At 38.3% G+C, this 132,156-nt stretch overlaps 3 protein-coding genes across 6 annotated transcripts; 1 reads left to right on the forward strand and 2 right to left on the reverse strand.

Annotated features, from left to right (window-relative positions):
- Positions 1-1,822: 1,822 nt before the first annotated feature.
- Positions 1,823-26,280, forward strand: SLC17A4 (solute carrier family 17 member 4). Of its 2 annotated transcripts, XM_003263234.2 has the most exons (13): positions 1,856-1,866; positions 8,972-9,098; positions 15,345-15,444; positions 15,997-16,202; positions 17,084-17,317; positions 17,401-17,488; positions 17,954-18,040; positions 20,300-20,418; positions 20,538-20,699; positions 23,587-23,719; positions 23,804-23,951; positions 24,893-24,983; positions 26,031-26,280. In XM_003263234.2, exons 4-13 carry the CDS (start codon positions 16,068-16,070, stop codon positions 26,163-26,165), a joined length of 1,332 nt encoding a protein of 443 aa, XP_003263282.1. In that variant the 5' UTR covers positions 1,856-1,866; positions 8,972-9,098; positions 15,345-15,444; positions 15,997-16,067; the 3' UTR covers positions 26,166-26,280. The 2 variants fall into 2 exon arrangements, with proteins under 2 accessions (XP_003263281.2, XP_003263282.1); XM_003263233.3 differs by lacking the exon at positions 15,345-15,444 and having other exon boundaries at positions 1,823-1,866.
- Positions 26,281-39,450: 13,170 nt separating this feature from the next.
- SLC17A1 (solute carrier family 17 member 1) lies at positions 39,451-78,066 on the reverse strand. Of its 2 annotated transcripts, XM_030817405.1 has the most exons (12): positions 78,014-78,066; positions 76,534-76,617; positions 72,504-72,676; positions 65,543-65,776; positions 65,372-65,459; positions 64,929-65,015; positions 58,971-59,089; positions 58,707-58,868; positions 57,514-57,646; positions 57,274-57,421; positions 46,413-46,503; positions 39,451-39,667 (listed from the first exon to the last, which is right to left on the reverse strand). In XM_030817405.1, the coding sequence occupies exons 2-12, from the start codon at positions 76,565-76,567 to the stop codon at positions 39,533-39,535; spliced, it is 1,404 nt and encodes a 467-aa protein (XP_030673265.1). In that variant the 5' UTR covers positions 76,568-76,617; positions 78,014-78,066; the 3' UTR covers positions 39,451-39,532. The 2 variants fall into 2 exon arrangements, with proteins under 2 accessions (XP_030673265.1, XP_030673266.1); XM_030817406.1 differs by lacking the exons at positions 58,707-58,868; positions 78,014-78,066 and having other exon boundaries at positions 39,533-39,667; positions 76,534-76,567.
- A 16,458-nt stretch (positions 78,067-94,524) lies between these two features.
- On the reverse strand, positions 94,525-124,336 carry SLC17A3 (solute carrier family 17 member 3). 2 transcript variants are annotated; one of them, XM_003263236.3, is made up of 13 exons: positions 124,260-124,336; positions 118,226-118,348; positions 112,052-112,263; positions 111,615-111,848; positions 111,443-111,530; positions 105,088-105,174; positions 100,425-100,543; positions 100,125-100,286; positions 99,714-99,843; positions 99,471-99,618; positions 99,040-99,130; positions 95,048-95,184; positions 94,525-94,966 (listed from the first exon to the last, which is right to left on the reverse strand). In XM_003263236.3, the coding sequence occupies exons 2-12, from the start codon at positions 118,314-118,316 to the stop codon at positions 95,050-95,052; spliced, it is 1,497 nt and encodes a 498-aa protein (XP_003263284.1). In that variant the 5' UTR covers positions 118,317-118,348; positions 124,260-124,336; the 3' UTR covers positions 94,525-94,966; positions 95,048-95,049. The 2 variants fall into 2 exon arrangements, with proteins under 2 accessions (XP_003263284.1, XP_003263285.1); XM_003263237.2 differs by lacking the exon at positions 111,615-111,848 and having other exon boundaries at positions 94,772-94,966.
- Between the last annotated feature and the right edge of the window lie 7,820 nt (positions 124,337-132,156).

Raw genomic sequence — 132,156 nt, forward strand, 5'->3', positions numbered from 1 at the left:
TTTATAAACTTTTAAATGTTTTTGAACTTTTTGACTCTTGTAATCACAGCTTAAAACACAAACATATTGTACTGCTGTACAAAAATATTTTCTTTATACCCTTATTCTATAAGCTTTGATCTATTTTTAATTTTTAAAAATTACAAAAGATTTATTAAAACTAAGACACAAATACGCAAGTTAGCCTAGGCTGACACAAAATCAAGACCATGTTAGAGGCTTCTTGGAAAATCTATTTTCAAGTGTTTTACTTTTCTAACAACATTGGTAAAACACTTGCAATCATCTTGGGGAATTGGGCATCACTGACAGGAGGAACTGCAAGTGTAAAGGCCTTGAACTTCATGGACAAGGCAGAACTGGTTGGAATTTGGTGAGGGAAGAACATCAGGGCAGAGGTCAGTAAGGCTGGTGTGTCCAAGGTGATGTAAGGCGTTGGAGCACCTTCAGGAAGGTCAATTTGCTCTCTTTTTTCCTAGGTTCTCTGGGAAGGCTTTGGAAGACTTTTATACCAGTAAGTAACATGATCATTTGTACATTTCCAACATTCTGCCTGCTATGTGGGATGGATTAAAAGAGAGAGAATGGAAACAGTGGGGCCAGGTAAATAATCATTTTATTTACCCTGGTGATAGATGATTGTGATAGGAATGGAGGAAATAAAAAATAATGGAAAGAGATGAAGGTGGAACTGATAGAACATACTGTTGGAATTAATGTTGATGGAAAGTATAGAATGAAGGCTGACTTTTTTTTGGCAAGATTAACAGGGAAATGGTGATGCCATTAACCAAGACGGGGGATCCTGGGCTAGGAGTAGGGTTGGAGGGAGATTCAGTTCTGCTTGCAGTCATAATACTGAGATACCTAATGGGTACTCAAGGAGAGATGGATGAAGTTGAAGTCGAAGCTCAGAGAAGAGGTCAGAATGGGGTGTGAAAGGAAAGGGGACTGGCTGGGATCTCCTTGGGACTGAGTTTAGATAGGGAGGAAGTTCAAGGACAGAGTCTTGGGCACATCAACATTAGAAACCAGAGAAAAGATAAAGATTCAGCAAAACGTATTGAGAAGGAACAACCAATGAGATACGAGGAAAATCAGATCTGAATGAATCAAATGAAACAAGGCATCAAGAAGGAATGAGTGGTGGAATCTGTCAAGCACTGACAGATGAGGCCTGGGATGTGACCACTGGATTTGCGGGCAGAGAGGCTGGTGATGGCTTTGCTAAGGGCTGTCTTGTTGCTGATGGATTCATGAGAAAACTAGAGGTGGGGAAACAATGCAAATATGTATGAGTCTTCTGAAATGTTTTGCCACAAAAGGGAGGAGAATCACAGAGTTAATTTTCATGGAAAACTCAATGGCCTTTGTGCAAAAAATTACAATCAGAAAACCATAAAAATCACTCAAGTAGACCAAAATGTATTAAGTCTCTCCTCTTTGGAAAGCTCAGTTCTATTAAACAGGAGGATGGTGGAAAAGGGACTCAAAAGGGACAAAATATACCCCATCTCAGATAACTCTGAGAGACCCCAGAAGGGGACAGTGCTGTCAGTGAAACATGTGGGGTGTCAGGATCCTTATAAGAAGGGACATTGATTCTGATTAAGGATGAGAGAAGACATAGGCGACCTCAGCTGGGCTTGAAGCATGAAGAAGATTTAATAAGCTTGATTTGCTTATCAATCAAACAATAAAATGTAAAGTTAAAAATTAAACCACTGAGCCAATAAAATTCTCCAAGCCGGTAACATAAGGGCTAAAGGTTTTGGGTAATTATTTACCTCCCAGAATTAGACAATTGCAAAGAGCTTAGAAAATTTATTTGAAAGGAATGAGGATCCTGCACTCTTCCTCCCTCAGGTTAGTTAGCTTTCAAACTTTTACCCTTAATATTCTGCTTTTGAGATGATGGGAATGGGTCTGTTTCCTTTAGAGAGCAGCTTAATTTGCTGTTTGGGGGCAGAGATTGTGGGAGTGGAGAAGAGAATGCCTGTGTCCTGAGATAATTCTGGTAAGTGAGAAGGGATGTTGCATTAAGAGCCCTGGAACTACAGGGAATAAATTCAAGAGAATGAAATTTTCTAAAAGTATAGCTGAACAGAGACAGACAGACAGAGACACACACACACACACACAGAGAGAGAGAGAGAGAGAGGAAGAGAGAAAGAGAGCGAGGAAGAGAGAGAGAGAAACTGATATATTTGGATTGTTTTTGTGAAATACATTAATTTTTTAAGCATTGATCAAATCCACAGTGAGACAATAAGTGCCAATACTGAATGCTCAGAGAGGAAGATTTTCATCATACCTAAAAAATTAATCAAAACCAAACTGTTCTGGTTTGGTTCCAGCAAATTTATGGGAAAGCAAAATAAATGAAATCTAATATGGCTTTGGGAAGTAGTTAATAATGAAGAGCTTAGGGCAGAGGGCTTTATTTGCAAACTGTGAATAAGAGCCATGGGCTGTTTCTCATAAGAAGGAAAAATGTTCAGTGCCGAGACCACATAAGATGACATTTGAGCTATTAGTAGCTCTGCACAGCACCTTAAGGAAAAGTCTCATTCTACAGTGAACTGATAAGTAGCAGAGGAACAGGATGCATATGAATCCAAAAAGAACAGACACAAGCAGTCTTGGCAAGAAAAACTGATGAGAAATTGATATAAGAATGGCTGGCTCCATTTCTTTGCTGTTTTTTTCCTCATTTACCTGGTTTCAAAATAAATAGATAAGGCTGATGACTTACAAATTTATATTTCTACCAAAGCCCTTCTGTTCTTAGCTATGGACTCACAGACACAAAACTTACCTGTCAATCTTCCTTTCTGGGTCTAACAGGAGTCTCAAACCCAAGTGTCCAAAATAAAGTTCTTGCTTTTCCTCTGAAATCTGCTGCCCTCCCTGCTCATTCCCCCAACTTCTTTGAGTGCAACACTATTCACTCATTTGCTCAAGCCATAAGTCTAGAAGTCTCTGATGATTCTTCCCTTTCTCTCATTCCCATATACACCTCATTAGCAAGTCTTAGTGGCATATCTCCAAAACAGGTCCTGAAGGTGGTCTATTTCACCACAGCTAGGCTAGCGCATCCACCATCAACACTTGTACAGGTGAAGAAACAGCTTCTTGTTCAGTCTCTTGGTTCTCAATCTTGTCCTTTATAGCCCATGTGCCACACAGTGGCCATAGTAGATCCAGTCCCCTTACCAGGCCTATAGGACCCAAAATGGTCTGGCCCCTGCCCACCCCTTTGATCTCATCTCCCACCATTAACCTCCTCATTCACTCTGCATCGCCATGTTGGACTACCTTCTGCCTAGAAAAACGTGACAAACTTGCTGCTTCCTTTGCCTGGAATGTTCTTGCTCAGCGCTGCCTCCTTCTCAGTGTTCCCATTTCAGCTCAAATATAACCATTTCACACAACCACAGTAGGTAAAGTGGTTAGACTAGGCAGAGTGCTTGCCCTCCTCTCCTGACGCTAATGACCTAGTTGCTGTCAATGCTACTCTTGTTTTTTTCATACCATATGGCATTCTTACTTCTTTCTTTTCATATGTGCCCGTCCTGGGATGTAACTTTCTCGCAGGTGTACTGTCCGTGCCTGCATCTCTTGCCCCACAACAGCACTGTCCTCCCTTCACCCTTGGCTGTCTGTTCCCACTGCTTTCATTAACGCCAGCAAAACCATTATCGCCCGTTATTGAAAAAACTGGCAATTGATTTATGGTTATAATAAGTACAAGAAGAGGGCAATTTAATGAGAACTAAATCTTTCAGTCATGCAGGAGATGGAGCTATGAAAGCACAACATTGCATTCATTGATTCAATAAATGTTTACTGAATCAATGAATGAACTTGTGGCCAGTGAACTCTTAGACATTGGAACACTCGAAGAGTCTGTGTGGGTATAGCCTGTGGAAAAAAATGTTACCCTGAAAGCTATGTCTTTAGTTCTTGTGACTGATATGATTTTTTCAATTCAACTAATTGCCCTGAGGTGTGAAAATAAATGATAAGCAAATTATTTTTCCAGCAGACTATTCAGTCCCCTTGTTCTACCAAGTTTCTTTTCAGAGTTACCAGAACCATTCCATTTGCCAATGAGTATTCGTTTGGATTTCAATTCAATTTTGAGTGTGTTTTCGAATTCCAGTGCAGACTAGAGGGCTCCATGGTCTAACATCTGTGGTTTTGAATGACATCATTGAGGCAACTTCTCTGTCAGTTGCTTACTTACCAACTTTAGTGGTGACATTATATAACATTTCCACTTATCTTTAAACACAATAGCACCAAAGGATCAGGTCTATTTTCTTTTATATTAATAAGAATAGTCCTTCACAGAGAGCATGTGGAAAATCATTTCATTTCACCAGCACCTACTGCTTATCCCTTTACATTTTATTCCTTTACATCTGCTTGGTGCTGTAACTTTATATCTGCTTCGTGCTGTAACTTCTCCCACCATTTTCAGTAGTAATAGATTTATTGCTTATTTGTAGTCTTCAAATAATCTCATTTTGTAATTAACAAGTCCAGTCCAATGAAAACCAGAAAATTCCAAACTTGATCTAAAAGTATACCTTCTTTCCCCTGCCCCCCAACCCGCTGCTCCAGTTTTGGCCTGGGGAGGGAAGGGATCGTTTGGTTGGCTTCTTGATCCCTTTCTCTGTCAGCAACTCCTCTCACTCCTCTTGCTAGCTGTGGCTTCTGATCTTTCCAGGGCTGGTGGGTAGGGAGTTAGAAGCAAGAAGCAGGAGGTGTTTTTCTTAGCTGGAACTCTTGTGACCTGGCATTGGTGGTCTCTGGGTTGGATGAATGTTCAATGCTGAATCCTTTATTGTACCCCACTAGGGGCATCCACCACTCCTCCCATGTCAGGGGTGATATGTGTTCACTAACTCAGCAGTTAGGGTTCCTTTCTCAGGTGTTGGGCATCAGGCAGTCCGCCTTGTCTTTTGGGGTCATGTGGCTTCTCCAGACAGTTCTCATTTTAAGAGATTGTAAACTGGATTTTTCCTGAGTCATCCGTATCTGGTTCACAAGGGACCTGCTGGTCTCTACCTGTGCATCTTCACCCCTGCTGCCGTGGAACGTATCACAACCTCCAGTGTGGTGTATACCTTTGCTGTGCTCTGCAGCCTCAGACCAAGAGTGACCACCTCATGCCCTTAGATTCTGAGGCATGTGTCACTCACCTTTACACACACACATGCACACACGCATAGGGGACATGTGTCAAGCTCCTTGAATGACCCCCTTGCAGGCAGCTCCTATAATTTGACTTGAAGTGATGGGGCAGTGCCCTCCTCCTTTCTTTCCTGGAGTGAGTGTGAACACCTGACAGAGAATACCAGCAACTGTCTCTAAAAAAGTTCTCACCTTCTTCATCTCAGCCTGCCTGTGTCCCTGAAATTTATTTTTAATTACAGTAATAATTCAAATTACATTATTGTTGTAACACATGTAAACACCAGAGACAAAGTTCAACTCCTGCATGGCCGTTCCTGCCCTCCCCATTCCTTTGCACATTCCTATTTCTTCCTGGTTTAATCTAGGAGAGTTTTATATTTCCAGGAATTTAACTATCTCCTCTAGGTTTTCTAGTTTATACATGTAAAGGTGTTTATAATAGTCTTGAATGATATTTTGTATTTCTCTGGTATCGGTTGTAATATCTCCCATTTTGTTTCGAATTGAGCTTATTTGGATCTTCTCTCTTTTTTCCTTGGTTAATGTCGCTGATCGTCTGGCAATTTTATTTATCTTTTCAAAGAACCAGCTTTTTGTTTCATTTATCTTTTGTATTTTTTGTTTGTTTGTTTCAATTTCCACTTAGTTTTGCTCTGATCTTGGTTATTTCTTTTCTTCTGCTGGGTTTGGGTTTGGTTTGTTCTTGTTTCTCTAGTTCCTTGAGGTGTAAACTTAGATTGTCTATTTGTGCTTTTTCAGACTTTTTGATGTAGGCATTTAATGGTATGAACTTTCCTCTTAGCACCGCTTTTGCTGTATCCCAGAGGTTTTGATAGGTTATGTCACGGTTGTCATTCAGTTCAAATAATTTTTTAATTTTCATCTTGATTTCATTGTTGAGCCAATGATCATTTAGGAGCAGGTTATTTAATTTTCATGTATTTGCACAACTTTGAGAGTTCCTTTTGGAGTTGATTTCCAATTTTATTCCGCTGTGGTCTGAGGGAGTACTTGATATAATTTCGATTTCCTTAAATTTGTTGAGACTTGTTTTGTGGCCTATCATACGGTCTGTCTTGGAGAATGTTCCATGTGCTGATGAATAGAATGTATATTCTGCAGTTGTTGGGTAGAGTGTTCTGTAAATATCTGTTAAGTCTATTTGTTCTAGGGTATAGTTTAAGTCCATTGTTTCTTTGCTGACTTTCTGTCTTGAGGACCTGTCTAGTGCTGTCTGTGGAGTACTGAAGTCCTCCATTATTATTGTGTTGCCGTCTATCTCATTTCTTAGGTCTAGTAGTAATTGTTTTATAAATTTAAGAGCTCCAGTGTTAGGTGCATATATATTTAGGATTGTGATATTTTCCTGTTGGACTAGTCCTTTTGTTGTTATATAATGTCTCTCTTCATCTTTTTCAACTGCTGTTGCTTATAAGTTTGTTTTGTCTGATATAAGAATAGCTACTCCTCACTCCAGCCTGGGTGACAGAGTGAGACTCCATCTCAAAAAACAAACAAAAAAAGAATAGCTACTCCTGCTCGCTTTTGGTGTCCATTTGCTTGGAATATCTAGTCCCACCTCTTTACTTTAAGTTTATGTGAATCCTTAGATGTTAGGTGAGTCTCTTGAAGACTATAGATACTTGGTTGTTTACCTGTCTTTTAAATCTTTATATGCTTTTATATATGTATCCAATTCTTTGATAGCTGTATAGTATTCCAGAAAATATCTGCATTTAACTATGCAAATATTAAATGATCATTAGTTAGCTCCTGACTTTTTGCTTTTACAAATATTGCTTTAAGGAATGTCCTGAAACATATTATTCTGTGTGGCTGTGCCTATTAGTCTCTGGTACACACCATGAAGCAGCAATACAAGTGGGAGGATGCAGCTTGACTCCCTCAAACAATAGCTCACTTCCCCACATTTTTGCCTAAGCTTGGTGATCACAGTCTTTTGAAATGTTTATGAAAACTGATAGGTAAGAAATAATAGGATCTGGTTCTTTTAATATCCATGTACTTGATAGCAAAGTGAAGCACATTTTCCCATGTTTGTTCTTAATCTATATTCATATATTGTTCCAATAGTTTCCTACTTTTTACCAATTTACTGCATTTTATTTTTTTATTAGCTTGAAGAAGTTGAACAAATGCTACTCCATATCTGATAGAATGCTGTAATTAATTTCTCCCCTTCTATAAGTGATCTTTTATGGCATCTATTATTATAAATAGGTTTTGTTCTTTTTGTGTCCCGCAGTATCCTTAAATATGTTTAGGTGTAGATTTCATTTCATTTCTCTAGCTTGAGACTCATTTTGATTCCTGAATCTGAGAAATTTTGTGGTTTCATCTATTCTGAAAAATTCCTATTCGTTATTTCCTAAAGTATTGCCTTTTCTCAATTCTCTTTATTTTGTCCTCCTAGAAGTCCTATTCAACATACATTGGACCTTTTCATTCCATTTTCCAGGTTCTTAACTTTGCTGTCATCCCTCATCATCTCACTGAGCTTTATTCTGTACAATTTACATAGTTCATTACCTTTGATTTTGCTAATTCTTTCATTAGCTATGTCTGGTCACTTAGTTTCAAATTTTAATGCCTGATGTTTTTTGTATTTCAAGTAGTATCTTTCTTAAATCTGCCTATTCTTTTGGTATCTTTTTATGTTCTAGGGTCCATATTTTATTTCTTCAATTATTTAAAGCACACTTACGTAATGTCTTTGTCAGTTTATTCTATTTTTGGAAGTTCTCAGTAGTTTAATTTTGCTACACATTGAGTCTGAAAACTTGTTTTGGATGGATCACTTCTTTGAGTGTTTATAATTTTTTATTTTGAGCTCATAATATATAGAGCTTCATCTGCAGTAATTCTGTGTAATCTGTTTTGAGTGAATCAGACTGGGCTTGATTCTTTGGTCAGTTTTTTAGCTGGGTATGAGTTCTCAGACAATGAAGACAGTATGAATTCCAACCCTCAATTCTCCATAACCTAGCTATGAACTTTCAAAGATTTCAGGTGAAGTACTTTATTTTCAAACCACAACTCAGGACAAAGAGGGTTGTCACTGTTATTGTTGAAAGGGGAAGAGCCTCTTTAACCAAGTTTTGAACCCCTGTGAGGCATCTGACTCTATATTAGAATCTCCCTTATAAGTGCCTCCCTGGCATGGGCCTAAGGCTTCATCCTTCATCCCCACAGGGGCTTAGATCTCAGGCCCCCACATCACTGAAATTGATACTTCTGTGCCCCAGTCTCACGGTCACTGAAGTTAGTGCAGACATCTAACTCGGTGGAGATATCTCTTACTGTCTTTGCAGCTATGTAAAAGGGTGTTTGCTATATTTTATGTAATATGTATAGGTGTTTATAATAGTTTTTCAGGTAATTTAATCCACTGGAATCTCCTAGATGAAATTTCAAATAAGGTTGTCAAGTTTTCATGGCCATTTGATACTAATATCAATTTAGAGACATGGGAACACAGAACTAGGAAGGATATTACAATTTATGAAGGTAATCCAGGCCAGATTCCTCACTTGTGAGATATAGATACTAAGACCCAGGTAAACTGTGACCTTTCAAAGAGCAACCAATTGGTTAGTGATAGAGCCAGGATGACAAATTAGTTTTCATAAACCCTAATCTACCACTTTTCTTATAGAGCAACATTTGCTCCTAGTTCTTAGAAAGAATTGGGGTAGTATCATATAAAATTCTCCCTGTATTTGCTTTTGTATTCTTTTTATTTCAGTAAGTAAATGCCAGTCCCTAGGAAGAGAGAACCAAAATGTCTACTGGACCAGATGTCAAGGCTACAGCGGGGGACATTTCCAGTGATGGCAATTTAAACATGGCTCAAGAGGAATGCCCCAGGAAAGGTAAAATCATGCACAGTAATCCGGTAGTAAATAAAACTAGGATCTGTGGCACCTTAACTTGTGGTACCAAATAAAACTAGGATCTGTGGCATCTTTTGTTGATACACATCATTTTCCTTGCTACCACCAATTGCCAATAATTCTATATGGTTATACATTGTTATTGATAATTATTTCATTTCTCATAAGAAACTTTGAAGGTATATTAGACAGGCAGGTATCATGACATTATTTAGAGATGAGGGAAATAAATCACAACAGGTTCTAAGTAGGAAATATAGAAACCAACCTTGGCTTGTCTGATTCTAAGTCCAAGACATGTCCTATTAGATCTCTCTGCTCATGTTAAATCCAGACCTGACCCCGACCCCAAAATGGGCTTTTTGCTTCTACCATGTCTTCCTTTCTCTTATCTATATTACAACATCATGCTTTTTATAATATGCATTAAGGGAAACTGTAGAACATCTTATTTTACCCTAAATGCTTAATGAGTTATAACTATGTTATCCATTAATTCTTTAAAGGTTATAGTCATTTCATAAGATAATGCCTTTAAAAGGCAAAACACTAACCAAGATGGAATGCTTTGTAATACTTAACATTTTAGCCAGTTTGTCTGTTAAGAATTATGCATATCTTCAAGAGATTTCTCCTAATCTCGTCCATCACAGAGGAAATCAGGAAATGTGCATGTTAGTACTCATCCTACAACTAGACACCACTTGACCCAGAACGAATACTATTCCAGTAGTCTCGGCTGAAGGTCTCATCTGTTTCTAAGGATTTCAGAGTCTACTAGACTATACCATTGGCCAAATTCTTTTATCCTATCATTCTATCTCTCCCTCAAAATTAGTAATACGAAGAACTTACGTGTAAAATTTTACCAAGGTGCAGTATGGCATACTGGGTAAAATCACAGGTCAGAAATCAGAATGCTTGAGTTTGCAATCCTGATTCTGCCATTTATGAGCTCATTATTACCACTCACATAGTGTCCCTTCCTCAGCCCACCTTTGGGGCAGTTATTGGAAAGTTCATTTATAATTCGTCTAAAGTGGAACTCCTATGGTCTTTCTGCTTCCTTCTATAGTCTCCTACAACATCTGGTCTACCATGCCACCCAGTCCTCTGGTGACCACTCCGGGCTATAGCTATATCGGACAACAACTTTGTAACCCACCTTACCCCGGCCTGTTGTTTCAAACAGCATCATGCTACTAACATTCATCCTTTTTTGGCAGTCTCATCCTACCTAATAAGGCAGAACCCCAGCTACTCCTCCAAGCCTTACCAAGTTATTTTGTTGTATATCCAAGTATTTCTCACAAATGCTTAGGAATAAACCTTGCAGATTGCTTTGTTAGTTGGTGTCCAACATCAGTTTTCCTCTCATCTCCTTCTCTGGCTCATGCTTACTAGGCACGGCTGGATCTTCTGTATTAGACTCCCAGGGCACTGCTGGGGCTTTCTCTGGGTACCAGTACCCCCATCCCCAACGGCTACTGATGTCTTTGCTGTGCTTCTAAGACACTCAGTGAGCTGAATCCAGGTGTTCCATGGGATGTGGAGAAATGCCCCCTCCCCCATTATCTGGTCACCTGGTTACACAAAGTAACTGTTCCAATAACCCAGAAACCTTGAGTGAAAAAAGCTGGGCCTTCAGGTTCTGCCTGAAGATCAGTAGTTTTTCTCTATCAGGCTCAGTTAGGGATTTCTGGGGCCAGGCTAGAGACAGACATCACTTTGACCTTCTGATCCCCTTTACCCTCAGAAGTCCATGAGCTTCTGTATCCGTCAGGGTTATATCACAAAATCAACAGCAAATCTAGGTATTTCTCAGAAGAAAGAAGATTAATATAGGGGACTGGAAGATTCCACAGATGTTGGAAGGCTAGGGAAGCAAAAGTCAGGTTGGTTACTTTCAGAAAATCCGGGACATGACACTGCCAACGATCCCAGCCATGTGCATCACAAAGTGGGTATTTTTCAGGAGGACACCCCAAAGTCACAGGCAGAAATCCCATGTCTAGCATGACTGATCCCCGCTTATCCACCTGCAGCTGCCTCCAGAGCATAGTGGTTTCTCGTTCAGTTCAGCCTGTCACATTGTGCCAGAATGCCCTCATTTGTGGAATCTGAATGGAATCCTGAGGATTGTAGCTTCCAGATATTTGTCCCTCTGTTACTGTGGAGACCAGAGAAGGGCGGGAAAGGCACTGAGAACAATGTCAGGGACAGTATCCTTTCTCCATATCAAATGCCGGCAGGAAAGATATACTGCCCCCCACCATGGGGAAGAATGCCATCTGAAGGCCAATTTACAACAGCATCCCCTTCTGAAAGCCATGGAAATGAATAAAACAAGCACAACACTTTGAGAAAGTACTTCCATCTAGATTGAAACTAAGAAATTATTCCTACCACACACTACAAATTCCAAATCTCGCAGACAGATTTAATACAATTTGGAAGAAATTGAGAGAGGAGCCAAGAGCTGATAAAACTCCCATGCTTGAGGCATGGTGCAGTGTTATAGGAAGAACAAAGAGGATGCTGTGGAGCTTCAGCTTGTGCTCCTCAGCTTGGAGTGGCAGTGTCCAGAAGCTGGGCAGACCACAGACCCCATGAGCCCCTCAAAGGTCTGCAGTGCTGGGATGTGCTGGATGAAGCGTGCGTGGGTCCACATCCTGCAGCTTTCCCCTCACGCTTCACTGGCTTTTCTGATCTTCAATTTAGCATCAGGGGCCAGTGCTACAAAGCAGAGGAAAATATGAGTAACTGCAGAAATCAACTTGGAAATTTGGAAGGCTCTCTCTCAAATTATACAATGTTATTGCAGAATTAAAATGGTACAGTAGTTAGCTTCCCTTGAATTGGTGAAATAATTCCCTACCTCCTCCTCCCCACCCACTGCCACCAGCCCACCCACATACACCACCACATCATAGCTGGGCCTCAAACCAGCATGGGTGGCCCTGTGCAGGGGTTTCAAAATGTGAGAACAAAGTCACACATGACTGGCTTTTATAGTCCAAGGCTGTAGGGGTGGACTACAAGGAACCTACGTAAATATGTTTGCACAAAGGAAAGAATAAGGTAAGGCATGTGTTAGATAAAAGAGAAATCGACAGGTACACTTATGAAAGATAACAGTTCATTATAAGAGCTGTCACATAATGAGTGCATGCTCTATGTTAGACACTGTTCTAAGCAGTCTGTGTGTATTAATTCATTGAATTTTCACAACAATCCTTCAGGAAAAGTGCTACTAGCATCATCCCCATTTTGTAGGAGCCTGCTCAGGCACAGAGGGATGAAGTAACACATCTTAATCATCCAGGCACAAAGAGGTAGCACTGGATTCAAACGAGCTGTTGTTAGCTTTTACATCACACTGCTGTGCTTATGTTATTACGGGGAAATTGAGGAATATTTTCATCTTCAATTTCTTAGAGTTCTCAATAATGACAACAACAATAATAATAATAAAACATAGAGTGTAGGAAGTAAATCAACAGAAGAATAGGGAAGAAGTCCCTAATATAGATGAGAAAGGAAACTAAGGAGGAAAAAAATGTCATTGCAGAATTAAAATGGAATTAGCAGCAGCAAGAAGACAGATTAGAGAAAGGGAAGAAAACAAAGTTTGTGTAATAAAAAATGAAAACTAGTTAATTAAACATCCAATTCACTGAGCCTACAACTTCAAGGAAATTACATAGAAAAATGAAATAGACAACTTAAATATAGAAAATAATGTGAACTCAAATCATGAAAAAATTGGATTAAAAATACATGCAAGAGCTGGTTCTTTGATAAAAATGATGCTATTCATGGCAATAAAATAAACAATCCACTACTCAGATTAATCAGGCAGAGAGATTAAATACAAGCAATTATGAGAAAATAGGAGACAGAAGCACTGAAAATGTATAATATGCTAATTATAGGGAAAGTACATAAGTAAATGATTTTCTAGGAATTATAATTTATAATTATAAAAACTTTACAGAATCATAATTAACTTATTAACATTTAATATTTTAAATATAATTTAATTATAATTTTGTAGAAATTATTATTTCTAGGAATTATACATTTTGTTTCTAATTTATAAATATGAATAAAGAAAAAATTATACATGTCAAAAAACATCTAAGAAACGAAGAAAATCGTCAAAAAGTTATTCCTTTTAAAACAAACACAGAAACAAACAAATATATTCTAGTAGTTTCACTAGAAAAATTATATAAGATTTTTAAGGAGAAGAAAATTCCTATTTATGCTGTGCAGAAGAGCTCCAAATAGTTCATATAGCACTCTACCTTCTTAGCTCCTTGCTCCTTAAGTGTGACTGGTGCTTGTGACTTCTTCCAGAGTACATTTTTACATATTAATTCATACAAAAAATTAAAAGGAGAAAAAGAAAAAAGAGAGTAATTTTACAGTGGAGCAACCTGACAAACACTACCTCAAGCCAGGGCACCAAGATCAACTCAACAGTAAGAAGTCTTGTTGACAGTGTGTGGCCTTAATATGATGTGATGAGAATGACAGTTTACCTCCATGGCCTTCCTCTCAAAAACACATAATCCCAGTCTAATCATGAGAAAAATATCAGACAAATTTCAATTAAGGGACACTTCACAAAACCCCTGACTGGTGCGTTTCAAAACTATCAAGGTCTTTAGACATTTTAGACTACAAGGTATTTAGAATACATTTTAGAAACAAGGTAAGTCTGAGAAAGTGTCATACCCAAGAAGAGCCCAAGGAGACATGACAACTAAGTGTAATGTGGCTCCCTATATGGGATTCTGGAACAGAAAAAATGACATTAGTTAAAAACTAAGAGATCTGAATAAACTGTGGACTTTAGTAGTTAATAATATATCACTGCAGGTTTATTAATTGCAACAAATGCACCATAAGATGTTAATAACAGAGAAAATTTTGTGTGAGATATAGAGGAACTTGACAATTCTATAAATCTAAAACTGTCCTAAAATTAAAAATTTATTAAGAAAAATGGCTATGTACCTAAAACATTTCAGATCATAGATTGAGATGGAAGCTTATAACTTTTAAAAAAATCAAAGCTAGTACAGCAAAAAGTAACACACACATATATACATAAACATTTTAAGCTCAACTATATACACTAAATAAAATTCTAGCTAAAGTGCTAGAAAAAATACAACATGTTTTTAAATTTTGTAATAGCCTATTAAGAATAAGAAGAGATCATCCCAATAATACAAAGGTGGTAGGCTATTATAATTATAATAAACTTACATAAACTTATTCAGTTGTTATCGCAGTGCCTTGAGGTAGACTCTATTATTAATCTCATTTTTCAGGCAAAATTTGGGGGCCACAGAGAGCTCAGTACCTTGTCCCAGAACACACAGCTATAAGTAGACCACACAATCTGGAATTGGAATGCAGGTGTCTGATTCCAAGATTAAAATACATTTTATAAAACTTATGTATCCCCATAAAAATATTTAAAAGTAGGAACAGAGTAGTTTAATATAATTAAAGGATATGTCACACCAGCAACTAGCAGCATACCTAATGGTGCAATGTGAGAAGCATTCTCAGTAAATGCAAATATAGCTGAGGTGCCCATTCTTACCATTCCTGCTTTGTCCATTTTTTTGAAAATGCTGGTGAATTAAATTACTCAGGAGAATGAAATAAGTGTTGCAAACAGTAAACATAATCAACTATATTTTTCATTATTTGTACCTAATTTGTCTTTCTTTATTGAATCAAAACTCAATGGGGGAAAAGCTGATGAATATGATAGGAAAAAGAACAGTTACACAATAAAAAAGTAATTTACAAAATTTGTGAAGGCCTTAACTGAAGATAACTATAAAATTCCACCTTGGACTGAGTAAAAGACCAGTACTCGTACATGGGTAGGTATCCCTTCTTGACTAGAAGACAATACTACAAATGTGGCAATCCTTCTTAATTTAATCTGTCATATCAATATGACTGATCAAAATTCCAATGTAGATTTTCATGGGTGGTGCATTGGCTGGATTGGGGGTGGGGAACTAAATGCTCTCAGAGTTGAACCAAAGGTAAGAGCTGGAACTTAGCAAGAGCATTGCTACACAAAATGAAACCATGCTGTCCATTCCAAGAGCATTTGCTCCCTTTCAGGAGCCAAGAAAATGGCATCTTCATACCTTGTGATCATTCATTACCTCTGGGATTTCTCTGCAGGGACAGTGGATGAATTCTTCCCATTGTTGTCAAACTAATGTATTTGGACTCAACCACAGGGATATCCCCAGAGCTCCTATAGAACACTAGCAAATTTTGTGTAAGCATAGGTTATAGTATTAAGATGAAGTTTAAATATTTCTATGATCTAACCATAGCCTATCTTTCAAGTTTCATCTCTCCCCAGCCCCAGACAAGCTAATCTTCCATGTTTCCTGGTTATAAATGGCACTTCCAGCTATCCCAGCTGCCCAAGCAGGGAACTTGGGAGTCATTTCCAGCAATTTCCTCTCTCTCACTGTCCATATCCGATCGGTCACTGCTCCCAGCCAATTCTTTCTGTAAATCCATTTCTTCCCATTCCCATTCTAATCTGCTCATCCCAGAGCCCCGCCTAAAAAGGTCTCCCCTAATGCTTGTTCTGACCAACTCCACACATTCTTCCAGTCTCTTTTGAGAAATACTTCTGAGGGAGCCACCTCCCCCATTACATCCCAGGGGGACAGAAGTCCACTACACAGCTACAGAGGAACGTCTGCTCTCCCTATATTTCTGCATCTCAGACAGATACCAGTCTTCTCCTTCTTCCAGACTTAGGGAGAGTGGGACAAAAGCATTCTGATTGTGACTTTTCACGCCTTTTTCCTCTCAGGCTTTTGTTCAGTCCGACATGGGCTGGCCCTCATCTTGCAGCTCTGTAATTTTTCAATTTACACCCAACAAATGAACTTGAGCATTGCCATCCCGGCTATGGTGAACAACACAGCCCCACCTAGCCAGCCCAATGCCTCCACAGAACGGCCCTCTACTGACTCCCAGGACTACTGGAATGAAACTCTAAAAGAATTTAAAGCAATGGTAAGTTTAATGAGACTCTGGACTCTTTCTTTGACTCAAATAATTTGACTTAAAATGTTATCTTATAAAAGAGTGAGATTCATTTAACCACTAAGTATTTACTGAACATGTACTATGTGCCAGGAATGGCACAAGTACCTAAGTATCAGGCCGAGCATGGTGGCTCACACCTTTAATCCCAGCACTTTGGGAGGCTGAGGCATCTTTACTAAAAATATGAAAATCAGCCAGGCATGGTCGTAGGCACCTGTAATCCCAGCTACTCTGGAGGCTGAGACAGAAGAATTGCTTGAACTCGGGAGGCAGAAGTTGCAGTGAGCGGAGATCGTGCCACTGCACTCCGGTCTGGGCGACAGAGTGAGATTCTGTCTTAAGAAAAAAAAAAAAAAAAAAACGAAAGAAAAGAAAGGAATAAAGAACATAATAAGTATCTAAGGGGATTGCATCCCTACTTAGTGTCTGTGAGTGTAACCAGGGACTAAGTTAGAATAAATGAAACATTTTACCATTTAGTGGACAAAAATTCTTCCCCTACAATGATGAAAATCACTACAAAATATGTTTCACAGATTTGTCTGCTTTTTCTTCCTTCCACGTATTTTTTTTTATTACCTTGCCTATGATGCTTTCTTCTTTATAGGCTTTGTTTCTTTACGAACTCTCTTATACTTTAATTTTTGGTTAATTGTGTCAGGGTGAGTGGAAAGAGTATGTTGGGCATATATTTAGCGTTTTTAAATACATGATACTGGTATATTGGAGGAACTGGAGAAATGTGAAAAGAAAGATAACTGCCAATTATTTTTTGCCTCTCAAGTCTTCACAATGAAAACTGTCAATTCTTCAACCAAAGACAAACAGTAACTCTCTTTGTCATCTAGGCCCCTGCATATGACTGGAGTCCTGAAATCCAGGGAATCATCCTCAGCTCCCTCAACTATGGCTCATTCTTGGCTCCAATCCCCAGTGGCTATGTGGCTGGAATATTTGGAGCCAAGTATGTGGTTGGTGCTGGCTTGTTTATTTCCTCATTCCTGACCCTCTTCATTCCACTGGCAGCTAATGCGGGAGTGGCCTTGCTCATTGTCCTCCGGATTGTACAAGGCATAGCCCAGGTACCAAGATGTTTTCCAGGTATAAGTGGAATATAGGTTCCAGAATGACCACAGATCTCCAGGAATGGAATTTTTCCCCCCAGGTTATGGTATTAACTGGTCAGTATTCAATTTGGGTCAAATGGGCTCCCCCACTGGAAAGGAGTCAACTCACCACCATTGCTGGATCAGGTAACTGATACCCTAAACTCCACTTTGTATACACTGTCCAAGAGAACTCAGCAAAGTCCTGTCAACAGAACCAAGATCTTATATATCAATCACTGTGTCTTCATAGTCCTTGCCTTAAAGCACTACCCCATACTGCCTTACTTGATTGTAACTGAATGAACTGAACGCTTACTATGTGCCAAACATTCTTGTGTTTTGCACATATTTTCATCTTATCCTCAAAATAATTTTATAAGTCAGCTATATGTAATTACTTCCATTTCACACATATGGAATTTCAGACACAAATAGACTAATAACTTGTCCAAGATCACATAGTTACCAAGTGAAGGAGCAGGATTTGAACCTAGATAGTTTGGCTTGAAACTCATACCTTCACTCACTGTGCAACTCAGCATTGTAGAAAGCACGTAGAGCCCCAAGACGAGTCCTCTCACCCAGAACATCCTTGTCTCTTCTGTTCAGGGTCAATGTTGGGGTCCTTCATTGTTCTACTTGTGGGTGGTCTCCTCTGCCAGACCATAGGATGGCCTTATGTCTTCTATATCTTTGGTGAGTGTACTTTTCAAATCTCCAATTTTTATGACAGAGAATTCTGTGATGCAATTTATCTATGGTTAACCAAATCCTAATAGATATGGATATTTACATGGCTAAAGCTGGTAGTGCTCAGAGCCAACTATGTTTAACATTTAAGTTTCAGCAGCCCGAGTGTGTAGCTAGAATAATCTTATGACATTAGAGGCATCATAACATTCCTTACTGCTTCTAAATTTGACCTAAAGGAATTCAGAGCACATTATTTCATAAAATGTTGAAAATATTATCTTAGGCTAGGCGCGGTAGCTCATGCCTGTAATCCCAGCACTTTGGGAGGCTGAGGCAGGTGGATCACATGAGGCCAGGAGTTTGAAACCAGCCTGACCAACATGGTTAAACCCCGTCTCTATTAAAAATACAAAAATTAGCTGAGTGTGATGGTGCATGCCTGTAATCCCAGCTACTCGGGAGGCTGAGGTGGGAGAATCACTTGAACCCCGGAGGTGGAGGGTGCAGTGGGCCGAGATCACACGACTGCACTCCAGCCTGTGCGACAGAGTGAGACCTTGTCTCAAGAGAAAAAAAAAAAAAAAAAGAAAATGTTATTTTAGTCAGACTACATTTTAGTCATGTTTTTAAATTTAATATATTCTTTAAAATTTCTCCAGTTATTATGGCAAAAACCACAATTACTTTTGCACCAATCTAATATCATAGCTAGAAAATTGTGTGACTGTGACCTAATCATAGGTAAAATACTAATTAGAGTAGAGAATCAACTAGTGGAGACTGCAGGACAGGGCAGATTATGTGAGGTTCAGGAGTGGACATAATACACAGAGAGATGCTGCAGAAAGGTTCCAAAGACACGTGGAAAGTTCCAGAGGCAGTATTTTACTACATTACAGTTTTACCTTCATGGAGCTGTGGTTGGAATCCGCCTAGGTGCTGTTACCTAAAGTTTGTTTAATATTTGAAACATTCTCCAAAATCCCACCCTTAAATTGTTTATGGTAATTCCTTATAGTCCCACTAGTGTGTTCATTAGAGGACAGGCCTGTTAGATCAAGGGTTTCTGTAAAATCAGGTCAATATATTCACCAAAAATAAAATATGTAATGATTCCATAGCATACCAACCTTCAAAGTTTTTATCATGAAAACTTTCAAAGGGCAGGTTACAAAAATTATTCAAACAACAAGAAAATCTTACTGTGCTTATGGTTTCGAGAAACAGTAAGGAGCATATACACAATAGAAACTCACTAAATATTTGTTGAATAATATTAACATCCTCCAACCCCAATGTGCAACATTGCTAATTTTCATATCTATCCCTCCCCACTTGATTAAGTTCCTTGATGGCAAAATTGTGTCTTTGCCATTTTATATTCTCAAAATTTAGCAAAAAGCCTGGTGTATAGTGGCTTCTGTATGATGTTTGTGAAGGAATTTGTAAATGACATGCTAGCCAAATAAAGAGAGCTCGTAAGATTTCTTAAGATTCTAAAAAGGGAATTTGAAGATGGGCCATATTGCCACTCAATACTGATAATGTTAAATTCCCAACTCTGTAATAATGTATATATTAGAAAAAATGTCTTTGCTGAGGATCATTTCATGTCTACAAATTGGGTAATTAATTTCACATAATGTACTGCTGCTCACTCTTATGTGCTTTGAGGAAGATAAGAGATAGATATGGAAAGGTTTAATGATGAAAGGAACTCTGCAAAGCATGGCTAGCAGGAGGGATGCTGACTGGTACGTGAATGGTGAGGGCATTTTCAAGCACGTGGGGCAAACACGCTACTAACTTGTAAGGGTGCTATAGCTTTAATAATACTGCATTTCAAAACCTCCCAAAACTCAGTGGTTTAAAACAATAATGATTTATTCCCATGGTTCTTTGTGGGACAGCTGGGTAGCTCCACTCTCTGTGTCTGTCATCTGCCTTGGTCAATGGATGAGCTGGAGCATAGTCTTCCAATAGCAGTGGGCAAGACCCAAGAGGATAAGTTTAAAAAAATGCTTTTTAATGCCTAGGCTTGAAAGTCCTCCATGTCATTGGCAAAAGCAAGTTGTGTGGCCAAGGCCAAAGTCAAGTGGTGAGGAAGTACCCTACCCCTATGATAGGGCCATGCAAGGGATAGATGCCAGGAAGAGTGGAGTACTGAGGCCAGTCACTCTGTCAACCACAGGAATCATCTTAGAGTCAAACTGAAAGAAGTACTTCAATCCATTCAATGCTAACTGGATCCCCTTTTCCTAGGAGGAATTGGCTGTGCCTGTTGTCTTCTCTGGTTTCCTCTCATTTATGATGATCCTGTGAATCATCCCTTTATCAGTGCTGGTGAGAGGAGATACATTGTGAGTTCACTGGCTCAGCAGGTACATTGAGGAACTCCTCTGACATTTTTCTATGTCCCTCTAGATGTCTCAGAGATGAAGAGTGCAATAGAGAGAGCTGCCTTCTGATGGAGGGGACATTGATGTATGCTTTCTTCCAGGACTGTTCACCAGGCTGGTCTCTTCCCATTAGGGCTATGATCAAATCCTTACCACTCTGGGCCATTTTAGTCTCTTATTTCTGTGAATACTGGCTTTTTTATACCATTATGGCATACACACCAACGTACATCAGCTCGGTACTTCAAGCCAACCTCAGAGACGTAAGTATAGAGAAAGCTCATTCTGATCTTCTGTTTAAATGCTTAAATAATGAGAGCTCATATATAATCCTCCGTCTGCCCCACAATCACAAAATTGGGGGATTAGGAGCAGGACCTCCATATAGGAAATGCAATCTAGTTAATTTGTATTCTGATTGATCTCAATGTGGTTCACTACTTACTGTAGGAGGATGATACATATGGATCTAGTTTGATTTTCATATACTATCATATTTTATTATAGTATTTTCATATACTATTCATATTTATCATATTTAAGGGCCCTGTGCAAAAATTTTATACTCAATCCAATCAAAATTTGCAAACAAGATGCTCTGCTGGCAGCATGAATAATAAAGATTAACCAAACAAATTCTGCCTTTGAGAAAATTGTGACAGAGAAACATAAACAACATATGCTGAAAATAAGACATTAATAGGACATAAAGTCCCAAATAAGACTTACATAGACATCTGTGGAGTAATGTTCGTTTTAAAAATTCATTTTTATTCAAGTATAACATAGAGAAAGAAAAGTGTGTATATGTGTACAGCTCTCTGAATTTTCATAAAATAGAGAGATGAGAGATGCTCTGAATGGCTGACAGGAGCCTTTCAATTCCTGCTGGATGGATGTCTTAAAAGTGGCTATCAGATTTCATAACGTGTTAGTGACAGTTCACAAAGCCAGTGTTACTCTTGTACTCTCACTCTACTCAGGAAGAAGCCTTCTCATATTGACTGGGTTCCTCTGGTGAAAATGTGCTAAGTAGCCAACAGAGAGCTGACCTTCTTAGCAGTAGTCAGCATCTGCATGCAAGCAGGCTGCAGGCACTGAGATTAGAAAGCCCCAAGAGGGACTGGCTTTGCGTCTTTTCAAAGAGGAGGAGGGCCAGAAATTAAACCAGAACCTTAATCCAGGGGATCGGGACACCAGATAAGCAGGAGTCCAGTGCTAAGCAATAGACTTCCTGAGGCTGGCTGTTGGGAATGATTTGTCTTTGGTGTGAGGCTGAGTGGGCTTGACCCTCAGAGGCCAAGGCTGAGGGAGAGGAAGATGGGAAAATGAATGGAAAGACAAGTTGTGACCAGAAAGCAAAGCTTTCCAGGCTAAAAAGTCAAGAGACCTGGATTCTCATTGCCTTCAGGGCATTTTCTCACTAAGTCACGTAACCTTGACAGCCTTGGCTTACTCATCTGTAAAATGAACTACTTGAACCAGCTGAGTGCTGAATCCTTTCCATTGTTTGGATTATATGCAACAGAGGAGTCTCCTTTTCACTGTATTTTATTCAATAGAATTTTAGTTTAGAAATTTAATTGATAACAACAAGGTTCAACATTTTAAAAACTATATTGAAACAGAGTGGGTCAGGCGTGGTGGCTCACGCCTGTAATCCTAACAGTTTGGGAGGCCGAGGCAGGTGGATCATCTGAGGTCAGGTGTTCGAGACCAGCCTGGCCAACATAGTGAACCCCCTGTCTCTACTAAAAATACAAAAATTAGCCGGGCGTGGTGGCAGGTGCCTGTAGTCCCAGCTACTTAGGAGACTGAGGCATGAGAATTGCTTGAGGTGGGGAGGCAGAGGTTGCAGTGAGCCGAGATTATGACATTGCACTCCAGCCTGGGCAACAACAGCGAAACTCCATCTAAAAAAAAAAAAAAGAGTGAAAAATCTTTCTTTCATTACTGTTCCTAATCTGCCCTGTCCTCCTAGCCCATTCCAATGACAATTCTTTAAATTTCTTTTTTCTTTTGAGACAACGTCTCGCTGTGTTGCCCAGGCTGGAGTGCAGTGGTTCAATCGTGGCTCACTAAAGCTTAGACCTCTCAGGCTCAATCAATCCTCCTACCTCAGCCTCCCGAGTAGCTGGGACCACAGGCGTGTACCACCATGCCTGGCTAATTTTTTGTGGAGATGAGGTCTTGTTATATTGGCCAGGCTGGTCTCGAACTCCTGAGCTCCAGTGATCCTCCCACTACAGCCTCCCAAAGTGCTGGGATTACAGGTGTGAGCCACCATGGCTGGCCTAAATTTCCTATACATATTCTTTCTTTGTTTCTTTATGAGAATGCAAGCATACATGAATGTATATTCTTATTTTCCCAACTTTTTTTATACAAAGCAGTATACTCTGTAATATGCCGCTATGCTTATATGCTAGGTTTTTGCCACTTAATATGTCATGGAAATCTTCAAATCAGTACATGACAACCTTGCTGAGCAGTATTTGGATTGTTTCTCATCTTTGAGCAATGCTGCAGTGAAAACCTTGTTCATTTGCCATACCTTTGTGCAACTCTCTGTGGAGTAAATTTCTGCATATGAGATTATTGAGTCAAAGGGTAAATGCACTATAAACTTTTATATTTGTTGTCAAATTGCCCTCAATAGAGCACCAGTAATATTTGTGAGAACCTGATTCTCCACAGTGTTAGCACAGAGCATGCCAAAAAAAAGGGTGTTTTTGCCAATTTGATCCATGAAAAATAATATCTCACCATAGTTTTACTTTGTATTTCTTTCATTATGAGTAAAGTTGGATACCTTTTAACATGTTTAGGAGCCACTTATTTTTCTTTTTTTAAATTGTCTGTTATTATCCTTTGCCTATTTTTCTACTGGGTTTTGGTCTTTTAAATATTTATTTGCAGGTGATTTTTATATATAAAGAGAGCATTAGTTCTTTTTTTTTTTTTGCAAGCAGAGCTATGAACATACACATACTAAAAGAATATTGGCTCATTATAGTAACATGGAATTTGTATTAAAAGTGATGCGTATATAAAGAAAAGCCACAAATGTGGACAATCCGTCCAAGGTTGTCTGTGTCATTGTGGGGGTGGTAAGGGCACATGCACCTGACCTAGATCTCTGGTCCTCAGAGTGGGATCCTGTCTGCCTTGCCGTTTGTTGTTGGATGTGTTTGCATTATCCTTGGAGGTCTACTGGCAGACTTTCTTCTCTCCAGAAAAATCCTCAGACTCATCACCATCAGGAAACTCTTCACTGCCATTGGTAAGAGCAAGGCTGGACACAGGGGTGAACGTGGGAAGCTCAGAGCAGCCTCCAGTTTACTCTGTGTTTCTCCTCCTACCCCAGGGGTTCTCTTCCCATCCGTGATCCTCGTGTCCCTGCCCTGGGTCAGAACCAGCCACAGCATGACCATGACCTTCTTGGTGCTGTCTTCTGCCATCAGCAGTTTCTGTGATTCAGGAGCCCTTGTTAACTTCTTGGATATTGCTCCTCGGTAGGGACCTCTTTTGCCTCATCCTTTCAGACACTCAATTCAAGTCTAGCAGCCCTAAGTCTACTCTGATGTGAAAGTAAAATGTGGCAGGTACAACAGGTTGCAGGAAATGTCAGCACCAGCTCTACACCCTACATCTAAATAATTCCTGGAAGAGACTCAAAGCTGGTCGACTGTAGTGAACTTAGTTTTTCTGGGCATGAACTAGAGAAGTCAGTGGCCATGCTCAGAGTCAACTGAGGGAGACTCACACAAATCTCTCTCTGCTGAGGAATGCAGCAGTTGCCTAAGGTGGGATCACTGAAAGAATTCTTGAGATTCTAAAGGGTGTGCTCATGAAAATCTTTAATAAAGGCAAAGGACACAGGACTGCAGGAGAAATATCTGTCTTTGATACAGTAAATACAGAGTTGACTGAGACTTCCAAATATAGCTCCCAGGGTCCTGTCCCAGTCAACAGGACATCCTTCATCTTCAGATAATGAACCACCAAGAAATGTGAGAGATGCCTTTGTCTCAGGGGAGCCAACATCTCACCTGGTGAGGGGTCTTTTATACCCATGGAGGGTATAAAAGTTACAAGATCAGACTCAACAGCAGAAGCCAAAACAACAACAACAACAAAAACCTTACAAACCAGGTGCAGACCATCAATGTGACCATCTTGCATAAACAATGTTGACACGTTAATAGAGGTTACCCCCTTGGGGGTACCAATCCCTAGCACAGGTTTATACTAATCATTGGTCAGTACATTTCATTCAGGTTTCACCAAGGCTTACACAATTCCAGTCATCCCCAGAGATAAGCACAGAGTTGCAACAGACCAGCTGATATTAACCCCTTGTTTGCACAGGAATGTTTGCCTCCCTCTCTTGGGTATTGAGACTTTCAAACATAGGTATACTTGGTTATAATAGAGTACCATCTCTCTCTCTCAGGTACACTGGCTTTCTCAAAGGACTGTTGCAAGTCTTTGCACACATAGCTGGAGCTATCTCTCCTACTGCTGCTGGATTTTTCATCAGTCAGGTGAGGTCAAATGTTCTGATGAATATTCATAAGAGAAACCTATAGAGGCATTTTTTTTTTCACATTTGCACAGCCTTGTATCTTAGAAGACGCATTTAAAGTAGTCAAAAATAAACTAATTTACATGATGACTTAAGAATTAAAGAAACTTAAGATTCTTAAGTTTCCTAAGAATCTTACTGGTATAAACTTTACATGAATAAAGAAGTATGTGGCATTCTTATTTTCTGCCATATACTTCATTTACCAGAGAAAAACACTGCCATATACCATTCACTTACTGGTGAAAAACCACAGGAAAGTTAAAGAATGACTTTCCTGTGGTTTTGCACTGGTAAATCAGAAAAATAAATAAAGAATAACAAAGAAAGAGTATTCTTTATGAAATCAAGTCTCTTATCTTTTTTTGAAGCTTCAGTTCCCTCCCAGGCACTGACTAACACACTGTCAGGAAATGGTTGTTTAAAATGGCAATTCTCAAACTGCTCTTGTTTCTCCTGTCATTCAATGACTTATTCATTCATTCATCCATTCAATAAATAAGTATTAAACATTAGTATGTGCCACGTGCTATTTCAGTGAATAAAACACAATTCCCTCCCTTGTGAAACCTATATTGTAGAAAAGAAACAGAAATCTATGAAAGTAAAATATATGATATATTGAATGGTAACAGGAGAATAGCAAATGCTTAGCAAATGCTAAGAGGAGAATAAAGCACAAGGGGTGGAATTTCTAACTACAATGATCAAGGAAGGACTCACCGTAATCACTTGCTTAAAAAGAAATATTTAAGCAAGGACTGAAAGGAAGTGAAGGTGTGAGACAAATAGGTATCTGGGGGAGGAGCGTTCCAGCCAAGGAAATGCCCAGTGCTTTGGCCTCATGGCAGAAATGTACTTGAGTATTCTAGGACCAACTGGGAAGCCCATGGAAGCCAGAGTGGAGGTCGGGGAGGGAGCAGGAGGACACAGAGCCAAAGCCTTTCTGAACCAAGAGGGACAAGAACTGGGTGACCATTAATAACTTGTAATTTTCTGCCTCCAGGATTCAGAGTTTGGTTGGAGAAATGTCTTCTTGCTTTCAGCTGCTGTTAACATATCAGGCCTGGTTTTCTACCTCATCTTTGGCCGAGCAGATGTGCAGGACTGGGCTAAAGAGCAGACATTCACCCACCTCTGAGCAAACCAAGAGATGTGCTAGATCCTGGTGCTTAATTGATCATTGTATTCCCTCACAGACATTTCTCTTTCATGCCTGCTTGACTGATAAGCCATTAACTAGACCCTGACTATGTGGGCAAATACACTGGATATATATATTTCTGTAAAAAAAATAGAAGAATAGAAGAATGGCCAATAAGCACATGAAAAGATGTTCAACATAATTACTTATTAGAGGAAAGCAAATCAAAACCACAGTGAGATGCCACTTCACAGTCACTGAGATGGCTACTGAAAAAAAAAGAAACATAACAAGTGTTGATGAGGATATGGAGAAATGGAATTCTTCTACATTGCTGGTGAGAATGTAAAATAGTCTGATGCTGCGGAGAAGAGTTTGGCAGTCCCTCAAAACATTAAACATAGGATTACCACATGACCAGCAACTCCACTTCTAGGTATATACCCCACAAAATTGAAACATATCTTCACATAAAAACTTGTACACACAAATGCACATAGTAGTCTATTCACAACAGCCAAAAGGTGTAGACAACTCAAATGCTCCTCAGTGGATTAATGTGTAAACAAAATGTAGCATAGCCATACAGTCAAATACTACTTGGCCACAAAAAAGAATGAAGTATTGCTACATGCTATGACATGAATGAACTTGGAAAACATGTCAAGTGAAACAGGCCAGTCACGGACATATTATATAATTTCATTTACATGAAATGTACAGAATAGGCAAATCAATATAGACAAATTATATCAATGGTTGCTTAGAGCCTAGTCTGTGTTTGGGTGGGCCCATGGGTCAGCTGTTGGCTTTCCTGAGGAATCTGGGAGTGAGGGGCTCTGACTTTCCACCAGAGGAACAGGGCAGAAAGACAGTGACCACTGCATTTGGAGTGGACGGGACCTCTCCATTTTGTTGGACCAGAGGCTACATGTGTGTTTCCCATGGATTAGATGCAGGTCACAGAGGAGTGATAGCCAGCCCCAAGGGACCACCCAGAAGGGAGAAGGGATATCCACAAAGGGAGATTTGTGTGGAGTGGATCTGTGATGCCAAGGAGATGGGCAGCTGGAAAAACCAAATGCATTTCCTGCCTTGTCAGCCTCTTATGCATGAAAAAAAGGGTCTGCTTTCAACACCTACCAGCCCAGGGAGCATGAGGGCAACTGACAATGGGGCCAAACAAGCCAGAGATTTCCATGCCTGCTTCCCCTCCTTTCTCTCCTGGTTACATCTCAGGAGGGGTCAGAGGTGGAGTCAGCCTCCTAGTGGATAAGGAGAAAAGCGAGACAGAAGAAAGTGCTCACACCCCTCTCCCTGAAGGAGAAGGTCTGCCTGCAGCTTTGTCCCAGCTGGAGACACAGGGAAGGAGTCTTGTATGTGTATGACAATTGACTAGCTAAATTCTATATTTAAATAAATATTTTCAGTTACCTAACTGGGAATGCGTGCTTGCTATTTAAAGTGACCACAGTACTTTTTATTACCTAAGAGGGCTTAACAAGGAAATAAATAAATAAATAAATAAGAGGGTGGGTTACAGTGGGGGTGGGATAACCTAGACTTTTAAAATTCTTTCTTCACTGAGCAGGTTTAAAGGGAAAAGCTAAACCTTTGCATTCTCACTTAATTTTCTGAATTTGTTCAAAAGTTATTGGAGGCCAGGTGCAGTGGCTCACATCTGAAATTCCAGCACTTTAGGAGGCCAAGGTGGATGCATTGCTTGAGCCCAGGAGTCAAGACCAGTCTGGGAAACATAGCAAAACTTCATCTCTACTTTAAAAAAAAAAAAAGAGTTATTGGGATAGGGTAGGGAAATAATAAGCAAGGTAGGCTGCCTCACTGCAGGGCCAGATTAAGAACAATGATGCCCTAAATGCAGACCAACCATGTTGCCACCTTGAAACCATCCCTATAAACTTTACAAAATTAATCAGAGAAGAAGGGAGGGGGAGAAATGAAAATAACCAAGCTTGCAGCACATCCAGCATTAATCATGAAGTCAGCTTATTCTCTCCTGCTTTCTCAGAGTTATTTGTTGCCTACTGCCTCAAAATCAGGTAGACCTTGTCAAAAGATTATAGAGCATGGGCAGGAGGGCATCCACCCTTAGCTGCTCTGCAGATAACAACTTAAGCATTGTGAAATGTTAAGTTTTCTATTTGAGTTATTCTTTCAGGTCCTGCCTATCAGTGAAACTACTGTGTCAGCTGGTCTACAGGACCCCACAGGGAGCTGGCTCACGAAAGTATACATCCTGATGACTTCATCCCCCTTACCCTGACCACTCAGTAACCTCAGTTTTCTAGCCCTTGCCCTCCAAGACTCCCTTAAAAATCCCAGCACAGAAGTCCTTGGGGGAAAAGGAGTTTCCTCTGGAAATGGAGATCCCTCTGAGGATTCGCCCAATCTTGCTTGGTCACCCTGCGTTCATTAAATTCTTTCTCTGCTGCAAAACCTATGTGCTGAGTGCATTAGTTTGTTACTGAGTAGTGGGAATATGAATCTGGTGGTTCTGTAACACACTTGGTCCTTCCATTTCTTAAAATAAAGACCTTAAGTGTTCCTTAAACAAATCAGCTGATGAGTTAAATGCTAGCCAGACCCAGCTAGCTTTCAGGGAGGCAAAACCCTCAGAGCATGAGACAGATACAAATGTTATATCTGATATCACCTTCAAATTAAACTTTTAAACTTTAGTCACTCACCATGCCAAAGAGCACTTTTGAAAAAATTTTAGATTAAATCTAAACAGCAAATAAAGACAATTACAAAAAATGTTATTAACATCATATGACCAGTGAAAGACTTAAGGGCATGACAGCTGGGGGAAAGCTCTGTGGTGCCCTCTTTTCTTGGTGCCCTAAACACAAGCTTATTTTGCTTAATGGCTAACCTGGGGATGCTCCAGCAGGACACAGTGCGGGGAGCCACAGTGGCCCAGTGAGAGGTGTCAGAGCCTGTGCAGGGTGAGGATTGTATTCATGCAGGAGGACAGCCTGGCATAAAGATGCTGAAGCCTGTGCAGGTTGAGGATTGTATTCATGCAGGAGGACAGCCTGGCATAAGGATGCTGAAGCCTGACCAGGTGCAGAGGGTGTCTGAGCTGGGTGACAGCCTCATCCACTGAAGTGAGTTGAGGAAAGCTTCTAGGCAAAGTTGTGCAATTTAGCAAAGATGTCAGTGTCCAACAGAGATGAGGAAGGTTGCCTTGGTCCAAGAGGTGTGGCCTGTGTCAGGGAATCAGAGCATGGGCAGGAAAGGAGGGCATCCACAAGGGGGCATAAGAGTGAGGGGTGTAGGCCTGGGAAAAGAATGAGAAGGATGTCTGGAAATGGGATGATGGTGGCACACAAGGGGATTGACAAAGTAAATACAAACAGTAAGGCTAGTAGGAGCTCACTGCTGGAAAAGAAAGTTAAAAATATGGAAAAGTAGAAAACTTGAAGAAACTTTGTGTTAGATTGGAATGGAAGTACTGGTGTAAGTTCATGGGTATCAATAGAAATATAGGTAGGTAGGTAGGTAGGTAGGTAGGTAGATATGTATGGATACACATATAGTCCCTAACTTTGTCTACCTAGTGGACCTGAGGGCAGAGGCCCCAGAAGCTATGAACACATCCACCACTGAGATCTTGGTTTCTAAATACAATTCTCAAACATTAGGAACTAGAGCTTCTTAGAGTGAGGGCTGATTTCAGGGCTTGGTCAGGGAAAAATGCAAGACGACTCTGGAATTTTGTTTTGTGCCACAAAGTAAGTAAGAAAGTGCTCAAAGAATGACGAAGAACCTCCAACTGGCCAAAATTGAGATAAATTGGGCATCAAAGTAAACAAAAATAGTAATATATTATAAATCACTAAATAAAACAGAAAACTATGAGCTTTACTAAAATCAATAAGTGAATAAATTGAAAGTCTGATGTAGGATGAAAGATTTACATAGTTCCAAAGTACGTGAATATTTACATAGTTCCAAATTAGCAAACTACCTGTTAATTTCAATGGGAGAAGGAGTAACTTTGCAGAGACAAAACCTGATAGGCCCCACCTTATTGAAATGAAGAGCCAGAAATGGTACATATCAGCATCATATGACTCCTGGTATAATGACCTGAGAAGAACACAGGGACATCTTTGTGGTATCCCTAACCTGAATTTAATCATGTGAAAACATCAAAGAAACCTACACTGAGGAACTTCTACAAAATAACTAGCCTGCACTCTCTAATCGTGTCATCAAAGTCAAGGAAAGACTAAGAACAATTCTAGAGTTAAAGAAACTAAAGAGACATGGCAACTAGATGCAACATTTGGCCAAAAGATTCTGAAGTGAATCTTTTGGCCGAAAAGAATATCACTGATACAATTGATGAAATGTGAGTGAGGTCTCAGAATTACATGGTAGAAATGTATCAGCATTAGTTACCTGATGTTGATGGTTGTTTTGTGGTTAAGTAGAAAAATGTCCTTGTTTGTAGGATACCCTAAAGTGTGTGAGTGGTGTGGAGATGATGGTGAGGGCATCATGCTAGCAACTTACCCTCAAATGGTTAAGGAAAAAAAGCTCATTGTACTACTCTTAAAAACTTTCCTGTACCCTGAGATTTTTTTCAAGTTAAACTAATAGTGAAGGTAGGAGATAAAAAATAGAATTGCATTTTGATTACATCCCTTAAATCATCTTTGTTCAATTCAATGGTTATAACGTTAACAATACTCCATCCAGGTATTTGGTAAACATCTGATTTAATACCCCAATAGATTAATAAAGCCCAGATCCATGGGTCTGGAAGACGGTGGAGAAGCTCTTACTCCTATTTATGTTCCGTCCACAACATTATTCACTCGAAGAATTCAGTCCCAGGAAAGCTTTGCTTCCGTCAAAGCAATGTTGTTGATATATTTTTATTAGACAAAGAGCTTCTATTTTATTTTTTAATTGCATTTTCTATTTTATTTTTGATACTAAGAAGTTCAGAACTAAATATAATGCTCCATTGTCCCATCAAACTAATCCCAAGGTCCTTGTAATATTAACTTTCTTTGATCTAAAAAGTTTTAATATCAGGAATGGAAGTCTGATTTTAATATTAAAAATATATTTTATTAATAAATCACAACAAAGAAAAATATACAATCATCTGAATAGAAGCTACAAACACATTTAACAAAACTCAATTTCTATTCTTGGTTTTTGATTTTCAATCTAAAAAAGAACAAAAAGACAATTCATTAACATAATTAAATGCCTATTTTAAATTAACACCCAATTTATTATTTAAGAATATGCCCAGAGGCTGTGCAATTAAAGCCATAAAGAATAATGGAATCCCAATATTAGCCCATTATTATTGTTATTATTTGCAAATGATGAGGATCATCCACCCTAAAACACAAGAATCTATTATTCAAAACCATACTAACAAGATAGCTTAGCAATAGTTTTTTCAGTTAAAAAATTAAATATATTCAAATGATATCTTTCCAATATTCCTGAAAATACAATGAATAAAAATCAAATTCAGAAAATATAAGATAACAGCCTTAAGTTTTGTTAAGAAATGCATAGGAAATGCAAGAAGCAACCTAATACTTGACTGAGGAAAACCTGAAGCCAAGTTCAGCAGTGGCAGTCTTATTATGTTCTTATATCAGTATTATTGACTACTACTGATATTGAATATTGATGTTGAGTACTCTCATAACTACCAATTTCTTCCCAATGGATTTATTGCAATTCAGTGCAACTCTGAAAACACTGCTATAGGTCTTTTTAAATACGGTCCACTGATTATAAACTTTCCTGGAAGAATAAACAGCTGATACTAGAAAATAATATTTTCAAAAGTAAAAATGATGTGTTTTTTGACCTGCCTGATGTTTACATATATTAAAATTTAGACCACTGAATATATTGTATAACAGGTCTAGTAATAGATATTAAACTAAATATTAAGCCCAGAAATAGACATAAATATACAGAGATTCCTTTTACTAAAAGTTGGTATTTTAAGTCAGAGAGGAAAACACAAATTATTTTTTAAAAAACAATGGTGGTAAAATTCAAACACTAGTTAAACAAACCCAAATCCTGACTTAAGCCACGCAATAAACGTCTACAGATGAACTAAAGACTATGAATTGTCTAGAAGGAAACACTCTTCTTTCTCTCCTTTTTGGCTCTGCGTGAGCTCACACCTTCTGGATGACTCCAAAGCCACTGAATGCTTTAAGTGGTTAACACAGAGCATTTTAAAGGCCTACAGGAGGTTAAAATACTACCACAGTCCTGAAATTCTTTCCTGCCCATTGCCCATATGGCTGTGACGATGTCTGAAGGAGAAATAGGCCTGTGAAGTGACCGAGTCCATTTGCAGGTGCAAAGGTGGCGGGAACATTTCCTACTACTCACGTGGCTTCATTCTCTGTTTCTGCCTTCAAGGAATAGAACTGTACAGTCCATTTCTCTTTGCAGACCCGAACACATTCACCTAAATCTACTGTTAAAAATCTATTTACATAGTGAACAAATGTGAATCCTTCAAGCCAATTCTTCAAGATGGATCCCAGGTGGCTAACTGGGCCTAAGTTTAAAATACAGCCAAGAAGCAATTTTCTGACCAGGTAGGAGTCACACACGTACTCTCAGTTCCCTGAAAATCTGCATCTTTTATATTTGGGACTTCCAGCATTCACCTGAACCAACCAATCAGAGCTCAGCAGCCTCAGTCAATCAATCAGAGTTCAGCTGTATTGACCAACCAGAACTCATTTTTGCCAACCAATCAGAAATCAGCTACGCTCACCAATCACAACTAAACGTGTTTCAATTTTTTATTTACATAAATGAGCCTGATTGAAAAGCTAGGTGGGGCCTGACACGGTGGCTCACGCCTATAATACCAGCACTTTGGTAGGACAAGGCAGGCGAATCACTTGAGGTGAGGAGTTCGAGACCAGTCTACAAGTCTTCCACATATTTGGGCTATACATTTGACTCCCCTTTAAAACTGTTCTAGCCTGTTTTAACAACTGTCTGCAAAAGACCCCCATCAGGATCATGCTGACCCAACATCCTTCACTTGCATAAACGAACCGGATGAGAACCTGAACAGGAACCTTTACTATAAAACCAGTGGCTTCCTTTTGATCTCTGAAACGTTTCAATTTAATGTGGACAAAATCCTACCCCATCCTCCTCCCTGTCAAGCTTTCCAATCTCAGTAATAAACACTCTTTAGTTGCTAAAGCCAAAATCTAGGTCCTATCCTTGTTTCTTCTCTTTCCGCATAGTTCACAATCTCCCTGCCTTGTCTGGCCTACTGTACCTCCAGAACTTATCTGAATCTGGCTGCTTCTCACCATCTCCCCTGCCTACATCCCAGTCTGCACTGCCAACATCTCTCACTTGAACCTCTGAAACAGCATCTGTCCTGGTCTCCCTGCCTTTACTCTTGTTTTCCTAAAGTCCTTCCTCTAGAAGGTGGCAAAAATGATCTTTATAAATCATTGATCAGGAAAGTCACTCCTCTCAAAAGTATCCAATGGATTTGATTATAGACAGAATTGGATGCAAAACAAGCTTTTGCCATGACCTGGAAGCACTACATTAACCACTTAACCTTAACCACTTACACAGTTTATCTCTCTTTACTTATGAGATTCCAACCACCCTGCCCTCCATTCTCCCTCTTAGGAATACTGAGCTCACTCTCATCCCAGATTACTTTCCTTGGTTATTTTTTATGCTTGGAATACTCTTTCCCAGAGTATGTAAATTCACAGACCCTAGATTAAGAATCCCTGCTTTCTGATATTCATTCTGACAGTAAAGAAATACATTTAAGCACTTTTATAGGTGCTGGGATAGAACAGTGAGAGCTGGGTGCAAGTGAGAACAAATTTTGCCCAGTAGGTGACATTTGTGTTGAGACTTCAGTGATGAGAAGGAGAGGCACATTATTTCTTATCCTCGGAATACTCACTGACCTCTAGCAAAAACAGCCCTCCTGAACATGCTCTATCGTGTTACCCTATTTCATATTCTTTTTAGTATATCAGTGCCTGGAATTATCCTGTTTAAATATAGCTATTTGTTTCCCCCTATCAAAATGTGAAGCTCTTTTAGGCACTGAAGTCCTGATGATGTTGCTGACTGCTCTATCCCAGCACCTACAAAAGTGCTTAAATATGTTTATTTACTGTCTGAATGAATATTAGATAGCAGGGATTCTTAATCTAGGGTCTGTGAATTTACATAGAAAAAAATTACATCTTTATTCCTTAACATCTGACTAAAATTTAACATTTCCTTCCATTATGAATGAAGGCAATACATCATAGCAGTGGTAGTACTGAGGACTTAGATATCAATAAAAATCACAGGTATTTTCCTATGACATTACAATTGTGAACTACGAAAGAACAAATCCTTCAAGTTGGATGCTGATTGGCTAACTGGGCTTAAAATCAAAATAGAGCCAAGCAGTCATTTGCTGACTAGAGGTCACACACGCACTTTGAGTTTTCATAAAACCCACACACCTTCTTAACTTTGGGAAGTTCATAGTGGCTTGTTCCTGTTTATGTGCCTGAACCAACAAATAGACTGTGGCCTGAGTTGATCAATCAGAATTCAGCAAGTGACAACCTCTCAGAACTAAGCAACTCTGAATCATGCATTTGCGTAAGTGGACCTGAGTGGGAACGTGGGAGGGAACTTTATAAACGGTAAACTCTCCTTTTGTTCTTTAGACTGCACCTTAAATCTGCCTCTCCCTGTTCACAAACTGTTCACTAGGATAGCCTCTTTCCTCTAAATTTCTCTTTAGAGAACTTGTATTCAGACAATTATTGCTAATATCTCAAAATACTTTGTTTTGTTCAATACTGTTTTAAAACTAAAGCACTAATAAAAATCATGTTATCATAAACATGCTTTTTAGTATCTTGATAACTATTTCAACATAATTAGTCTCCTTTAGAATCCTCTGCATTATATTCTGAGTTGTGGTTCATTACACAAGAGATTGAGAAGCCCCACTGTAAAGGAACTACCACAAGCACAATGCATGCCCCTTATTCAACTATTGTCCCTAGGATCCACTGAAATAAATTTAAAGAAGCAAAAATAGAACATTACAAAACCTAGAGAACTACCTCATACCCAAATCAACAAGGACTATTTACTATAATAAATTCAAAACACTGAGGGCCAAAATAAAGGGTGACATTGGAAATCAACTCACAGCTGTCTACTAAACTCATGAACTTGGTACATTCAGAGGGAAGAGAGAGGTGGAAAGAGCAGTTCCAGGGCTGCGAAGCGACTTCCTCCTGGGTGAGGCTGGGTAGGAGGCAGGGCATCTGAGAACCAATGGACTTTTGCAATCCTGGTGTGCCAGGCATATTGGCAATGGCTTCTAGGCTACAGGAGAAATGCAAGGCCATGATTCTGCCTTTTCTTATTTTCTTCTAACTTCTAAAATTACAAGGCAAAGTTGTAAGGTAACCAGCTTTGCAGCAATGTGTCAGTTTGAGAGTGACAGGTAAAATACTGCTGATTCCACGAATAAAATGCCTGTGTGCTGCTGAATGGCTGACAGCCCTGAGGATACAGGTCGTTGAAGAAACAACCATCAGCACAGCAACACAAACAGCAAGGCCCAGAATACCTCCTGCACTATGGCACTATCCATACTGGTGTTCCCAGAGCCCCTCTGCCACTTAGCCTAATATCTAAAATGAGAATTTAAAACCTCCACTGCCAGCCTGATGGAAAGATGCCAAGGGCAACCAGGTAAACAGAAAGGAGAATGGAGGAAATTCTACCCACATCCTCTTTGGGGAATTACAGGCTTACATAGAATTAGCCTGAACCAAAGAAAAATAATTAGAAACATTGAATGTGTTTGATATTTTGGAAGGAGAAAAAAGCAGAAAAAGAATATAGCATGTAAATAGAAAAAATGAACACATTTTCAAAGAAGAGTTAGAGAGCATAAGCACAATCAAAATTTAAAATATTCTACAAATCTAAATTGCTAGAGGCAGGCAAGGAGGCAGGAGGAGGAGAAGGAACAAAAAGATAAGGAGGATTTTTTTTAAGGGAATAGAAAATAAGATGCTAGAAAATGAAGTATATTTGTAATGACAATAACTGCAGTTGGATTGAAGTCATCTATACAAAGGAGACGGCTCTCAAAGTGGATGAAATAATTGAACCCAGCTATATACCCTCTGCAAGAAAAACATTAAATAAAATGACTCAGGAAGGTGGAATTTAAAGGCAATGCAAAAGTCTTCCAGGGAATCTAAAATAAGTACACACCCACACCCACAATTTAAGGTTGTCATATCAATATCAGAAAGTAAATTAAAAGTAAAAATTATGGAATGGGAAGGATTCGTAAGTTTATAAAGTCAAAAGTAAATTTCAAATTAAGATATACTCATCAAAATCTTTTTGAAACTGTAACATCAGAATATAGTATTCAATAGTAACTGCCAAAGCAGACATAAAAAGAAAAATGGATAGAAATAATAATGGAAAACTTTGGTATAACTTTCAATATTTAACAGGTCAAATATATACAAAACAAATAAGATTTATGGAATATGAATAAAGTAAAGTGATTGTTCTCATAGCTGTGCCCCACTCTGTGTCTTGGAAACAGAGGATAAACCTTCGCTAACGTCTATGGGATATTTTCTAGTGCTGTTATATGCTTATTTATAAGGACAATCTCAGATATTTCTACATTAAAATATTCAGATAAGCTTTTGTATTTTTAAACTGCTGGTTATATTCCATTTACTTAAACAAAATGTATTAATAAGGCTGCATTGGCAAACATGCTTAATTTCATATCCAGATTTTTGCCATTTCTAAATCAACAATCTTGAGTTATGCTTGCATCTTGGCAAATTTTTGTGAGTACACCATTATGGGAATTTTTAGTACTTGCAATACTAGATCAATTTAATACTGACTCAGTTTCATTTTTGAGTGACACTATCAACTTTCCTCCTTTAGCTGGGTGTAGTGTTGCATGCCTATAGTCCCAGCTACCCAGAAGGCTGAGGCACAAGGATTGCTTGAGCCCAGGGGATTGAGGCTACAGTGAGTTATGATTGCACCACTGTACTCCAGCCTGGGCAACAGAGTGAGATCCTATTTTTAAAAGAAAATTTTCTTCAAACATCATTTGGATCATTTCTTCCAATAAATTTGTTAACTGGCTATTTTTGTTTAAGGTGACAAATTTATTTATTAATAAATTTTCCAGGAAACTTATTGAATTCATTATTGTTTGTGTAGTTTTCCAGTCAACCCACTTGGATTTTCTAAGTAGACAACCATATCATCTGCTCATGATGGTAATTTTACCTTCTTTACCAATATATATTTTCTTCATTTCCTTGTCTCTCAGCCCCTCTCTCTTAACTGAGAACCTCATTGCTTATTGCACAGATGAGATGCCAACCTATATACTAACCCATCACATATACAACACTGCCTTCTCTCTGCCACTGTAGGTAAGCTCTAGGTTTCCACCCAAGGCCAACCCCTGCTGTGGTGCTTGAATTTCATCCCTTCCAGATGAGTCAAGTACTTTTTAATTCTGTCATTGTGCCTTATCTCCTACATTGTGGAACCTCATTATTGAATTATACCATCACCTTATATGCTATTGCATCTATCTTCTGAAACAAACGAAAAACAAACAAACAAAACCTTCCTTGGTTCTACATCCCTTTACAGCTACCACACCACTTCTCTGATTTCCTTTATAGGAATGCCTATCCTGGCTGTCTCAGTTTCCTCAGACAGTATTCTCTCTCTTTTGATCTCTCTTTTCATACTATAAAATAAAACACAGAGACACAGAAAATTGCACAAATATTTGGCTCAATGAATTATTATAGGATAAATGTTTGTAGGCACTAGTCTGGACATGAAAAATAGAATATTGCCAAGATTCCCGAAGTTCTTCAAATGGTCACTCCCTGCCCCTAAACTTCTTTGATATTTATAATAATCTATTTTTCTGTATTTCTTTATAGACTTATCCACATGTATACCTTTATAGTGTTTCATTTTGCCAATATTTAAAAATCTGTTACATCATTTAAGTTCTTTCTAATCTAGAGCATCCATTTCTACTCCCTATTTTTTTTTTTTTTTTTTTTGAGACGGAGTCTTGTTCTCTCACCCAGGCTAGAGTGCAGTGATCTCAGCTCAACACAGCCTCTGCCTCCTGAGTCCAAGAGATTCTCCTGCCTCAGCCTCCTGAATAACTGGGATTACAGGCGCCCGCTACCGCGCCTGGCTAATTTTTGTATTTTTAGTAGAGACAGGGTTTCACCATCTTGGCCAGGCTGGTCTTGAACTCCTGACCTCATGATCCACCCGCCTCGGCCTCCCTATTTTTCTTTATATGTAATTTATTTATTAAAGAACCTGAGCCTTTTGACCTGTAAAATCTCCTACAGTTTAGATTTGCTAATGATACACTTGGATTTTTTCGAACATATTCTCTGTTTTCTGTACTTCTTCCAAAACGGTAGCTGTATCCAAGGTTTGATGAGATTCAGTTGGATTTTCTTAGCAAGACATTAGTGGTGGTGTGTTGTTTCATCAGAAGGTATATAATGTCTTCATGCCTCTCTTTTTGTGATACCAATGATTATTGATATTCAACACCTGGATCTCTTAATTTATTGAGGGTTGCAAAATAAGGATATTCCACATCTTTCAATTCTTATTTATGCATTAGCCAAAATTATTCTACAAAGAGACATTTCTCCCACCATTTATTTACCACTGATAGAGTTTACATAAGCAAAGCACAGTATCATACCTTGAACACACCTTAATGGACTCTTTGTCTCCATCATTCATTTGAAAATCATTTTAGTCAGGGTTACCTTTAAAGTTTCTCTTGCCTAACCCATTTGTAAATTCTTAGACCTTATATAATTTAATGTCTTGGTATTATAGCACTTGCCAAAGGTCCTTGCTCCCAACCTTTTTCACTTCGAGTCTCCGTTTTACAACTGTTCTTCCGAGTTCGTTGAAGGCCCTTCCTAGTCTTTTTTGCAAACGTCTCTTTTTCATCCTCACCTTTTGATGTTAAAGAGGCCCAGCTTCCCAAATGTATATCTGCAGCCTTAGCATCCCCACAGAGTTCCACAGCCATTTCCATCAGGATGTCTAATATTCTCAGGCTTAACATGGTCTCCTCGCCTCCAAACCTGCACCCCTTATTCCTCCCCATCTGAGGAGTCATCCTTAACTCCTCTGTCTACTGCATTCCCAGTTTCAAAAATTGTCCTTAATCTGATCACTTCTCACCTTCAGAGACGTGTGTGTTGTGTTTCTTTAGCCCAGTCCTGAATTTCTGCTTTAGCAACTATAAGGTAGAAAATTAGGCCAGTCACATTAATGGCTGCCATCAGGATGAAGGTTTTAAACCAGGCGGATTCTGGATCCTAAGGAATTAAAATTCAAAGTAATTGTAAATTATTGCTCTTGTTTTTTTGTTTTGTAACATTTAAAATGTAATATTAAAAATGTAGACTCAAGTCACTTAACAAATATGGAAAAACACACTTATACATAGCCAAAAACATCATCACTTTACTTTATAAAATAATCACTTTTATCTTTCTACTATATACATGTTGTTTAAAATTCTATTTTCATCAGATATTGTTTACTAGCTTCTTGTAGTTCATAATTAACTCATTTTTTTCAATCTGATCTATTATTTCAAAGTTTTCTGCATCTTTTCAAGGTATCTTATGTAGCCGACATATTATTGTATCCTGTAAGCATATATAGATAAAGAGTGTCTTCATATTTTAATTGGCAAATTTAACATACTTTCATCTATCATAACTATTACTTTGTTAAGATTTATTACTCCCATATTATTTCATAATTTCCATTGCAATGCTTTATTTTTTTAAGTTTTGGATTCATTTGGAAGAGAATGAGCTTTCTTCTACTGGTTTATAAAAGTTATCTATATTACTCATTAAACATTATTCTTCAGATGTATGCTCGAGTTGAAATAGCTATCTTGACAGGTAGATCAAAATATATAGCTATAGAGATTTAAGAATACATAGCTAAATATATCTATTTATAGTAGATACATATTGAACTGTATAAATTGAAAGACAGATATATAAATTTTATCAATATTTATTTTTTTCATAATAGAGCTAATATTTGGCAAGCTCTCATTTCCTTTTGGTCCCATCTTCCGTCTCCATCCGCATCCTTATGCAAACAAACAGTTCGTATTTTGGCATTTTTTTTTTCTTTTTTCTTTTCTTTTTTTTTTTTTTTTTTGAGACAGGGTCTCACTTTGTATTCCAGCCTAGAGCTCAATGTTACAATCATGGTTCACTGCAGCCTCGAACTCCCAGACTCCAGTGATTTTTTCCCACCTCAGCCTCCTAGCTGGGACTATAGGCACGCACCACCATGTGCAACTAATTTTTTTTTTTTTTTTTTTTTTTTTGAGAGATGAGGTTTTGCCATGTTGACCAGGCTGGTCTTGAACTCCTGGGCTCAAGCAATCCACCCAACCTCGGCCTCCCAAAATGCTAGGATTAAAGGCATGACCCACTGCACCTGGCCCTCTTCTGGCATTTCTTAAAAACTTTTTACTATTGATTATTATGGATAGTCTTTCTATTTTTTTCTTTTCTTTTATCCTTGATTTTAAGATAATAAAAATATAATCAAGATAATTGATATTATTATTTTCCACTCATTTTCTGATTACATCTCCTGTTTTTTTTTTTTAACTTCTCTAAATAGTTTATTCATTTCCCCTAAAGTGTGAGACATTGTGTGGCCTTGTATCCTTAAAAATAGTTTTCTTATGCCATTGTCCTCTTGCATCCTGTGTTGCTGACAATTTTTGAATGTTGCCTCAATGGGACTATTTTATTTATTTTAAATTTAATGTAATTTAATTTTATTTTATTTATTTATTTGAGACAGAGTCTCACTTTGTAGCCCAGGCTGGAGTGCAGTGGCTCAATCTCGGCTCACTGCAACTTCTGCCTCCTGGGTTCAAGTGATTCTCCTGCCTCAGTCTCCCAAGTAGCTGGGATTCCAAGCACATGCCACCACGCCTGGCTAATTTTTTGTATTTTTAGTAGAGACAGGGTTTCACCATGTTGTCTATCTAGGCTGGTCTCAAACTCCTAACCTCAGATGATTCACCTGCCTCCAGAAGTGCTGGGATTACAGGCGTGAGCCACCGCACCCGGCCTGTTCTCATCATTTTCGAGGAACTTTGGGACTATTTTAAATAATGCTGCTATGAGAGGATTGTGAGAAAAATAGGATATTTGATTAAATTTGAATTTCAGATAAACAATGAGTAATTTGGTAGTACAAGTATGTCCCATGCATTTTGGTAATGAAGCAAAGTCCTGTATTATTTCTTGTTTATCTGAAAGTCAAATCTAACTGGACACTCTATATCTTCTTGGGTTTTTTCTTTTTTTTTCAAAATCTGGCAACCTCATAGTATAAACTTTTTTTGTATATGTTCCTCAATGTATATAGATTCATTTATCTTGGAGTGGAATTACTGAATCATAAAGATTGCATAACCTAAACTTTACTAGGTAATATCTACGCTCAGAAGTGTTGTACTAATTTACCATTCCAGCATTTGTCATTAATTTTGCTTTTCAGCACATCATTACTTACCCTTGGTATTATAGACCACCAATCTAGTGGGTGTGTAGTGTGAGCAAGTTGTGGTTTTTAATTTGTCTTTTACTATATTTATTAGCTATTTGGATTTCACCTTGTAAAGTGCCTACTTATGTCTTTTTTTTTTCTCATTTCCTTATTGATTTGTAGTAACTATGTATTTTTACTAAAAGCCTTTGGTTAGTTATATGTGTTGCAAATATCTTTTCAAACTTGATTATTTATTCTATTGTTGGTACATTTTGAGGAACAGAAGTTCTCAATTTTAATGCAAATTTATCACTATTGTCTTGTTCTTTATGTTAGTACTTTTAGTGTCCTTTTTAAGAAATAATCCTGTCAGATCATGAAAATATTCTTCCGTATTATACTCTAGAAACTTTATATTTTGCCTACAATTTTTAGATGTACAATCTACCTCTACTTCACATTTTTGTATGTTGTGGGATATGTTAAATTTTATTTTGCTTCATAATGATATTCCTTTAACCCAGTACCATTTTATAAGCCCTTTCTTTATGACAAAGGTGGCACTGTTCTGTCATAAATTAAATGTCCGTATGTGGGATCTTTCTACACTCTTTCTTTAGTTCTACTGGTCTACTTGTGCCAATAACATAAGGTATTAATTTTCATAGCTTTGTAATGTATCTTAATATTAGGTAGAACAAATATTCCAGTTTTTCTTCTTCAAGATTCTCTTAGTTATTCTTGGCCCTTTGTGAACACATGTCGATTATATAAAAGCCTTTTCAATTTCCACAAAGTAACTTAGGGTTTTGATTGGGATTTCATTGAATCTACAGTTGATTCAGGGGAATAAGGAGATATTTTATAATTTTGAGTGTTTTAGTATATAAAAATGGCATCTCCCTTCATTTACTCAGTTTTTGAAAAATTTCTTTAAGTCTCTCTCTTATGTTTTTCTTTGTGGAGATCATATGAATAATTCATAAAATTTATTCTTAGATATATAATTTTTATTATGGTGTTGAAAATAGTATCCTTTTAAAAATTTTTATTTTCACACTCTTTATTCAGGTATTTAGAAAACAATGTATATTTATAGATTTACTCTATATCTGACACAATTCCAAAACCTACTTATTAATTCTAATAACTTATAAGTGGTCTTAGTCTTTTGATTTTTTTGAATGCCACCTGTAAAAATGTTAATGATATTTCTTCTTTCATATTTCTGTGTCTTATTTCATTTATTAGGACATAGTAAAATGTTTAATATTAATAAATAGTGACAGCAGGCATTTTTTTCATGCTCCAATCTCAGAGAGAAATGTTCCATGTTGTGTGTGTGTGTATGTGTATATATGTGTGTGTGTGTATATATGTGTGTGTATACATATATATATACACAAAATTCCCACAGCAAATATACATATATATGTGTGTATATATGTATACATATATACATATACATAGAAATATGTATAAAAGTATGTATAAATATACATATTTCTCAGTCAATTAAGTCATATATCTTTATGAAGTGATTGTCCTTATTTCTAGTAATACTGTTTGCCTTAAGGTGTCCTGTGAGATTAACAGCCTTGGTAGCTTTTTTGTCTAAAAATTGCATAGAATGTTGTTTTCTCTGTTAATTTCAATTTTTCTGTTGCTTTATATTTTATTATATATTTATATGAAAGCAGCACAGAGTTAAGCTTATTTCTTAATCCAATATGGCCACCTTTTGCTTTTAGTTAGAGCTTTTAGCTTATTTAAAGTAGCTGCTGGCACGTCTAGTTTACCAAGTTATTTTTATTGTTTTATATTTGCACCTCTTGTTCTATGTTGCTTTTTCTCTCCTTTTTTTGCCTTCTTTTAGATAAGGTATGTTTATCATTTCATTTTTATCTTTATTACTTTGAAATTGATGTACTTTTTCTATTTTTTAATTATTAGATTAGAAATTACAACGTGTTTTCTTCATGTATCAAACTCTACTCTTAGTACTTTTATCCTCTGTCAAGACAGCATGAAGTCTTTCAAATACTTTGCTCCATTTATCTTCTCTTGACTTATTTACTCTCATTTATCTTCTCTTGACTTATTTACTCTTATTATTGTTTATTTTATCCTTTCTATATAGTGTTTTTTAAACTCCACAGGGCATTACTTTTGTTTACCCAATAAAACAAATAGGTGAAAAAGTGGATTTGTCCACTTATTTACCACTTTTGGGGCTCTTCATTTTTTTCTGCATCTCTAATTTTCTTTCTTTAAACCTAAAAACACTTTTAAATGTCCATTAGTGAATTGAATTCCCTGTTTTTGTTGGCTTGAAACATGTTGTCTTTCTTTTGGCAAATATTTTCACTGTTTACAAATTTAAGTTGGTAGTTATTTTCACTAAGCAGACTGAAGATGTAATTTTATTGTGTTCTGTCTTCCTTTCTTGAGGTTGAGAAGTCAGAGACCAGTCTATCTGTTGCTCATTTGGAGGCAATCTTTCTGATTTCTCTGATTGCTTGTATGACATTCTTTTTGTCTTTGCTTTTCTGCAATTTCTGGTTTCTTTTTTATCCTACTTGTGATTATAAGCTTCTTAAAGATGTGAATTTCTGTATTTCTGGAAAACTAGAAAACAATCATTTTCTCTTCATATATAGCCTCTGCCCTATTTTCTCTCTTCATCTTCTGGGACTCCAGTTAGTTGTATGTTGGGTTTTCTGACTGGATTATCCCCATCTCATGCCATTTATTCTTATTTTTACCAGTTATTCTTTCTGGGATTCATTCTGGATAGATCCTGACAGGTCAAGAGTAGAGTAGGTTATAGTATAGTAACCAATACCCTCAAGTCTTAGTGGCTTTTAATGACAAGAATTTGGTTTTTTGTTTACACAAAAGGTACATGATGGGTTGGCTAGGAGTTATGCTCCATATAACCTGGATTCCTGGATCCTGGTTAGTAGCCTTGCAGTCATCCTTCTGAATAATACTAGTTGCTGCATCAAAGGGAAAGAATAGCCTCCTGGTTTCTAATGCTTCTTCTCAGAATTTACACATATCACTTCCTCTCATATTTCATTGGCCACAATCACTTACAAGAATACATCTAACTTCAAAGAAGTGGGGAAATGCCCAAGAGGAGAACCAGAAAAGTTATTGCAGCTACAATAATCGACTTCCCAGGCTTGCCTTCTGGTCACCAAATATTTGATTCACTCAAATTTCAAATGCTCAGAAGAGTATTCAGTTTTTCTCTCCTTTTAAAGCTGAGGCAGGGGCAGATGAGAACTGTCTAAGTTAACTTATAGGCAGAGACAATTTTGGACAGTTCTGGAGCCACATTTCTTTCCACATCTTGGATGTTTGCAGAGAAATTAGCTCCGCTAACAACTTTTGGAAGTCGGCTCTGCACACCTGAGTGAACTCAATGGAAGAATAAAGGCACTATGCTCAGAGGGAGGAAACAGACCATGGCCACCTGGTGCTTCCCATTTCTAATGAGGCCACTTCTCTGACCAGGGAGCTTCTATGGTTCTAGTGATGCTTTCTTCTTTTCTGATACCATAAATACAGAGATTGTGGTGGTGGAAGACTCTTCTTTATGGGAAATGTGGCCATGGTGGATGCAGACCATCTCTCCCTGTCCCAACTTTGGGATAAGGAGCATTTGGAGGAATTATCTACACACTACCATTCCTTTGGTTGTAAGTGTTCCTCCAAATAAAGTTTATATGTGATCCACATGGTGCTAGTGGTATGAAGGTGTAGTTCTTTGTGAGTACAGATTTATGCCAGCATTTCCATTCTGACACTTCTTATTTGAGTGGCTTTAGGATGTTATCTCTTGTCTTCTGCTTGTTCATTATAACTGAATACATAGATTACCCAGGATAGGCAAAGACCCAAGGCAGCCAGTGGCTCCAATGGTCATTTACCTCTCTGGAATCAGGCTATTCTTTCATTTTTAATCTGTGAAATGTTCTTTTGCTTTACTTTTTTTGCAGATGAGGCATGCATTTAAAATAACTGTTAAAATTTGATAGGGCATTTTCAGTGTCCTTAAAAGGAAGATTTCAGGTAACTTTGTCCATGACATGTGCAAAAACAGAAGTCTGCCTTCATAGTCAGACTTAGGTCAGTCTTTAACTTTATTTACTTGTGATTTTTCATTCTTTTTTTGAGAAAACTGTATCTTGTTACTTATATTACCACTCAGCCAGTCAAATACCTGTATTGATCAATCCATATATTCATTATCAAAAATAACAGAAGTCCACTTCTGTACCAATGGGCAATTACTAAAGAGTTCTCAACATATCGAATTGACAAATAATGAGATAGAAATTGTATTATTTGTAGATTTGGAGAGATGCCTGATTTGACCAAATTTATTTTCATATGATGCAAAAACTCATAAGTCATCTCCTTCTGGCATCTTCTCTGCAATTTTTCATGTGTGTAATCTTTCTCTATACAATTAATATTGGAAAAATAACTACACATCTGTATGTTTCTTACCTGCTTAAGGATCAATCCAGTCAAAGTGGAAGCAATTAGTCCTCCTATCATTCCAGTTAAAGTTGAACATGCTTTAATAAATCCAAAATATCTATGCATAAAAGAATAATACACAAATGTAAAGTAGTACAAATACTGCAGGAAATGCAAACCTAATCACATTAAATTTAAGAGAGATAATTGCTCATTTTGCAAGTTCCTACTTCTCAAATTCCATTAAGATGTTAGAAAAAGTATATGAATATAGGCAACTTTCTAGTGTCACCACAGAGTCAGAAAGGTTGGCATTAGCAGTAAAGAATATGATGATATTAATAAAATGGGATTATATTTAGAATAAAACCCAGTAGAATTAGAAAATATGTAAGTTCCATTGAGAAATTCAGATGGTGATATGTTTTGGTAATGGGAACTGGTTTGGGGTTAATAAAAAATTGAAGGTCTTTGTTCACCTGGTTTACTCCCGTAGGTCCAGAGCTACTGACCTCCAAAATTGCTTCCAATACTCAGGCAAGGAAATCAGAAGCCTAGTTTACAAGCAACTATAATTGGCCAATCCTGGAAACTCAAACCAATTCCAGCAGAAAATTAGCTACAAATGCAGTGAAGCTGCAGCGAACGATAGATAAAGGGGTCAAACCCATCAGCCATGAAGAGCAAGCTGGTGCTGTTTGGAGAGCAGAATCAGTGTCTAATCAAGAAATGAGTTCAGTCCAGGGCTGGGAGTCTGTTTTTCCTGCCCTATAGATTTCATCATTAAAGTTCAGTGTGTTCAAGTCCTCCCCTTTATGAGATGCAGAGTTTCTTGTTTCTTTTTTTTCTGATCTTCTTATTTCCCTAGTCTTTCCCATTCCTACTCTGCCTTTACATGTTGAGTATGGGAGGAGGTGCCTGTTTTGTTTATTAATTTGTGGGTCCCTGTTCATAGAGGAGTCACATCAAGACCTAGAGTCCTTGAATGTTGAGCTATATGTAGTCACTGGGTAGGATTAGAGTTGTCTCTTTTTGACGATCTAGGGAGTGTGTTGTAATGGGTGAAGAAGTACATTTATGGTTATGAACATCCACAGGTAGAGCTTGGAGTGGAAACTACAAATTGTCCCCACTATTCATTGTTCTCTTTTTCATTTCAGCAATAGAACCCCTGGAGTTTAGGTGGGAACTGGGACCACTCATGACTTTTGTGAGCCCTTTCCACTTTTGCTTTCATGAACCTCTTCCCCCATAAAAATATTAAAAATTATATTTTATGACTGCTCTGGCATAAAGGCAAATACATTAACATTATACATTAAATCATTTTCTTCCACCTAGGAGTTTGTTTTTTATCTTTCAACTTGGAAAACACTTTCATGAGTTCCTAAAAATATTGTAGGCCATAGATACCATATCTTCTGTGCAAATATGATTTGAAGATAGAAATATGATTATTAAATTATTAGTGCATTTTAATTTACAATATTCTGTATCACATAGGGTATTATTGTTTTCATTTTGCAAATTCAGTTATATTAGATTTGCCCTAATATTTTTCCTCTTCATTTCTCTTCTTTTGTTCCTATACTTCTGTGATTATTTATCTGGGATTATTATTCTGTGATTATTTATCTGTAATTATTTCATTTCTGCCTGAAGAATTCTCATTTAGTAATCCTTTCATTGGAGGTCTATGACTGCTGAATTCTCTCAGTTTGCCTCGAAATGTTATTTTAACTTAGTTCTTGAAGGAAAGTTTTTGCTGGATACAGACTTCTAGGTTAACAGTAATTTTCCTTTTTGCATTTTAGAGATATCAATTGATTGGCTCTGGCTTTCATTGTTTCTGTTAAGAAGGCAGATGTCAATTTTATTATTGCTTTTTTGGAAGTAATGAGCCTTTTCTAGGTGGCTGTTTTAAAGATTTTGTTTTCTCTCACTCTCTCTCTCTCTCTTTCTGTCACCTCCTCCCATTCAATTTTAGCAGTTTCACTAGATAGGTTTAGGTGTGGTTTTCTTTGTATTCATCCTATTATTTATTTATGACGTTTTAATGACCTTCTTCTTCTTCTTCTTCTTCTTCTTCTTCTTCTTCTTCTTCTTCTTCTTCTTCTTCTTCTTCTTTCTTCTTCTTCTTTTCTTCTTCTTCTTCTTTCTTCTTCTCCTTCTCCTTCTCCTTCTTCTTCTTCTCCTTCCTTTTTTCTGTGATGGAGTCTTGCTCTGTTGCCCAGGCGGGAGTGCAGTGGCCTGATCTCAGCTCACTGCAAGCTCCGCCTCCTGGGTTCATGCCATTCTCCTGCCTCAGCCTCTCAAGTAGCTGGGACTACAGGCACCTGCCACCTCGCCTGGCTAATTTTTTGTATTTTTAGTAGAGAAGGGGTTTCACCACGTTAGCCAGGATAGTCTCGATATCCTGACCTCATGATCTGCCTGCATCTACCTCCCAAAGTGCTGGGATTACAGGCATGAGCCACCGCGCCCGGCCCTGCAGGAATTTTTAAGATAGGTCTTGGAACTGAATAAATCAAATAAATACACGTCCTCATTTCTCTAGCAGTGAGTTTGTGTAGATCTAGTGGGCAAGCTTCTTTATAAAATTGTAAGAAAGTGAATTATTCTTGGTTGATTTTGCCTGTCTACCCCAAGGCCACTGCTCTACAAAACTTCAGAAAATTCTGTTCATATTGGATTTATGTTCTCCAGAGAGTGCTAACCCCACAAGGTACAATGTGAACAGTGTTCCCTGAGAGTTGAAAATGACAGAGCTACTTCTGTTAGTCATACTTATTATATCTCTAAAGGAGATATAATAACATCTTGAAAATAACATCTTGAAAAGAGCAAAAGTTTTTTGCCAAACAGGTCTGGATTAAAATCCTAGGTAAAATTTCAGACCAGTGGCGATATTTTGAGCTCAAAATTAAGTATCTGAACCTCAGTTTCTTTAGTTGTAAGATAAATATGACTAACTGGTAGGTTGTTATGAGAATTAATAATATATGAATAGGATATAATAACAATAATTATGGAGCAGCTAACCCTTACACAGTGCTTGCCAGAGTATGCTAGGTACTATTCTATATACTTGACCTACATTAACTTATTCAATTATCTTAATAACTCTATGAGTAAACATTCTCTTATTAATCCATTTTATGTGTGAAAAAAATCATCACAGAGAAGGTAAATAACTTGTTTGATATAAATGGCTGTGCTGATATTCAAATTCAACTGTCTAACTCTAGAATCTGTGCTTCTAATCATAAAGATATATTTTTCACATACATATATGACAGATGCATACATCTGAATATATTGTTAATGATTACTATCATTAATTAATGATTATATCTGACTTATATAGATATTTCTTCAGAACTTTTGGCCTGGTGGCTGTGAACAACAATGTAGCTTAGCTATCCAGAATTCTCAGCAGAAACCTTACAAGCCAGAAGGGATTGAGGTCTTATCTAAGCTTCCTTAAACAGAAAACAACTAACTGTCAGCCAAGAATTTTGCATCCAGCGAAACTAAGTTTCATAAATGAAGGAGAAATAAAGTCATTTTCAGAAACAAATGATGAGGGAATTTGTCACTAGCAGACTATCCCTACAAGAAATGCTAAAAGGAGTTCTAAATTCTGAAACAAAAGCTGATCTACACCAGAATAGAACCTCTTTAAAGCATAAAACCCACAAGGCCTACAAAACAATAACACAATGAAGAAAACAAAGTAGGTAACAATATGATAACTGGAATAGTACCTCACATCTCAATATTCACAGGGAAAGTGAATGGTCTAAATGCTCCACTTAAAAGATACAAAATGGCAGAATTAATAAAAAAAATCACAAAACAAATATTTGCTGTCTTCAAGAGACTCACCTAACTCATAAGGATTCATATAAACTCAAGGTAAAAGGGTAGAAAAATATCTTACACACAAATGGAAACCAAAAGTGAGCAGGAGTAGCTATTCTTACATCATAAAACAGAGTTTAAAGCCACAACAGTAAAAAAAGACAAAGGAGGTCATTATATTATGATTAAAAGATCAGTCAAACAAGAAGATATTACAATACTAAATTTATGTGGACTTAACATTGGAGCTCCGAGATTTATTTACATGTTTACCACTAGACCTAAGAAATGAGATAGACAGCAACACAATAACAGTGGAAGGCTTCAACACTCCACTGACAGCAGTAGACAGATCATCGAGACAGAAAGTCAACAAAGAAACAATAAACTTAAACTACACTTTAGAACAAATGGATCTAACATATTTACAGAACATTCTACCCAAGAACTGCAGAATATACAATCCTCTTACCAGCACATGAAACATTATCCAAGATACACCACATGATAGGCCACAAAAAAGTCTCAACAAATTTTTTAAAATTGATCAAGTATCTTATATTTAAAAATTATATCAAGTATCTTCTCAGACCACAATGGAATAAAACTAGAAATAAACTACAAAAGGAACCATGAAAACTATCCAAATACATGGAAATTAATCTGCTCCAGAATGGGTTTTGGGTTAACAATGAAATCAAGATTGAAACAAGTTACCAAAACATCTGGGATACAGCAAAAGCAATGCTAAGAGGAAAGTTTATAGTACTAAGTACCTATATCAAAAAGTCTGAAAGATCACAAATTGACAACCTAATGTCACACCTCTAGGAACTAGAGAAAAAAAGAACAAACTAAACCCAAAGCTAGAAGAAGAAAGGAAATAATGAAGATCAGAGTAGAATTAGATGAAATTGAAAGAAAAACAGTACAAAAGATCAATGAAACAGAAGGCTGGCTCTTTGAAAAGATAAATTAGATGATTAGCTAGATTAACCAAAAAAAGAGGAGAGAAGATTCCAATAAAACACAATTAGAAATGGAATTGGAGACACTGTAACACCACAGAAATACAAAAGACCATTAGAGACTACTATAAACACCTCTATGCACATAAACTAGAAAATCTAGAGGAAATGGACAAATTCCTGGAAACATACAACCCTTCTAGAGTAAATTAGGAAAAAATAGAAACCCTGAACAGAATAATAACAAGCAGTGAGATTAAATCAGTAATTTTAAAAAATTGCCAACAACAACAACAACAAAGCCCAGGGCCAGACAGATTCACAGCTGAATTCTACCAGACAATCAAAGAATTGGTGCCAATCCTACTGAAACTATTCCAAAAGATTGAGGAAGAGGAAATCCTCCTTAACTCATTCTATGAGGCCAGTGTCACCCTGATACCAAAATCAGAAAAGGCCATAACAAAAATGAAAAGTATAGATCAATATCCCTGATGAACATAGTTGAAAAATCCTCCACAAAATTCTAGCTAACCAAATCCAGCAGCACATCAAATAGATAGAATAATACACCATGATTAAGTGAGTATCATCCTAGGAATGCAAGCATGGTTTAACATATGCAAGCCAATAAATGTGATATATAACATAAATAGTTAAAAATAAAACCCATATGATCATTTCAACAGATACAGAAAATGCATTTGATAAAATCCAGCATCCTTTTAATAAATATCCTTAACAAATTAAGCATAGAAGGGACTTACCTCAAAATAATAAAAGTCACATATAGCAAACACAACCAACATCATACTGAATAGGGAAAAGTTGAAAGCATTCCTCCTGACGACTGGAACGAGACAAGGATGCCCACTTTCACCACTTCTGGTCAACATTTTACTGGAAGTTCTAGCCAGAGCAATTAGGCAAAATAAAGAAATAAAGAGCATTCAAACTGGAAAACAGGAAGTCAAAACCTAGGAAAAACTCTTCTGGACATTGGCCTAGGCAAAGAATTCATGATTAAGACCCCCAAAACAAATGCAAAAGAAACAAAAATAAATAAATGGGACCTAGTTAAACTAAAGAGATTCTGTACAGCAAAAGAAATAATTATCAGAGTAAACAGATAACCCACAGAATGGGTGAAAAGATTTGCAAACTATGCATTGACAAAGAACTAATATCCACAATCTACAAGGAACTCAAACAAATCAGCAGGAAAAACATAATCTCATCAAAAATTGGGCAATTGGCATGAATAGACATTTCCCAAAAAAGAAAATATACAAATGGCCCACAAACATAAGAAAAAATGCTCAACATTACTAATCAACAGTGAAATGCAAATTAAAACCATAATGAGATACTACCTTACTCCTGGAAGAATGGCCATTATTAAAAAGTTAAAAAACAATAGACGTTGTGGATGTGGTAAAAAGAGATTGCTTAATACACTGCTGGTGGGAATGTAAATTACAACTTCTATGGAAAACATTATGGAGATTTCCAAAAGAACTGAAAGTAGATCTACCATCCGATCCAGAAATTCCGCTACTGGGTATCTACCCAAAAGAAAATAATTGTAAAAACAAACAAACAAAACACCTGCATGTGTATATTTACTGCAGCACAATTCACAGTTGGAAAGATATGGAACCAACCTCAGTGCCCATCAACTGATGCATGTATAAAGAAAATGTGGTATAGATACACAATTGAATACTACTCAGCCATTTAAAAGAATGAGGCCGGCACGGTGTGGCTCACGCTTGCAATCCCAGCACTTTGGGAGGCCAAGGGGGGCGGATCACGAGGTCAGGAGATCGAGACCACGGTGAAACCCCATGTCTACTAAAAAATACAAAAAAATTAGCCGGGCGTGGTGGCAGGCGCCTGTAGTCCCAGCTACTCGGAGAGGCTGAGGCAGGAGAATGGAGTGAACTCGGGAGGCGGAGCTTGCAGTGAGCCGAGATCACGCCACTGCACTCCAGCCTGGGCGACAGAGCAGGACTCCGTCTCAAAAAAAAAAAAAGAAAAGAATGAAATAACGTCTTTTGCAGTAGCTTGGATGAAGCTGGAGACCATTGTTCTAAGTGAAGTAACTCAGGAATGGAAAACCAAATGCCATATGTTTTTTAAAATTATTATTTCAATAATTTGGGGGAACAGGTGGTATTTGGTTACAGGGATACATTCTTTAGTGAGGATATTTGAGATTTTGGTGCACCCATCATCTGAGCAGTGCACATTGCACCCAATGTGTAGTATTTTAACCCTCACTCCCCTCCCACCCTTTTCCCTGAGTCCCTAGAGTCCATTGTTATTCTTATACCTATGTCCTCATTGTTTAGCTCCGCAGTTATAAGTGAGAACATAGAATGTTTGATTTTCCATTCCCGAGTTACAAGTTACTTTGCTTAGAATAATGGTCTCCAACTTCATCCAGGTTACTGCGAATGGCATTATTTTGTTTCTTTTTATGACTGAGTAGTATTCCATAATATATATATCACCACATTTTCTTTATCTACTTATTGTTTGATGGGGATTTAGGCTGGTTCCATATTTTTGCAGTTGCGAGTTGTGCTGTTATAAACATGCATGTGCAAGTGTCCTTTTCATATAATGACTTCTTTTCCTCTGGGTAGATACGCAGTAGTGGGATTGCTGGGTCAAATGGTATTCTACTTCTAGTTCTGTAAGGAATCTCCACACCGTCTTCCATAGTGGTGTACTAGTTTACATTCCCACCAACAGTGTAAAGGTGTTCCCTTTTCACCACACCCATGCCAACATCTATTATTATTTTGTTTTTTAATTATGGCCATTCTTGCAGGAGTAAGGTGGTATCACATTGTGGTTATGATATGCATTTCCCTGATAATTAGTGATGTGGAGCATTTTTTCATATGCTTGCCGCCAAATGTCATATGTTTTCACTTATAAGTGGGAGCTAAGCTATGGGTATACAAAGGCATACAGAGTGATATAATGAACAATGGAGACTCAGAGGGGGGAAAATGGGAGGAGGGACAAGGGATAAAAAACCACATATTGGGTACAATGTACACTATTCCCATGATGGATGCACTAAAATCTTAGACATCACCACTGTCAATTCATCCATGTAACCAAAAACCACTTGTATCCCAAAAGCTATTGAAATAAAAAGAATATTTTTTTAAAAAAATTCAGAATTAACAAGGAACTCCAACCTAACAACAAAATATAAATAACCACATTAAAAAAGTGGAAAAAAAGACATAAGTAGACATTTTCAAAAGAAGACATACAAATGGACAATAAGCATATGAAAAAAACTTCCAACATCACTAATCCTCAGAGTAGTGCAAATTAAAACCATGATGAGATAGCGTCTTATACCAGTCAGAATGATTATTATTAAAGTCAAAAAACAACAGATGTTGATGAGGATGCACAGAAAAAGCAATGCTTATACACTGTTAGTGGAAATGTAAATTAGTACAACCTCTATGGAAAACAGTACGGAGATTTCTCAAAGAACTACAAATAGAACTACCATTAGATCCTGCAATTCTGCTACTGGGTGTCTACTCAAAGGAAAAGATATTACTGTATCAAAAAGATATCTGCACTCATGTGTTTACTGCAACACTATTCACAATAGCAAAGATATCAACCTAAGTGTCCATCAATAGATGATTAGATGAGGAAAATGTGGTTCATATGCACAATGGAATACTACTCTGCCATAAAAAGAATGAAATCATGTCTTTTTCAGCAACATGGATGGAAATAGAGGCCCTTGTCTTAAGTGAAACAACTCAGAAACAGAAAACCAAATACTGCAAGTTCTCAGTTACAAAGTAAGAACTAAATAACGTATACACATGGACAGAGTGTAGAATAACAGACATTAGAGACTTGGAAGAGTGGGAGGAGGGTGAGGGTTAAAAAATTACTTAATAGGTACGATGTACATTATTCAAGTAATGGTTACCCTAAAAACCCAAACTTCACCACTACATAATATATCCACTTAACAAAACTGTATTTGCATGCCTTAAATTTATACAAAAACAAACAACTTTTAGAAGCGCTTTTGAGAGCTTGGATTTAAGAAAGAAAAAGATTTTTTAAAACTTCCCTAGTTACAGTGAACTATCCACACACACACACAAATCAATGAAACAATCCCACATATAATAGTTACAAGAAAAAAATTCTTAAAATAAATTTAACTGAATAGGTGAAAGACCACAATGAAAACTAAAACGTTGGTGGAAGATATTGAAGAAGACACAAACAAATGTAAAGATATCCTGTGCTTATGGATAGGAAGAATTAATGTTGTTAAAATGTCGGTACGATCCAAAGCAATCTAAAGATTCAATGCAATCCTTATCAAAATTCCTGACATTCTTCGCAGAAATAGAAAAAAAATCTTACAATTTCTGTGGAAGTACAAAAGGTCCCAAATAACCAAAGTAATCTTAAACCAAAATAACAAAACTGGAGGCATCACACTATCTGTCTTCAAAATATACTTCAAAGTTTTAATAATAAAAATAACACGATACTAGAATAAAAAGAGAAATTTTCAGAATAGAGAGTCCAGAAATAAATCCAACATTTAGGGTGAATTGATTTTTGACAGAGGTGCCAAGAACAACACAACATGGGGGAAGGATGGTGTCTTCAATAAATGCTGTTGGAACAACTGGGTATCCACATGCAGAAGAATGGAATTAGACTCATCTCGTGCCATATATAAAAATCAACTCAAAATGGATTAAAGACTTAAACGTAAGACCTGAAACTATAAAAGTACTAGAAGAAAACACAGGAGACAAGCTCTATGACTTTGACCTGGGCAATGATTTTTTTGGTTAGGATCACAAAAGCACAAGCAATGAAAGCAAAGGCAGACAAGTGGGATTATATCAAACTAAACAGCTTCTGCACAGGAAAAGAAACAATCAACAGATTGAAGAGACAACCTGAAGAATAGGAGAAAATATTTGCAGACTATACATATAATAAGCAGTTAATATCCAAAGAATACAAGGAACTCAAACTCAGTAACAAGAAAACAACCCAATTAAAAAATGGGCAAAGGACCTGAATAGACATTTTTCAAAAAAAGATATACTATCAACACGTATATGAAAAAAAATGCCCAACACCACTAATCATCAGGGAAATTCAAATTAAAACCACAATGAGATATCCCCCTACACCTATTAGAGTGTCTGTTATCAAAAATACAAAAGATAAGTGTTGGTGGGGATGTGGAAAAAAGGGGAACTTTTGCATACCATTGATGGGAATGTAAATTAGTACAGCTGGTATGGAAAACAGTATGGATGTTCCTCAAAAAATTAAAAGTAGAACCACTATATGATCCAGCAATTCCACTCCTGGGTGTCTATCCAAAGGAAATGAAGTGAGAATGTCAAAAGAGATATCTGCACTACCATGTTCATTGCAGCATTATTCACAATAGCCAAGACATAGGATCAACCTAAGTGTCCATCAGCAGATGAATGGGATAACAAACATGTGGTATATATACACAATGGGATACTATTCAGCCTAAAAATGAAGGAAATCAAGTCATTTGTGACAACTTGAATGAACCTGGAGGATATTAAGTGAAATAAGTCAGAAGCAGAAAGACAAACACTGCATGATCTCACTTACATGTGGAATCTTACAAAATTGGACTCAGAATTAGAGTAGAATAGTGATTACTAGGCACTGGGAGTGACATGTTAGCCAAAAGATACCAAATTTTATTTATATATGAGGAATAAGCTTAAGAGATCTATTGTATAACACAGTGACTATAGTATAAAACAATGTATTATATTCTTGAAAATTCCTAAGAGTAAATTTTGTGTTCCCACACACAAAAAAATGCTAAGTGTGTGAGGCAATGCATATGTTACTTTGCTCGATTTTAGCCATTCCACAAAGTATCCATATTTTAAATCATCATATTGTACACAATAAATATAGACAATATTTATTTGTTAAAGGTTAAAAAAAAGCGTACAAACAAATCCTACCTGGGAGCAATATCCAAGCCATTTATAAATACTCCACCCAAGCAAAAGCTGCCTGTTGCACCAGCAAGTATTAGGAAAACGACAATGCTGTAGAAGCTGGAACTCAGGTAAGGCAGGCATACACCAAAGATTGCAGGAAGGAGAAATCCTGGGGAGTGATTCAGACAACATAGTCAGGTGCATCCTAAAGATAGGGGAGAAGTATCTCCCAAGTGCTTAAATGTTCTGGCTGTTGCTTACCTGCTGCTGTGAAGAGTTTCCGCACAGCAATTACACTGAGAATATTCCTGGTCAGGAAGAAGTCTGATAACTGACCTGCTAGGTTACCACAGATGCAGGCAAACAAATAGGGAAGGGAAGACAAGAACCCATTCTGAAGAGGAAACATTATTCTTGGAGTGAGTTTGATGGGTAAAGCAGTACTGACACACAGAGTAATCCCTACGCTAAAATTTATTATCTAAAATGTGTACTTTCATATAGGAAACCATCAACATACAACAACAGAATTACTGCTGGGACCACATTACCCAAAAGAAAGAGAAAAATAGCTTTGAGGTCAGTAATATTTGTCATAATCTGTCAAATCTTCCAATTTCAGTATCATGAAACATAAAAGCACTGGATAATAGAGGAGGAAGACTACATTGGGAATGGGAAATACTGGCCCTGGGGAAAATGATAGAGAGGATAAAGATGACAATTACGGACATGCATATGGTGCTTACACTGGACCAGCTGCTACCAGTCCTTGCAACAACTTCAGGGTTTCATGAAGTATAAAACTGAGTCAGAGAGAGTTTATAAGACCTTACTGGTATGCCGGCCCCTAAGGCTGGTTTACTGGAAGCTCATTACAGAATGCGGCAAAGTGGTAAGCCCAGACAGACTCCATTTCTAAAGGAGTCTTGTCTTGTCTGGTTATTATGGTATCGAACAATAGGAGTTTGCCTGTATCAGTGATTCTCCAAGCCAGATGAGCAATGGGTATGCCAGTCCTTCCAAAGTAAGACTTGAGTCTTGGCTTCATAGCCCAGACTCATTGCCTTACCTTGGAGAGTATTGGTAAAAGCTTGGCAGAGTGACAGGGCTTGGCTAAGTGACTTTCATAGAAGGCCCCCAGTCCCTGCAGGGAATGGTGGTGTTGAGCCTTAAGTAATATACAAAGGGAGTCACACAGTGAATGGGAGATGGGGAATGTGTGGAAATATAGACGCACATGTGCTGTTGCTAGAGTGCCAGACACTTATGTCTACATCAGCGCCTTCTGTTTTGGGCAATGTTCATAGAAAGAGCAGAAACAGTTTCCAGGTGAAGAGCAGTAGCGAGACAGTGTGAGGAGCTGGCAAGAGCTGAGACTAGGGTCATTAAAGACAGAAAAATGTACATAGAGTCTTTCGTGAAGTTAAAAAAAAAACAAATAGTATACTTACCTCTTTTATATTAACATGAAGCATGGAGTTGATAAATATTGGAGTGTATAGTGTCATGATGGTATGTGACCACAAAAACGTAAAACTACCAATGGAAATAGCCCAGACTGGAAGCGACTTAAGCATAGCCTTGATAGGCAGAGATTGTCTACTTGAACTGACCTGGAAAGAAATTCATTAATAATTAGCACATTAGAACAAACTGGAACATGCTAAGTTTGGAGTAGAATCTGGGAGATGCCAATATGGAGAACTGTGTTCTACCTGCTGGACCAGGGAGGATGTGATGTATTCCTTTTCACTGATGCTTATACATGGGTGGTCCTTGGGGTCATCATAAAACAGAATGAACCAGAGAAGACATAGAGCACAGCCACAAGCACCTATCAAAGCAGGATAAGTTAGAATTGGAAGTTTCTGTTTGTAGTGGTTCTCTTTCCCAAATTGGCATTTTTCAATGTATTAGTCTGAGAACCTGGACCTCCTCTTTCTTTTTTGAAACTTTGCAACAAGGTTTGTGTTTTTCAGTCCTCCTTTTATCCACAGGGACCTCTTCCTACTAGAAATGGGGTAAGGCCTATGCCCTTTCCTGATCTCCTATCCTCTGCTCCCTCCACTCATGGCAGCTGGGCCTCCCTGCCCTCAGGCCCTCATCTTTTCAAATTCCTCATGTGTTCCACCATAAGAGGATGGCACAGCTGAGCCTGCACAGGGCTTGACAATTGCCCAGTTGCTTTGTTTTGTTTTGTTTTGTTTTTAATGTTTAAGTTTAGGGATACATGTGCAGGTTAGTTATATAGGTAAACTTGTGTCATAGGGGTTTATTGTACAGATTATTTCATCACCCAGGTATTAAGCCTAGTATCCATTAGTTATTTTTCCTGATCCTCTGCCTCTTCCCACCCTCTACCCAGTGGTAGAGGTTGTTCCTCTCAGTGTATGTTGTTCCCCTCTATGCGTTCACGTGTTCTCATCATTTAGCTCCCACTTATAAATGAGAACATGCGGTATTTAGTTTTCTGTTACTGTGTTAGTTTGCTAAGGAGAATGGCCCCCAGCTCCATCCATTTCCCTGCAAAGGACATGATCTTATTCTTTTTATGGCTGCATAGTATTCAATGGTGTATATGTACCACATTTTGTTTATCCAGTCTATCATTGATGGGTATTTAGGTTGACTCCATGTCTTTGCTATTATCACCCAGTTTTGACAGCTTAGCCTCAGCCATGGTTCCTGAGATACAGCCCAGGCTTCAGGGATTATTGGAGTTCTATAAGAGTTTGACAAATTGTTTCTATGAGTTTTTTATATTAATAATTTGACTGTGAGGAATTCTCCACTGGGACAGAAAGTATATAGTGCTCATCAGTCAGTCTTACAGAAGACTTGCATTCATTTGACAAATATTGATTAAGTGCCGTTTATTTACCATGCACCTATTTTAAGTACTGGGGATATAGCAGTGAATAAAACAGATAAAAATCCCTGCCTTTGTGGAGTTGATTTTGTAGTGGATAAAAAAGAAAAAAATTATTTTATTCAATCAACTCCCCGAAAATTCATATAATACTGTTTATTATCTCTTTTTCAAAATGAGCAAACTGAGACTCAGAAAGATCAAATTATTTGTGGGACACAAATGTTAGTGAGTGGTAGTTTACCCATAAGCATGAATTATATTGTCCAGGGAGAAACTACACCCCTAGATGGGGAGGCTGGGGTGCTGGAAATAAAAATACTATAATAGAAATAAAGAATGCCTTTGATGCATCAGTAGACTAGACATGACCAAGAAAAAATCAGTGAGCTTGATAAAATGGCTATAGAAATTTCTAAAACTGAATTGCAAAGACAGAAAAAAGAACTAAAAAGACAGAATGGGCTGGGCACGGTGGCTCACGCCTGTAATCCCAGCACTTTGGAAGGCTGAGGTGGGTGGATCACCTGAGGTCAGGAGTTCGTGACCAGCCTGGTCAACATGGTGAAGTCCCGTCTCTTCTAAAAATACAAAAAAATTAGCTGGGCGTAATGATGTGCCCCTGTAATCCCAGCTGTTCAGGGGGTTGAGGCAGGAGAATCGCTTAAATCCAGGAGGCTGAGGTTGCAGTGAGCTGAGATACTGCCATTGCACTCCAGGCTGGGTGACAAAAGCAAAACTCAGTCTCACAAAAAAAAAAAAAAAAAGGAATATCTAAGAACTGTAGGACAATTACAAAAGCTGTAATATACATGTAATAAAAAAAATACCACAAGGTGTAATATACACGTAAAGAAACATACCGGAAGAAAGAAAGAAAGAAACAGAGAAAGAGAGAAAGAGAAAAAAAAGAAGAAAGAGAAAGAAAGGAAGAAAGAAAAAGCAAGGAAGGGAGGGAGGTAGCAAGGGAGGGAGGGAGGAAGGGAGGGAGGGAGGGAGGGAGGGACGGAGGGGAAAGAAAAAATATTTAAAGCAATAATTACTGAGAATTTCTTAAAATTAATAATAAACCTCAAACCACAGATATAGGAAGCCCAGAGAATGCCAAGAAAAATAAATTAAAAAAAAAGTTACAACCTGACACGTTGTAACCAAATGCCCCCAGTTTTTAAAGAAAAAGGGAATGAATTACTATTTTTTTCTGAGACGAATTACTATTTTTTTAAATTTTCTCTTCTTTTCCCCTTTCCCCTTTTCCTCTTGCTTCTCATTTCCAGCTTAGCCCTTCAGAAATGCAAATATAACGTTTCAACTCCTCCCCTCACCAGACATTCGCTATAGGAAAAATTCTCCTAACTACATGCTTCAAGACATAACTCTCCTCCAGAGCTGACAGTCAATTTGCAGACCAAATTGCCAGGGAACTTTCATCTCTAGGGCATGGCCTCAGAACTCCCACTCTCCAGGAGTGGCCTTGGAACTTTCTTCCACCAGGAGGGCATATTGAAAACATGCCCTTTTTGATCACTTTTTCAACCTACTTCTGTCCATGAAAGTGCTACCTCAACTGTGCAGTAGATAACTGCCTGGTAGCAAGGGGACCCCTGCCCTTGCTCATTTCCTCCCCTACCATATGAAAATGCTCACTTTTTTTTTGCCACTTCAGCTCCAAAGGTGAAACGGCACATTTAAAAGCAAGAAATTTTGTGTCCCTTCCCCAAGCTATCTTTGGAATAAATCCACTTTTCTTGTACCAGACCCCACTCTTGTTAATTGGACTCTACATGTGGTAAGCAACTAACTTGATTTTCGGTTACAATATAATATTCAACTTCAGTAAATCAAAGACAATTTTGAAAGAAGCCAAAGGGAAAAAAATGACCTGAAGAGTCATGTTTAAATTTAGAATTCTGAACACAAATCTCTGGCGACTAGTCTGAAGCTTGACCTATTCTTACCCAGATCCATTCCCACCTCACTAGGTACTTCGAATGGATATATGTGGAAACCCTTGCCTTCCCCATTGTGCACCATTCATATCTTCTGAAAATAGTGCCTCCTACCTCCCTTGGTCACTCCCCAGTTCAATGGATATTGGGAAGAGCCCTGCTGGTCTTTTCCAATATAACCAATAGCCTTGGTTCTATTTAAGCAAGACATTCCAGGCATAATGATTAGAAGCAGAGCCATGGGCTCTACTGAGCCTACTGTCTTGGCACCTGCCCTATGAAGAGAGCCTAGCTAGAGAGGGGCTAGAATGGGCTCTCCACAGTGTGGAATCTAGGGCAAGGGCCCTCTGGCCTGGGCCTCAGGGCAGCGGTGACAGAAGCCATAAGTGATCTTGGCAACAGCTGTGTTTGATGGCACAGATACTAGTCAGATGTGAGTTAAGGAGAGCATGAGATGCTAGGAAGTGTAGGCAATGGGTACAGACAGATTATGCAATGATTTCAGTGGTCAAAGGGAGGTTACTTGAGATAGAAGACAGGAAAAGGGAATCATTTTAGAGATTTGAGAAGAGTTAAGAAGTCTGAAATAGTCTTTAGGAGACAAATATAGCAGGATGGCCACGCCCTTTTTTTTTTTTTTTTTTTTTTTTTTTTTGAGACGGGGTTTCACTCTTGTTGCCCAGGCTGGAGTGCAATGGCACAATCTCGGCTCACTGCAAACTCTGCCTCCCGGATTCAAGTGATTCTTCTGCCTCAGCCTCCTGAGTAGCTGGGATTACAGGCACGCACAGCCACGCCTAGCTAATTTTTTGTATTTTTAGTAGAGATGGGGTTTCACCATGTTGGCCAGGCTGGTCCCAAACTCCTGACCTTAGGTGATCCACCCACCTCAGCATCCCAAAGTGCTGGGATTACAGGCTTGAGCCACTGCGCCCAGCTGGCCAGGCCATTTTAAGTGCAAATGTAAGTCTGTGACTCAATTTACTCTATTTGGTAATCTCCAGCAATTATCAGCTGCTTAAATACAATTATTGTCTTATTCTTTAAAACAGTATCTATTCAGGTTTGTTCAACTTTATTGGCAAGAATATTCAAATGGAATTTTAAAACAATCTTGGTTTTAGTTTTCCCTCTGCCACTAACAGACAGGTCATTTGACATACGTGGATATCACATAATTTCTAGTAAAAGGGTTGTGGGACGCAGACACCTAAATTCCTAAACAGCTGTCATCTAATCCCTTTTCCACAATTCTTAGTGATAAGGAAAAAATATGTGAGGGACTTCACAGTAAAGCTATTATCATAGTACAATGTGTAGTTGTGTAACACCTTCGTTTGAGTTTCATGAAGCCACCCATGATAACTGTAAGTGGCGTACATTGCTGTACATGAACTTATCATAGAAATACAACATAAATATTAGATGTCATTCAACCCTTGATCAGCAGTGTTGGGCAGCATTAGTTATTCAGAAGTTTTCCTTATATGGAGCTGAAACCTCACCCCTGCTCCCCCGCTCCCCCGTAATTTCTGCATATTTGAGTTAGTTTTGTAATTCAAAACAGGTCTGCATTTTATTTATATGACAGTCCTACAAGGTATGTTCTCTCAAGTTTTCTCTTCTTCAGGCTAGACATTTTCAGTTTTTTCAGCCCCTTTCCTGATAAGGGGCTTATGTTCCATCACTATACTGACCATTGTCTACTACTGAAGACTAACACAGTCATTAACAGCAATGGAATTTTGAGGATGGAAGATGTGTTTTCAGATTATGCCTCTGCCATCTGCTCACTGTATGTATTGGATGTCTTCTGTTTGTCCCCCTAGATGTACTCTTCATCCTTCTTCACCTTGCTTTGGCTACAGTTGGCTGATTTGAATGAACATCAGTAGGCCCCCATGTCCCCTGCTTCCACCTGGATTTGGCCAACAGAAATTCCAGGCGGAGATGAGAGAGAGAGAATTGAGTGAGATCAAGATGTCTTTTCAAACCCTGGTTAGCTCTGTCTTATGATTACCTGAATCTATGTGTCCTTTTATGAAAAATCATGAGTTCTTTTAAGGCATCCTGCTCTATAGGGCTCTCCTAATGGATTCTGATAACTACTTCCTTGCTTGATGCCTTTGGACCTGGGGATGCTAGATGTTCTGAGCTCCTGTATCGCTAGCCCCAGGTAACTGGACTATTCCTAGGATTCCACCGCATCTCATACCTACCTTTTTAAGTGATCATTTTGTAAATAAATTCTTCCAACTTTGCCTTAAGTATATGACTTTGATCAAGTTACCTAAGCCTTTTGAAGTTTCCTCACATATCAAATGGGTATAATAGAACCGATCCACATTTTCTTATTCACAAACCTAAAACCAAGATCAGAGAGCCAAAAGTGATTTTATCACTTATTTGTAAACCTTATTTCTTTATAGTCCTTTTTGTGTGTTCTAGTTTGCACAGATTTCATCTTTTACTGTAGAAATTAATGTGTTTGATTATGTGGTAGTGCTCCACATCATGCTTTGAATGTTAGGTATAAAAAGTAATATATTTCTGAAATCCGTAAACTTATTTATTCTGATCATCCTTTTCCTGGAGAGTTTCATATAAAAGCATAAGCATCTATATCGCCTACATTATAGAATTATAAAAGTTATGTACAAAAATACATGTATAGTTCTAAGCATAATACCTTGCTTGTGATAGGAACTTAATGAGTATTGACTTCTCTTTCACTCAGTGGAGTTCATGATTTTTAATATTAACTTTATATGAATTATTACATTATATTGGGTTTTAATGTTTAAATTTTTCTTAGATTCTGAATAATAACTAGGATTTTACAGAAAGAGACTCACCAAAAATATAGAAGACCATGGGCCAGCCCAGAGATTCACAGATAACTCCAGTCACAAGTAAGACAATAAAGGGTCCCAGCAAAAACCCTAATCAGTAGGTACAAAGAACAGCCCTAATTAATGCAGGCATCTGAAAGTAGAGATAATGTAGCCTCACTGTAGCAATGAACAATTTCCTGTGAAATAAATTTGTGTATCCTAACACAAATATCAGAAGAAAATAATAAAAATATTTTCTTTTCTCTCTTTTTCTCTGTTGTTTGAGATAAGGATGCCTCTTCTCCATTCTATACAATTCTCTCATCTTCATAGCAAGAATTCTGAAATAGATGACTTCCAAAGTCCTTGACCTTTCAAAACACACATTTCTTAAGGCTCTAGGGAAGAATGTAATACAATGAGATGAATATAGGATTCAAACATTCTAGGCTCTAACTCTTTACCTGATGTACTCATAGAAGTAAGTCGGCCTCGTTCCAGGGGAGGAGCCCATTTGACATATATTTCAAACTGGGCTGTTCCAATTATCCCCTGAAATGAGAAAGGTTTGACATTTAATCTCTAATACTTCCTGTGAATTTAAACTCTGTTCAGTTTTAGCATTATTTTAATACCTGGGCTGCTCCCTGAACTGCTCGACATACAATGACCCAAGCTGCTCCAATTCCAGCTGCTGGTGGGATGAGCAGGCTTAACACAGAGCTGAGGCATAATGCAAAGCCAATCATTTTCTTTGTAGAATATATTCCAGAGAAGTATCCAACAGGAACTTGGATGATGATGACACCATAGAAGGTGGAACTCAAGATGATTCCCTGGATATCTGGGCTCCAATTATACACAGGGTTCTAAAAGACAAGGGGGGACAAGTTGAATCACTCTGCATATCAGAAATTTACTGTGACATTTAGGGATTCAGGGAAACTGTTCTGGTTCACTTCGTGTAAAGTAGTTCCCCTCTTACTAGTATTCTTTATCACAGGACCTTCTTTATTCTTTTATCACACCATTTTCTGTACATATTTACATTTTATCATTGGAGTACTGTAAAGTCCTCATAGCCAAGGACACCATCTGTACCTCCCTCCAGTACCTTTCACAGCATAGACATTTAATGCTTGTTTCTTGAATGTTGCTAAACTGCATGTAAACTCCTCCTGCGTAGCATACATACATTTAAATAGTTAATTTCCTGCACTTCATAGTACTACTTATACTGCAGTTGTGAATTTCCTCTTCCCTGTTGGCTTTCTCTAACACTTCCATTAATTTAAGCTGATTTGCAAAACCACTTTTCCCCATATACATGTTGCTCCCAGAGAGCAAAGTCGTGATAGAGAGAAGAGATAAAACCATGAAGAGTTCTCAGCCTGAGCTGTGAAAACAACTGCAAGGAACAATAAAAAGAAAAAGGCCATTTTTCTTCTTTCACTTGGCTCTGATGTGGCATATCTTTTCCAGAAATGTATTTGTTAGTCCATTCCTAGGTTAGAGGGCCTTCTATTGTTTCTTTTTACATTATTAAAGAATGACGGCCGGGCGCAGTGGCTCACGCCTGTAATCCCAGCACTTTGGGAGGCCGAGGTGAGCTGATCACGAGGTCAGGAGATCGAGACCATCCTGGCTAACACACTGAAACCCCGTCTCTACTAAAAAACCCCATCTCTACTAAAAAACCCCATCTCTACTAAAAATACAAAAAATTAGCCGGGAGTGGTTGCAGGCCCTGTAGTCCCAGCTACTCGGGAGGCTGAGGCAGGAGAATGGCGTGAACCTGGGAGGCGGAGCTTGCAGTGAGCCAAGATTCGGCCACTGCACTCCAGCCTGGGCGACAGAGCGAGACTCTGTATCAAAAAAAAAAAAGAATGATAAAAAAAATCCTAATATTGAATTTATCGTTGAGACTATGAGGGAGGAGGTTGCACAAGTTTTTGGACCCACTTAACAGGAAGAAATCTTAATGGTAGTAGAGGAGGGCAGGATAAAGTTTATTTGGAAGTGTCTATGATAGTGGCATTTTCTAAACTTTCTCTGTTACTGGCATAATTAGGAGGAACATATTAAACCAAGAAGAGTTTCCTGAGTAAACAGTGACTGTGCTGATGTGTTGAATATTAAATAAAATAGGTAGGAATCCATATGTTTGTTATCATCACTATTATCCCTCGATTCCTCTTTTTTTCTCTCCTTTTCAAGTCACTGTCACCCTATAGCTGTGGCCTCTAGAGTGTAATATTTCTCTTGGATGGAAAAGGACTTCCAGGGAAAAATCTGGTAGGAGTGACTCTCTGAGAATACCAAGTAATAACCAGTGAGGCACATCCGTATAGTAGCCTGGGTGCCAGGGAAGTTCCAGATCTTTTCCACTGAGGGGAAGGAGGCTACACAGAAGATGAAGCAGAATGCTCGGCCAGGTTTTTCGTTTTGTTTTTCTTGTTTTTAATCACAGGAAGCACCAAGGAAGTCAATACTCACCCTTACCCATATCAGGTGGGCCAGCAGGCATTTGTTCAACTCTCCCTATGCATGTGAACAGACCACTCAAAATCTTGGATAATTTTTCTTATGGCTTAAAGCTATCACTCTCCACAGCAGAATGTAGAAAATAAAAAAAGTTCACCAGAATTGGTTTAAATCCCCTGAGCTCAGACTGAAACTACTCACACCAGAAAGATAAATCCTCAGTTTATATTTTTCTATTCAGTGCATTAACTAGTTGCCATTGAACAAAGTACTCCACATATAAATGTATAAATGACTCTATGTAAATCTTAGAAATAAATATATATACATTTATATGGGTCATATAAATGAATAAGAAATATATGATACCTCAATAAGGAAAATGTATCCAGGGTATCAATAGATAATTTATAAGAGAACAAAATGGAAATGATCAATAAACATAGGTCACAGAAATATACAAATGTGTCATCCCGTTAGTAATAAAAGAATATATACTTGCAAGTTATGGTAGAACTTCTAACAGGTTGGTACACTTTAAAAAGAATAATGACACAATCTCCGTGACTTTGATGGAAGAGGGAAGACTGACTACAGAATATTCCTCATCTACCTTCTTTCTCATCTCCTTTTCTATAATCAGTGTTTCTTACTGCGGTAAAATATCTGTCTGTTCTTCCTTGTTTTTCTTGTTATTTCGTCTTTTTTTCTAAAATGTTCTTTCTGACTTTTTCATAATCCTTTCCTGTCAATTTCCTTCTTTCATTCATCTGCTCTCCAAGCAAAGCCTCTTGTGGTCTGGCCATGTCTACTTTGAGTTCTTGTAGATACTGCCCCATGGTGTTCCTTCCATAGCTATTATTGCTTTACTAATTTTTAGGTTATTTTGTAATGTTAGACTACAATTTAGATCTGCTTTGTGGAATAATTTTCTGGTGTGTTTTTCTATTTAGAATAATTATGTATTCTATTTCTTCATTTTTAAATGTAGTACCTTATGTAGCAGTAAACTGAATTGTGACAGGAAATTTCATGGGAAGGCAAAAGGTTTCATGGGGTGGTGGGCTGATGCATGTGCTAGAGAAATCTTTCAAGCTCTGTAGCTCAAGAGCTCCCTCCTCTTTTAGAGCCATAGTGAAGACTCTAAAATACAACTCCCGTGAGTAGCCATTTCTCTAGAATATGAGGTTCTCAGTATTTAAACCAAAGCACTGGAATATCATAAATATTTAAGAATATAACTCAAAACACTTTATATAAAATAGATTTTATACAAAATAGATTTTATACAGAACAGATTTATGTAAAATAGATAATTGACACAATAAACTGTATCTATATATATACTTGTGAAGCTATCACCACAATTAAGACAGTGAACATATTCTTTATCTCTAAAAACTTTCTATTTTTTTTTTGTAATTCCTCCCTCCTGCCCTCCCCCACCACTGATCTGCTGCCTGTCACTGTAACTTAGTTTTCATTTTCTAGAAGTTTTATATTAAGGGAATCCTATGGTATGTAATCTTTTTTATTGTCTAGCTTATTTCACTTGGCATAATTATCTTCAGTTTTATCTATGTTTTTTTTTGTGTCAGTAGTTCATTCCATTATACTGCTAAGTAGTACTCCATTTTATGGATGTGCCATAGTTTGTTCATTCATTCACCTACTAATGGACATTTAGGTTATTTCCAGCTTTTTGGCTATCAGAAATAAAGCTAGACAAAAATGTTTATAGAACATTTATGTACAAGTCTCTGAATGGACATATGCTTTTATTTCTCTTCAGTAAATAACTAGCAGTGGAATGGCTGTCTCATATGGTAGGCATATGCTTAATTTTTTATGAAATGACAAAGTATATTCCAAAGTGGTTGTACCACATTGCATTCTCACCAGGACTGTAGGAGAATTCTGGTTCCTCCACATTCCTGCACACACTTTGTATTTGCAATCATTACAATTTTAGCCATTTGAATCAGTGTGCAGTAATTTGTCTTTGTAGTTGATGTTTGTCTCCAATGTCAAATGATATAGAGCATCTTTTCATGTGAGTATTTTTCCTCTGTGTATCTCCTTTGGTGAAATAGCTGTTCACATCTTTTTTCCATTTTTTGTATTGGGTTGTGTTTTTTAATTGAGTGTTGATAGAAGTTCTTTATAAGATATGATTAGCAAACGTGTGCCCCTGTCGCTGGCTTGTTTTTTCATTATCTTAACAGTATTTTAAATTCTGATGAAGTCCAGTTTTATGTTTGTTCTTTTGCATATCTTGAAAAATCAGTTGTTCATATGTGTGTCAGTCTCTCTATTACATCTCATTGATCTATTTTCTGTCTTTACACTAATTCTACACTGTCTTTATTACTATAACTCTGTGTAGGTCTTAAAATTAGCAGTAGGTAGTGTTACACCTCCAACTACTAATTTTCAATGAACATTCAGAGGCAATTCAGTGGAGAAAGAAAAGTTTTCTCAGCAAACTGGGCTGAAAAAAATTGTATATCCATATGTAAAAAAAAGATCTTTAATGCAACATATACAAAAAGTAATTCAAAATGAATCATAGATTTAACAGTAAAATGAAAAATTATAAAACTTCTAAAACATAGAACATTTTTTTTGAGGCTGGGTGCGGTGGCTCACGCCTGTAATCCCAGCACTTTGGGAGGCTGAGGCGGGTGGATCACAAGGTCAGGAGATCGAGACCATCCTGGCTAACATGGTGAAACCCCGTCTCTACTAAAAATACAAAAAACTAGCTGGGCGTGGTGGTGGGAACCTGTAGTCCCAGCTACTCAGGAGGCTGAGGCAGGAGAATGGTGTGAACCCAGGAAGCGGAGCTTGCAGTGAGCCGAGATTATGCCACTGCACTCCAGCCTGGGGGACAGAGTGAGACTCCGTCTCAAAAAAAAAAAAAAAAAAAAAAAAAAAATTTTGATCTTGGGTTATGCAAAGATTTCTTATATGCAACAACAAAAGCACAACCCACAAAAAAATGTTAAAAGAAGTTCTTCAGGTAGAAGAAAAGTGATATAGCTAAAAAATGTGGATCTACATTTAAGTAAGACCATTAGAAAAGAATAAATGAAAGTGGAAAATATTTTATTTTTGAATTGATCTAAAAGATAACTTTTTGCTGAAGGAATCTTTTGAGTGTTTATAACATATAGATACATAAAATGAATAACAGTAGTCACAGAGATGGGATAGAGGAATTGGAAATATTCTGTTACAAGATGCCTTCATGATACATGAAATAGTATAGTGTTATTTGGAGGTAGATTTATATTATTACAAATGTATATTATAAAACCTATGGAAGCTATTAAAACAGTTTTTTTCAAATATAAATGAAATATCAAGAGAGGAGATAAAATTCAATCATATAAAATGCTCAGTCAAACCCAGAGAAGGAAAAATGTGAATGAAAAAAAAAATTAACAAAGAACAGATTTAACAAATAAAAAACAGTTACCAAGTGTGTATTTTTCTATTCTTCCTTTCAGTTCTCACAGTTTTTGCCTCCTATATTTTGCTGCTCTGTTTTTAGGGATACACATGTTTAGAATCATTTGTTTTTGGAGAATTCACTCTTTTTATCATTGGGTAATGCCCTCTTTATCTCTGGTTATCTTCATTGCTATAAACTCTGCTTTGTCTAAAACTAATATAGCTACTTCAGTTTTCTTTTGATTTGTGTTTTCATGGTTGCATAGTTTACATCTTTCTTCATCCCTTTACTTCTAACTTATCTGAGTCTTTATATTTTAACAGGATTTCTTGTAGATAGAATATTTGAGGATCTTTATTTGTTATCAATTCTAACAATTTCTGTCTTTTAACTGGTGTGTTTAGAACATTCACATTTAAAGTGATTATCAATATAGTTGGATTAAAATCTACCATCTTTTAACATTTCTTTTGTGGTAAGCCTGCTGGCAGTAAATTCATACATATGGAGGGAAAATTGAAGGACAAAAATTGAAAGACAATAAAGGCTTTTTCAAATTATAGCTACAGCTTGAAATTTTAGTCTTTCAATTTTGTCAATAATTTTATTGAATACAGAATTCTAAGTTGGCAGGGGTTTTCTTTCTTTCAATACATTAAAAAGTTCACTTTTCTCTCCTTGTTTGCATGGTTTCTGATAAGAAGTCTGCTGTAATTCTTATACTTGTTCCTCTGTAGTTATTTTCTTCCTCTGGTTTTATTGAAATGTTCTTTTTGTCTTGGTTTTCTGCAATTTAAATATGGTATGCCTAGGTGGCTCTTCTTTGTTTTTCTTTTTGCTATTTATCTTGTTTGGTGTTCTCTGAGCTTCTTGGATCTGCGGTTTGATGTCATTAATTATGGAAAGTTCTCAGCCATTTTTTAAAAAAATATTTCTTGTTTCCTATTCTCTCTGGCATTCTGGTCATGCACATGTTACACCATTTGATACTGTCTACAATTTGGGAATGATCTGTTAATTTTTTAAAATTCTCTTTCTCTTTGCATTTCAACTTCGGAAGTTTCTATTGACCTATGTTCATGTTCACTAATTATTTCCTCAGTGGTGTAGAGTCTACTGATAAGCCCCTCAAAAGCATTCTTTGTTATGATTTCCTTGATTTCTAGTATTGCTTTTTAATTCTTTTTATAATTTCCATCTCTTTACTGACATTACCTATCTTGTTTTTATTTTTTCCTGCATCTACATCTTCTGGCAGATAACAACTGATTATCTTCCAGAGATGAAATTAATGAAACATTTAAATATCCTGCATGTCAAAAACTTAAAAAATGTAATGTGTCTTCACCTTCCACTTCTGATTTAAAATGCTTTCCCTTTTTTTCTCTTGTCTAAATTTCTTGATTGTAAAGAAACCCTAACTCTTGGGTTTTATTCTCTCTCACATAGAAGGATTTACACAACAAGCCCTTCAGAAATATTGAGGCATATCTTAATCATGGGACATTTTATTTAGGTCACTCCTGGCAAGGTAGATGAAGACTTGAGCTTCTTTTTCAATTATATTATCATATCAATACAATTCCATATCTACACAAATTAGTTAGCAAGACAGGCTTTTAAACATTTGACTGTGGGGAAAATTATTGATATACCTTTATATTATCCAGGAGCTTCTTTGTGGAGGTGTTGGACAAACCATGTGGATCTGTGCTATTCACCATGACTACCATTGTGAGGTTCAGGCATGCGCGCTGTGCTGTTATTATAACATTACAACAGTGCACAAGGAAAGACAATCCATAGCGAAAGGAACAGAAACCTGGAACTACAAAGTAAAACAGAAAGTCGCAATTGTTGACACAGCTGAGATAAAAACATACTTTAACTATAGGAGGGACATTCAGAAATTTGGAGCCCTAGATATTAATTTAAAATTTTATTGTACTTAATGACCTTTGATAATTATTATATAATAGGAAGATGTGAGACTAATATAATAATACCATATTCTCCTTAAAATTATAATTCAAACTAGAAATTCCAAGAAAATTAAGCCAATCTTTCAAAGACCCTTTATAAATACCCTGTGTTACTCTTGGACATAAGTACCCTTAATAACAACAAAGACATTTTCTGTCAAGAAAACTATTCCTTTTCCGACATTTTAAAAATACTCTGGTTGAAAGACTCATATATGCCCAATGCAGAGAAAAAATGGCATTTAAAAAAAAAGTAATTACTTATTGATATAAGCTAGAGTAATCAGTTGTTGTACAGCCAAACAAGTTCATTGATGGAAGAAAGTAGGGCGTCCAGAAACAGATACACATATATGGTTAACTTTTTAAAAATAAATGTACTAATGCAATTCATTGGAGGAAAGTAAAGTGTTTTTCAACAAATGGTATTTTTTTCAAGAGAAATGTAGGTATATGTCTACAAAACAACATGTACAGAAATGTTTATAGCAGCTTTATTCAAAATAGCAGAATGTTTGGAAAGAATGGACATATCATGGTATGTTAATACAATCCATATTACTCAAAAATAAAAGGAAAGAACTACTTATACACAACAATTTGGATAAATCTGGATGAATTTCAATAAAAACATGTTCAATTAAAGAAGCTAGACACCAGACAGTATATACTATAGGAATCTAGTTTTATGAAGTTCAAAAACAGGCAAAGTTAATCTATATGGCCCCCTCCATCTCCAAAATCAGCAATGGGAATCTACTTTATGTTGAATCCGTCTCACACTTTGAATCTAATTACTCTTCTCTGACCTGTACAACCAGATTTAAAGGGCTCATGTGATTAGATCTCTCCTAACTGCATAATTTCCGTATTTAAGATTAACTGATTTGGGACCATAATACATCTGCAAAACCCCTTGAAGCAGCACCTAGCTTAATGTTTGCTTAAATAACTGGGAGAAAGTGTGTATACACCAGGGGCTGGGAATCTAGAGAGGAAACCTAGAATTCTGCCTACGACAGTCCACCATCTGGCCCTTAAAGACTCATGTTCATTTCACATGCAAAATATATTCACCCATTTCAAGCTTCCCAAATTCTTCATCTTATTACATTATTAGCTCAAGTTCAAAACCTCATCAAAATCTCATAGCACAAAGTCCAAAATCTCATCATCTAAATCGGGTGTGGAAGAGGCACCTATGATTAATCCATCCTAGGGCACAATTTCTATCTGTGGGCTTGTGAAACTAAAGAGACAAGTTATATGCCCCTAACACTTTTACCACGTAATGGTGGAACAGGCGTAGGATAAAGCTCTAGACATTCCAGTTCCAAGGTGGGAAAAATAGAGGAGAAAAGGAGTCATCAATCCATAAAGGTTCTGAAGTTCAGCCAGGCCAATGTTGGATTTTTCATGAGTTCTGGAGATAATTCTTGTGGCTCACGGCTCCACCCCTGGGCTTTGGGCTGTATCCTCTGTGCTCATTGTTCCACCCAAGAATAAAACAGGGGCCAGGGAGCTTGGGTGCCATCTTGGAATTCTGTCTACCGCACATTCATAGTTAACTAAGAATTTTTTATTGCAAATAAATATTAATGTCATAAATAACTAGATTTTTTATATCTATTGAGATAACCATACAGTTTTCTTCTTTCAATTAATTTGTGTGGAGTAACATGTATACATTTTCTAACATTAAGTTACCCTTTCATTTTAAGAATAAACCTGACTTAGTGCTGGTGGTTGCTTTTTTAATGTTTTTATAAATTCTTAGATTTGTTTTGTTCTGTCAATATTTTATTTAGGATTTGGTATCTTTATAATTTTCATAAGACTTTTTTGCTTTATATATTGGAAGCTATTTTATTAGATGTATAAATATTTTATATCATCTTATTGAATTGAATTTTATATCATTTTGCAACATTCTTATAGAATCGTTTGAACTAGTAAAAGACTGTAAACAAATGAGATGTTTATAAATCAGTGACCATTTAAATAAATTATAATATATCCATCCATACCAAAGTCATTTGCAGCTATAAAAATGCTAAGGAAAATCTCTGCTGAAAATTGTGGAATACTCTTTAGATAAACTGTTAAATGAAAAAAAGCATTAGTACCCAACAAATAGTTGGCTAGTTTTCTGGACTAGCCTGAGCTTCCGTTGTTAAAAGATAAGAATATTAGATAAAATACACTTAAACCGTTTTTTAAAAAGCATGGGTGATCTAAGAGGAAAGATGAAATATTCAGGCCAAGGGCTTAGTGAAGATTGGGGCCTCAAAACATAAGTTGAGCATTGAAGTCAGATGTTTCACTGTGGACTTTTGATCTTGGGATTTTTGGCCTTCCATGATATGGGGACAACAGGAATCAAATACCAAGGTCCTAGCAATGTGATAGTATATAGTAGGAGACCCTCTCCTAAAATGCTTAGATGTCAAAGACTTACATGGTCAGTGGAAGATGAACACATTGCCCTCTTACCTTGTCAGTGGACTGCCAAGAAATTTTGTGCCATATGAACTTAAGAGCTGAATAGAAGGGGGTGAAAGAATACCCCTGAGAAATTTAACCATCAGCCAGCCCTTCCTTTGATTTTCAGCCTAAACTCATTATCTTAGGGAAGTGAATGGATCTAGAAAGCTATCAGAAACTTTGTAAATACCCCTGCAGGAGAGAAAAAAGTCTCTACATGGTAAACGGGAAGTCATTGTCACCATGTCAGAGAAGGGCTCATTGTCTTAGTCATTTAGGGATACGCTTTTGAGTTTTACTCATTTCTCTCCTCCACATTGCTCCAGGAAGTCCATGAATTTTGTCTAAACAGTTTTAAGTTAAAAAGAAGACCACAGGGGGAATTCTAAAGTGTTTGGGATTGAGTAATAGGAATACTGCATATCAAACTCATGGACAGAGTAAAATGTGCATCTGTAAATATATTTATCAAAAAAGAAAGAATTTAAACACTTGGAAACTGAACAAAGGAACAAACCCAAAGAGTTTAAAAGGAAATGAATGCATAAGGGCAGAAATAAATGATATATAGAAAATATATATATATATATAAACTTTGAATGCAGATTAAACGGACAACTTAAACAATCAAAATAATTAAGTATCAACGTTGATACAAGAAGAAATAAATAATTTAATATACAGTAACTTTTACATAAGTTGAAAAAGTATACAATCTATTGCTCATCTCCTTTTCTGGGATTTTGTCCCCTGTGACACTGACACAACGCTAAGCCAATAGCAGTAATCCTTTATTGTCGTTACGCTACCCTGCCTAAAATAAACAGCTTCTCTCAAAAAATATTCAGTACACATTCTGCTGTTGATGTCCAAGAATGCAGGGCCTCAAGAACATTCACCCTGCCTTACTTCCTCTTACAGATCTATCCTTGAAGATGGAACCAAAATAGCTCAGTTTTTTTCTGATATTTTCCACTAAATGATAAACTGACAAGCGTGCAAAAATGAAAATAAAGTGTGAGCCATCAGAGTACGTAGAATCTTTTTATTTAGGGCTTTTCTGGTGGAAAACTATAGTAGGACTGGTTTCTTCTACTTTCTTTTCTGAACATTTTTAAGACCCCATACGTATTTCACAAAAATATTCTTCCACATGGAATCTGTGATGTAATATTTAAGAAAGAGAAAGCCTGTTTAATAGAACAGAATAAAGTGCTACCTTTTTTGGGAGGCAACCGGTTATCCATTTGCATACACGGCTGAAGTTGCTTCTCTTCTTGCTGAAGGGTTTGGCCTCCACCCACTGTGAGTGCAAAACATGTTGATGTCAGCATAATGTAGAGAGGCAACTGACCAAACACTACCCAGTACTCCTCTCTGATTTAAAACTGCTTCCAAGGATAACTTGCTCCATCACAGCAGTGCCCATTCACCTCCATTATGTGCTTCCCTTGATATTTATTTTACTTTTGTGATTGTTTTGGTTGATTAAAAATATATGGAAGACCTGAAAACTACAGAGAACAAACAAATAACCCTGCCAATCCAGAATTCTAAATCCATGATAATATTCCTCCAAAGTGAGAAATGGAAAGAATTCATTGCCAGTAGACCTGCCCTATAAGGAACACTAAAAGAAGCCTTTCAGGCAGAAGGAGATTGCTATAGGTCAGAAACTTGGCAGTACGAAAAGAAAGGAAGAATGTCAGAAAAGGAGTAAGCAAAGGTAAAACAAATTCCTTTTTCCCCCCTATATCTTAATAGAGCTGGAAGATACTGTCTGCTTATTGATAAGACCAACTCAAGCAGAGGCTAATCATTCGTTATACTTCCACATGCCCCTGTCCATATCTTCAGTTTCCGTGGATAGAGCAGCCACTGCTGCAAAGTTTTATGGCAAGAAGCTCAGTGGATGAGTCAGAATGGAGCGGTCTCCTAACAGGCAACCCCTTACCATCAGAATTCAGCACCAGTATGTGCTGGTCAGCTTAGACCTCAGGATTTTACCATTTCAGATTATATGATACCTAGTGCCCCACAGATACCAAAGTCCTGAGACTGGATTTGCAAAATATTTTTGAATAAGCAATTTGTCAACCATCATTATCACACATTGCAACCTCTTCTGGGGCTGCTGTTTATTTCAATACATATATACATGCACACCAAATGCACACACAAACTACCCATACATATGCACCACATACATACATACAACATAAACACATGGTACAAACTCCACTTATGTTCTCCACACATACACTCCAGACACATAGCAAACCAAACATATAAACATGTTACAATACTGCATCCTCAAAACGGAAGTACAAACTACAAACACCACACACAAAACCACACACACACATAAACGATGGGCACATATGCACCAGGCATACACAGTGTGCCACACACATTACAGACACAGCACACCACAGCTATACAAGCATCACACACTGTGCAACACATACTTCTCTTTCCTTGTGTCCCTGTGAACCTCACACTGATTGCTAAAAATATGTTCTTTTTTCTCTTGTGAAAAGCCTCAGAAGATAGGGCATATTCCACCCCTCCCCAAATTTTCCCCTATTGCTAAGTACTTTCAATAATATCTTTGCCAGGGAATGCCCCCTTATGGCCCTCTGGGGAATCAACTGATTGCTCATTTCATTTAATGAGCCCCTTATAAGAGTGAGACTAACCTGATTCGGGACAAAAAAGTGATTTCTTCTTCTGCTGTGAAGACTTTTCTCTCAATTTTACACAATATTGACTTCCTAGGATTACCAAGTTTAGCCCCATAAATCATTCACCAAATCTTTTGACATCACTGTGTCAAAGTTAAAAGCTTAATTTTTAACTTAACTTTTACCTTTTCCTTAAAGCTTCAGGGAAGGCGTGTGGGTCAAAATCATCCAGTGGACCAGAAACTGGGAATCTGCCAGTAATTTCATGGCATAATAAGCAGACACCCTTAGTATCTCTCCCTGCCCAGGAGGTAGAGCTTGCCTGCCATAAGTGCTCTCAAAATTTCTCTATTAAGGATGGCCCTGAGTATACAATGCTGTTCTCAGGAATGTTGTGGCTTTCTAACTGCTCCATAAATGCCTTATTAAATTTTCACTCTTAAATCCCTTCCTTCCTTTCTTCCTCCTTTTCCTCCTTTTTTCTTTCTTTCTTCCTTCTCTTTCCCTTCTTCCTTCTCCCTCTTTCCTTGCTTCCCCTCCTTCCCTCACCCTGTCTCCTCCACACTCCTCTCTAAACAGTACATCTGTTTGACATTCAGCATACTCAGAAAGAGGTACATTTTATTGAGGCATGTCCTCTGGAAGGTGTGGCTTCTCTCATGGCTCTTCCTGCAATTACTATAGGTTCTGGTTCAGCCACTTGCTTATAGCAATATCCAGAAACATTAAAAAAAAAAAAATAGAGAGACAGGATCTCACTCTGTCACCCAGGCTGGAGTGCTATGGTGCAATTATAGCTCAGTGCAGACTTGAACTCCTGAGCTCAAGGGATCCTTCCACTTCAGCCCTGAGTAGCTGGGATTACAGGTATGCAACACTGTACCCAGCTAATTGGTAGAGACAGGGTCTTGCTGTGTTGCCCAGGTTGATTTCAAACTTCTTGCCTCAAGCAATCCTCATGCCTTGGCCTCCCAAGTGTTGGAATGACAGGTGTGAGCCCACCGTGCCTGGCCCCTAATACTTTTAACTTAGAACTCTTTGAAGGTAATCTACTAATTACTTAAAAATATCCAAGTACTAAAATCAGTGATTTTGCATTATAGATGATTTATTTCATGCTTAACAAGTTTTTTTTTATCATGCTTTTAAATGCTCATTAAATGTTTGGCACATAGGAGATGCTCTGTAAATTGAACCAGTTATTTTTTTCCTCTAAAGAAGTGTTGTAAATCTTTAACACCTTTGCCCAGGAGACTTTGATGTTGTTATTCAGTTGGATTTTTTCTTTTTCAGAAGTCCAGTTTCTGCTGGTCCTCTTCTCTGTGTTGCAGAATGTTTGTACTGTCTGTTCTGTTTCATGCTTGGCAATTTCTGGCATTTTCTGAAAGAGGAGCGCTTTTAGTGATTGAAACCCCTAGGTCAGCAGTTGTTCAATGTCCATGTGTTAAATAATAACACTCCCATCTGCCATCAGTATCCCAGTTCTGGGTACTGATTACCTGAAGGAGAACCATCTTTCTGTTTGCTAGCCCCAAAGCTTTCTGCTGCTCTGTGAGATTCTTTGAAATTGTTTCTTTTGGATTCTGTTTTATGTATTAAGTTTTAAAATATATCATTTTATTATGGAAATGTTTAAGCATACAAAAAAGTAGATCAGTTTAAGATAACTGTGTACATATTCACCCACTTCAATAATTATCAATATTTTTGTAGCATTTTAAAGCAAATCTCAGACATTATGTCATTTCTTCTATAAAACATTCAGCATGTCTATCTAATTCATTAGGACTTTAAAAAATATAACTAACATGGTATCAGCACATCTAGTAAATAAACAATAATCCCTTAACATCACCTAATAGCCAACCTTTATGACAATTTTCCCAATTGCTTCAAAATTGTGTCCTTTATATTTGCTTGATTTAAGTGAGGATTTGAATAGGATCCACATAATGGCACTTAATTGTTAAGGCTGTCATGTTTCTTATTTTATAATAATCCCCTCTCCCAGTTTACATTTGCCATTACTTAAAAACAACAACAATAAAACAGGATCCCTTGCAGAGTGTCTCTCATAATTGGTTTGGCTAATAGCTCCCTTTTAGGATCATTTAATATATTTTTGTATTTCCTTACATCCTGCAAACTGTGAGGTATATATAGAGGCTTGGTTAGATTCAGCACAAAAACACTTCACAGGGATATGGGATGATACAGGGTACTATCGCTCCCTGTTGGGAGGCACATAATAGCAGGTTGTCTAACTTTTAGTGGTGGTAAGATTAATCAGTAGTTTCAGATATTCTTAGCCTGACTTATTAATAAAGTTTTCACCAACCTTTCACCTATGGCTTTTAGCTACAGTTAGTAAATGTTGCCTAGATCCATCATTTGATTAGAAGTTATAAAATGGGCCGGGTGTGGTGGCTCATGCCTGTAATCCCAGCACTTTGGGAGGCCGAGGCGGGAGCATCACAAGGTCAGGAGATCGAGATCATCCTGGCTAACATGGTGAAACCCTGTCTCTACTAATAATACAAAAAATTAGCCAGGCGTGGTGGGGGGCGCCTGTAGTCCCAGCTACTCGGGAGGCTGAGGCAGGAGAACGGCATGAACCCGGGAGGCGGAACTTGCAGTGAGCCGAGATTGCGCCACTGCACTCCAGCCTGGGTGACAGAGTGAGACTCCGTCTCAAAAAAAAAAAAAAAAAAGTTATAAAATGGTGATTTTCTAATTCTATCATGTCTCTTTTATTTATGAGCTAGATTTTTTTTTATAAAAAAGGAAATTTACCTTATCAAACATTTGGTAAGCTGGAAATACAGATTTAATAGGAAAGTTACCATAGTTACTTGATAAAGTTCTAGAATAAGTTAGTGTCTTAGCAAAAATGACCAAGTACTATTATGACCTCATGGATTTTACTTGATGTTTTACAGTCTATTACAGTTCTTATTCCTTTTTGATGCTCCAGTTGTTCCTTCTTTGGTCAGTGGGAGTCCCTTCAAGCTGATTTCCATGTCATTATGATATGACTTTTGTGGTCTTGAATATCTTCCTTGTCTTCCAACACACAAAAAACTTTCCAGCTTCCTCTTAAATATTTTCTTTCTTTCTTTCTTTCTTTCTTTTTTTTTCTATTCTCAGATCTGGGCTTTCTTAGGAAGTGCTGGCTCCTTTCAGCAGGAAATAATGTTTAGAGACCACACTGAACACTAAGTGCTCATTGTTCCTAGGTCTCACTGCTTTTAGATGTTTTCAGTGGAAGAACTTGAAAAGGGTATTTTTTTGAAAAGAAATTATAATTTTTTCCTTATATTTCTAATTCAAATTTAGGATTAGGGCTATTCTCAAAATTCCTTTGATTTTATAGTCTTACATATTTCTCTTTTGTTGAATATCTTTGTTCCCAATGAATATACTTTTTTGCTTTATTATAGCATGCCTATATTAACATGAAAATAATACTAATAGTATTGCCAAAATCAACTGCTGCCTTCCTCAGAAACAGATCCTGAGATGAAGATTAATGTTAAAGTGATGTAATGGTATTTTCAGGAAAACAAACCAACAACAAAAATAGTAAGGAGGTTGGGAAGTGGGCAGGGAAAGAAAGGAGACCAAACAAGGGTACGAAAACAAGCCAAGTATGGAGGAAGGTAATTTTGGACTAATGCTGCAAGATAGCAGTGGGAACAGTGTAGTCTGCACCTCAGATTCATCCTAACCAAAGGTACAGAAGTTAGAGTATTTATATGCCAGTATCCATCAGTGGTTGGCTACAGGGTATCAGGTTTTGAAGGGAAGGCAAGGGTTAAAGAAGGACATACACACACACACACAGAGAGAGAGAGAGAGAGAGAGAGAGCGTGGCTTAACAGCAAATGCAGGCTTTATGTCCAGCATTAGACCTACGGAGGTGGGAGACCAGCTTAATGTCAGGGCCCACTGCTGCTTAAAGGCTGGGGCAATTTATAGGTCTGGGCAGAAGGTCTGGTGGGGGCATGGCCTAATGCCTGGGAAAATGTTGATTACGTGTTCCCAGGATGAGGCCATTCTAGCCCTTGTTCCGGCTGAATGTGGTGTTCTTTGCACTTCTGCACTTTCTCCCAGCAGAATATGATAAAAGGCAGGCTGTTTCTTATGTCCCAAACCCCTGTGGAATGTTTCACTTTGACCAAGGTCTGAGAAATGGCGGTGGGGGAGGCTTACAAAGTGGTGTAGTTTGGACTAACATTCTTGCCTTCTACTTTAATATAAAAGGGAAGGGGGTGTTGTTGACTATCTTGTTGCTTCCTGCTGAACAGGGGCTCTGTTATCAGAGTTGGGGTTTTGAAGTAGTGGGTGTCCGACTTCAGAGTTGTCTTCCTGGAGCCGCTGATACCAAACTTGGCAGAGGAGAAGGATGGCATCAATGCGTTTCTGGGTGGTTGCCTGGACAAGAGAGTTCAGCCTTCGGGAGATAAAGCAGGATATGCAGGTGAGTACACATGGGTCAATTGTTAGTATTTGGAGGAGGAAGGTTAGGGGCCCTAAGAAACGGGTTACCCAAGGCATATAATTTAGGAGGGATGACCCGTGCTACCAAGAGTTAGTGACTTGATGTTGGATTTCTGCAGCCCTGTTACGGAGCCCATGGGCTTCTTCGTGAACAATGTCAGATTCATAAACATTAAAAAGCATTCTTCTTGGAGATATACACATGTGCCCCCATTTTCAGTGATTAGCAGGTCTAGGACCCTTTGGTTTTGGAGAATAACTCCCACAAGAGAGTTTATCTGCCTTTGGAGGCTTGTAATGGAAGTATGCATGTCCTGTAAGGTATTATAGAGGACTGTAGAGATTTTTTCAATATAGGGAAGTTGAGGTTGATATACTTGCTATTCCAGTGCCAAGTGCATCTGAGATGCTTAATCCTGTTACCAGAGGAATGAGATGTAGAGCCCGCTTAGTGCGTGTGGAGGAAGATGAGACAGAAGCTACCAAAGGAACCTGGATGGTCTGGTTGTTTAGCAAAATGCTAGTGTTTGAAGAGTGAAACCAGAGTGTACGTTCTTGACCAAATTGCCGGCAAGCAAAGATAAGAGTTTGTGCCATACAGAAAGAAAAGACCGGGGATTGAGAGGCAAAAGTTGTAAGTGAACGTAGCGAGCTATGAGAAGATGGGGGTTGAATCCTGGACAAACTTTTTGTTCCAACATTTTGTTTCTCCAGGTTGAAAAGCTATCAGCAAGGGAAGCCCCTGTGAGGATCTGATAGGGAATGTTGGTGTAAGAGGAGGTGAAGGCTGCTTGGTTTTGGAGAGAGAGAGAAATGGGTTTTTGTTAACTAATAGCCATTGTGGCCCTGATGGGGCAGAAGGATATAGATTGCAGTTGAGGGAATTGTGTGTGCATTTTTTTTCCAGGGAGCACCCTTGGGTTGGATACATGAAAAGCTGGGCCAACAGAGAGGGGAGGGGTTGGTAAGAGGTGTTTTGTGGAATCGGGCTTGTAACATGTTTAGTTTAGAGGTTATGAGGTGAAGGACGGTGACAACCCTGTGTGTGATGAAGTGAGTGGATTTGATAGATTGGAGGGAAAGGTGTTTAGCTGAGAAAGATTATAAACAGGTTTCAGGAATGGATTGGCTGAGTAGGTAAGATGCAGGTTGATTTTGGACCAGGGTTATGTAGTTAGGTTAACAGAAAGGGCAGTGAACTTCTGGACTTGTGTGGACTAACAAATTTAACAGTTGGAAGAAAGAGGGGTGTGTGACTGATTTAAGAGGCAGTGTGTGAGGCTGACGACGGAGGCCCGACTGCCAGAGGTTGCAGAGGGCGGGGGGCACTTAGAGTACCCCACAGACAAAGAAGACAAAAGAAGAAAAAGGAGATTTGAGGAGTGAATATTTGGAAGGCCCTGCAGCCATAGCTCCTGGATTAATGTGAGAAATTGGAGTTGACTATTCAGGGACGTGGGGAGAGAATACCAGGAAATATCTGAAACAAGATATGAGATAAAAGATTTACAATTGGAGGTGGAGAGTGTTATGGACTAGGGCCTTCTGGATTGGCAACTTCGGGAATTTTTAAGTGCACTGAGGTTTGTCCTGTGAGGGAGGAAGAATATTTTGGGGGTGAGGAAATTTCTGAATGTGGATCTGGTGCTCTTTTTAGTTTCGAATGGTGTGTCCAGTGTGGAAAGGATGTTAGCTTTGCCTCTGTGGGAGTAGCTAGGATAACCTGGTGAGGGCCCAGCCACTTAGGTTGGAGAGGGGTGGAAGAGTCTGCGATCCAAACCCAGTGCCCTGGTTATAAGGACAGGGAAGAGTGTTTTGAGGATGGACTTTCAGGCTGGGGCAAGTAAGCGTTAGCATACTGTCTTATTAGATGTGTGATATATATTCCCTCTAAAACTTGACGAGGTTTACACCTTTTTTTTTTTTTTTGCCAAGTTTGTGATCTTTCTTAGTGGTAGGAGTTTCAAGATATAACTTGTCCTTTACCTTGGAGATGATATTCTGGCATATTCGAGACCACCGGATCCCTGAAAACTTCACTTATGTGGCTAGTCCCTGACACTTTGTAGGCTTTCTCTCCCCTCCCCTGGGAGTGTATATATTTTTACATGGCATCCAGAGTCCTTGTTCCTTCTTGCTATTCAGCTTTAGTTCACATAACTGCATGCTTATAGTGAAACAATGTGATGCTGCAGATAATCAAGATCCTTTCAGAATGTGTTGTGAAAGAGGCTGGTGAGTTAACATATTCCTTGACAAAACTGTGAAAGAAGTACTGTTGTCTACCCCAAGTTAATGCAAACTATTGATAATCCTCCTTTCCAATGGCCCTTCCAAAGAACACACTCGCCATGTCAATACCTGTATAGGAAGTAACAGAGCCTCTGTTGATGTGTTCCATCTGGCACACCATATGCAATTAAGGCTACCACTGGATCCCATCTGTGGTGGTCCTCCACCATCTGCCACAGTCTATTTATTCTGGGGCCACATTGGTGAGTTGAATGGGAATACAATAGAGATCATTACTCTAGCATCTTCTACGTCTTTACAAATGGCATTTCTGTCTGCTATTCCACCTGGGCTGTGGTATTGCATCTGAATTACTAATTCAGCAAGAGTGAACGGTTTTTGAGCATTTTCATGTAAGCTTCAATGATATTAAATCCTGAGTCACAGCAGTGTGCCCTCATATTAGCAAGATCTCCCTTATCTGGACTTACCTTCTGCCCCCCAACACGCTGGTCCCATATTCCAGGCATGTTCTCCTTGTCCCTTCCACTTTAGCAGGGCCAGCACTACACTATTTGGACCATCCTAAGACCTGACCTAGCTATTTGTCAAGTATTCAGGTTTACTATTTGTTAAGGTATTAGAGAACATGAGGATAGAATTTGACTAAGCAAGTATTGTCTTGCAAGGCATCTGTATCAGCTGTGTTTTCTGCATAGGAATCTTCAGGAAATGGGATGTTGCCATCCTGCAGCATGGGGTACTGGGATAAGGATACCAATAAGTTTGAGGGTAAATTTCAGGCCTTGACTTTAGCGTGAGACTTCCCAGGACTTGACTTTAGCGTAAAGTTGGGTGTTTGTCTTTGTGTTTTCTGCTACTCTGACAATCAAATCCTGAGTCTGATCTTCAGGACATGTCTACCCTCTGCTATTGGAGATCAGGATATCTTTAAATGCTGCCAGGGAAATTTTCTGACTTTCACGATGTAATTGGCCATTTTGAGTACATCAGTGATCATGACCACCATCAAACAGCCAACTTCAAAGTTGTTCTAATTGCCATTTCCACACATTTCTCAAACGCTAGAGGTATTGACCAAGCCAGTGCCTCCCCTTACACCTGTATCCCATCTTTCATTCCAATGCACGACAGGACAGAGTCAGCAATTGTAATGCTACAGCAGGCCCAGGTTATCACCAATGCTTTTACAAACATCAAGGGGGTCCCTGGGCCACCTGGCTTGTCAGTGATACAACTCTGGAAGTTATTATAAGAATCTGCATCCTAGGTCTTCTTGTGGAAACAACTGGCTTAGGTCAGATTCTTTAGAAGCAGACCCTGAGATGAGGATTCCTGTAAAAATGATTCATTAGGATATATTTCCAGGGAAATCTGACTGAGGAGAGCATAAGTAGATCTGGAAAGGATATAAAGTAAAGTCCAGTTCAATTATTAGGGGATTTGGGAGATAGTGTGGACCTTACTTGCCAAGCAGAAGCAAAGGGAGATGGAGCATTTACATCTGTATAGTGATGCTTTGAGTAAGAGCTGTTCCCAGGCAGACACAAATTCCCAGGCACACCCAGGTTGGCAGGCAAAACTGGCTCCTGCAGTCTGAAGGAGCTCTCTAACAGAAAAAAACAGGTTCCAGGTGTTGGGAATGAAAACTCATCAGGAGCTGGTATGCAGCAAAATGGTAAAGGGAACTGAGGGGATATGGATGGAGTATTGAGCGTATGCTATAATGACTGAATGCAACTATTTTTAAAATTTTGATGGGAAAGAACCTCTAGATTGATTTATTTCTGCACTTCTGCACATATACTCAATATGTAGTTAATGTGGGCATTGTCTCAGACTGAACCTAAGCTGTTTTCATTGCTAATATTCAATAATATCTATACATGCCTGGTGTATGGAGAAGTCTAGTAGAGTTGAAGTCTCTAGGAACTTCTTCATTAGTGACTAGAGAGACCCTGGGAATGAGGAAAATCCCTAAGAAACTTACCCAAAGGAATAATGGAGGCAGGCACACAATGTCAGTATTAGCGATCTGGTAACAATGGTTCAGTAAATAGAAAAGAGACGCAATTAATGGAAGCGTAAAAGTGAGTGTAGGTTCAGACTCTAGAATCTCATGGAAGAGAGTGGCTGGTGGGTAAGAACTAAAGGATTGGCTTTACCAGAAACCTCTCCAAGACATTGTAGACAAAGCAGTTCTGCTTGGAAACTCATGCAGTGAATTGGAGTGAGATATTTGGAAGATGCCAATGTTTCAATTTAGTTCACCAGATATTCATTAAGTACTGACACTGAGGGCTCACAGAAGCATGGCTCAGCTTTGGAACATCACGAGTTTCAGCTCATTGACAAGGTTAAAGATCTTTCATTTATATGGACCATTTCCAAAGTCCTGGTGGGAAAGAGGGCACTAGTGACATGTTCATACATTCTCATATTTTTGAAAATTTCTAGAAGTAAGCCATTTTAACCACAATTGTTTAAAGTTACTATCTCCATCCTATTGGGTACCATAGTACTATAGAGTTGCTCTTGGCATTTGTTGATATGGTGAAGGGAAGGCTGCAGTGGGAATGTATTTCATTGGACTAAAATTTGGGATACATTTATGTGGTTTGGGTTGATAATGGGCATAGTTACATTATTGCTAGCTACCTTGGTATAGAAACAGCTTCCTGGAATACTTAAATCATCCACTGTGCCTGTGTAATGGGATATCCAAATAATGGAAAAGAGTAAATTAAGTGAACATATTGGAAATGGTTTTAAACTTCACATTGACTTGACACAAAATCTTGACATCACAACGATAACACAAAACTCATAAAAACAAGTCCTTCATTAGGATTCCCAGAAATATTTAAGCTTCATTGGAGACTGAAGATTTGATAGAAGCAAACTGTGACTGGAGTCACACAAAGACAATTTTTTCCCCCATAAATGTGAATCATTACCCCATCCCTGTCTGAGGTTGGTGTTGCTTGGAGAAACAAAGGTTTCACAATGCATGTCATTGTCTTTGAATATCACCTAAAAATTTCCTGTCTTAATAAAATAGCTCACTAATTTTGCCTTTAAACAGTTCACTCTCAGTATCATGTGGATTATACCTATTTAAAAATTCACACTAAAAATTACTAGATGAAAGATGTGGTACCAGAAGCTGTGCATATGCCTAGAAATGAATTTCTGAACATGAGATCATGGGAAGGGAGATTGGAGTGTATGGATAAAAGCAAGACTACAGAAAAGAATACCAACCAGAAATCCATCCTAAGTTGGTGCATCTCTAGTCATATGTGTGCTCAAGCAGGGAGGCCAGGTAACTGGATCTTTAATAGAAGAAACTGGTCACTTCTGGACAAACAACCCAAAATGCAGAATTTGAAATGTGATGAAGGTGAGCACATATGAAGAGCAGAAGGGGAACTGTCCCTTGCCCTTTGTTAGAACAACAATGAGGTGAGACCCACACTTCGAGAGGAGAACTTTCTCATGATGTTGAGTCAGACCTTGATGGCTGACCTTCAAGTGCCCTCCTTCCTTCAGGATTCTACACTCTGATGGTGAAATACCAACTAATGAAATATCCCTCTCTGCTATATGCCCATCTCCCTTTTTCAAATTTTGTGAAAATATTTCTCTTACTTTCTCTACCCTTTCATTCCCTTTCACTCACCAACAAACTGCGAACCGACCTGTACACTCATCTCTCTGCTACATGTACCCTGAAAAGGCTACCAAGAATTCCTGATCACAAGGTGACTAAGTTCCTTTTCTGATCTCATCTACTTGAACTTCTTCACTACATTTGTTATTGCTCATCAGCGGTCTTTCTTTTTTTTTTATTTTTTATTTTTTTATTCTTCATTCTTTTTTTTTATTTATTATACTTTAGGTTTTAGGGTACTTGTGCACAATGTGCAGGTTTGTTACATATGTATCCATGTGCCATGTTGTTTTGCTGCACCCATTAACTCGTCATTTAGCATTAGGTATATCTCCTAATGCTGTCCCTCCCCCCTCCCCCCACCCCACAACAGTCCCTGGAGTGTGATGTTCTCCTTACTGTGTCCATGAGTTCTCATTGTTCAATTCCCACCTATGAGTGAGAACATGTGGTGTTTGGTTTTTTGTCCTTGCGATAGTTTACTGAGAATGATGTTTTCCAGTTTCATCCATGTCCCTACAAAGGACATGAACTCATCCTTTTTTATGGCTGCATAGTATTCCATGGTGTATATGTGCCACATTTTCTTAATCCAGTCTATTGTTGTTGGACATTTGGGTTGGTTCCAACTCTTTGCTATTGTGAATAGTGCCTCAATAAACATACATGTGCATGTGTCTTTATAGCAGCATGATTTATAGTCCTTTGGGTATATACCCAGTAATGGGATGGCTGGGTCAAATGGTATTCCTAGTTCTAGATCCCTGAGGAATCGCCACACTGATTTCCACAATGGTTGAACTAGTTTACAGTCCCACCAACAGTGTAAAAGTGTTCCTATTTCTCCAAATTTACAAGAAAAAAAAAAACAACCCCATCAAAAAGTGGGTGAAGGACATGAACAGACACTTCTCAAAAGAAGACATTTATGCAGCCAAAAAACACATGAAAAAATGCTCATCATCACTGGCCATCAGAGAAATGCAAATCAAAACCACAGTGAGATACCATCTCACACCAGTTAGAATGGCCATCATTAAAAAGTCAGGAAACAACAGGTGCTGGAGAGGATGTGGAGAAATAGGAACATCAGCGGTCTTTCTTAAAAGGCCATGCCTGCCTGCCTGCCTGCCTGCCTGCCTGCCTGCCTGCCTGCCTGCCTTCCTTCCTTCCTTCCTTCCTTCCTTCCTTCCTTCCTTCCTTCCTTCCTTCCTTCCTTCCTTCCTTTTCTTTCTTTCTCTCTCTCTCTCTCTCTCTCTTTCTTTCTCTCTCTCTCTTCTCTCTCTCTCTCTCTCTTTCTCTCTTTCCTTCTTTTCTCCCTCTGTGGCCCAGGCTGCAATCTACTCCTCTCGCTGCTGCCCCGCACCGCGGGCTGCCTGGGACTGCCGGCGCACGCCACCGCTGCCTGCTTTTTCTACTTTGCCTGCAGGCGCGCTTTCGCCATGTTGGCCACGCTGGTCTCCAGCTCCTGACCCCGACTGCTCTGCCCGCCTCGGCCTCCCGAGGTGCTGGGACTGCAGACGGAGTCTCGCTCACCCGGTGCTCGGTGTTGCCCGGGCTGGAGTGCGGTGGCGTGGTCTTGGCTCGCAGCAGCCTCCGCCTCCCAGCTGCCTGCCTTGGCCTACCAGGGTGCTGGGATTGCAGCCCCTGCCCGGCCGCCGCCCCATCTGGGAGGTGGGGAGCGTCTCTGCCCGGCTGCCCCTCTGCCCTGCCTCCCCATCTGGGAAGTGAGGAGCGCCTCTGCCCGGCCACCCATCGTCTGGGAGGTGAGGAGCGCCTCTGCCCGGCCACCCATCGTCTGGGAAGTGAGGAGCGCCTCTGCCCGGCCACCCATCGTCTGGGAGGTGAGGAGCGCCTCTGCCTGGCTGCCCCGTCTGGGAAGAAGTGAGGAGCACCTCTGCCCGGCCGCCCCATCTGGGAAGTGAGGAGCGCCTCTGCCCGGCCGCCCCATCTGGGAAGAAGTGAGGAGCTCCTATGCCCGGCCGCCCCGTCTGGGAAGTGAGGAGCACCTCTGCCCGGCCACCCATCGTCTGGGAAGTGAGGAGCGCCTCTGCCCGGCCACCCATCGTCTGGGAAGTGAGGAGCGCCTCTGCCCGGCCGCCCCGTCTGGGAAGTGAGGAGCGCCTCTGCCCCACCACCCATCATCTGGGAAGTGAGGAGCGCCTCTGCCCGGCCACCCATCGTCTGGGAAGTGAGGAGCGCCTCTGCCCGGCCGCCCCGTCTGGGAAGAAGTGAGGAGTGCCTCTGCCCGGCCGCCCCGTCTGGGAAGAAGTGAGGAGCGCCTCTGCCCGGCCGCCCCATCTGGGAAGAAGTGAGGAGTGCCTCTGCCCGGCCGCCCCGTCTGGGAAGAAGTGAGGAGCGCCTCTGCCCGGCCACCTATCGTCTGGGAAGTGAGGAGCACCTCTGCCCGGCCGCCCCATCTGGGAAGAAGTGAGGAGCGCCTCTGCCCGGCCGCCCCGTCTGGGAAGAAGTGAGGAGCACCTCTGCCCGGCCGCCCCGTCTGGGAAGTGAGGAGCGCCTCTGCCCGGCCACCCATCGTCTGGGAAGTGAGGAGCGCCTCTGCCCGGCCGCCCCGTCTGGGAAGAAGTGAGGAGTGCCTCTGCCCGGCCGCCCCGTCTGGGAAGAAGTGAGGAGCGCCTCTGCCCGGCCACCTATCGTCTGGGAAGTGAGGAGCACCTCTGCCCGGCCGCCCTGTCTGGGAAGAAGTGAGGAGCGCCTCTGCCCGGCCGCCCCGTCTGGGAAGAAGTGAGGAGCACCTCTGCCCAGCCGCCCCATCTGGGAAGTGAGGAGCGCCTCTGCCCGGCCGCCTCGTCTGGGAAGTGAGGAGTGCCTCTGCCCGGCGCCCCGTCCGGGAAGAAGTGAGGAGCGCCTCTGCCCAGCCGCCCCGTCTGGGAAGTGAGGAGAGCCTCTGCCCGGCCACCCATCGTCTGGGAAGTGAGGAGCACCTCTGCCCGGCCACCCATCGTCTGGGAAGTGAGGAGCGCCTCGGCCCGGCTGCCCCATCTGGGAAGTGAGGAGCGCCTCTGCCCAGCTGCCCCGTCTGGGAAGTGAGGAGCGCCTCTGCCTGGCCGCCCCGTCTGGGAAGTGAGGAGTGCCTCTGCCCGGCCGCCCCGTGTCTGGGAAGAAGTGAGGAGTGCCTCTACCCGGCCGCCCCGTCTGGGGGTCTACCACGGAGGCCAGAAACAATGTGGGGGCTGGACGTGGTGGCTCACGCCTGTGGTCCCGGCACTCTGGGGGGCGGGGCGGGTTGATCACTTCGGGCTAGGAGTTCGAGACCAGTCTGGCCAACATGGCGAAACATGAAAAATACAACAGACAAACCAACCAACCAACTCAGTAACAACAAAACAGGTCTACCCTGGAGTCATACTCTAATTTTTTCTATTTTCCTCCCTTTCTGATCCTTTATCCCACTTTCTTTTTCTTCCTCTTCCTTCTCCTTCTTCTTTGTCAAATAGAGGATTGAGTTATTATCACTGATCCATATAAAGTCCCTCTCTCATTTATTTTAATTCCCACTCCCCATTTCTATTCCCCAACTTCCCATGTGCAACCTTCCTAATATGTTTGATACGCATCTTTTTGTTTGTATGTATTTTTAGAAAATGTTTATTGTTTGTGTGTGCAAAAAAAATTAATTAAAAAAAAATCCTTCAGTCATTCAAAAAAAAAAAAGAAATCTCTGGCTAATATTGTTGAATTGCTTATTTCTCCCTTCAGTTCTATCAGTTTTTGCTTCATGTATTTTGGGGCTCTGTTGTTAGATGCATGTATGTTTTCAATTATTATGGCTTCCTGATGGATTGACCTCTTTATCATTATAAAATGTCTTTTGTATCTAGTAAAAAAAAAAAAAATAGATGAATGGTTCAATAAAATGTACAGTACACCTAAAAAAAAAAAAAAAAAAAAGGCCATGCCCATGAGTCTTCAATGAGAATTGTACTCTCCTGTTATTTCTCACACTTACGTACCTGACTCTTTCATCTCTGTTATGTGTGGGCATTTCTCTTTTTGGCCCTCCTTAGATTTTGGCATTCTGTCTTGGCTTGTGGTTTTCAATCCACAGGCTCTTCTTGAGCTATTTGGTCTAAACTCAGGTCTTCAGTACTGAACATTTGCATTTTTCTCCTTTATCTTTTTCTCCATTTCACTCTTACAGTTTCTATAAGTTTCAGATTAATGATCTGGCCCCTTATTGAGCTTGCTTGCTACTATGGCTTGAATTATGTTCCCCCAAAAGATGTTGAAGTCCTAATACTCAGTATCTGTGAATGTGACTGTATTTGAAAATAGGGTCTTTGCAGATGATCAAGTTAAGATGATGTCATTAGAGTAGACCCTAATGCAATATGACTGATGTCCTTATAAAAACACAACATTTGGACACAGAGACAGATGTGTACAGAGAAGAGATGATGTGAGGACTCAGGAAGAAGGCCATCTACAAGCCAAAAATTGCCTGAGACTACTAGAAGCTAAAAGAATAAAAAAGGCATAGAACAGATTCTTCCTTATAGCCTTTAAAAGGAACCAACCTGCCAACACCTTGATTTTGGACTTCTAGAGCTGTAAGACAATAAATTACTTTGTTTGAGCAACTTAGTTGGTGGCACTTTGTTCGAGTAGCCCCAGGAAGCTAACACACATGTCCACATGATTATCCCACTGTTACCATTAACTCAACATGTCCCAAAGTCATGATCATCCCTCCTGAAAAGGGCTCATCTTGCTACATTCCCTGGCTTAGTTGTTCAGACCACTCTCTATTCAGTCTCTCAGGTCAGAGACCCAGGACTCCTTGACACTTTTCTTCTCCTGCATCCTTCTAGTCAAAAACCATGATCTTCCAGTTCTATCTTATAAACATTTTTCATGTCTCTCTCCTTGTCTTCATCTCAGCTTTTTCTGCCCTCAACACTGCTGAGGTGAGTTCAGTCCTCACCACTGCTGTGTAGGCCGCTGCACAGATGGTCATTTAACTAGTCTTCTTGATTCTCAAATTAGGTCAGAGTGTACTATCTAGAGAGAAAATCTGCCCATGTCAGTACTGCTATGATTCCTCTCATACTGCTTGTAGGTTATACCTTGAACTCCCTAACACATCAAACAAGACCTCCTTACTCTGGCCACTCCCACTTCCCTAAATCCACCTTCTCTCCTTTCCTAACTGATTATGCAGGCAAATGATTCCTTTCAGAATCCATCCTGCTTCTTGCTTTTATTCTTTTGTGCAAGTTGGGCTCCAGTGTAAAATATCTTACCACTTGGTAAGATTTTACCATCACTTGGAATCGACACTCCTCATCTGGTCTTTCATGATGCCCTATATGTTCCTCTGCTGTTGTACCTAAAACAGTGTAGTGCTATCAATTATTGTGTCTGTCCTCCATGTTAGGATGGAGAATGACTGTGCCTCCTTTATTCCAGTGTCCCAAGATTCCAGATTCTGGAACATAACAAGATCTTAGTAATTGTTGTGTTTATTCAAGCTTGGCCCTCTAAATTCTTGCCTTGATTTTTCACTTAGAACTATTGTCTATCACATTGCCTCTATATGAAATGGCTCGATGCCTCTAATCTTTATTCTACATGGTAGAAATCAGAACAGGGATCAATCTAGACCATGGTCCTGAACTCACCAACACCTACAAATTATCATTTTACAAAAATACGAATTCATTCATATTTGAGCTTCATAAGTAATTGAACCACTGAATTATTTGGATCCCAGAAGAAGAAAAATGACAGACTTACAATGGGTAATTTGTGAGCATTGTTGAAAATGACAATTTACACAGGATTAGGCAGGTGGTAGGGAAAACACAAGGGATTCTGGAGAACCCCATGGCTTGCCAAATAAAGGCAGATAAAACAGGCTGAAGGGACAAGGAAGAGAGAAGTTACTAGAACATATGGAAAGGGCTGCCTTCCAGGAGCTGTGAACTGCAATAGAAAGCTCAGCCAGCTGCACACCCTAAAAGAGAGACTGTCAGAGATAAGCATCCCCTGACTCTACCTATCTCCCTTAAAAATCTAGCAGAAGCCAATGGACAAGGGAGTACAGGATGCAATCCATATGGGTCAGCCTTTTGGAGCCTGAGCAGGATGGAGATAAATGGAGGACATACAGGAGGGAACACATGGACAATACCCAACCCAATAAATAGAAAGTAATATTAATTTTCACAAACAGGAAAAATCATTCCCCTAGTGAAGTTGTCACCCTGGATTAAAGGTTTTAAAACATTGTTTCTTGTATCCAGTAATGGAATCTAACATACTGGGTCCCACACAGCAAGCCCTCTTAATCCGTTGTTAATTCTGTGAAGATGACAACTGCGTTCTTAGTTATCATTTTAGTTGAATTTTTATTCATCTTATATTTCTCTCAAAAAAAGTCTGAATAAAATAATGAACTGATCTCATAATTGAAAAGAGCCACAGGAAAAAAAAAATCTTTTCAATGGTATTTTCATCGCGGAAGCCTTCTGTTTTATGCAATACGGTGCCTAATGACTTTTCCATCCAAGGTGGGATAACTAAGAAAGGAAAATGACATAGAATTTAAAACTTCTGCTGCTTCTATGGCTATAACCATGCATAAAATCATTACCCTTTACCTTCATAAACGAGTGAGTTTTCTCTCTTTAGCCCAGTCTTGGACATCTGCTTCTCCAAATATGAGGTAGAAGATTAGTCCTAACAGGTTAACGGCAAACAGCAAGAAGAAGACATTCCTCCACCCAAACTCAGGGTCCTGGAGACACAAAACCCCAAGTATATATTACCCCTTTCATATTTTTCTATGAAACATTATATTAATAGTTCAGATGACAACATTCACTGGTGGGTTTCCTTGTAGAAATTCATTTCCTGAAAGTGGCTCGATAGTTAAATGCAAAGGATTTCAAAATATATTGAGTGTTCTTAATAAAGGGTATTTGGGGAACTTTGTGATTAACCTACATAAATGCATTTGTCACTATTTATCCAAGTGCCATATATTTTCTCTTTTGCATGAATCTCAACTATATAAGCTATGCTGAGAATCCTTTCAAGATTCTTCTTATGTTGTGCTGGAATTGCGAAATGATTATGGGCTTTTGAGCTATACATGTTTAAGTTTGAAGAATTCTGATTGTTCATCCTCATTGTGGAAAGACTTATGCTAACAGATTTTCAGCTTAATTGTTAGGGAATGAAAATAATAACATTCCATTTTCACAACTGATGTGAGAATCAATAGTTAAATGAGTTTACAGCATATGAAATACCTATGCATACATCACACACTTAATGTTTGCTTTCATTATCCCCTTTTTGGCATGATTATGCAAATGAAATTTTTAAATGTATAATTATTTATAATTTTCTAGAAATTTTGCTTTTTTCAAATCAATTAAATTTTAAAAGGAACAATTTTATCACTATTTGAAATAGATAACCAGAATTACTTGCCTTTAATAAAAGGCAACCATAATGAATGCAATGAAACCAAAACACTGTTATTCTAGTGAAAAGAAAACAATGTTTATAGCAGCCTTATTGATAATAGCCAAACAACTCAAATGTCCATAAGAGTACAATAGATAAATTGTGATTAGCCATGCAATGAGACACTACACACCAGTGGAAAAGAACAAACTATTATAACATCCAATGGATGAATCTCAAAAACATGATGGATGGAATAAGCTAGGGTAGGTACTATATGATTCCATTTCTATGAAAGGCAAGAATGGGAAAATATAATCTATGAAAACAGAAGTCAAGGTAATAGTTACAACCAGGAGGAGTACTGAATGGAAACGAGCACAAAAGAACCATCTGGGTGATGGAAATATTTTTCTTTTCCTTTTTTGTTTTTTTTTGAGACAGAGTCTCATTTTGTCGCCCAGGCTGGAGTGCAGTGGTGTGATCTTGGCTCACTGCAGCCTCTGCCTCCTGGGTTCAAGCAATTCTCCTGCCTCAGCCTCCCAAGTAGCTGGAACTACAAGTATGCACCGCCATGTCTGGCTAATTGTTTTGTATTTTTAGTAGAGACAGGTTTTCACAATGTTGGCCAGGATGGTCTTGATCTCCTGACCTCGTGATCGCCCGCTTCAGCCTCCCAAAGTGCTGGCTTTACAAGTGTAAGCCCACCACATCTGGCCGGAAATATTCTTTTCTGAAAAAAAACTTTTAGGCTCAGAGGCACATGTACAGTTGTGCTATGTAGGTAAACTCATGTAATGGGGGTTTGTTGTACAGATATTTCATCACCCAGGCGCTAAGCCTAGTCCCCAGTAGTTTTTTTTTTTTTTTTCTGACTCTTTCCCTCCTCCTACTCTTCACTCTCAAGTAAGATCCAGTGTCTGTTGTTCCCCTCCTTGTGTTCATGAATGCTTATCCTTTGTCTTCTACTTGTAAGTGAGAACATGTGGTATTTGGTTTTCTGTTCCTGTGTTAGTTTGCTAAGGATAATGGCCTCCAGCAACATCCATTTTCCTACAAGAGATATGATCTCATTCTGCATAGTATTTCATGGTGTATATGTACCATATTTCTTTATCCAATCTGTCATTGATGGGCATTTAGGTTGATTCCATGTCTTTTCCATTGTGAATAGTGCTACAAAGAATGTAAGTGTCCATGTGCCTTTATGGTAGAATAATTTACATTCTTTCGGGTATATACCCAGTAATGGAATTGCTGGGTAGAATGGAAGATCTGTTTTTAGCTCTTTGAGGAATCACCACACTGCTTTCTGCAATGGTTGAACTAATTTACACTCCCACCAACAGTGTATAAGCATTCCCTTTTCTCTGTAACCTCTCCAGCATTTGTTATTTTTTGACTTTTTAGTAATAGACATTCTGACTGCTGTGAGATGATCTCATTGTGGTTTTTATTTGCATTTCTCTAATGATCAATGATATTTAGCTTTTTTCATAAATTTGTTGGCTGCATATATGTCTTTTAAAAATTTTTTATTTCATTTTATTATTTTTTAATTTTTTTATTTCCATAGGTTTTTGGGGAACACGTGATATTTGGTTACACGAGTAAGTTCTTTAGTGGTGATATGTGAGATTTTGGTGCACCCATCACCCAATCAGTATACACTGAACCGGATTTGAAGTCTTTTAACCCTTACTCCCTTCCCACACCTTCCCCCTGAGTCCTCAAAGTCCATTGTGTCACTCTTATGCCTTTGCATCGTCATAGTTTAGCTCCCACTTGTGAGAATGTATGACGTTTGATTTTCCATTCCTGAGTTACTTCACTTAGAATAATAGTCTGCAATCCCATCCAGATTGCTGTGAATGCCATTAATTCATTCCTTTTTATGGCTGAGTCGTATTCCATCATATATATGTATACCACAGTTTCTTTATCCACTCATTGATTAATGGGCATTTGGGTTGGTTGCACATTTTTGCAATTGTGAATTGTGCTGCCATAAACGTGTGTGCAATTATCTTTTTCGTATAATGACTTCTTTTCTCTGGGTAGAAACCCAGTAGTGGGATGGCTGGATCAAATAGTAGTTCTACTTTTAGTTCTTTAAGGAATATCCACACTGTTTTTCATGCTGGTTGTACTAGTTTACATTCCTACCAACAGTCATCCAGGCCAACAACAATGGCCAACCTTGCAGGAGTAAGGTAATATTGTATTGTGGTTTTGATTTGCATTTCCCTGATCATTAGTGATGTTGAGCATTTTTTCATATGTTTTTTGGACATTTAGTGGGGAAAGGACACCCTATTCAACAAATAGTGCTGGGATAATTGGCAAGCCACATGTAGGAGAATGAAACTGGATTCTCATCTCTCACCTTATACAAAAATCAACTCAAGATAGATCAAGGACTTAAATCTAAGACCTGAAACTATAACAATTCTAGAAGATAACATCAGAAAAACCCTTCTAGACATCGGCTTAGGCAAGGATTTCGTGATCAAGAACCCAAAAGCAAATGCGATAAAAACAAAAATAAATAGCTGGGACTTAATTAAACTAAAGAGCTTTTGCACAGCAAAAGAAACAGTCAGCAGAATAAACAGACAACCCACAGACTGGGAGAAAATTTTCACAATCTATACATCTGAGAAAGGACTAATATCCAGAACCTACAACAAACTCAAATAAATTAGCAAGACGAAAATAAACAGTCCTATCAAAAAGTGGGCTAAGGACATGAACAGACAATTCTCAAAAGAAGAACGTATATATCTTCTTTTGAAAATAATCTGTTTACGTTCTTTGCAAACTCTTTAAAGGGTTCATTTGTTTTTTGTAAACTTAAGTTCCTTGTAGATGCTGGATACAAATTCAAAATATTGCCCAAAACATAGCAAGTTGGCATTTATGCATGGAATCATTATCCCAAGACACCTATGCAGCTGTGTGGTTTCAGTTTCAAAGATAGCAATCACTATTTAGTTCTTTGCTTGAGAATGAACTAGGCTTTAGGTCACCAAAGAAATGATTCTATATTTTTCTTACCAGGTTCATCTTAATGACAAGTTACCCAAAATTTAACTTTATTTTTCAGTCTTTGAATACATGCTATCACCTTTATAAGTAGATTTAGCAGAGCATTTTTGGAGTGACAAAAAAATTGTACCTGACTAAGAAGAAATCCACTGACAGTGGGTACAATGACAGGTGCTATGCTCGAAAATCCTCTTGATGCTCCCATGAGAAAACTGGAATACCTGTGGGTGACAGGAATGTTCCACTCTAGATCCAGAGATGTTTGACAGTATCCTTCAGCCCTGATCCATGTATGAATCTATAACTCAATTATATTTTACAATTATATATAATTATAATTAGACAATTATATCAAAAAGGACTTGCACTATGTGTATTCAAGGAGAGGGATGAAGACAAATCAATACCCCTTCCTCAACATACCTGAAAAAAATGGCCACAGGTCTATCTGTGGTTCTTCCCCTATGGTTTATTCATTTCCTAAGTTTGGGGATCCCAGAAAGCTGAAAGCTAAATCTTTTAAAGAAAATGTGAAACTGATAGTGGAGATCAGAGTCCTACCTTGGAGCAATATCTAAGACATTGATATAAATCCCTGACTGACACAATGTGCTTAATCCACACGAGAGCGTCAGCAAGGCAGTTGCTGTGATATAGCTGGAATTGAGGTAAGGCAGAGATACAATGAGTGCTGAAGAGGGGAGACTTCCTAGGAAATGAAGAAGAAACAAATTAAACAGTGAGATGCATTCTTTGGCTGTTTTATGCTACACAAATTATCTGACCCTCAAGCTCTGTTCTTACCTAAAATTGTGGCAATTTTCCTCACAGTGATGAGTCTAAACTTTTTGGTTAGAAGGAAATCTGCCAGATAGCCTCCCACCATGCCTATGACCCAGGCAACAATAAAAGGAAGGGCAGATAGAAGTCCATTCTAAAGAGAAAAGATTGAGTAAATTACCATAATAAAGGCAGTGAGACCACAACTTTTGTTGATAAATTACTACTACTAATAATGACATTCTGAAATCATACTTTCTTAGGAAAATCAGTAACCTCTTAAATCATACCCCAGAAAAGCTACTGGCATGAGTATTAAATATTAGATTATTTTTGGTAATAAGAAATACATTTCTCAGATGGAATGAATAGTGAGGGCAGAGTAATTGGTCAGCTATACAAGCAGGAGAAAGGAAGGGAAGGAAACATACTCACGTCTCTGATGTTAACATGGTACACAGAGCTGATGTAAGTTGGTATGTATACAACCATTGTGCTAACTAACCATTGATGGCTGAAACAGCCTAAACATATGGACCAAATGGGTAGAGATCTGAGCATAGCTTTGATGGGAAGAGGCTGCTTAGAAGACCTGACCTGAAAACAAATTTACTGGTCAGAATGGTAAATCCGACAGATGCTCACACACTTAGTCACCCTTAAAAATCCAGATTTAAGGCCTCAAGAAAATCCAGATACAAGGTCTCAGAAAAGTGTTGGTGTCTTTATATGTACCTGTTGTTTCAAGGAGGATATGATGTATTCTTTTTCTGAGGTGCTTATCCATGGATAGGAAACGGGGTCATCATAAATCACAACAAACCAGAGAAGGCAGCAGACACAGCCAACACCTCCTGTAAGTACAGGGTAAATTTGGCAAATGGGCTGTTTTCTGCTTTTTGGGTGAACTTCTTTTATGTTGGGATATTTTCTGGTATAAGTTCTAGGAAAAGCTCATGTTCATTATATCCCTTTTCCATTTCTGAAACAATTCACCCATTTTACATTTCCTGTTTATTTTTGTGTGTGGAAATTACTGAGCCTAGAAGTGGCACCACATTTGATATCTCAATATTTTTAATATTAGCCATTCTGATAGGTGTGTGGAGATGTCTTATGGTTTTTATTTGTATTTCTTAAATAATTAAGGATGAGTTGAGCATCTTTTCATGTGCCTATTTTCCCTCTATCTTTTTTTGATGAAATGTCTTTGCCCAATTTTTTTTTTTTGGTTTTTTATTACTGAGTTTTGAGAATTATTTACACATTCTGAATAAAAGTTCTTATTATACATGTGTTTTGCAATTATTTTCTCCTGGGATCAGCTTGTCTTTTTACTATCCTAACAATGCCTTTTGATGAGGATATATTTCTAACTTTGATGAAATCCAATTTATCAATTAATTTTATGAATTATGCTTTTGGTGTCATATTTAGGAAATCTTTGTGTAAATAAGAAAGATTATAGCCTATGTTTTCTTCTAGAAGGATAATAGTTTCAGTTTTTAGATTTAGGTCTGGGATTCATTTCGGTTAATTTTTATATATGATCCAAGGTATGGATGGAAGTTCATTTTTTTGCATGTGGATATCCAATTTTTGAGCACCTTCTGTTAAAGAGACTATCCTTTATCTATTGAACCTTTCTCAAATATCAGTTCAGTTTACTTTATATGAAATAAATAGAATCATGAGTCTATGATTCTATTTTGTTTCATTGATTTATTTGCCAATCTTTATGTCAATACCACTCTGTCTTAAAGACTATAACTTTATAATATGTCTTGACATCAGGTAGTGTTAGTCCTATAACTTTGTAATTTATTTTTAAAGTTGTTTGGCTATTCTAAAATCTTTGCATTTCCATAAAAATTTAGTTTTCAGTGCACAGCCCTCACATATCTTTTGGCAGGTTTGTCCCTGTGTTGAATATTTTTTATGCTATTGAAAATCGTACTGTTCTCTTTAATTGACATTTCTAATTATTTCAGCTTTTCTACATCTGAAAACATCTCTATTTTGCATTTGTTTTTGAATCACTTTTTTTTTCACTGGGTCTAGAATTCCAGGTTGACAGGTTTTTGTTTTTGTTTTTGTTTGTTTGGTTTTTTGCACTACTTTAAAGGTGTTATTCCACTGCCTTCTCTCTTGCACTGCTTCTAACAGGAAGGAATGCTGCATTCAGCGTTATCTTTGTTCCTCTCTCTATAACACATCTTTTAGCTTTGGCTACTTTAAGATTTTCTCTTTACTTCTGGTTTTGAGCCATTTGATTAGAATGTAACTTGATGTAGTTTTCTTCATGTTTCTTGGGCTTGAGGTTCATTGACCTTTTTGGATCTGTGAATTTATAGTTTTCATCCAGTTTGGAAAATTTTTGGCCATTGTTTCTTCAAATATTTTTGAGAAATGTTGTTTTTGTTCTCCCATCCTACTCCTCTGTTTTGGGCCCTCCACAACTTGCTGATGTTCTCATTTTAATATTATAATTTTCTCTGTGTGGTGCATTTTGGATGATTTCTATTGTTGTTTTTAAGTTCATTAATCTTTTATTTTATTGTATCTAATCTGTCATTAACTCCATTCAGTGCATTCTTCATCTCAGATATTGTACTTTTCATCTCTATAAGTTGTATTGGGTCTTCTTTATATTTACTACGTCTCCACAACTTTCTGAACATACAGACATGCTATAATGTAGCTATAGTAACTATTTCAATGACCTTGTTTACTAATTCTAAAATCTCTGTCAGCTCTGGGTTAGTTTTGATCAATTCATTATTCTCTTCATTATAAGTTGTATTTTTCTCCTTTTCTTCATGTCTGGTAATCTATGGTTGGAGCCAGACATTATGAATTATATCCAGCTGGGTGCCAGATAGTTTTGTATTCCTGTAAATCTTTTTAAGCTTTGTTTTGGGATATGATTAAATTATATGGAAATAGTTTGCCCCTTTTAGGTCTGGCCATCACCATTTGTTAGAGAGATCCACAGCAGTACTCCCTGTAAGACTAATAATTTCTCACTACTGAGGAACAGTATATATGAGTATTCCATCCAATGACCCATGAATTATGAATTTTTTAGTCTGTCTTATGAAAATGAGTACTATCTGATTTTCTGTGAGTGTAGGCACCGTCCTCAGTCTTCACCAATGATTTTCCCCTGCCTACATTGAAGTCCTCTTTTTCATTCTTGATATTGGTTATTTTTCTTTCCTTTCTCTCTCTCTCTCTGTTTATCTCTCTTTCTCTCTCTCTCTCTCTCTCTCTCCATCTGGCTAAAGATTTGTCAATGCTATTGACCTTTTCAAATAACCAATTGCAGATGGAACAAAATCTCTTTTTTGGTTTAAATCCATTAATTTCTGCATTTTTTTTTTTTTTTTTTTTTTTTTTTTTTGGAGACAGAGTCTAGCTCTGTGGCCCAGGCTGGAGTGCAGTGGTGCTATCTCGGCTCACTGCAAGCTCCACCTCCCGGGTTCACGCCATTCTCCTGCCTCAGCCTTCTGAGTAGCTGGGACTACAGGTGCCCGCCACCACGCCTGGCTAATTTTTTTGTATTTTTAGTAGAGACGGGATTTTACTGTGTTAGCCAGGATGGTCTCGATCTCCTGACCTTGTGATCCACCCGCCTTGGCCTCCCAAAGTGCTAGGATTACAGGCGTGAGCCACCACACCTGGCCTTCTGCATGTATTTTTGTTATTTTCTTACTTCAGTTTGATTTAGGTTTACTTAAAACTTCTTTTTCTAGGTATTTTAAGGCATAAGCTTAGATCATTAATTTGAGAACCATCTTTTCTTTTTTTTTTTTTTTTTTTTGAGACGGAGTCTTGCTGTTGCCCAGGCTGGAGTGCAGTGGCGCGATCTCGGCTCACTGCAGGCTCCGCCCCCCGGGGTTCATGCCATTCCACTGCCTCAGCCTCCCGAGTAGCTGGGACTACAGGCGCCTGCCATCTCGCCCGGCTATTTTTTTGTATTTTTAGTAGAGACGGGGTTTCACTGTGTTAGCCAGGATGGTCTCAATCTCCTGACCTCGTGATCTGCCCGCCTCGGCCTCCCAAAGTGCTGGGATTACAGGCGTGAGCCACCATGCCCGGACTTATCTTTTCTAATATAAGCATTTAATGTTAAAAGTTTCTCTCTAAGCTTTGTTTTAATTACATCCTACAAAATTTGATATATAGATTTTTCATTTTCATTCAATTCGATTCAAAACTTTCCCTCGTGTCTTTTTCTTTAACTCATTGGAAGTATGTTGCTAAGTTTTTAAATATTTGGGGTATTTCCAGAGGCTTTTCTGTCACTGATTTCTGATTTAATTTTATTATGTTCAAAGAACATATTTTCTATTATTTTCAACTCATTTAAATTTGTTCCATCTTATTTTTGTAGGCCATAAATTGTCTATCCTGATGAATGTTTGAAGCACACTTGAAAATAAGTACTCTACTGTTGTTGAATAAAATGTACTTAATCTGTGTTCTTATTCTATTGATTATTAAGAGAAGAATATTGAGGCCTCCATCTTTAATTGTGGATTTGTTGATTTCTCCTTACTCTTCTATCAGTTTTTGCTTCATGTATTTTGAAGTTCTGTCATTAGGTGCATATACATTTCAGATTGTTATGTCTTATTGTGAATTGGTAATATTCCTTGTTCTGAAGCCATTCTTGTCTGATATTAATATATCCCCCCAGTTTTCTCTTGATTAATGTTTCCATGGTAACTAACATCTTTGTTCCCTGGACTCTGTACAGTCCCAAGAACCAACAAGACTCTATCTCCGCCCTCAAAGAGCTCACTGTCCAGAAGGGGAGATAAATGTATAAACAAATAAATGCAAACTAATGAAAGGTTTGAAAGTAGAATGTAAAAGCTAGTAAAGTGCAAGTTATGGAGGGAGCAGTTCTTTCTCGATTTCTAATAACTAAATGGAAGGCTTTGGGACAAATGCTGAGGTTGGCAAAATTCATCCTCTTGGTGTTTCATGTTTTCTCCTCTCTAAGAAACTTGAGACTTACTCAGGATGCCTTGCTCCTGTGCTTAATCTGAGACAAAACCCACAGCAGCACCTACCTCTCTGGATTTCTTCCTTCCGTGTCTTACCACTGACCTGCAAGCCTATCCCCTGCTGCCTTCAACGGCAGCAGAGTATGCCTGATTACCATGTGATAATAACACAATATGGTGCGTTAATAGCACTTTATAATAGGCAGGAGAACTTCCAAATATTTTTATGGCATTGGCTAATTATTCCCTTAGATTAAGATATTTTGTTTTCTAGGATTTATTTGTCTTGACTTATTTCCTTTGGAAAACTATACACAAAATATACTTACTGAGGAGAATCTTTCTGCATATGAAACTCTGGGAACTGGGAAAGAGTAGCTTACCAAAGATATAGAAGACAAAGGGCCACCCAAGGGTTTCACTAATGAAGCCACCTATCAGGATGGCAGTAAAGCATCCCAGTAACATTCCTGCAAAGAGAGAGAAAGTAAGCTGTTGGACTCTAGACTTCTACCTGGCAAACACATACAGATTGATAGATGACATATTATAGAGCAGTAGCTTTAAACCATAAGGAGACGAGCATATTAGAATGCACAAACTTCAAATTTATGATTTAAGAACATATAATTTCATACGTTCTCCTGAGAGCACATTTTTCTGGTAGTTCCCTATAACATAGCAGATGACTGTCATACTTCCTTTCATGTTCTTTTAATTACACAAGCTATATATGCTTATTGTAAAAGTAAACTACTACAATGAGCCAAAGTTCCCCCATGTGCCTTCCTAGGCATTCTCACTCGTCTCTCTAAAATTAACGATTATATATAATTACATATATAATTGCATATTATATAAGATATAATTGCATACCTTTTCTTTTCTGCACACATAAATAATATATATCTACACATAGTCATCCTCTTGGTAAATGCATTTATGTAATATGTAGACAGAAAGCTAGATTTTATTATAAGTGTGCTAATAAATCTTTTAACTTTTATAGCTTTTCAGAATGTTCTAATATGGTAGGGCATGTTCCCTTTTTATCACTTTTTCAAGCATTTCTAGGTGATTGTGTTTTTTATTTTCCAGATGAACATTAATATTAAGCTGTCAAATACTATATATATGTATAGGTGTTATCATTTTTAAATAAACAGGATCATAATATTTCTATTGTTTTGTGACTTCATTTTTTATTCAACAATTAGTCTTGTAAGCGTTTTTATGTCATTCTAGATTCTACGCAGTTACTCTGAACATAGACATAATTTATTTCTGCACAATAGAATAGCAGAAGTGGACTTGCAAGGTCAAAGTCTAGATCAAAGGCTATGTGAATTTTAAATTTTGGTAAATACTGACAAAGTACCTTACTAGAAGTGTGTACCAAATTGAATTGCCAAAAACATTGGGTTTTTTTTTCTCATCTCTTTGACAGCATTTAATATCCTCAAAGGTTTTTTCTTGTTGTTGTTTCTTTTTTTGTTGTTTGAGACAGAGTCTTGCTCTGTCACTCAGGCTGGAGATTTACTACAATGGTGCAATCACAGCTTACTGTAATCTCAAACTCCTAGGCTCAAGCAATCCTTCTACCTCAACCTCCGAAGTAATGGAATGACAGGTGCATGCCACCAAACTTGGCTAACTTAAAAAAATTCTTTATAGAGATGGGAATCTTGCTGCGTTGCCCAGGCTGGCCTTGAACTCCTGGTCTCAAGTGATCCTTCCATCTTGGCCTCCCAAAGCACTGGATTACAGGCATAAGCCACCATGCCCAGCCCCTCAAAGTTTTTAAAAGTTGCCTTTCCGGCTGGGCGCAGTGGCTCACGCTTGTAATCCCAGCACTTTGGAAGGCTGAGGCAGGCTAATCACGAGGTTAGTAGTTCGAGACCAGCCTGGCCAACATGGTGAAATCCTGCCTCTATTAAAAATACAAAAAATTAGCTGAGCCTTGTTCGGGGGGCACCTGTAACCCCAGCTACTCGGGAGGCTGATGCAGGAGAATCGCTTGAACCCAGGAGGCGGAGGTTGCAGTGAGCCGAGATCGCACCACTGCACTTCAGCCTGGGCGACAGAGTGAGACTCTGTCTCAAAAAAAAAAAAAACAAAAAAATTACCTTTCCAATATTAATGAAAAAGTGAAAAAGAGAGCTGGGGGTGGTGGCTGATGCCTGTAATCCCAGCACTTTGGGAGGCCGAGGTGGGAAGATCAGTTGAGGCCAGGAATTCAAGCGCAGCCTGGGCAATGAGTAATATCCTGTCTCTACAAAAAACAGAAAGTAAAAAATTATCCAGACATGGTGGTGCCTGACTGTAGTTTCAGCTATTCAGGAATCTGAGGCAGGAGCATCACTAGAGCCTAGGAGTTCAAGGCTGCAGTGAGCTGAGATCATGCTACTGCACTCTAGCCTGGGTGGCAAAGGGAGACCTTATCTCAAAAAAAAAAAAAAAAAAAAAAAGTAGAATAAATAATAAAGAGTATCCCATTTTAATTTCCTTTTTCATAGTAAAGTTGCACATTTTTTTCTATCTTTAACTATCATTTTTTATTTTTTCTGTGAACTGTCTGTTCATAATCTTTTTATCTTTGTTCCTTTTGCTTGTTTAATTTTGCCTTAATTTACAGAATCTTTATGTATTGTGAATGATCCTTTGTCTGTATGCTGGCTGCAACAATTATCCTCCCATCTTTAACTTTTTTAATGTTGTGTTTTGTAATTCAGCTGTGTTTTTATGGAGCCAGATCTCTCATTCTCCTCTATAATGACCTCTACGTTTACTCTTTTGTTTAGAAGATCTTTTCCCACCACATAATGTAAAAAAAAAAAAAAGAAAAAGAAAGTCACTTATTTACTTGTGTTGCCTCATTTAAGCCCTAGTAGTCAGATTTATAACTGAGTAAATAGAGAGAAAAATTAAATAACTTGCCAAAGGTCACATTGTTAATAACAGGGGAAGGTAATGTTGGAAATGAGACTGCCTGACCCCAGGCCACAGATACATGGAGGTGGAAAACAGCATCTTTTTCTACCACTAAGTCCACCAAATTTGCATCTTTTCCTTGAACTCTCTGCCTTTGCTTTCAGTATAATGGGGGACAGTTTCCTGCATTGCATCCATCCAAAGCCAGGTCCCTTCTTGTCCTCTGGACCCCATCTCCTCCAATCTATCCCAGGCTTGGACTCCTAAGAGTATGCATTCTCTCTCTGCATCCTCACTTCCCTCCTCAGCTCTTGAATCTTTCCCATCCGCATGCAAATACAGCTTCCTGTGGCTCATGCTAAAAACAAAACAAAACAAACCCTTCAGAACCCCCTCCATGCACTTTGACATTTCTCTGCCTCTCTTCAAGGCAAAACTTCCCAAAAGGCTGTGCTAACTGCCTCCATTCTCTTTCTTCTTGATCTTTCCTCAGCCGATTCCCAACACACCTCCATTTTCACTCTCAAAACACTGACACGGTTCTTGTTAAGGTTTTTTGTGACTTCCACCCTGCCGGACTTGTGGCCACTTGCTCAACCCCAGCAGCATGTGATACAGTTGGCCTCTGACTGACTGTTGTCTTGAGGCATCTGTCACACACACCTACCTTGTTTTCCCACTGCCTCATGGGAAGCTTCTCAGAACATTTGCTGGCCTGTCATTCTCTTCTGTCTAAGGCCTGAATGCCGGAAGGCCTCACAGATATTCCATTGTTTTTCTCCTCTTCTCCATCTATTTTCTCTCTCTAGATGGTCTTGTCCAGGACCAGGGCTTTAAATACCATTTCTATTGAAATACTGAGGAATTTTCAGCATGTCCTGTTTTTTCTCATGTCGCTACCAAATTCCAAATTATAAACCAATCTCCATTCAGATGCCTAACAGTTCATGGCTAATAGTTGATTTACATTGGCTTACTTAATGCTCAAATACACACACACAAATACATATACATGCATTCACATCTATCATAGGTTGATATCACATGTATCAACCTGTGTGTGAGCTGTATCATATATATGTTCATATCTAAAGTGTATTTGTTTTCTTTTCGTGTTTTGGGCTTCATTAAAGTTGTATCATCCTGGATGTCCTTTTCTAAGACACTGTAATGTGTTTGCTGTATTATATGAGAATATTCATTTCTACCATAGAAAATAAATAAATTCACCTTATAAGACATTAGTCAAATATCATAAGATGTGTTGGGTATTGATTATAACAAAGTCAGTAATTTGAGAGATATTGATAGACAAGATTCATAAACTATGTAAATTAAAGATAAGTAATTTACTAAGAATGCCATGTTTATCTTTGAACATAGATATAAAAGGATATGAAGACTAAGAGACAAATAATATCAGTCAGGCAATGACTTTAAACATGAGTCTCTGAACATTCATGGAGGTTTAGAGGCACTCAATCAGGGAAGCACTGAAGCTTGTGAAATTCAAATGTGACCATCTCTTCCCAACTCTGCATTCAGTGACTTGGCTGAATCTTGAAATCAGCTATGGTGGGAGTGTTTAGAGCACAGAAACTGATAAATACTATAAATGAGCTCATTTTCCCCCCTAGGAAGCCTGTTTAACAACACAGCACTGCTGACTCAATATTTGTCTGGGCCTAATTCAGCACCCACTAGAGATACCCATTCTGTCTCCACGTGCTCAAGAAATACAAAGCCATGGCAGTTAGTTAGTTCTTTAGGGAATGGAGCTGTGGCCAGCAGCACTCATCTTTGTGTTTTTCCCATACAGCAAGTGCATGTCATTGGCCCTGATGCCTTTCCTCTGGACACCCCTGTTTGAACCTCAACTCTGGTTCTCAGAACCACACCATCAGTGGTAAGGCTGGTGTAGCAGAAAGACAGAGAAAGGATGTTTGAACACTTGAACATTCTGCACACTTGATTCAGGTCGTGCGATCCTTCTACCTGCTTGTACTCTATCTCACATGGGTTAACATACCCCATTTCCAGTCCTCCCCCTTACTTTTTACCCTGTGTTTTAAATTAACGTAACTGTGCAATTACAGCACCTAGTGTGGTCTGTGAGCCTATCTGTTCTATGACCTCTAGGATAGCTTGTCTTGTAGTGTACCTTAGGCTACCAAGGTATCAAGGCATTTTCCTCCATGATAGATGTGCTTTATTCATACAACATTTGTGTTTCTAAGATTAATCTATGTTGTTTTATGCAGCTACAGTTTCTTCATTTTCACTGCTGTATGATATTGCATTATTTTTAGATTAAAGGTGTTTGGGTTAATTTTTCTTATCACCTATTAAACCTGCCTTAAATATGAACTACTGGTTCTGTTTGGTCTGCTCAGTCCCTTAAGTTACTAAGCTCCTTAAATGGCTGCAAAGTTTCCTATCTACAATAGGTGCACCTTTCTAGGCTCCCTTAGAAGATACAGTACACCGTGTCCTATAGGCTGGCAATACTTGAGCCCCTCGACTAAAGGCAGGTGACTTCTGGGGTAGTCCTATGCCAACCTTATGAGCTGAGCAATTCCATCCACCAGTACAGCCTGCAGAGGAGCCCCAGGATCATCAGAAATGGCAATTTCTGTAAGATCTACTGAGGAAAGCAGGCAGGTTCAGCTCACTCCACCTGCTGATGGGATTCTCCAGTGGCTTTCTGTTGGGTGCCTTCAGACAATCATGGGCTCTATGCTCTCTAAACCAGGTTTGGAGGCCAGAAAGGATCACCTGCCTGGAGCCTCTGAAACAGCCCTTCAACACCAAAGATGAGAAAACTTCTGGAACCTGCACCCTTCGTAGGCTACTGAGATTCCTCTAGATACTGTCATTTGACCTATTCTGGTTGTTCAGTCTCTATATACTCAGAAGTGAGAGGAAAGACAGTTGCTACTTTCTATAAGGTCACTGTCTTCAGTCCAAGTCTTTTAACTTTTCTTTCATGCTTTCCATCTCCTGATTTTCTTGTGCTATATTCTGAGATAATCCCTCAGTGTGATAAACAAAGTGAATTTTCTGAGTCCAAGTTGCAAATGGCAGACACTAATCCTCCAGAATTGTGAGGGCTTTAGAGTGTGCTGTCAGTCAGGGTGTGTGTGTAGCTTATTTTCTGGACTTGAAGGGTCCCTGCCTTCTTGGTACTCATAAATTACCTGGAGAGTTACCCTTTTTTTCTCACCCAGAACCTACTTTAGCAGTCTCCTGTTTCTTAGCCATACACTGTCCATTTTCCACACTTCCCCAGCATAACTTAGACTTCTTCCTCCAGAATATTCATTCAGAGCACAGTGTCCAGGCAGATCATTATCAGAAAGAAGTTCTCAGGACAATTGAGAGCAACTCCAAAGAAGATTAAGTTGAATCTTTACCTTCCACTGAATAATGGTATAAACTCCCAAATATCAGGAATTAATATATAAAGATAAAACCATACAAGATGAAGAAAAAAAAATGGATGAAGTTTCTTTTATAATCTTTCCATCTATGACTCAAAATCCAGATGCCATGAAAATGATCAATTTGACCACATAAAAATACTTTTTAAATGCTCTAAGTCATAGTAAAGGCAAAGTTATGCCACAAATGACATCCTAGGGAAAATAACTGAAAGTCATGTCATAGACAAAGGACCAGTCTTTTTAATTTAAAAATACTTCATTGACATTGAGCAGATGATGAGGAACCATGCAATGAAAATTTGTCAAGGAACCCAGTGGGAGAATGTTGGATTGTAGTGTACCCATTTGGATTACATGTCCTTACCTGATAAAGCAATGCTGCAGAGTCTGCTTCGTTCATGTGGAGGGCTCCACTTTTCCCAAATTGCAAACTGACCCCCAACTATTGAGGACTGAAATTAAAATGATTAGAGTTCTTAATGTGTGATGCCATGTAGAAATTCATATCCAATTCAGATTTATAAAATATTGGGTACCTGGCTTAGGCCCTGGACTATTCGAGTTACAATGAGGAAGACTATTCCAAAGTCAGCGGCCAGAGGGATGCATAGAGTGAGAAATGAAGTTGCAAACAAAGAAATGCCAACCACTCGCTTTGTTCCTACTCTTCCAGCCAGGTATCCACTGGGAGCCATTGTCAGTATGCCACCATAGCCAACAGCAGCAAAGATGATGCCTTGGATTTGAGGAGACCAGTCATACACAGGAGCCTTAGAGAAACAGAGAATGCTGTAGTAAACCTTACACAAAAAGGTTCTTACATACCCTAGAAAGCTTCTTTAGACATTTTGCTTGCTTTCAAATCACTATTTTCTCCATTAAAGTTTTTAAACATACATACTCTAGAAAAATAAATATCCAAGCCAACAAACAGCAAAAAGAAAAGCACAAATTTGTATCTTGTGTTGCTTACCTTTGCAGGAAGACTCTTTGGGGCTTTACTTAGGCCACCAAATGAGTCAACAGGCAGCCCCCCAGAGGAGTCATTGAGCTGGGATTGAGGGCTTGTGCTGTTGACCATGGCTACCATGGTGATGTTCATGATGACATTTTGTGCTATCATTGTGAAATTGCAGAAATGTAAGACGAGGGCTATTCCATAGCGAGCAGAACATAAACTTGGAACTGGAAATATTATGACATCATATTAGTGTTTTTTAAAATTGAGCTAACATTAGTTTTTCACAAGATATGATTTAAAAAGTACCTGATCACCTAACGATTTAAATCATTACTTAAATGACACTTCTGTTGGCTTTATGAAAGGACGATACAAAAGGAGGAGATCACTGAGTTGAGCTAAAGGACGTTTTATACCACAGCTTTGTAGAGCCTAACTTGATCTCGGGGATTCTGTTCATCCTAGAATTTTGTCTCTACCATTCCTAGGTCATTGTGTTCTACAGTTGATGAAATTACTCACAAGTAAATGCATATACGTGTGTGTGTGCATTTTCATATATATATAACACATATATATGAAAAGAAAATATATACATATGAATATGTACACATTTAAATTGCTGCATATAATTTATAATATATTACATATAGTTTGTATGTATAATTATATATAATATATAGCATATAATTTATATAGGACATGTACTGTTACATATAATGCACTACATATTATGTATAATATGTATAAATTTTATGTATGTAAATGAAGCGTAAGTTACGCTTTGAAGAGAGTTGTCCATTGGTATAGATATATTCCATTCACATCTTCAAGTATTGAAGATTTACTTTCATTTAAATTTTGAGATTAAACTCCTGTGAAGATTCTCTCATTAGGGAAATTGACATCCGCAAGCTATGAAAAAATCAAGCAAAAAAGTGGAAAAAGAAATGAGCACAGCATTCAAATAATCTGTATTTGTACAGCCAGGAAAGATGGCAACTTAAACGCAGAAATCTCATTCTCCCTTTTCCAGATCCTGGCTAAATTGTCCAAAAAATGTAAAACATAGGGAAGTCAGCACTTGTGGTTGAAATTAAAGAACTCTTCAGAAGTTAAAATCTGGGGAAAAAATCAGTTAGATGAGATTGAATGGTATAAAACTTTCAAAGGTTAAGTCTCTACTCAACTTCTTAAAAAGTCTTGCAGCATTATATTAAGTGAGTAGAAGGTATCCTGGCAGAACACAGCTAACAGTCTAATTTGAAGAGCAAATAAAATATAAAATGTATGAGCCAAGAAGCTGTATTTATCTGGGCTCAGACTTATTACACAAGGACTTCAGGCAGAGTAGCTCTTTGGAACTCTCTCCAACCCTTTCACTTTTTTCTGTGTGGGAAGAAAAGGGACTTAGATCAATGAGATTGGGTAAATAAATGGAGCATGTGTACCCTTTCACTTTTTTCTGCATGGGAAGAAAAGGGACTTCAATCAATGAGATTGGGTAAATAAATTGAGCATGTGTAGCTCTGTATCTTCTCCAGCCTGCCTGGAAGCTGTCTACTCTCCTACCATGTAGCTACTTTAGCAGAGCAAGCCTGGGATTGTCCAGTTCACCCTATGCTTGGGTGGATAAATTTATTCAATACAAGAGAAATAGCAGGGAGCTGGATTGACCACTCTTCTAGGCCATGTCCTCCAGTCCAGATTTGACATCTTCAATCAATCATTGAACAAAACACTTATCAATCACCTCCAATATTGGGCCCTAGAAGTGTAGCAGCAAATATAGCACACAAATAGCCCTGTGTTTGGGGACCTCACATTCCAGAGAGAAGCACAAAATATGAAACACAAACAGTAAATCAAATAATGTATTAGAGGGTGATAAATGCTGTAGAGAAAATAAAGCAAGAAAGGAGGAAGTCCTAATGACATACCAGAGAGGTGGTCATGCAGACCTCTGGGGAAAGAACATACCAAGTAGAGGGAACACCCCTGGGGCTGGTTGGAGAGTGCCTAGTATGTTCAAAGAATCAAAAAGAGGGGATTATGACAGAATGGAGTGAGCCAGGGGTACAAGAAGAAATGTCAGGAAAGCTAGATCATGGGGCCTGAATTGTTCAAGACATGTGGGCCATTGCAGGTACTTTGGCTTTTACTTTGAGTGGGATGGGGGCCACTGGAGGGTTTACAGCAGAAGTGAGACATGATGTGACTTACATTTTGAAAGGATCTCTTTGGCTGCAGAAATGAGAACAAAACGATAGGGAGGAAGTGCAGTTAGGAAGCTATTGAAATAATTCTGAAGAGAAGTGAAGCTATCTCGGATTAGGGTCATGGCAGTAGCTAAGATGAGGTCAGACCCCAGATAAATCCCAGCGTGGAAAAAATACCAAATAAGGGTTTCAGTTTTACAGGTGGGTGGAAGGCAAGGAGAAGGGGAGTTTGAGAGGTTCTTGTTCCAAACAACAAGAAGAATGAAGTTCCACTTTCCTAGGAAGAAAGTTCTTTTGAAGGAGCAGGTTTGTAAGGTGAGGTGGTCAAAAGCTTATTACTGGACTTTTTAAAACAGAGATGCCTCTTAGGCACCAAAGAGAAGATGTTGAGCATATTGGATATACAGTTCTTAAGTTTAGAAGAGAAGTAGGAGTTGAGGCATAACACTCGGAGTTAATAACCTACAGAAGATACTTAAAGCCATAAAACTTGCGAAATTGAAATAAATAGAGAAGAGAACCAAAGACTAACTCTGTGGCTCTCCAGTGTTTGGAGGTTGGATAGATGGGGGAGGAACAAACAAAGGAAAGTGAAAAGGAATGGGTGGTGGGATAAGAAGAAAACCAGGAGAATGTGGTGTCTTGGAAGCCAAGGGGACAAGAGTTTCAGGGAAAAGGGAGTCAGTAGGTACTTCAAATGTTCCTGATAGGTCACATAACATGATGTCAAATCCTCACAATCACACTATGAGGCAGCTATTACTACTATTTTACAGATGAAGAAACACAGGCACAAAGAGACCAGCTCACAATGTAGCTCAGGTGTCTATGCTCTTAACCACTGTAGCACATACATATTGTGGCTTCTGTTTTGTCCAAGATGATTCCATGAGAATACCTCTGTGATTAATACAATCCACATGCACCCAGCTGTAGGGTTGATGTGGCTCTGTGATGTGGGATAAAGAGGTGCCTTGAGATTAATAAAGGAGGATTCCCCTTATGGCTAAGCTATCTTCTATTGATGGAGTATAAGTCTTTGTAGTGAATGAACTGAAACATAGTATCTTTGTAGGGTTTTTTTTTTTTTTAATCTGATTCAGCGCTGGTGGTGACTTCCTCTATCAATCAAATCAACTAATAATTTGTGAGTTCTTGTGGCCTCTGATTTTCCCAAGTTCTCTTGGGATCCTAGGTGTCAAAAGCTACCAAAAAGGGTATCAGCAAACCAAGAGACTAATGGCTTACAAATGAGGAGGTTGAACATTTGCCTCATGAGAATGCTGAAAGATTAACTAGACAGTGTATTTAAAAGTCTTAGTCTGGTGCTTGCCAGATGTTAAGTGTTTCCTAAAGGCCACTATTTGTGTCCTTAAAAGTTATTTGTGTCCTGTGCTCATTCTGAATGAACTATACCAGTTGTGCCTACTCTAATAGATTGGTGCCAGTGGTGTGCTGTCTGTTAAATTTTTTGTGATCATCCCTAGCTATACAAGAATGTGTGGGTCTGTATGCATGTGAGAAAGTGTAAATTAAGAAGAATCTGAGGGTATTCTATTTAACTCTGGAAGAGGGCACTGATACCATGAAATCATAGGTTTTTGAATGTGAGAGGTTATATTAATGAATTCAGTACTACTGCACTCAGAATCCAGGAAGCTTATTTCATAATTTGATGTGACAGAAAGACCTTAAGGTGGCCCCAGTGACTACCACCTCATGGTATTCTCACCTTTATATAATTCCCTTCCCTTGTATGGGGCCAGGAACTTTCACTTGCTTGTATCCAACAGAATATGGCAAAGGTGATTGGCTGTCACTCCCATGATTACATTATGTTATATAAGACTCCATCTTAGCAGACTACAGATAAACACTCTTCATGTGGGCTTGATGAAGTAAGCAGGAAGTTGGAGAACCTCACATGATAAGGAACCGTAAACATCCTCTGAGACCTGAGAATGGCCTTCAGCCAAAATCCAGCAAACAGCCAGAGCCCTCAGTCATACAGCTATAAGAAAATGAATTTTTCCAACAACCTGAATAAGCCTGGAAGTGGGCTCTTCCCTAGTCTATACTGCAGATGAGAATGCAACTTAATCGACCACTCAATTGTAGCCTTGTGAGACCCAGAGAAGAAGAACCAGTTAAGCCAAGCCGGGCCTGGAGCTCTGAGCCACAAAAACTGTAAGATAATAAATGTATGTTGTTTCAGACTACTATGTTTATGGTAATATGCATGCGGAAATAGAAAATGAGTACAGTTGGCAAAAAATAATAAAGCCTAGTTGAACAACTATACAAGAATTTTGGGAGGAGGTAAGTATTGAAAGATATTTGCATTACAAAATTTATCATGAGAGTAAAATGATAAGACATTATTATATTGAAGAATAAGAATACTCAGAAAAATCTAAGGAACAATAGAAAAACATCCAAAAGAATCATGCAATGTGTAAAGGGTGTTGTGGCAATTAATGGGAGAAAACTAGATCATGTAATTGGTACTGCTAAGATAATTGGATACATAAGTGGAAAATCCTATTGGTGCAATAGCATGTTTTAAATTAAAATAAAGCATAGATACAATACAATAATACTGCATTTTGTCAAACCGAAGGCACCATTGATACATCATTATTTTTGTTCCACTAAAACTCAATTGATCAACTGATTAACAGATAAACCGAATAGGTCCAAAACTAAACTCTTGAGCCCTACCACCTCAAAACTTCTACCCAGAGTCTTTCCCAGCTCATTTGATAGAAATCTCATTCTTCCAAACACTTTGCAATCCTTTATTTGGAATGTACTATTGTCTTCATATTAAAAATATGTATAGAATCCAACAACTTCTCACAAGGTCCTCTGTTATTTTTTGGCTAAGAGCTAATTCCATGTGGTTCTAGCTACCAATATCTCCTGCCTGAATTTCTGCAGTAACCTTCAGCTTGGTTCCTTGCCTCTAATCTATTCTCAATACAGCAGTTGGAGTATTTTCCCCATACCATAAATAAAATCACCTCCTCTTCTGCTCAAAATCCCCCTTGTGATTTTATTTTTGTTTGGATTAAAAACTAACGTCTCTGTAGTGAACAAAGGAAATGAAATATGTAAACTCTTTACCTCACAATTTTCATTTCTTGGGAATAAACCCTGAAGAAATAATTCCAATGTGGACTAGTGTTGTGTTAAATAATGTTCATTTATCATCATATATAATAACTTACATACATAGTTCATAAACATCTAATAACCTAAGTAACATATATAGTTCATATATAGATATAATAGCCGAGTAACAAAAGAAAACCCTACAAATTAAATATCCAGTCACAAGAAGATTTTTCAGCTAAGAAATACTTCATCTATTGGATATGTTGGAATATAATGTGTATCCTTTAAGAATCCATATTGCTTTGTAATATTCACAAAGAGATTCACACTTTATGAATCTAATAAAGCAATATGGAAAACTATATGCTGTCAAGTTAGAAAATACACAACACAATACATAAAGTATAGAACTATTCAAAATATGCATACAAAATAAAGGCAATAGAATTAAATTATAGTCATTGAATGAAGCTTATGAAAATCTTTTTATTTCTTGTTTTTTGAAGTATCTATAGTTTTTTTTTACTTTTTTAAATTAAGGAATACAGTTACATTTAAAATATTACATGCAGTCACAAGCAGGACACACAATACTATGTGTAGACAATTCAGTAGCAATTATCAAGAATGTAAAGACTGGATAGCTACAGATTGAAAGGTAACTGTCAAAAATAAAACACTTCTTTTTAGTAATTTTTATTTCCTTCATATTTGCAAAATATGTTAATTTCACTGGATTTGTAAAAAGAATTAAATAACTTAAAAATCACAAATTCATTTTTATAGTAATACGTTGACAAAAAGAATTCACTGTAAAATCCTAAAACCAAGCAGTTGAGGTCGAATTTACCTTTCCTGGGGATCAGTGCCTCATCCACTTGCATATCTTGTGCATTCTTGCTCTCCCTTGCTGTGGGACTCAACTCTGTCTTGGTGGCCATGTGTTTCTCCTCTCCAAGTGAATGGTTTTCACCTACCAGGGAGATATGTAATTCACATGCATCAGTTGAGAGAAAGGGACTCCCCGTTGAAATATTTAAACAAGGGCACCAAGGAAACAAAAGCTGGCCCATTCCATCTGGTTGGAGACAGGGAGGCTCATTATCCCCTCTTGGCTCAACACAACAGGCATACTGCACCTAAGGTTTGGAATTGTTTATTCATTAGGATCTAGAATGCTCTCGGTGTGCCAGTTTATGAGCAATGGCTTTGGAGTTAAGCATTCCCAAGTTCAAACTCAGGTTCGTGATTTACTGTGCCAAGTGCCACTAGGAGCATATTTGTGTGTTTCAGTTTCCTCATCTGTTGTTAATAACAATAATATCTTCATCAAAAAGTTGCTGTCGGCTTAAACAGATTGCACATGCCTAGAACACTGCCAGACACCCAGTAAGTAAAAGCTGTATAATACAGTTTATTGTCATCATCATTGGAGCTACCACAGCAGTGGGTCACCTCAGAGCTATGCTCCTCTGGAATCCTCTACCTGCACCTGAGAACCTGGCTTCTACTACCCCTGACAACTCCCATACTGCTTCCTCATTTGACTCACTGTGAGTATTGCTGATATGTGTGTCACTCATAATTGGGGACCAAATTTGCATAATGAGAAGATAACATTCAAATTTCATATTATTATTGTCCATAGGTTGATGGTGTGTCTACAGAGTTCTAGAAATAACTAACATGGAGGTTGTGACCTTTTTGTATATAAGAGAACCAAAAAGAACCATTACTACATTACAATACTAGGATCTTCAATGCCCAAGGAGATTTTTATGTGTTACTATGTGTAGAATTGTAATATTTGTGCTATGTTTAGTGCTCATATTATTAAATTTATGATTCTCTTAAAGAAAAAGTCTCAAAATATATAACTGCTTCTACCAGTAATAAACCAAACTTGTCAGCTTAATGAATTAAATCCTCTTAAATGTCTAAGCACTGGTACTTAACCAGAACTGGCCTGATATCATTGTTCCAAACTAAGGAATAACTTCTTAGAATCTCTTTATAATAAAAGTTTTATTATTCAGAGGTGTGTTTTCACCAAGAGATGAGTGACATAAGGACATACCCAAGGCTGGGTAATTTATAAAGAAAAAGAGGTTTAATGGACTCAGTTTCACATGGCTGGGGAGGCCTCACACTCATGGCAAAAGGCAAAGAAGGAGCAAAGATACATCTTACATGGCAGCAAGCAAGAGAGCTTGTGCAGGGGAACTCCGATTTATAAAACCATCAGATCTCATGAGACTTCTTCACTACCATGAGAACAGTATGGGGGAAACTGCCCCCATGATTCAATTATCTCCACCTGGCCCCACCTTTGACACTTGGGTATTATGGGGACCACAATTCAAGATGAGATCTGGGTGGGGACACAGCCAAACCATATCAGGAATTATAAAGTATGTACTCACTTTTCTCCTGGTTTATTTCACTTAGTATAATTATTTTAAAATCCATCCATGCTGTTGTACATATTAATAGTTCATTCCTCCTAATTACTGAGTAATATTCCACTCCATGGCTATATCACAATTTGTTTAACCATTTATTTACCTTTTGATGAAAAACTGAATTGTTTGCAGTTTTTTGACATTACAAATAAAGCTGCTGTGAACATTAATGTACAGGTCTTTGTATAGACATGTGCTTTCATTTCTCTTAGATAAACACTTAGAAGTGGAATATCTGGATCGTATGATAAGTGTAGTATTACTGTCTCTTCAGATCTTGGCATTGGGCATTCTAATTCCATGGTGTGGCCAGGACATTTTAAAAATAGGTCTTCTGTTTCTAGGGAAATTGCCCTGGTTCTATATTCAAAGATTGCCTGGGAGATATTTTACCAAATGACAAAGCTGGGTCAACCTGCATTGTTCTGTGCTACATGGCAATGCTAAACAAGAATATGATGTTTCCATTAACAATTTTTCTCCCTTGAATGATATTTATTCTCACTCCCCTGCTCCTTTATGATGTGAATATGTGAATTTAATGTGACTCTATTGCTGTGAGACTTTACACCCCCTACTAGGGGCCCTGCTTGGATTGGAACATTCTAAAATGTCAGGTTTCCATTCTCAAGCCACTCCAAGATTATCCTGAATTAAGCAGCAATGGGAGTTGCCCAGATCTATGGCCTCTTCACAGCACATCAGCCTCTGCATTCTTGAGCTTGGTTATATGACAGAAAGACTGGGTGCTGCATCATCAACCACTGGCAAGGAAGAAGTGCTTAGTGAGAACCTGAGAGTTGGCGGAGGCCCCTACAACATGGACTCATGACTGCCTGAAATGAACTGTATTTCTGTCATAAACAGGATCTGTTTGGTTAAAGTTATACCCTCTTATTTTAGTAACAGGTAGTTGTGTTTGTGAAGCTGCTTTCAACTGACACATAGCATGAAAAACTGATACTATATATGTAATCCAGAAGGAAAAATGAAGGTAAAACTTGAAGATCAAAATGTCACCTCTTAACATTGGGTCTGAGTTCAGAAATGATGTCCACGTTTGAATACACCCCATGTTAGCAGCCAAGAATGGTGGCTTAAGACTCTGGTTTCTCCACTTTTACACTGTTGGTGGGACTGTAAACTAGTTCAACCATTGTGGAAGTCAGTGTGGCGATTCCTCAGGGATCTAGAACTAGAAATACCATTTGACCCAGCCATCCCATTACTGGGGATATACCCAAAGGATTATAAAACATGCTGCTATAAAGACACGTGCACACATCTGTTTATTGCGGCACTATTCACAATAGCAAAGACTTGGAACCAACCCAAATGTCCAACAATGATAGACTGGATTAAGAAAATGTGGCACATATACACCATGGAATACTATTTAGCCATAAAAAATGATGAGTTCAGGTCCTTTGTAGGGACATGGATGAAGCTGGAAACCACCATTCCCAGCAAACTATCGCAAGGACAAAAAACCAAACGCCGCATGTTCTCACTCATAGGTGGGAATTGAACAATGAGAACACATGGACACAGGAAGGGGAACATCACACACCGGGACCTGCTGTGGGGTGAGGGGAGTGGGGAGGGATAGCATTAGGAGAGATACCTAATGTTAAATGATGAGTTAATGGGTGCAGCACACCAACATGGCACATGTATACATATGTAACAAACCTGCACGTCGTGCACATGTACCCTAAAACTTAAAGTATAATAAAAAAAAATTTAAAAATTAAAAAAAATTTAAAAAAAAAGACTCTGGGTTCTCTGAATTATTGATGTTGGAACAAGTTCTTAGTTTCCCCTTCCTTAGATAACTTAGATGAGGGCTACGTGGCATCTGACTGTTGTCTCAATCCAAGAAATTCAGTAACTTCTTGATGGGAAGGATGGTTGGCTTTTTGTTTTCTAAGGTTAAATGAAGATCCTAAAAAGAGAAATGAGACAACCAAACAGACATCTCCAAGTATATTAAGTTATATCAGAGGGAAAAATTAGGTAAATAGATAAAGGCATGGAAGAACCTGAATTAAGGCAGGGAATTAAAACTATTCTCAGAAAGAATAGTGCACAGTAGGGCAATGATGTGCTGGAACCAACTCACTTGGGGCCAGAAGAGCTCATTATTAATGTTTTTAGAAATTTTTCAAGCTAGTTGTTGAACATAGCCATTAACCATTAAATGATTTGAATTTAGAGTTCAATTAATTATATTTTTAAAAGGTAATTTTTAAAACGTAATATTTTAACTTTATGACTTCATAATTATTTCATGGCATTTTACTCTAAGCTCCACTCTTGAGGCTTTTTACATCTCTTGTATCTATATGGTGGGAATACTGTATAAAGATGTGCTATTGCACATCTCTCCCCAACTCTGAATTCAGTAATGTCATGGTGGTAGCTTGGAACTGGCCATAATACGAGCTTTTAACACCAAAAAAAAAAAAAAAAAAAAAAAAGGCAAAGGCTACAAATTTGGGATTAATTTATTGTTTTATGGACTTCCTGGACTTAAGAAATTTATCAAACAATGTTCATTTAAGTGTGTGTGTTTGTAGGTTTGTATGTATACACACTACATATCTATATCCACAAAGACACAAAGACACACACTTACATAAACATATAGAAATAGATATGCAGTATGTATACTACATTCATTACTATATATACACATATATACACATATATATACATATATATGTGTATATATGTATATATGTATACATATATATGTGTATATATACACATATTTATACATATATATGTGTATATATACACATATATATACACATACACACATATATATATATATATACATATATATGTATATATATAATGAATGCTTTTCAGGCATGAAAACCCTGAAACATGAGTCAGACTTCACTTCCCACTGATTTCCTTTGCAATAATGTGATCTCTTCTGCAAAGCACAGGTACTCTTGCTAAGATGACATCCTTCATACCCAGCCCTGCATCTGCATTGCCACTGCCTCTATTCATCAGCATGATCTCCAGTCTCCACAGACAGGTCAAGGTCCCCTGATTCCATACTGATCTTCCCATTTGTCTCCTGACTTTTGAAAATATTAATACTTTTTAAAGCTATCTAAGGCTTCACATGACAGTCTACCACCTATGCACAGCTTGTACCAACACCCTATCTCTAAGCGAACCAGGATGTTACATCTTGTCCTGCCAGCAGGTCTGGTCTACCCACCTCACCATGACACACACCTACTGCCATGGTAACCTCAAAACATTTCACTGACTTAAAAAGCTGGATTCAAGCCCTGCTGACCCCTGGGGTGTATAACCCTGGGGCTATAACTAGAGGAAAGAGAAGTAATCTAGAGGGAAATTCCAAGGCACCCACGGGTGAGCCAAGAACAGGCTCAAGTAGCACAACATAGAAAATGCACTCTCATTATCTTCTCTTAAATGTACCCTTCCAATCAGTCTTATAGCCTGTCTACACCTTGGCTTTACTCAAGTAAATCCCTTTTGTTTTAACAGCTCTCTTTATTTTCCACTAAAAAACTATGCTGGTTATCTGGGTCAGAAACTATATATTGCACTCTGAGAAGTTTCTGGTCCAAAGCAGTGTTCATAGAGAACCACACTGAGGATCAGCTTTCAGTAGAGATGGTTAGTTTAAAGGCAGGAAGTGTTCTAATAGCATCCTCCCACACATCTGTGAAGTTGCAGCTGCCACAAAAAGTTGTACCTTCTCCATTCTGGCCTTGGACTCTCTGATTCCCTCCTTCCCACTGCCCTCAGCCCACCTACCATCTTCTGCTGACTCTGGTGACTGTCCCATCGTCTCATCTCTCCATTTCCTCTTCTATCCCTAGCCATTTTAATTTGGTTAAATTTCACACTAACTCGCTGGATCTTGATGCAGCATTTCTCCAGATGCTTTCTTGGACCAGAGCCACCCTAGCCATTGGTATAATAGAAATAATTATTATTGCCACTATTATAAACTACTGCACTAGCCAGTCTACATCAATCCCAGATGGAGATATTACTGACCCTCTTCCTCCAGGTCACCCAGCTGGTAAATGAAAGATATGATATTTGTTCACAAGCCAGTTTGACCTGCAAAATTTTGCTTTTAAACACCTCACAAGAGTGCCTATTTCTTGGAATTATCTTCCATAGCTGCTACTGTCTCCACTAGCTAGTTTCAAAGCATATGGATGATCAGATACAAAGCTTCAGCTTCCTGCCACTTCTCCCTCACTTTTGTCAGTCTTGTTAATACAAATTTTTACATTTTTCATTTTTATTTTTATCATATGAGGAAACTTAGGGTTGGGGAGTATATAAAAATTGTCAGTTGCTATACAGAAAAGAGTTTTGGAGGTCTTCATCTCAATACCAAGAGAAGTGACTTACCGACTTAATGTCTGTGGAAGGGCTTCAAGCTGAACCCAGCGTTTCCTCCAAGCTTGCTCCCTTGGACTTTTTGGAGCAGAGAGATGAGGATTCTTTGCCACCCTAGGGCTTAAGTTGCTAATCATTAATAAAAGTCATCAAACTACAAAGTTGACTCAGAAGGGCTTCTTGCCAAATAGGCTTTGAAGAAGCATTCAGAAATCCAGCCCAACCCCCTCTGCAGTTCTTCCTGCTTTTTGGCTGATGTAAGCTTCTCCACCTTCCCCTTGTGAGCGTCTCCTCGGGACCTCATAGGTGTCCTCTGGTTCAGACACTTGCATATAGCTATTTTGCTTTGCTTCATGGTGTCTTCAGTGTCTTTAGTCTTTTTTGAAAAGGTTAAAAAGAGATAAATTATAATTAAAGAGTTCAGTATTTTCGTGTTTTTTCCTTTGCTATTTTTGATTTTCCCCCTTATTTGAAATTTTGTTAATTTTTTTCTTCTTTGAAATATGTGAATTGTAATATTATGGATAAACTTGAACTTCATTCACTCTGTTGCTTTCTCTTTCCCTGGGTCCTTGTCCTTTTCTCAGCAAACCAAACCAAACCAAACCAAACAAAACAAGCCTGACATAAATATAATATGATTTCTCCATTTTTTCTATTCTTACTATTTATATGAGTATTCAAAAACTATATGTAATAATGCTTTGTATTATTTCTAAATTTGCACACATGCTATCATGTAGCATTTATGGGCCATTCTATAACCACTTTGGAAAATAAGTGACATAAATTTGGCATACCTACATGTGCACAGTGAAGGCCAAACTCTTTAAATTTCTTGTGGTTAACTCTTGAGCTAACACCCAGGAAGTCAAAAGCACTGTCACTGTTTTCCGAGAATGTGTATAGTTCTGCTTGTCCTTGTCTCATAGATGAGGCGAAGCCTTCAGACTCCTAGCTTTCTGTAGTTTATTTCCAGCTCTCTGAATGCCCTGGGTTCATAATCCAGACTCCTTTCTTTATATGAGCATTAGTCAGCCATGGAAATTTATACCTTGTTCTGTGCTTTAATGGCTTTCCTGGCCTTAGCTCATACTCATCACTTTGACTTTAAATCCCTTCTTACTTTATGGCCCTGAGGAGATCTCCTTTAGATTCTGAGTTTGACTCTTTATACCTATTTGAACTGTATTGTGAGAGGAGAGTGAGTAAACTACCTCTCAACACCCTGGCTGAGAAGTGGGAGCCTGGCAGGATATTTCACAGATCAAGAATTCAGAAGGAGGAAGCTGGGTCCTGGGGAGTCAGAGCTACCATTTACTGCACATTTATTACATGTCATCCTCACAATGCTTTCAGGTAAGTTTTATTATATTCTTTATAACATAAAAGAAAAAAACAGATTTCTTCCATCTGCACTTTAAGAATTTAAGTATGGAAAATCTAAGCCCATTATCATGTGGGGATAGTGTCAATTTCACCTTTCTAGGTAAAAGATTTTTCCCTGAGTCATTTCTAAAGGACTCTGGACCCTGGGATAAATAATGATCAACTTTGGGATTCACATATCACAGGAAATGTTTCTGACCCTGAATTATCCAAGTCAGAAAATGTTACTTGGTTTTGCAATTTAATGTTTAACTTTATTTAAAGTGCTCCTGAGTTGTTTACATGCTACTTGGTTTGACTTGGTAGAAATAGACCCAAGTCGTCTCTGTATAGAAAGAATAACAATTCAGCTTTTCTTCACCTCTATGATTAAACACTTGAATACGAATTGAGATATTTCCTTGACTTACGTTGTAATATCCATTTTTTTTAAAAAAAGAATTTTACATTTTCCTTTTGAATAAGATTTATTTTTAAACTGCTTTGTTTTAGCCATGGGGATCATCAGAAAAGATAGAGTACATATTTCTCCTTTAACAGTTATCTTTAGCCAGGCGTGGTGCTTCACGCCTGTAATCCCACTGCTTTGGGTGGCCAAGGCCAGAAGATTACTTGAGGCCAGGAGTTTGAGACAAGCCTGGGCAACAAAGTGAGACCTCCTCTCTACAAATTTTTTTTAGAAAATTGGCTGGAGATGGTGGCACGCATTTGTAGTCCTAACTTCTCAGGAGGCTGATGAGGAGGGTTCCTTGAGCCTAGGAGTTCAAGGTTACGGTGAGCTATGATCATGCCACTGCACTCCAGCCTAGATGACACAGCAAGACTCTCTCTAAAACAAAACAACAACCAAAAAGAAAAAAAAAAGCTATCCTTAGACTTGTTTCATAAGACTGTGAACATTGTTGTTAATAATCAGTCACATGACAGCTCAGCAGGATGCAGGCTCTGATTCTGGGTTACATTTCAGAGGACTCCAGTGCACAATCCTGTTGTGATCATAGGAAACCTGTCTCTAGTCTTCCTAGAGGAAGCCCAGGATGGGTCCAGGGAGAGGAAGCACCTTGAAGAGTCAGACCCTCCCTCAAAGATCACAATGTCCAGCAGGGATTCTGATGAATCAGGGGTAGCTGTCAAGCAAACACACTGAATGAGCCTAAGTCTTAAAACAGAAGACTTGACTAAACGGCAGAGGTCATTCACTGGAGCTTGGCTGGTTTTTCAACACACTCTGGTCTAAACAATGAACCCACATGTGATGTTATATCTGCTCAGAACCTTACATCTTCATGGTTCTGGCAAATCCTTTTTTCTCCAAGTTCAAGTCAGATTTCTGTTTTGCCTTACCATCTCTATGACAAATGGGGTCAATCTGGTCACTCTAGTTATCCGGCTGACATCATCTCGTCATGGGCTTGGCAGTCCATCTAGAACGCTAGTGGAACACTCCATCTCTATTATTTTGTCTTCTGTCAGCTGAGCAAAATGGTGCATTTTTTGTTATCTACACAATGCATTAACTTATGTCCTAGATTGCCATACTGAAAACACGTCTTACTTTTTTCCTTAGACATGTCTGCTTTCTAGTCTACTTTCCAGTTTCGATGCCATTTCTTTCGGCAACTATTTTACCAGGAATGCCCAGCTAAAACTGCAAAATCATATATTGAGGACAATGGCTATGGAAAAGAAGAAAGAACAATTGTGACAAGTATAATCTTTAGGAGAATACACAAAAGAAAATCAGGAGTGCTTATGGGCTGAGGTGTTACATGCTTTCAGATAGAATAGTAAACAAAATTGATATCTGTAGTGCATAAAGGATGTCATAATTATCAAGTGAAAAAGTGTTGAATTCTTTAACCAGCACAAGTTACACAATTATACCATGCTGAATTCATATCAAGATAACTTCACTTACTACCTGGGACTTAGAGTAAATGTATTTTACTTTGTTGAGTCTCACTTGGAGATCATTGAAAAAAATTAGGAATAAATCATGAAACAAAATGAAACCATCTACCATACTTTGCATATAACAGAAAATCAATAAATGAAGGTCATCTGTCATAATTATCATTATCATTATTTCTATGATCACCTCTGAAATGTCATGATTAATATTCATGATTGAAATAAAGCAATTAAAAATCAAATTCATTCAAAATAATCAAACATAATTTAATTAAAAATTTGGAGGCAGTCAGCTGTCAGTCAAAAAATATTGTTACTATATGCATTCCAAAAAGAAATGTAAAGGGATAGCATTCCCTACAAACAATGAATAAAATAAAATTCCCTGTATTTAATAAACAGCATCTGTAAAACCTACAACAAACATTCTAAAGGTGAATCTTCCTGTTACAATCAGATACATAAAAGAGGTGTTTGCTAAATGTATTCACTGGAAGGCCTAACTAGCACAATAACACAAGAAAGAAATGTGAAGCAATTAGAAAAGAAGTAAAACTATAATTATTAACAGATGATATGATTGTCTACATAGGAAAACAAAAAAAATCTGTACATAAATTACTGTAACTAATGTGAGTTTAGCAAATTTGACAGATAGAAAAGTGATATTCAAAGACCGACTGCATTTTAATTACCAGCCCAAAACAAAAATAAAAGATATTATGAAAAGAGAATCAATTCACAATGGCAATAAAAGAATGTAACAGCAACAAAAGGATATAAAACCTAGGAATAAATCTAACAAAAAAATGTAGAAGATCGTTATGTAGAAAATTGTAAAGCTTTATTGTAAGGTATTAAAGTCAAACTAAATAAAGAGACATAATATTTTTATGAACAGGAACATTCAAAAATGTAAAAATCTCGTCTCTCCAGACTAATCCATATGCCATTCCAACCAATATTCCAAAATAATTTTCCATATAATTTAATTTACTAAATATATCCTCAAATAAAGATGGTGGTTATCTCTTTCTTTGTAATCATTCTTCTACTCTGCCCCTCACCCCCTTTTCAGAGACTCCTTGTAATAAGGCCTATTTAACACTAAATATGTGCTGAGCACTATTCTAAGCACTTTACATACAATAACACTTTTAATTCTCACAGCAAACTTCTATGGTAGATGCTATTATTATGCCAGTTTACAGAGAGGTTAGGTAACTTGCTAGTAAGCTATGGAGTCAGGAATCCAACCACCCAGAAAGTCTGGCTGTTGTGTCCATTCTCTTACCCTCCAGACTATTTCATCTGTTAGGCAAACACTGAAACCAACTTTCAACATCAGTTTCCTATAAAATTTCCCTCTCATTATTCTTCCTTTTGTATCTTGGCATTACTGTGAATTTGAGCTGTATCAATTTTCTTCCAAATTCCTGAGATCACCTGCCTACCTTCCTTCCCTTCCTTCCTTCCTTCTTTCCTTCTTCCTTCCTCCCTCCTTCCCTCCTTCTCTCCTTTCCATCCTTCTTCCCTGCTTCATTTTTTTCTTATTCTTTCCTTCCTTCTTCCCTTCCTTTCTTACTTCTTTCCTTCTTCCCTAATTCTATTTGTCATTTCTCGGAAAACCTTCTTTTTCACGCATCTAATTTTTGTTTTAAATATGTCAGCATATATTTCTGATATTATTCATTTATTTATGTTAAATATTTATATTAACATTCTTCTAGTTTGGAGAGGGGTTCTAGTTTTTCTGTTAATTTTGGTGCTCTGTCTTGAGGATGTTGAGTTGTACTTGTCTATTGGTTTTTGTTACAAGTGATAGTGTTGAATTGCCAAATAGAAGAATACATTTCCAAAACTTAAATGTTATTTACTACTGAAGTGCAGGTTAATGAACTTTCTGATTCTGAGAACTTGTCTTAGCAGATGAGGGTGAATGTTGGTTGTGCTGCCAGGATGGGTGTGTGAGGTGCTGGCATTTTGAATCTGGGGGCTCCATGTTCTTATCTGAAACATTTTTGTTTCTTAGCCCCTAGCGACCACATCAATCACTTAAAGTGTAGCTAGATTGCAAATCTTAACTTGGAGAAAAATGAAAAAGGTAATTGCTCTCTTATTCTCCTCTTTTTTATTTTATTTTTTCCCTCTGCCTCCTTTATGAAGGGGAGTTTGCTGCGGCTTGACATGGCTTTTCTCAGCTTCCAACATTTACACCAAAAGCTCTTAATTTGGCTCAGTTCCTTTTGATTCCTCCCTCTCCCACTCGGACTCTTATTTTTCTCTTGGTGCTAAATCAGAATGAGGAGCAAGATCATGTCAATGTTGTTACAAGAGAGGATTAAGGGCCAAACCTATTTATTGGCCTTTGTATTGCAAGGTTTAGTTTTTATTGTACTCAGTTGTGGCTTCTATTTGTCAGACACCTGTGCTTACAAGTGATAGAAGTCCAACTGAAATGGCTTTGGAAGAGAAAGAAAGAGAAAAAGAAAATACGGAGACTGAGGTAGGTCACAGAATATAAGAATGAGCAGCTGGAACAAGCACAGTTCCAGGGACCAGAGACTGGAATTAAATCTCTGTCCCAAAATAAATGAAGACCTTTCGAACTCTTATTTCAGCTGTTCTTTTGCACTTTCTCGCTTCTCTTAAATCTTCTCCAAGAGGCAACAGATAAGTCTGTTGGCAGTTTTGGAGTCTCATTCATCACATCCATAAAAGAGAGGAAAAAGCAGCTGTGTTCAAAACCTAGGAAAGGCTCTTATTGGCCCAGCCCAGAGTACCTTATAAACATTTGAACCAATTGCTACAGCCTTGTGGGTGCAGTGCCAAGTTGTCTGATTGGTTACTCCCATCATCCCAATGTTTTTCAACCTACAGGTCATTACTCTTATCAATTTAGCACCTCTTATCAATTTAGCCAGTATGGTTTTTTAAACAAAATGGATGAGGCCTGAATAGAATGGAACAGATCAGAGTGCATCCCATGTAGTAAGAGTCAGGATTATTTTGTGAAACTTTTGATTCTGCAACACATATGTTTACATAATAAGCCTATATATTAGTACTGCAGCACACTTTAAAAATGTATATTTTTTACCCTAGGTCAGTCATACTCCAGAAGGGTTAAAATTCTTCTCTTTACTGCACATTTTATGTATTTTATTTCTATTGATAATGCCTTTGCTTCCCAGACTTAATGCTTTTGGTTGGACTTTCAAAAACGACGGCCTAGAAGATAATTGTTCAACCATATAATTGCTTCACTTTTCATTACCCTGTGGGTTTATTGGGCAGATACATCTATTTCTCCTCTGGACTCCAAAGTCAAAGGTTGTGTTTCGTACGCATGCTTCTTTCTTTACTCTAGGTCGAACTCTATTCCACAGTCCAGTCTGGGAACTGACGTAAGCTTCTAGTTGTTAGACAATGGTAGCCATCAAAGCAACTTAAAGTGATCTAAAGTTAGGTTTAATAAAAGTAAATTTTAGACTAACATCTGCCATCTGCCATATGTACAGATATTTATGAAACCATCTAACCATCAGATTGTGCCAAATGTTCATTCCTAGCAGATGCAACATCATTCCAGAGACAGGATTTTGTTACCCTTAGAGTTAGTATCAGGCAAAAGGAAATCAATCTAAACCAATGCTTTGGACACAGGCTTATCTAGAAATGAAGCCTAGGGTACCCTCCATAAAACTGCAGGTTACAGACCTTACTGAACTCTCCAGATCTGGACTCTGCAGAGTCCAGCTTTGGCAGAAATCTGACTGATAGAGGCCATTACAGGAGCGTCCTTTGGCCTGTAACCCTCTTTTACATCAGCCTGGCTGACCACCCTGAAATGAGACCTCTTGGGAAAGCTGACAGCCCACAGAGTGAAACCTTAAACCAACTGGCACATACAAACCTCCCTATAGTAAAATATCTAAAGGCTAGATACAATCTTAACATGCCAAATAAAAAGCACTAAAGCACGTCGCTCAGGCTTGAAGAAATTAATCATCAGTTGACAAATTCATTATAACTTGATGGCAAATAAAATAGCCCACATGAACAAAACTGTTTTATAAGTGCTTTTCTGGATACCACATAAAAATGTCTTTCACAAAATTATTAGGTTGGTGCAAAAGTAATCGCGGTTTTTGCCATTAAAAGTAATGGCTTTGGGCTGGGCGCGGTGGCTCATGCCTGTAATCCCAGCACTTTGGGAGGCCAAGGAGGGCGGATCACGAGGTCAGGAGATTGAGACCATCCTGGCGAACACGGTGAAACCCTGTCTCTACTAAAAATACGAAAAATTAGCCAGGCGCGGTGGCGGGCGCCTGTAGTCCCAGCTACTTGGGAGGCTGAGGCAGGAGAATGGCGTGAACCCAGGAGGCGGAGCTTGCAGTGAGCCGAGATTGCGCCACTGCACTCCAGCCTGGGTGACAGAGCGAGACTCCGTCTCAAAGAAAGAAAAAAAAAAGTAATGGCTTCCCACAACCAGATGTGCCCCCTGCGAAGTAGCGCCCTCTGAGGCCAAACCAAAAGCAGAGGTCATAAGGACTATATCCCTTACACACACACACACACACACACACACACACACACACACACACGT

This window comes from Nomascus leucogenys, chromosome 8 (assembly GCF_006542625.1).
Source record: "Nomascus leucogenys isolate Asia chromosome 8, Asia_NLE_v1, whole genome shotgun sequence".
Classification (NCBI taxonomy): Eukaryota; Metazoa; Chordata; class Mammalia; order Primates; family Hylobatidae; genus Nomascus; species Nomascus leucogenys.

What these genes read in the sequence shown, in the direction of transcription:
- SLC17A4 (XM_003263233.3), top strand. Translation starts at nt 9,008, where the DNA reads ATGTCTACTGGACCAGATGTCAAGGCTACAGCGGGGGACATTTCCAGT. An exon ending in AGAGGAATGCCCCAGGAAAG is followed by an intron (nt 9,099 to 15,996) that starts GTAAAATCATGC and finishes TTTTCCTCTCAG; the next exon opens with GCTTTTGTTCAGTCCGACAT. An exon ending in TTATGTCTTCTATATCTTTG is followed by an intron (nt 18,041 to 20,299) that starts GTGAGTGTACTT and finishes CCCTTTTCCTAG; the next exon opens with GAGGAATTGGCTGTGCCTGT.
- SLC17A1 (XM_030817405.1), bottom strand. Translation starts at nt 76,567, where the DNA reads ATGCAAATGGATAACCGGTTGCCTCCCAAAAAAG. An exon ending in AGCTCCTGGATAATATAAAG is followed by an intron (nt 65,777 to 72,503) that starts GTATATCAATAA and finishes CTTGTCTTTTAG; the next exon opens with AACCCTGTGTATAATTGGAG. An exon ending in TTCATGTTAATATAAAAGAG is followed by an intron (nt 57,647 to 58,706) that starts GTAAGTATACTA and finishes TTTCCTCTTCAG; the next exon opens with AATGGGTTCTTGTCTTCCCT.
- SLC17A3 (XM_003263236.3), bottom strand. Translation starts at nt 118,316, where the DNA reads ATGGCCACCAAGACAGAGTTGAGTCCCACAGCAAGGGAGAGCAAGAAT. An exon ending in CTTTGTCTTCTATATCTTTG is followed by an intron (nt 100,544 to 105,087) that starts GTAAGCTACTCT and finishes CTGTACTTACAG; the next exon opens with GAGGTGTTGGCTGTGTCTGC. An exon ending in ACCATGTTAACATCAGAGAC is followed by an intron (nt 99,844 to 100,124) that starts GTGAGTATGTTT and finishes TTTTCTCTTTAG; the next exon opens with AATGGACTTCTATCTGCCCT.